Source organism: Lemur catta, chromosome X, assembly GCF_020740605.2.
Source record: "Lemur catta isolate mLemCat1 chromosome X, mLemCat1.pri, whole genome shotgun sequence".
NCBI classification, from domain to species: Eukaryota; Metazoa; Chordata; class Mammalia; order Primates; family Lemuridae; genus Lemur; species Lemur catta.
The window spans coordinates 17,871,776-17,993,671 of NC_059155.1; the positions used below are offsets into that span (position 1 = coordinate 17,871,776).

Genomic DNA, 121,896 nt, shown 5'->3' on the forward strand with positions numbered 1-121,896 from the left:
CTTGTGCAAATTTGAGAACAACTTCCCTAATATAGCCAAGACTGTGCCTGAATCCAAGATATTATACCTTAAAAGAAAATTGGACTAAAAATGAACATTTGGATAAGCAAAAAAACATGAAGAGGAGGCTTCAGGGAGGAAAACCACATAAGGAAAGATACTGCTGGGGGAACAAATCCACATCCAAAGGTCAGATGGCTCCAAAGTACAGGACCTTCAAGGAAGGGTAAACATTACTGCCTTATAACCTGGGTTTTCATGACCAAGCTAGCCTTGCAGGAAAGAAAAAATGACAAGTCAGTGGTTTTCTGGCTCCATCCCCTTGAGCTCTCTAGGAACTTCACTCTCCATTCCCTACCCACACATTCCCCAATCTCCTATGTTCCCCTCCGCCCCCATATCCCAATAAAACTTCTGGAAAACCAAGAAGGTATTTCACAAGTTCTCTGAGGTCAGGTACTCATGTCTCTCATTTTTCTTCTTTTTTTCTAGAGCTCAGCCCAGGGATGCATATTGTCATGGCCAACAGCCATCAAAAGCAAGACCTCTAGTGGTGCCTACCGCAGGTACAACTAGTGGCCTGCAGTGTCCATGCACACATCCTCAGTGCCCAGTGACCAATAAGGAAGGTGCTGTCTTCCAATGCTGTAAAAGCCAATGGTGCTGTTACCAAAAGTTTGGCATTTGTCCCTGAGACTGCATGAGAAGAACAAGGACAAGAGGTTTGAGGAGAAGAGAAGTTTATTAATTTTCCAGCAAATGAGGAGGATGACAGACTTAAATGTTAAAAAAAAAAAAAAAAACCATCATCCTAACTACAAGCAGAAATACAGAGCTTTTAAAGGGGAAGTTTTCAGCTTCAGGTGACTGCTGTTTAGAGTTGATGGTTCTGATCCATCCCATCTCCAGGGAAGACAATCTTGTGACCCTGTCTGGACAATTCCCTTGAGCCATCTCCTGTGGTACAAAAAAACAAAGAACCCTCCCCTGCCCCTCTGATTACTGGCCTCGGGCAGGGATGCAGGTTTTAATTCCCAAGGGGGGGGCGGTTAAAGAGACAACTCATAAAACATTTTGTTCTTTTTCAGGCTGTTACCTCTGTTGCAGTGCAATTTCCTAGGGTGCTGCCAAAGCTCTTGGCACTGAGGTTGCTGACACGTTAGAATAAAGTTCTTTTCATTTTCACTTGTTCTTTTATTAGAGATCCTTTGCTGTAAGATTCAGGCTTGGGTTCAAAGGAGCTGGGCCAGATGATATCTGTGACAGACACTCTGGTGGGCTCATAATCCAGCCAAGCTCCTTATACAGGCCCAAATGCCCTCAAGCCAAGTTATATGACATTCTTTTAACTTTGGATTATTTATTTCCCAGGAGGCTTCTCGATGCTTATACCTTATCAAACATCATGATGTGCCCAGCCAGTTGTGCCTGATGTTTATAATAAACACCACTTAAGTTCATAATGAGATTCGCTATTGTGACGATATGGTCAGAAGAAAGGACTAGGGACAGGGAACCGAAGTTCATTGAGCAGTTCAGTTTATCAGGCATTTGCTGAATAACCACTGTGTGCTTCACAACAACTGTGCAAAGCTGCCATTATTGTACTCATTTTAACGGTAAACAAACTGACTCTCAATTGGTTAAAGTACAGGATCAAGATCACACAGACAGTAAATCATGGAATTAAAATTTGAAACCAGGTCTTCCTACTTTGATTGTCTCCGCCTGCAGTAACATTCTATCCTTTCATCACAAGGAGTAATTATATTAGGCCCCAGGGGATTATGGTTAAATGTATGAGAGGACACTAGCACACGCATTCGATTCTATAGCACTGTATCTTTTTGACAGACTATGGCCACACTCTGATTCAGGGGTCAGCAAACTTCGACCTGAAGGCCCACAACCTTGTTTCATAAATGAAGTTTTATTGGAACACAGCCATGCTCATTCATTCACTTACATATTGTCTATGGCTGCTTTTGTCCTACAACTGCAGAGATGAGTATTGTCCCAAAGACCATATACCTGAAAGTCTGAAATATTTATTCTCTGGCCTTTTTAAAAACAAGTTTGGCCACCCCTGCTAATGCACTGAAATGTCCCATTGGGTTCAAGAGATGTCTTTATTAGCAAATAATATCCCACCACCACCACCACCATCTTTAGAACCGTAAGGAGCCTGCAGAAGATCTAGCTCTGTATTCAGGGAAAAATCATCCACTGAAAGTCCTCACAGAGGCTTAGCTCATGCTGGAGAAATGCACCAAGATGTAGGAGTCCTTCAACCGGGCTTGGTATGCATTTGCATGTTTGTTTTTCTGAGGAGAAGATCCGTAACTTTTATCATATAAAAAAATGGAATCACTGATATAAGTACTGTCAGACAGACTTATGTTTACATCCTGCCTCAGGCATTGACCAGCTGTGTGACTTTGGCCAGTTAGTTACACTCTTGGAATTTCTCTTTTCTCATTTGTAAAATGGTGGATATGGACCATCTCCTAGGTTCTAGTCATCCCTGATTGTGTGAATCTACTTGTTATTTTAGATCACTGAAAGGTTTTTCCTAACTTCTATTCTCTCCCTATTCCCTTAAATGGAATATAAACTACTTATATTCTTAGACTGCATTTGTGCCTGGACCCTCTCATTAGCAGGTACATGGTTAAACCAACTTGGTCCATCCATACAATAAAATATTACCTAGCAATAAAAAGGAGCTATTATACACGCGACATTGTGGATAGATTCCAAGGGCTCTGTGCTGAGTGAGAAACAAGTCAGACACAAAAAGCTACATAATGTATGATTCTATTTATATGACAATTCTGGAAAAAACAAAACTATAGGTACAAAAATCAGATCATAGGTTGCCAAAAGTTGGAATAAAGGGATTGCTACAAAAGGTATGAAAAGCATCATTTTTGACCCTGTGACCTTCACCCCTGGTGTTATGCCCATGAATACATCATGTTACATGGCAAACTGGACTTTGCAGTTGTAATTAAAGTTACTAATCAGTTGACCTTAAAATACCGAGATTAGACTGGATTATCTAGGTGGGCCCAATGTGCCACATGACCTCTTAAAAGCAGAAGTCAGAGAGATATGAAACGCAAGAAGGATTCAACTTGTTGTTGCTGACTTGAAGATGTAGGTGGCCAAGCATCTAGGAAATGGGACCTCAGTACTAGAGCTGCACGGAACTGAATTATGCCAACAGCCTGAACGGGCTCAAACGTGGATTTTTACTTAGAACCTCCAGAAAGGAACTCAACCTGGGAAACACTTTGATTTCAGCTTTGTGAGACCCTGAGCAGAGAACCCCACCATACTGTCCTGAATTCTAACATACAGAATTGTGATAATAAAATGGGTGTCATTTTAAACAACTAAGTTTCTGGTAACTTGTTATTCTAGTAATAGAAAAATTAATACAAAAGAGCATGAAAGAATTTTTTTGATAGTGGAAATACTCTATATCTTGATTGTGGGGGTGGTTACACAACTGAGTAAGTTGGTTAAAATTCATAGAACCATACATTTTAAAAGGCTAAAGTTTAACATTTGTGCAAATTATACCTCAATAAACCTAAAAAAGTTAAAACTCGTCAAATTGCACTTCAAGTGGGTGAATCTTACTATATGTAAACCATACTCCAAATAAAATGGCTTTTAAAAGAAACAAAATTCCAGTTCAAGGGTGATCTGTTAGTCTTCCCTTATACCTATTCTCCTCCAATGGAGAAAATCAACCATACTTTTATTCCTACTGCAACTGTACTTTATTATTTACTTCTATTTTTCCCCTATGTCATCATTTTAAATTATATCTGTATTACTAGTAGACTCCCTGAGCACAGAGACCATGTCTTCATATCTGGATCATGAGTGCCCAAAATACAGTACGTGCTCTATCATTTTTATTTGATTTACATGATTGTACATGAATATATCTAAAACTTTCTAAATATATATCTCTTTTGAAATTTTTCTGGCTGTCTGTTCCTAAGGGTAATAAATTCTATATATCTGTTACTGAGTAAAGCCTTTCTATTTTTTAATTCAAAACCACTTACTTCAATTTCAAGGGAATACGACCCTATTTCTGGCATTCTTGAATATAGTGAAATGGTGCATGTGTACATTATCTCTTACACTTCACTTGTAGACTTTTTTTAATTTAAGAGATGGGGTCTTGCTCTGGGCCCAGCACTGGAGTATAGTGGTACAGTCATAGTTCACTGAAGCCTTGAACTCCTAGGATCAAGCAGTTCTCCCACCTCAACCTCCTGAGTAGCTAGGACTACAGGCCCATGCCACCACACCCTGCTAATTAAAAAAAACTTTTTTTTTTTTTGTAGAGGCCTAACGCAGTGGCTCATGTCTGTCTCTGATCCTAGCACTTTGGGAAGCCAAGGCAGGAGGATCGCTTGAGCCCAGGAGTTCAAGTCCAGCCTGAGCAACATCTTGAGACCCTATCTCTACAAAAAATAGAAAAATTAGCCAGGTGTGGTGTAGTGCACCTGTAGTCCCAGCTACTTGGCAGGCTGAGGCAGGAGGATCTCTTGAGACCAGGAATTTGAGGTTGCAGTGAGCTATGATCATGCTACTGCACTCTAACCTGGGCAACAGAGTCAGACCTTGTCCCAAAAATTTTTATTAGAGACAGGGTCTCGCTATATTGCTTGGGCTGGTCTCAAACTCCCGGTCTCAAAGGATCCTCCCACCTTGGCCTCCCAAAGTACTGGGATTACAAGTGTGAGCCACTGTGCCTGGCCATTTGTAGACTTTTATAGCATACCCCTTTTAGAAAGTTTTTTCTAAAAAGTAATCCAGTTTAAAATGCCCAGTCCCCAGCTTACCATGGTTGGACTTAACAATTTTTCAGCTTTATGATGGTATGAAAGCGTATGCATTCAGCAGAAACTGTACATTGAGAACCCATACAACCATTCTATTTTTCACTTTCAGAATAGTATTCAACAAATTATATGAGATAGTGAACTATTTGTTATATAAAATGGGTTTTGTGTTAGATGATTTTGCCCAACTGTAGGCTAATGTTGTGAGCAAGTTTAAGGTAGGCTAGGCTAAGCTATGATGTTCGGTAGCTTAAGTGTATGAAATACATTTTCAACTTAAGGTATTTCTAACCTACGAAGGGTTTATCAGGATGTCATTCCATCATAAATTGAGGAGCATATGTGTATATATCCCTTGTATGCCATAAATATATACAATTTTTATTTGTCATTTATACCTTAATAAAGCTGGGGGAAATATATATATGTTCATCATAGGTAGGCTTGCCAGGTAAAATACATTATGCTCAGTTAAATCTGAATTTCAGATAAAAGCAATGAACAATTTTTAAAATAAGGCCGGGCGCGGTGGCTCACGCTTGTAATCCTAGCACTCTGGGAGGCCGAGGTGGGTGGATCGCTCGAGGTCACGAGTTTGAGACCAGCCTGAGCAAGAGTGAGACCCTGTCTCTACTAAAAAACAGAAAGAAATTAGCTGGACAACTAAAAATATATATAGAAAAAATTAGCCGGGCATGGTGGCGCATGCCTGTAGTCCCAGCTACTCGGGAGGCTGAGCAGAAGGATCACTTGAGCCCAGGAGTTTGAGGTTGCTGTGAGCTAGGCTGACGCCATGGCACTCTAGCCCTGGGCAACAGAGTGAGACTCTGTCTCAAAAAAAAAAAAATGTAAAATAGGTATGCCCCAGGCAGTATTTAACTGGGCATCCTTTATTGGAGAAGAGGCTAAGTCTGACTACCCTAATCATAGGGTTCACCTATCTGTGATGCAAGAGTACAAGACTACTGTTAATGTAAACATTTGTTTTAAGTATGCTAAAGTTTTACTAATTGACAATCGGCTACATTGCGTGGAAGGCAAATATATAGACTACTCTGAGGGCAGGGGTGGGGAGACAAAGCAAACTTTTCAACAAATTGGGTCTGATAAGAAAATAACTTCACGCTGCAACGGTTGCCAGAACATTGTACATTAATGAAAGTAAGAAATTGCCACTTAGGAAAACCTATTCAAGGCAGATAGGACTTCGGGAAGAAATATTTGATGAGGAGGTGCCAGAAAAATTCCATGGGAAAGTAAAAGTTTGAGGGTTGGGCAGGTGGCTGCAGAGAGAACAATTTTCATTGCTTCATTCAAAAAATAATTAACAAGCACCTCCTACGTGGCACACATTGTTCAAGGTATAAACAAAATCCCCTGACCTCGCAGGATTTACATTGCAGTCGGAGAAATGGGAGTCACATGGTATAGAAATAAAGCAAGCAAGCATATAGCATGTCGCTTGATGATTAGTGCTATGGAGGAAAAATAAGCAACATCTTATTTGAGATGGGAGATGGGAAATGTGGACGGGAGGAATTTAAAATAGAAGGCTCAGGGAATGCCTCATTGAGAAAGTGGCATTTGAACAGAGACCTGAAATAGGTGCAGAACACAGTCATGCTTATGTCTGGTGTAAAAGTATTCCAGAAAAGAGAATATCTGTGCAAAAGCCTATCTTTCTTTGTCTAGGAAAGGCAAGGAAATCAACGTGGCTGAAATCAGCGGACAACAGGGAGGATGATTGGACGGGAGGTCAAGGAGGGAGCGGAGAGAGAGCTGCAGACCCTCCCTATGGAGTCTTATAGGATAACATAAGGATAGCTTTGTCTTTGATTTTGACTTCATCTTTTACTGTGAGTTATACCCACTGGAGATTTTTGAGTAAACAAATGGCTTTTTAAATGGGTCACTCTGGCTGCCATATAGAGGATAGAATGTAAGGGGCAAGGACAGAAACAATATGATCAGTTTTAAATTAAATCAGGAAGAGATTGAAGCATCCTTCTTTGGATTATGGATAAGAGTGGTGAAAATAAGTTTTTACAAACAGTAAAATGACACCAAGTTTCTACTTTTTTATTTATTTAAACAAGATATAGATTTGTGTAGCAGATGCCTCATGACAACACTCTAGCTCAGCTAGATGCTTTGTTAGAGACCTGGAGAAGATTGTTGTGCCTTGCATTACAAGAGTATTTGCTTCTTTAGTTAATTCCAGCAAAAAAAAAAAGTAGAATAAGAATATTTGTAAGCTAGTGTTCTATGAATTATATGAGTTGACACACTTGAAGCTCTGACTTGGGGGGGGAAGGGGGGCAAAGGCAATATACGTAACCTAAACTTTTGTACCCCCGTAATATGCTGAAATTAAAAAAAAGAATATTTGCAAGCTAGTGTTCTATGAATTATATGAGTTGTCTGGGTCCACATTCTATGTCAACCTCTGCCTACCCCAGGCCTCCTACCTCTTTAAGACAGGCTGGAAAACCTCTAGTCTTTAGCAAATTCTTGTCACACCTAGTGCCATTAACCCGACCCAGACAAATCATCACAGCTTACAGTACACTTATCTTTTGAGACTGAAAACGGCCTCAGGGTCTTTCTCAGCACCATGTGGTTTTTTTAAACAGCCATTATTCACTCATTAGAATTGGCACCAAAACTGAAACCTGTTTAGCATCACTGGTCTCACAGCTGCCATGTTATTCACTGCACGAGGGCACCTGAATGAGAGAATGAAATGGAGCTGATATCCAACCCCTGCTCTGCTCATCATGGTCTGGGGCTGTATTCCAAGAGTGTCTTTTTCTAAATCACATGAAGGCACTTTATGGGCTAGCAGCAGCTCTCTCTGTTCTAGGGAAATAAGCAGGGGTTTCTTTGTATAATTGGTGAAAGGAATAAGGGAGAGAATATTTAGATGAGAGAGAGATGAGTTGAAGCATCCATCCTTGAAGAATGGCTGAGATTTTATTTTTTTCCTCCTATATTAAATAGGCAATGATGTGTATGATGCCAAGGTTAGTGTGAAAGTGGTTTAACTAAGTTAAATGTTGTAAGCAGAGAGCTGCAGAAGCAGTGTTGTAAAACATGGGGGTTGGCCTTGCCTAATGGAGCTGCCTATGTATGTGGCTATTTGCCTGTACCTCATGGCAACCAAAGTCAACTTTGTCTTCTGAGCGTGTTCAGCATTGGATGCCATTCTGTTCGAGAAAGTTAAATGTAACATCAAACCAAAAGCAGTTTTCTATTAACTGATACATTTTCATTGTTTGTTTAGTTGTGTTCTGCATTAAAGAAACAGATACATGACTTTCAGATTTTACACAATACAGAAATTAAGTGCTAAATGATCTATAACGCCACAGGTCCCCAGGTGATTCTGATGTGCACAACTTGGTTGAGACCGACAGTGCCTAAAGAGTATGTCAATTGGTCTGGAAGAGGAATCAAACTGGAACCATCAAGAAGCAGCTTTCAATCTCCTTAAATAGACTGTTCACCTGCCCCTTACCTGTATGTAAGGACATCCTGACATCCTCCTACTGTAGTGAGAAGCTCCTGCTAAATGAGGACGGATGGGATGGAGGAAATTTAAGCTGAACAAACTCAGGGAAAAAGGTAGAGCCAAACTCTAGCCCAAGGCTGTGGCCACTGGAGAAGAAACTGTTTGGCACATGTGCTCTGGCAAGACACCAGCAACAAAATCTGGCAGCCACACAGCTCTCTGATGAGACTTACCTTTAGCCAGTTTCATTAAGAAGAGTCGTCATTTTACGTATAATCTACCTGTCACCATGCTTTCTGTCCCCTTCATCATTTGAGTCGCATTTTTGGGGATCTTCTCCAACTCTATTATTTCTGTCTTGTATGCAGACCAGAACTACAAAAAAGAGCTCAGGTGCAGACACTTCAAGGATTTCAAAAAAAAATAGGATGACTACTTGCTGGTTTTTCCTCCAATTTTTCTTAATGATGTTTAACATTTTCCTGATTATTTTGGCCAGAGCAATACGTGGGCAACTGTCTTCAGGGAATAGTCTACAAAGGAATGTTGGCTCCCTTTCCAGGGATGTAACAGTTCAGAGCTCATCACTGTAAAACATGCTTGAAGAAATGAAGGACATTTCGGAGGTGGAAATATAGATGTGATTTGACGAACCAATTTGAATAGAAATAAGTTGTTGGGATAGGCTTGTAAGATAGAAAAAAAGAGTAGTGGGTAATGATTTATAACTCTTTGGAGAGTAATTCTGTCTAACCAGAATGTAATATGGATAAAGTCTTGGTGGATGATAGAATTACAAATGTGGGTTAGGGCCAGTGTGTTCATGTACTTCCTCTTCAAAGATAATTTATGAAAATGATAATTTAGGCCAATCCCAAGGCTAATCCTCAGAGGATTCTGCCATTAACAGTTAAAATATCTCTATCTCTAAAATGGCATACTAAAATTTATTCTATTTTCCTCACAAGAATGCTGTGATAACCAAATGGCACAGGGGTATAGAAGACCTTGGATAACTGACAAATTGCATACAACTGCAGAGTGGTGTCATTGCCTAGAAAATTCCCCATCAGCTCCCACTCATCTCTAAGTTTTTATATTGCATTTCCTACAATGCTATGCTGACTGTAATCAAAATACTCCTTGGTTTGAAAACTTTTAAAGCCCTTTTTATTTAAGTTTAAAGTGCTTGTATCTATTGGCTCCTACTTTTGTATCTACTTTTTACTATCTCAAACTCAAATATGGCATGATTTCACATTATGGAAGTCAAGCAGGTTTTTCTCCATAAAGTTATGTGCTTCTGTGTTCCTGGAATCCCAATGCTTCTTCTCCATTTAACCAGATTACTCAGTGGATCATGAGACTGACTATCTGGAGTCTGTAGTTTCCAGAAACCTCTCTGGAATATATATCTTGGATTTATTCTGAACAATGCTCCACTAGAAATAAAAAGTTGATAGCAGATTTTTAAGAGTGTTGGAAGGCATAAAAGTATAATGGCTAAGAGAGGAGTCAAATTGCCTCAATCTGTAACCCGGGCATTTAGCTGTTTCCTCTCCGTATTATGGTGGCAATGACAACATTCATCTCATAGGGTGGTTGCAACCGTTGAGTTAGGTAACATACAGAAACTGCTTAGCACCAGGGGCCATATATATGAAGTGCTTAATTAATGTTACCTATTATCATCATTATATAAATTATAAAGTTGACTCTTTTGATTTTTAAGCATTGTACATGAACATGTATTTAATACAATTTCAATCTAATAAACAACCACAAGGCTGACCTCCATTACTTATGTGTAGTCCCATTACATAGGTTCATGGCTCACATCTCAGAAAATTGAAAACCCACAACTCTCATTTCAGTGGCTGCTTAGAAAAAACACTGCATATTTGCATAATCCTTTATGGTTTAAAAGGAGTTTTTATGGATAGTTGCACTTAATCCTCACAATAACTCTGATTAGAAAGATGAATATGGAGTTTTCCAATGCCACACAATAATTGTGCAATGAAGCTGGTATTAGAACCTAAGTCTATATCCTTATTGCATGCTAGGTTGCTTTATTACTTGTTAGGAGCCCTTAAGACCATCTTGACATCGCAAAACAAGTACATTTTAGAAAAGTTTTATTTGAAAGAAAAATATCTAAAAATTTATATCGTAAATTAGAAAAAATAATTTTATGCTTTGTATGGAACCAGAGAAGACCCCGTTTAGCAAAAGCAATTTTAAGCAACAAAAACAAAATGGGAGGTATTAATTTGCCAGACTTCATACTACAAGGCTGTGATTATTAAAACTGCTTTGGTATTGGCACAAGTGCGGGGACACAGACCAGTGGAACAGAACAGAAAATCCAAATATAAAACCATCCTCATATAGCCATCTAATCTTTGACAAAGCAGACAAAAACATACTCTGGGGAAAAGATTCCTTATTCAATAAATGGTGCTGGGAAAACTGGATAGCCACATGTAGAAGACTGAAACAGGACCCACAGCTTTCACCTCTCACAAAAATCAAATCCCGGTGGATAACAGACTCAAACTTTAGGTGTGAAACTATTAGAATTCTAGAAGAAAATGTAGGAAAAGACTCTTACAGACATTGGCCTAGGCAAAGAATTTATGAAGAAGACCCCTAAGGCAATCACAGCAACAACAAAAATAAATAAATGGGACCTGATTAAATTAAAAAGCTTCTGCACAGCCAAAGAAACAGTCACTAGAGCAAACAGACAACCTACAGAATGGGAAACAATTTTTCACATACACATCAAATAAAGGACTGATAACAACAATCTATTTAGAACTCAGGAAAATCAGTAAGAAAAAATCGAACAACCCTATCAAAAAGTGGGCAAAGGACATGAATAGAAATTTTTCAAAAGAAGATACAAGAATGGCTAACAAACATATGAAAAAATGTTCAACATCTCTAATCATCAGGGAAATGCAAATCAAAACCACAATGAGATATCATTTAACTCCAGTGAGAATGGCCTTTATCAAAAAGTCCCAAAACAACACATGTTGGCGTGGATGCGGAAAGACAGGAACACTCATGCACTGCTGGTGGGACTGCAAACTAGTGCAACCCCTGTGGAAAGCATTATGGAGATACCTTAAACAGATTCAAGTAGACCTACCATTCGATCCAGCAATCCCATTATTGGGCATATACCCAGAAGAACAAAAGTCATTCTATAACAAAGACACCTGCACCCGAATGTTTATAGCGGCACAATTCACAATTGCAAAGATGTGGAAACAACCCAAATGCCCATCAGTTTATCAATGGATTAGCAAACTGTGGTATATGTATACCATGGAATATTACTCAGCTATAAGAAATAACGGTGATACAACATCTCTTTGGTTCTCCTGGAGAGAGTTGGAACCCATTCTACTAAGTGAAGTATCCCAAGAATGGAAAAATAAGCACCACATGTACTCACCAGCAAACTGGTTTCTCTGATCATCACCTAAGTGCACATTTGGGAATAACACCAATTGGGTATCAGACAGAGGTGGGGGGTGGGGGGTGGGGGGAGGGGATGGGTGTATACCTACTTGATGAGTGCGATGTGCACTGTCTGGGGAATGGACACGGCTGAAGTTCTGACTGGGGGGGGATGGGGGGCATGGGCAATATATATAACCTGAACTTTTGTACCCCCATAATAAGCTGAAATTAAAAAAATTTAAAAAATTAAAAATAAAAGTTTATATTGTAAATTGATTTTAAAAATCCATGAGCCTTAAGGTAACCAGTGGAGTAGGCATAATAGAACATCCATTCCCCTCAAAGCCTGAAGCAGTTGTAGGGCTCTCTTTGTGACTGCCCAGATTGTAAATTCAATCATGTCTCAGGCTCTCAGACCCCAGTGGTCAGAGACACTCAAGGGGAATTTTATTGAAGTAAGATCATCAACTGTAAAAAGCAGCTACAGATGGAGTACTTCTATAATTCTACTTCATCCTTGGTGAAAGATATTTTCATTGCATGCTGGGAGCTGTTCTTTTTCCATCACTCAGATTACTTTATGAGCCATTTGCTTTGCCAGTAAGTATTTTTTTTCTCTTTTAATGGAATGAAATGGTACAAAGTTAATGCTCATTATCAAACTGGAATGCAGAAGCAACATTGGCCATACTTTAAGTGTGCTACTGCAGAAAATGTAAAAAAGAAATATATATATATATATATATATATATATAAAAGAATGCTACCACTGAAAAACTCTGAAGAGATCTTGACACATTCAAGGCTATCCACTTTAGTGAAATATTCAAAATCACTAGAAACATGCCACTAAAGCAAGACATTTTGTATTTTTTTGAAATTTTAACTGTCCAAAAGGTTTTGAATTCTCAGAATGTAGGTAGACAATCTCCATCTCTGTATATGAATATGAAATTATTTAGCAATCATCACAAAGTAAATATAAACAAAACTTTATTACTAGATATGAGTAAGTGAATAGATCAAATTAACTGATATGAATGAGTGAGAAAAGAAAGGATAATTGAGTAGGACATCAGCTATCTAAGGTTTATAGTCTATGTGGAACAGTTCATGCTACATCACTTTTTGTTCTTTTGAAAAAATGTAATTGTATTCAAAGAAGGAATTAAAGATTAATGATTTTAGACTACAGCATCTCAATGTGCTAAAGAAACAATAATAGGGAAATAAACATAACACTATTGGTAAGGCATGTATACTGACAACTTGACTATCTACTTGGTTGAATATAAAGCTGTATGTGTCCTCAAAACAGGGCCTAGATGTTTAATATAAGAATAAAATTGCAGGTACTTTTCTTAAAATGCTACTTCAAAGGCCCCTACAGTTATCAGTTTGGAGTCTGCCCTGTGAAAGCCTTGAATGTCTAAATCAGAAGATCATAAAAACTAGTTATTTCCTTATATTTAATCAGCTAATTTTGGAAGGCAGAAAATTCTGTAGATTTAAATTTTTTATATTATTGTGGATAGATCTATAATGCCAATTGATAATCAAGGCAACCACCTGAATATGTCTGACCAAAAAGCCACTCTTACCAGCCTTTATGAAGCATCTTACTCTGCTCTTCAATGCTCAAGTTGCAGCAGTGAGGTGGTGTCTTAAGTGAAAATAAATCTGATGTTAAACTCTCTATATATCTAAAATAATAAATCATAGAAGTGGAACAGGACTGATCATCTACTAACTACCTGCTTTCCTAAGTGAGGAAACTCAAGCCCAGAGATGTGAAGTGCCTTGCCCAATATCATGAAAGTAAAAGCTGGTACAGTTGGAGTACAAGTAGGTCTCCAGTTTTGCAGTCTAGTGTACTTCTAACTTCAAGAGACTGCCTCAAGTTTTAATTGCTTGCTGCCAAAAGTATATAATGATATCTGTTTTATAGAACTTTGTGATCTTAAAACAACAAGAGTAACAATTCATTGAGTGGTTAGTAGGTGCCACTCGCTGTTATAGCTACCTTGCATTATTGGGAAGAACTGACATAACAACAACACTGAGTATTCCAACCAATGAACACATATATCTCTCCATTTATTGTTTTAGATCAGCAGTCCCCAACATTTTTGGCACCAGGGACGGGTTTCATGGAAGACAATTTTTCCACGGACCGGTTGGGAAGGGGGGATGGTTTGGGGATGATTCAAGTGCATTACATTTATTGTGCAATCAGACCTCTCTACTAATGATAATCTGTATTTGCAGCCACTCCCCAGCACTAGCATCACCACCTCAGCTCCACCTCAGATCATCAGGCATTAGATTCTCATAAGGAGCCCACAACCTAGATCCTCATATGCACAGGTTACAGTAGGGTTCGCGCTCCTATGAGAATCTGATGCCACTGCTGATCTGACAGGAGGCGGAGCTTATGCAGTGATGTGAGCAATAGGCTGTAAAGCCTGTAAATACAGATGAAGCTTCGCTTGCTCACCTGCTGCTCACCTCCTGCTGTGCTGCCGGATCCTATCAGGAACAGTACTGCTCTACGGCCAGAGCTTGGGGACCACAGTTTTAGACAATATTTGACCTCTTTTGCCAGCTACGTAAAATCAGTTCTCTCTGGTAACACCATTTGCTTGGCCTCAAATTATTCCAGTTTTCCAGAACAGTTACTAGGCCATTCTACTCTCATTTATAAGATGAAATGACAATCAGTAAAATTAAGGGAAAGTACAATGTGTTCATTCAGGGGAGGCCTGTCATTTGACTCCAAATTAACAGAGAAATGCCAGTGAGACATTTATATGGCATTCACTATGAAAGTATTTAAGGAAAAAAGTATTATTAGCTGTTATTTAATTTTTAACAGCTTCATTAGGGTATAATTTGGCAGTCAATAAACTGCATACATCTAAATTGTACAACTTAATAAATTTTGACATATGTATATGCCCATGAAATCATCACCACAATAAACATAGTGAACCAGTTCACTACACCCAAGAAGTTGTTCTTACTTTTTTGAAATCCTTTCCTCAGAGTAAACCCCCAGCTCCCACATCTCCAGGCAACCACTGATCTACTTTCCCTTACTATAGATTAGTTTGCATATTGTACTGTTTTGTATATGTGAAATCATACATTCTGAACTCTTTTTTGGTTGGCTCATTTTACTCAGCGTAATTATTTCAAGATTCATACAAGCTGCAGCATGCATCAAAAGTTCATTTCTTGGCTGGGCCTGGTGGCACATGCCTGTAATTCCAGCACTTTGAGAGGCCAAGGTGGGAAGATAGCTTGAAGTCAGGAGTTCAAGACCAGCCTGGGAAACATAGTTAAACACCCATCTCTAAAAAAAAAAAAATAAGAAGAAAATTAGCCAGGTGTAGTGGCTAATGCATGTAATCCCAGTTACTCGAGAAGATGATGCGGAAGGATCCCTTGAGTCCAGGAAACACAGTGAGGCCCTATCTCTATGAAAAAAAAAAAGAAGTTCATTTCTTTTTAGTACTGAAGAATATTCCATCGTATAGATATATCACAATTTGTTTACCTTTTTATCTGTTGATGGACATTTGGGATGTTTCCAGTTCGGGGCTATTTCACAAATAAAGATTCTATGAACTTGGCCGGGCATGGTAGCTCACGCCTGTAATCCTAGCTCTCTGGGAGGCCGAGGCAGGTGGATCACTCGAGGTCAGGAGTTCGAGACCAGCCTGAGCAAGAGCGAGACCCCGTCTCTACTAAAAATAGAAAGAAATGATTTGGACAGCTAAAAAAAAATATATATATATAAAAATTAGCCAGGCATGGTGGCGCATGCCTGTAGTCCCAGCTACTCGGGAGGCTGAGGCAGTAGGATCGCTTAAGCCCAGGAGTTTGAGGTTGCTGTGAGCTAGGCTGACGCCATCGCACTCTAGCCCAGGCAGCAGAGTGAGACTCTGTCTCAAAAAAAAAAAAAAAAAAATTCTATGAACATATGAACAATTGTGTACAAGTATTTGCATGCACATGTACTTTAATTTTAAAAAAATAATTACTTAGGCATTGAATGGCTGTATCATGAGTTATGTGTGTGTTTAATGTTTTAAGAAGCTGTGAAATTGGTTTCCAAAGTGGCTGTACCATTTTACATTCCCACAGCAATATATGAGCATTATAGGTCTTCCATATTTTCACCAACTGATACGGTCAGTCATTTCCATTTTAGCCATTTAAACAGGTGTATAGTGGGTTCTAATTGTGGTTTTAATTTTCATTTCTTCATTGACTAATGATGAGCATCTTTTCATGTCTATTTGCCATTCATATATTTTCTTTGGTGAAGTGTGTATTCATATCTTGCCCTTATTTAAATGGGGCTGTTTGGCTGGTGGGAGTGCAAACTAGTACAACCTTTGTGGAAAGTAACATGGAGATACCTCAAAGAAATACAAGTAGAACTACCATTTGATCCAGCAATCCCATCATTGGGCATCTACCCAAAGGAAAAAATGACATTCTATAAAAAAGACATCTGCACTAGAATGTTTATAGCAGCACAATTCACAATTGCAAAGATGTGGAAACAACCCAGGTGCCCATCAATACGAGTAGATTAAGAAAATGTGGTATATTCATACCACGGAGTACTACTCAGCCACAAAAAACCATGGTGATCTAGCACTTCTTCCATTATCCTGGATAGAGCTGGAGCCCATTCTACTAAGTGAAGTATCCCAAGAATGGAAAAACAAGCACCACATGTACTCATCATCAAACTGTATTAACAGATCAGCACTTAGGTGCACATATAGTAGTAACATTCATTGGGTATCAGGCAGATGGGAGCAGGGAGGAGGGGATGGGTATGTACACACCTAATGGGTGCGGTGTGCATCATCTGGGAGATGGACACACTTGAAGCTCTGACTCGGGTGGGGCAAAGGCAATATATGTAACCTAAACATTTGTACCCCTGTAATATGCTGAAATAAAAATAAATAAATTGGGCTGTTTGCTCTCTTATTCAGTTTTCAGAGCTCTTTACATATTCTACATGCAAATCTTCATCATCCATATGCAAAATGTTTTCACCCAGTCTGTGGTTTGTTCTTGAATCCTTTTAACAGTGTCTTCCAAAGACATTGTCAAACTTTTGATGAATTCCATTTTGTCAATGTTTTGCTTTTATGAATTGTATTTTGGTATTATATGTAAGAAGTCTTTGCCTAACCCAACGATGCAATTATTTTCTCCTATATTTTTATATATATTTAAGTTTTATATTTAAATCTATGGTCCATTTTGGATTGATTTTCATATATAAGAGGTGTGGACCTACAGTCATATTTTTGCATAGGGATATCTAATTGTTCTAACACAATTTGTGGAAAAAGCTATCCTTTCTCCATTGGATTGCATTTGATCCATTGTTAAAAATCAATTGTCCATATATGTGTGGGTCTCTTTCTAAACTCTCTATTCTGTCCCATTGATCTGCATGTTTGTCTTTACAGTAGTACCATCCAGTTTTGATTATTGTAGATTTATAATATGTTTTGAAAATAAAAACTGTTACTCCTCCACTTTGTCCTTTTTCTTAAAAGTTGTTTTAGCTATTCTAATTTCTTTTTATTTCCATAAGAATTTGAATATATGAAACTATATATCAATTCAGACAAAATAACAAAATTCTGATCTATGAACACCATATATGTAGAATCTCTCTATTTCTCTCCATGTATTTAGAATTTCTTTAATTTCTATCAGTGGTGTTTTGTAGCTTTCAATATACTAGTCTTGAGCATCTCTAATCAATTTTTTTTCCCAGAGACAGGGTCTTACTCTGGTGCCTAGGTTGGAGTGCAGCAGCCTGATCATAGCTCACCGTAACCTTGAACTCCTGGGCTCGAGTGATTCTCCCACCTCAGCCTCTAGAGTAGCTGGAACTACAAGCATGTACCACCATTCTCGGCTAATTTTTAAATTATTTGTATACACAAGGTCTTGTCTTGTTGCCCAGGCTGGTCTTTACTCTTGGCCTCAAGTGATCCTCCTGCCTCGGGCTCCCAAATTGCTGGGAGTACCGGTGTGAGCCACCAAGCCCGGCCTTAACCAGATTTAGTCCTACATATTTCTTAGGTTATTTTCATTTTTGATGCTATTGTAAATTGTACTGTTTTATTCAATTATAATTTCCACTTGTTAGATGCCAGTATATAGAAGGAACATTGATGTTTCTATTTTTATCATGTATCCTTCAACCTGGCTAAACTCACTTATTATATTTGGTAATTTCTTTGTAGGTTCCATAGATCTTCTATATAGATGACCATGTTGTGTGTGAATAAAGATAGTCTTGCTTCTTTTGTACCAATCTGCATGCCTTTTATTTCTTGCCTTATTACACTGACTACAACTTCCAGTACAATGTTGAATAGAATTGGTGAGAGCAAACCTCCTCATCTTGTTCCTGATCTTAAGAGCAAAGCATTCAGTTATTTTACTTTTTTACCATTAATGTGATGTCAAAGAGTTTTTGTAGATGCCATTTGTCAAATTGAGAAAGTTTCTCTCAATTTCTAGTATCCTGAGATACTAGACATGACATCTTTTTGAACTTTTGTAGGTTTTTTGGGGGTGAACAAAAGATTTAATAATCATCATAAACAGGAGGACACCAATGTTTTTTTTTTTTTTTTTTTTTTTTTTTTTTTTTTGAGACAGAGTCTCACTTTGTTGCCCAGGATAGAGTGAGTGCCGTGGCGTCAGCCTAGCTCACAGCAACCTCACACTCCTGGGCTTAAGTGATCCTACTGCCTCAGCCTCCTGAGTAGCTGGGACTACAGGCATGCGCCACCATGCCCGGCTAATTTTTTTTGCTATATATATTTTTAGTTGGCCAGATAATTTCTTTCTATTTTTAGTAGAGACGGGGTCTCACTCAGGCTGGTCTCGAACTCCTGACCTCGAGCGATCCACCCGCCTCGGCCTCCCAGAGTGCTAGGATTACAGGCGTGAGCCACCACGCCCGGCCTCCAATGTTTTTCCATTAGATTCCTGAGAGGGCAGATATTATATGTGCAAGTGCTTAAATAGAGTTCTTACTCATTTCTAGGTGTAACTCAGGCACTTATTACTGCATTTCCTTCTGGAAATCACTTAGCCTCTCTGAACCTCAATATTTTTCATCAGTAAAAAAGTAATATCACTACATAACTCATGGGGTTGGTGTCAAGTAAGATGTAGTACACAAAAACACTGTGTTTCACCAAGCATACAAACAATGGTGATTCTACCACCAAAAAAAGACAGCGTATAAATCATATTTTTTAGTTAAAAGGTTGAAGAATTTATGAGAAATTTTTAAAAGCTATAATTTTTCAAGTCCAATAATGATTTTTAAAGTTATTTCATCATCATGGATATCTGTCATAAGAGAGGTAAAACTTTAATGATAAGCTGTCACAGGGTTTTATAAATAGATTTTCTTATGACACAACAAAGCAACTACAAAAAATCTATAATATTTCTGACAAGTTTTAGTTTGCATAACATGATTCCCCTCCAAAAATTTTTGTAAATTTAGAGAATAGCCTCTGTTATTCATGCTCACTTGTACTATTTGTCATGCTTAGAATCCACCTTTAGGGATAGCCTGCAGTGAAGGGAACCAGTCTCCTTTTGAGATAAGGAGTAATGAAGTGATGGGGAAGCAGATATCAACATATTCAAATGTAAAGAAGATGTATTTTGCCTTCTAAACTTGGTAAGAACTAAATGCAGAATCGTCAACTTTTCATGCACTCTGTAACCCTCTGATGGAAGTGTGAATTGAATGTTCATTGAAATGATCAGAGCAGGTACAGCATCTGAGTTAGATATTTGGGGAAGTGAGATTCTTTAATTACAAAAAAGTCCACATGAGTTCTACATATTCATTTCTTAATTGCTATATAATAGATGTACATAGTTTCAGAGTACATGTGACAATTTATTAAATAAAACATTCATAGAATTTGTAAAGATCAAATCAGTGTACTTGGGCTATCCATCTACATATCCATTTTGGGTGCTCTCCAAATTCTCATTTTAAATATTTCCTTTTTTTTTGTTTTTTTTACTCCTACCCTCCCTACCCCAATCCCTACCCCATTCTGGCTGAGCCTTTATACTCAGAACAGCAGAGAGTTGAGGCACTTACAGTTAAAGCACTTATCTGAATGATTCAACCCAGATCAACAAGCAAAGAGCAATTGGGACAGCACAAAAAAGGGACCAAAAAGGGGCTTTTTGTTCACTTTTTTTTGCAGAGGGGTACAGAACTTTAAAATAATTCATTTATGAAATGAATGGTCTTCTTCACAGAAAATCTTTCCATTCATTGAAAGAAATCTTGTATGCTGAAGAGACAGGCAGAAATGGGAAAAGATAAAAACCTGGGGACTAAAAGCAAACCTGCCTCTTAAAAATTAGCCAGCCCACTGGAATATCATACAATCAAGCAATGCTGTCTAAGGTTAGGGTTGCTCGCTATTGCATGGGGCATACTTATATTAAAAAAATTATTTGTTGTTTATCTCAAATTCAAATTTAACTGGGCATCCTGTAATTTTATTTGCTAAATCCGGCAGCCCTAATAAGGTGTTACACCGTCACATCTGTGGCATTTAACACAGTGACTGCCACACTAGAAAAAAAATTTTTCCTTGGGGCCATGGTGTTTCATTACAAAAATAAAATAAAAACTTCAAAAACAAAGTGATCCTTTCTAATTTAATGAAAAATTTGTTATTTTTTATTGTTTTCTGTGTGTGAATTATATGAAACTTGAAAAATTCTTCACGTGACTCCCAAGGTGAAGAGACCTGTGAGTTACATACGCTTCACGAGGCCTCGGGCTCAAAACTACTGTGAGTTAAATTCAACTCACATGGCAGTTAATGTGTTCAAATTCAAAGTCAAGTTTCCTAATTGAACATTCTTTAAAGAACAAAGATTTTTTACACTGCTGTGTGTAGAAAAACAATAACTTTTTTCTTGACTGTAAAAAAAAAATTGAAACCTAACTGTTCCATTACTTTTGTAAAGGTAAAAGTATTATTTTTAATAATAGGATGGTAATAATTTCATTTACAGAATTTAGATTGTAAATTCCTACGCAGTGTCAGTATCACTGTAAAAGTAAGTTTCAGGTCTGTAAGCTTTCTAGGTATCCATGGATGTACTATCTTCTCAATCAGGGCCCTGTATGTTTTAATACGAAGCTTTCTGTTTCAGTGAGCTTGGGGGAAGGGGGAAAATTCAGGAACACGGCTTTGCTACTTAGTCCTGGTGCAGTGAATACAATGTAGGCTGTGTATCTGCTTCACACTTGCTGAGCAACAGAGGGTTAACATCTTTTCCAATATTGCCACTCAAATTGCTGCTTACCAGCCAAAGTACAGGGTACAGAGTGAGGAGAAAGGCCACAAGGGTCATTATGCTTTGGTGGCAAAAGACCTATCATTATTTTCATTCTATTCGATGCCAACAAACCGTTTATTAAAGGACGAAATTGGAACTTCTCCACTTTACTCTTTCTGACGACTGTTTTATTTTATTTCCACAACCTGAGGAAAAGAAAGGCGGCTTTACAGATGGAGCACTGCAATTGTCAGGGCCTTTTGGTGCCCACAGGCTGCCCTCATCCAATGACACTATGCTCATTGTTAAGACAATTGAATCTCATTTCTTCTTTACATTCAGTTGAAACATTTTAACATCTCATGGCTGAGGTTGGCTTCATGAAACTGACATAGCATTTGGTCAGTCACTGAAGGAAACCAATTACATGAGGTTTTCAGCCTGGAGGAATCTCTCTGTTCTCTTAAGATACATTCTATTTTATCTGTACCACTTGCATGCCATTTACCCCTTGATGCTATTGTTTGTGTGCGAGGCTTATCTCCCCCTTTCAACCAGAAACTCCCTCAGAGCAGAATCCATAGTTGACTCACCTTAATCTGCTCATCCAGAACTTTATATTGCACATAAAGTTCCTGATAAATATGGTCGAATGAATAAATGAATGTAAATGAACTGTTTTTATTTTGTATTAACTATAGCTTGGTCAGAACATACCTAGATGTGTGGGGCTTCCAAGCAAGTATCTCAGAAAGGAACTTCTTTCCTTTGGTTAACTCAAAATAAAAGGCTTTGGAGTTCTGTTATCCAGGACTACTAGGATGCAGAGAGAAAGAGGAGAAAGGTTTTGGCATTTTCCCCACTGACAAAGTCTAAAAAGTAAGTAACACTCCACAACTAGAAAAATTTCTTGGGCCAGTGTGGATCAATTGAGAGGTTTAATTAAATTAAATTAAATAATAGGAGTAAGAAGTGAGTATTGACTGTAAGTGCAGTGTATTCCAAAGTCATAAAACAAGTCTCTTATCATACCCTCAAGGTCAAGTGCGTGCAGCCTGGTTGGGACATCATCCATCATTAGCTGCTTTTAGGTCAGTGGATTTTTGCATATCTACAGGATGACTTGAATGTGATCAGAAGAGGATGACAAACACTGGAAGGCTAGAAAAGTCACTCCGAAATGAAAGGTGCAGAGATGTGAAAAAAAACCTCAGATACAACAGTAGAAGAATGATGCATAATAAGAAAAGTTAGGAAGGGGCCACATACAAAAAAGTGGGAAGCTAGTTTAGAGAGATTCTTCTGAGTAGAAGACCAGCGGAATATATTCACTAGGAGGCTAAGGACAGAATTTTTTTCTTGTTTTTAGACACAGGGCTCTGTTGCCCAGGCATGAGGGCAGTGGTGTCATTATAGCTCACAGCAACCTCAAACTCAGGATGGAATTTTAAATCCAGAGAGAAGTGGTCCTAGATTCCAGATCAAAGGAAGCTCACTTCTTTAAACATAAAGGTGCGAAGGAGGGAGAGAAAATGAAAGAAAAAGAGAATGAGGAAATGGGTGGTGAGATGGATCAAGCAAAGAAGGCTAAAACTGGTGAGCAAGAATTGCGGATAGGGCTAAAGTAATAAGTTTAGGCACTATACTGGAAAATTAGGTAAGACTTACTGAAAAAAAAAATTTTTTTTTGAGACACTCTCACTCTGTTGCCCCAGCTGGAGTGCAGTGGAGTCATCATAGCTCACTGCAATCTCAAACTCCTGGGCTCAAGCGATCTTCCTGCCTCAGCCTTCCGAGTAGCTGGGATTACAGGCACGTGCCACCACACATGGCCCCTGAAATTTGATTAATCAATTTAAAAAGGATACTAGGACCAGATACAGTGTCTCACACCTGTAATCCCAGCACTTTTGGGGAATGAGGCAGGAGGATTGCTTGAGGCCAGGAGTTGGAAGCTGCAGTGAGCTATGATCATGCCACTGCACTCTAGCCCAGGCGACAGTACGAGACCCGGTCTCAAAAGAAAAAAAGAAAGGATATTAGGCACTTGCTATGTATTATTTACTTATAGTCATTGTATCAGGTTTTTTTTTCTATTATATCTTATTTAATCCTCAACTATTCAAGTAAACATTTTTATCTCCATTTTCCAGTTTTCAAAAACCATGGTTCATATATATCATATTCAATGTCACACAGATAGTATGAAATTAAGAAGGAATTACAACTCAGGACTAATTTAGGTGGTTCCTGACAGACTCAAAGCCCATGCTCTTTCCACTATACTTGAATAGAGCTTGCATCAGAACGGTTCAAATAACTATGTATATGTCTATTTACTGCTATATAGTTTGTGACCCTGTGATATTTGATGATGCTGGAATATATTAAAGAATTTTAAAAATATTAATAAAGGCCACTGAAATCCTCTAGAAGAAGGTGGTCACAGGGAAACGACACTGTTCAGAAGGCATATTTTCCCTTTCCTGCAGTTGAGACAACAGAAAAAAATACATCCTTGGACTCCTTCCACCTCCCCTCCATTCCCGTATCTCTCAGCCCTCTAATTCTAAGCACTAGTTTTACTTAGTCACCTCTTACAGGTGTGCCTTCGCCTAGTACCCCAATGCAATCCAGATTTCCTGCTGTTCCTCCCTCTCTTCTCCACTCTACTACTTCAAGTCCTTCCAGGAACTAGATTTCTTGACCTTAAACTCTACACTTATCAACACTGAGTCACTGGTACCTGGTGCCACATCTTCCAGATGCTGATCACCACCAGCACTTTCTCTGATGCTACAATTTAACAATAATAAAACCAATGAAGTTTACAAAGCACTGTTATATTCATTGTTTCACCTGGTCCTTGCAATCTTGTATACTTGAGTACATGTATTTATTCTTTTTTGAAATTGTCAGTTGATGTATTTAATGGGACCTCACATTCACTTAGCTAACTCATTAAGCCTAATCAGGTATGTAAAATAAAAAGTTAAAGAGTAAAGTCTGGAGTCTAGACAGTCTTCATTTGTAATACAGAGCATTGAGTTCCACAGAAATGGCTTGTTTGTTCCAGAAAATTCTTTCTCCAAATGAAGAAAACCGTTGTGATTCCTTAGGAGGGAATCAGACCTTACAAAAAGAATCTTCTGGTACATGTATTTCTTATCCTCATTTTTAGGATGAGAAACCTGAGGGTTGGAAGTCATTGTAAGACACAAGGATATTAAGTTAGCAGAGCTCCTTTTTCTTTTTATTTGTATATTTTATTTTTTATTTGTATATATTCATGGGGTTCAAGTGCCTTTTTCTTATTAATAGTCCAGAACCAGTACTCTTACACCTATGCCCTGTTGCAATCTGACTACCCCTTTGCCCATTGACCGATATACTGGTTTCAGATCTATCTTTGACCCCAAGTCCTCACATGCTAGCTTTTTGTCCTTCACCTCCACGGGCATTCCTCCCTAGCCAGGGATTCTCAGATTTTAGGCACACCAAAATCATCTGAGATGCATTTTAAAATGTAGATTCTGGAACCTCAATCCCAAAGGATCTGATTGAGTATGTTTGGAGAGGGGACTCAGGAATCGCCATTTTTAACAAGTAATGGAGGTGATAATGATGCAGGGAGTCCAAAGACCACCCTTTGAGAAATGCTGTTTGAGCTCTTCTGAAATAAGGCTACAATCAGACAATCCTCAAAGCGAAAATGCTGGGGGATTCTTCAGTTTGAGTGCTATGCTGCCTTGAGTTATAGGGCTCTTACAGAATGTGAAATGAATAATGTGGAACACTCAATCCACACAGTTGTTCACTGCAATAAAATGTCAACATTTCAAGTCTTTTTTCAAAAGACTTCTTAAGAGTTGCTCTTTCCACACACGGTCCTGCTTAAAAGGAATTACAGCTGCTTCTACATTTATAACCAACAGTTCCAAATCTGTCTATAAAATATTTAAAATGAACAAACTGCAGCTATAGCTATATTTGCAGTCGGGTAGAACAAATCCATTCCCTTCAAAATTATAAGCCAGGCTAATTAAAACTATCAAAAAACTGTACTAAGAATGGAATTTTTAAGTATATAAGCAATGGAACAAATCACACATGGAAAATCAATAGATTTGGACTACACAAAAATGGAAAAAGTTCAAAGCCATTACTAGACAAAAAACCTAAAACACAAGCCACAAACTGGGAAAATATTTGCAACAAACATCAAGAAGGGAATGAGATTTGAAACATAAAGAAGCTCACAAAAGTCAAAGAGGAAAATGAATAAAGAACAAGAAAAGAGATAAATACACATGAGAAAAGTTCAAGAACATAATGGATATATATTTTTTAATGTTCACCATTTTAAAACACCAGTGATATATGCCATTTTGTCACTAAAATTAAGAACTTTAAAATTATGAATTGGGAGAGAGTTCGGTGAAATGGACAGGCACACTCAAACACTGCTGGTAGGTGAGTAAATTGATACAATATTTATTTAAAACAATTTAAAAATTCTTATCATGAATGTTTTTTGAAAAAAAAAATCTCACACTTAGACCAAGTAAGTTCTTTTCTAGGGTTCTAGCCTAACGAAATAATCAGAAATTCAGTTAAAGGATTAAGTACAGAATTTTTTTAAGACAAAAAAATTGGAATCAAACTAAATGTTCGATGATAAAAGAATGTATAAATAAATGACCCATGGTATATCCACATGACAGAATGTTATATAGCAATTTAAAATGGTGTTTTCAAGCACTTAATGGTGCATAAAATGCTTCAGATACCGGGACACTTTGAAAAAGAAAGATACAGCATTTATTTATAATGCCCGAATTTTCTTTTTTTTCTTTGTCACTTCATCTCAAAAGCTAGGCAATTTTCTTTTAAAATATTTTTATATGCACATAAAAAACCTGTAAATAAATACATCAAAATGCTAACAGCTGTTATCTCTGGGTGTTGAGAGTTTTATTCTCCTCTTAGTACATTTCTGTGCTATCAATTCTCTACAGTGACCATATGTTACTTTTATAATCAGAAAATGCAATAAAAGGTATTTCAAAAGTCCCTCAAAAACACAACATGAAGAAGGAAAAATTGTCAACTTAATTAATTTATAGTATGCAAGTGACAGAGAACACTCACCACTTGTTTCTGTAGCAGGCACTGGAATCCATTTATGGAATGCCAGTGACCTTATATTCTCAAGACAACTGCTTATCTGTCTCCCTCATTGAAAGAGGGGGATATGGAGAAAAGACAACAGACTCAGGGAACAGATGTCTGAAGGGAGATAAAAAAGTATCAGGATAAAGTAAAAGGAAAATGTTACTAACAATCCTGACTCTAAGTATATTACAATTTAGGACTCTCAAACCAAAGCATTTCTCCTGCACAAACTGGTACACCAATTTTTATCAACACAACTAACACCATTAATATTTATGAATGTGGTTATGTTTTTAAACAGAAAAGGCTTTACCGCAAGAATTTAAAATTGAATCATATGAGAAATGTCTTATTCCTTCCTTGAAGTTTGGTTGGTTGGGTAGGGGTTAATTTTGATAATCAAAAGACTAAAAAGGGAGAGAGGATTGCTTGAGGCCAGGAGTTCCAGAGGAGACCAGCCTGGGCAACATAAGGAGATCCCCTCTCTAAAAAATAAAAATAAAAACACAGAAAAGGAAATGACACATACTGGGTTACTCGGTCCACCCCACCAAAGGCCAACTTTGCATGAGAAACTACCAAAGAATCTTAGGCATCCATATTAATTTTGTATTGATAATGCTTGATAGATCATGGGACAGAGATAATTCTAGTATGCTACTTGCTAGCTGAATACCCAACTACAACTCAAATTTCTTCATATTAAAATCAGTATGAATAAGAAACAATAGTGATATAGCACCTCTTATATTTTCCTGGATAGAGCTGGAACCCATTCTAGTAAGTGAAGTATCCCAAGAATGGAAAAATAAGCACTACATGTACTCACCATCAGATTGGATTTAACTGATCAACATCTAAGTGCACATACAGGAATAACATTCATCAGGTGTCGGGCAGGTGGGAGCGGGGAGGAGGGGATGGGTATATACACACCTAATGGGTGCGGTGCGCACCATCTGGGGGATGGACACGCTGTAGCTCTGACTCAGGTGGGGCAAGGGCAATATACGTAACCTAAACATTTGTACCCCCATAATATGCTGAAATAAAAAAAATCAGTATGGGGCCTGGCTGGTGGCTCATGCTTATAATCCTAGCACTCAGGGACGCTGAAGTGAGAGTATCACTTGAGGTCAGTAGTTCGAGACCAGCCTGAGCAAGAGCCAGACCCCGTCTCTACTAAAAATAGAAAAAATTAGCTGGGCAAAAAAAAAAAAGAAACAGAAAAAAGGAGTAGGGCGTGGTGGTGCATGCCTGTAGTCCCAGCTACTCAGGAGGTTTAGGCAGGAGGATCGCTTGAGCCCAGTAGTTTGAGGTTGCTGTGAGCTAGGCTGACGCCACAACACTCTAGCCTGGGTGACAGAGCAAGACTCTGTCTCAAAAGAAAAAAATTTTTTGAGAATAAAAATTATAAAATTTTTTTTTAATCAGCATGGAAAATGGTTGCTGGGCAAGCAAAAGCGGAGTGGGGGGTCATTGCAGGTAATCTGGAGGGAGGCAGAGCCCAGATTTTCTCCCAGCTCCATAGGAGGTCATTACTTGATCACTCCCATACTCAAAGAGGCAGAAATTAGACTTGGTGAGTTTAATTCTCCATATGTAAAAGGGTAGGTTCAAAACTGAGAGATTTCAGGACTTGATGCACTAGATATAACTTACCACACCTCTGCCCAGGGCTGGACATGCCAACTGACAACTGGGTAGCCACTGTATACAATGTACCTTGTAGCTGGATTGAAGCACTGATTGAAGGAATAGCAATGAGTTAGCTAAGAACACTTTAGCAGAGATGAGTTTATCGTATTCAAACCTATCCTTTGGAACTTACCAAAAGAAAACAGAGACTGAGAGCATATATGGAGAGGCAGATATTGTAAGGATCCTGTGAAGTGGGGGAAGGAGGGTTACCCAAATAACATCAGAGAATGGGTGAAAGAACCCTAAAGGCAGACTTTTGCCTACATTAGTTCAACAGACGTTAGTTAAGGCAGGCACTGTGTGTCGGTGCTGCAGACACACAGAGAAAGGGCATTTCTTGAAAGATTTCACGGTCAGCGGGGAAGAGAGATAGGTGAACTACAAAGTATAGTCAAATCCTACATCTAGTAAAAACTCTGGCAGACAACTCAGTCTCTTCTTCATCTTTCATCAAACATTTGTTTGCTCTATCATAATATATGCCTGGGACTTAGTTAGAAACTACAAAGACCAGTTAAGATAGGGCCATTGCCCTTAAGGAGCTGATTATAGTCTAGTTGGGGAGAGAGACATATCAACAGTGACAATGGCAATCCAGTGCTACAAGAGCTAGGTAGAGGACGTTATGAGGCCCTCCCAGCTCTGCACTGTTACACTTGGCTTCACCTGTGTGACTTTCTTAATGGGGAGAGAAAGAAAATATCTCCTCAAGACCTCGGATTGGCCTTATGGTGGCCTCTCTTTCCTTGAGGGGCAAAATAGGTCCCGGGGGGGGGAAAATGTTATGAAAATGCAGATATAGAAGCATTAGTTCTGCCTGGAAGGGCTGGAGAAGTCATCTTCAGTGAGATGCCATTTGATGTGGGAATTGAAGCATGGCTAGGGATTTGCTAGATTAAAAAGGAACGTGAAGGCAGGCCTCACAGAGGGACAGAGGGTAAATGGTAAGTGGTAATATTTACTGATACTCTATGCCAGGCACTGTATTAGGTGCTTTACATATGTTATCTGATCATTCAATAACAATTTATTGAGCACATACTATATACCTAGCATGTGTGTTGAAGTGCTAATTATCTAAATTTTCACATGAGTATACCAAGGAACACAGAGACAAAGTGACTTTTCCAAAGCCACACAGATAGTGAGAGACAGTAACAGATTTAAACCAAGTTCTAACTCTTAAACACACACGTTTTCCATTCCACGCCCCAAAGCTAGATTATATAGGTATACAGGCGTATTTGTGAAATGATGAAATATCTGGTGTGACTAGAATATATAAGAAAACGTGGGAGTTGGGGGAGAGGGGTGAGGAGTGGCAGCAGAAAATCTGTGGAATGTTTCACTAATTTGCATGTTAAGGTTTTCATATCTGATCATTTGCATTTGATTTTAGAAAAAAACGAATGATCCCTTTTTTGTGCCTTTCCAAAAACATCCTGGAACAAGTACAATAATAACTTTTAAAAGTTTTTAAAAACTTATGACCCCACAATGTAGAGGGGGGGAAAAACATGAAGGAATTAAAATTGTTTCTCAATGCAACCATTTTTTACTTGCAATTACTTGAAAACATCATGAACCATGAATATTTATCACTTAGCTTTCCGGACAATATACTAGGATCCAACCAACGATAAAAGAACAGCTGTCTCAAGCAAACATGGAGAACAGTACCAAATAAAAATGACAGCCTTCACACTGAATCATAGCTATATTGGGTTTAGATCATTTCATGTTTTCTTATTCCAAAAAACATCGCCAAAATCTGCATATACCTTGAAAATTCATTACTTATAAAATTAAATCTCCTTAAATGATCTATCAATGTGTTAATTAGTTTCACAAAATAAAAGGAAGTGTTTTGCAATAAAGATTGAATTGTTGAATAGTGCAAACCAACAGTCATTTCATGGGATTTCTATTAAGCCTTCAGGGCAGTAATCGAAATGACCTATCTTAGTGATCGTAGAAAGAATTGTACCCTGTACTGAGATTTAAGATGTTGGCTTTAAGGTTGTAGATGTTAATGTTTAAGCAAATAGTTTGTTTCCATGGAGTACCAAAGCATGACAATTACTTTAATGGTTTACAATAAGAATAAGTGAAAATATAGAAATCAGCTATGAATACAGCACATCCATTTTACATAATTTTTAAATAATTGAAAAAACTGAGTATGTATTTCTTGAACTTATATAATACTTAATGCTTTAATACCTGTTGTTATAAATTATATATCAATTTTGCTTTGGGAAATTAAATTTGTATTTCTAATTATTTATAAAAATCCTATAAAGACATTTGGAAAAATTACAGTACTACTAATAAGCATTCAATTAGCCCAATTTTCTGACCTACACTTTGGAGGCTGAGCTATTCCAGATCTTCAGAGGATTTTCTTTCCTCCACAAAAAAAATTGGGTTGATATAAATATTAATGAAGATACTGATTCATTTTGAAAGAATATGTATTTAATTCAAAATGAAAAAGAAGGCATAGGAAAGACCTTAATGTACTGAATCATTTCTGGTAAGAAGAATGATATATATTGCTATTTTAAATACTGCAAGACAAACTTGGAAGAAGAAAGAATCCTAGACAACTGGTTCTCAGCTTGCATATCCACTCTGTGCATCTGGGGAGCTCTAATACGTAATCATATGTTGCTTCAAGCTAGGAGAGGCTGGTATTCTATATTCGAATTTAAAGGAAGTACTGCCAACCCTTTGCAATCTGTTACCTGTGTTTCTCTCCTGGGTGCGATTTCTGTTCTGTAAAAGTTGAAATTTACACTAATCCAGAGTGATTAATGCCATTTCAGTGAGCAGTACCTGTTTCAGTCAAGGTAAAAAGGAAATTGGAAAGGATAAATAAGGCTGGAATTTATTTCTCAGATTTAATGAAGAGAAAGGGCATGATTCTCTTTTAACAGAATAGAAAGGATCTTGTATACTCAAAGATAAGGTAAGGAAGAAAGGAGGCTTAAGGAAGCAAAGCAAATGAAGTCTTTCCATTTTGTGGCAAAATGACCTGACAAGGGGCCTCTTTGCAGACACTGAATTGTTCTTAATGATGTGAATAATTTACTCCAGCCTCCCAAGGAATAATACAGGGAATTTCGTGCCGCTTAGAATCAGTCATTAATTAGAGAACAGACCCAAGGAGCATAAATAAAGAATCTTTGCATGGTGTGATCTGTCAGAGGCAGTGTCTCAAAACCAACAAGTCATCTCTCTGCTGAGGTGCTATTCAGGTTTCCCCTGCTTCCTTGTAAAGCCCTCACCTTTGATTAGATCATTAAAGCTTGGATTTTGCATTTCCTTTGGTTGACAGGGTTCCTGATCTTGGTCAGTCCAGGCTTTACTCTTGCCCTATAGGTGCAAGACTTTGGAGAACCACTTATACCCTATTTACCTATTGACCTCAGCCGGTACCCTGTTGTTCACTTCACTTCTCTAGGAAACTGACAGCTGGAAGGGACTCCACCCTACTACACAGCATGAGTTACGGCAATGTCCCTGGAATGCATCATTACCAATCATTTTTGCAAAGTCACACTTAAAATTGAAATATATAAAAAGAAAATTAGAATCCTCAAAATGCCTCCTGTTAAAGTAACTTTATAAAAGGACTTTGAAAGAATCAATAGATTAGGGGAAGTCATTTTGCTCCTACAGACCTTAGTTTTACTAATCTGTAAAGTGAGAGGGGTGGTCTATAATGTTTCTTCTAATACAAAAATCCTATGATTTTAATTATCAAATTACTTAGCTTTTTAAATTTGATGCTGCAGGAAACCCTATATTAAATAAAATGAAATGAAATGTCAGCCATGCTTTGGGTATTTTTCTTATAAACACATTTATTTTAGAATATATTTAGTTCGCTTAAAACTACCCCTCTACTATGATTTATGTGACCCATAATTTAGAGTTAATCAGGTAGGGTGAGTTGGGCTGCAATAGTGTATTTTCTGGAAATCTGTATAAATTATGCCTCTGTCTTCCAATGCCATCTTCTACTGTCTTCTAATAAATAATACCATCACCTGAGTGATTAGGTTTCAACATATGAATTTTGGGGAGGACACAAACATTCAGACCACAGCGTGTAATAAACATGGCTGATTACCTGAGAGATTTACCACCAGTGAGCTAACCAATTTTGACTGGAGGTGAGAAGAAAGGCAAAATCATTAATAGTGGTCCCATGTTTTATTACTTGAGATAAAAATACAGCAAATGCTTTTTGTAGAATCCTTTGGTTCTAATGACGAGCTGTAGAGTCAGACATGAAATGGAATCATCTCGAACACCCACACACCCCAGTTCTTGTGTTACTAGCCAAATGATCTTAGGCAAAAGTTACATATTTCTTAAATTTTAGCTTTTTAATCTGAAAATGGGGAAAAGAGTTATTAGCATTAAATGAGATCATATAAAGTTCCTAGTACTTTGATACCTGCCATACAAAAGGAACTCAAGGAGTGTTTGTAGCAGCTGTCATTTTATTCCCTTCTCACCAGCCCCCACCTCACCTGGTGGCATTTTGCAATTGTGATTACATTCAAATTTGAAGCTGAAAAAAAAGAGAGAGTAGCTAGCTATCCATTGGTTGCTTTATATTAAAGATTGTTAAGACTTACGATTATAATAAAGGAAGGTGCTACTTTCTGTTTTAATCTGTTTCATATCTTCAGTGATGAACCAACTCTTAGTTAAATACCTCTTTAAGAACACAGCTCCATCCAGATGCTAAGACCATATTGGGGTAAGCACAGGAATCTAGACTAGGCTTGGCAAACTACAGCCTGTAGGTCCGATTTGTTGCTGCTTGTTCTTGTAAATAAAGTTTTATTGGCACATCATCATACTCATTTGTTTATTTATTTTCTATGGCTGCTTCTATACTACAACAGCAGAGTTGAGTAGTTCCAACAAAGACTGTACTGTATGGCCTGTATGCCAAAAAAAAATAGTAACTATCTGGCCCTTTACAAACACAGTTTACTGACTCCTGACTTAGGATATTAATTTCATTTCACATGATGTCCTTTACAGAAGACTTCCAAATTATTTAAATTGTTTTTTGAGACAAAGTCTCACTCTGTCACCCTGGGTGGAATATTGTGGCATCATCGCAGCTCACTGTAACCTCAAACTCCTGGGCTCAAGCGATCCTCCTGTCTCAGCCTCCCGATAGCTGGGACTACAGGCACACACCACCATGCCTGGCTAATTTTTTCTATTTTTAGTAGAGACGGGCTCTTGCTCTTCCTCAGGCTGGTCTCGAATTCTTGAGCTCAAGCGATCCTCCCAACTTAGCCTCCCAGAGTGCTAGGATTACAGGCATGAGCCACCACGCTCAGCCATATTTAAACATTTTTTAAAAAGCTTAGTTAAATGTAGTTAGTTACAGGCTTACTCTATTTCATCTACCAAATAGGATTTATCCTATGATAATGGTGCTCAATGTATGAAAGGTAATGCCACCCTGAATGGACAGCTTTACATTCAATTTATACCCTTGTTCAGGTGACCCTATGGCATTGCTAAAGAAGCAAACCAGTGAAACCATCATTGGTTCTGAATTCAAAGAGCTGTTTGTTGATTCAAACTGAAACTTCATATTCTCAAACCTTCTGTGACACTTCCTAAGGAACCTTTTGGTTATTATTAGATCAAATGTCCAATTATCTTTAGAACTGCAAGTAGTTATTCAAATCGTGGCATGATTTAAATAATTAGACCAATTTAGTCACATGGTACTTCAAAAATTTCTAAATGTATTAATATCAAAGAAGAAATATATCACCTTTTGCTATTCAGGTTCTATTTCTGGCTTCTTCGATTTGTTTGAAATGTTTTTTGGTAATGTTTAACTTAAATTTCTTTTATGGTAGATTGAAGTGCTTTGTTCTTCTTTCAATAACATGATATGTTGAATCAAACTGAAAATTTGAGCCAGGCATGGCTGTATCCTAGCTACTCTGGAGAGTTTGAGAGTATAGTGCATGACGATTGTGCCTGGGAATAGCCATTGCACTCCAGCCTGGGCAACATAGAGAGACCCTGTCTCTTCAAGAAAAAAAAAAAAACTAAACTTTAGCCTGCTAAAGTCTTCATACTGGCATGCTTGAGTTCGTACATAGAACCATAACCTAACTGAGTAGATAAGCAAACTGAACACCTAACTCAGGAGTATGTTTCTGTAACAGTAGCTGAGTCTCAGCCAATCACAGCATCTATACTTCCAACATTCTCAGGGACCAAGTATTAAACTTTGTTCAAATAAGGCAAAAGGGAGAGCTATAACCAATCCAGCTGTTTCTGTATCACTCCCCTTCCCTGTATATCACTTTCCTTTTTCCTTCTATAAATCTTCTCCAACCCTGTGGCAGCCCCAGAGTCCCTCTGAATCTGTTCTAATTCTGGGGGCTGCCTGATTCTTGAATCACTTTTATCTTTTTTATTGCTCAGTTAAAGGCTGTTAAATATAATTTGTCTAAAGTTTTTCTTTTAACAGACCTAATTCACGTACCATACTGTTCACCCATTTAAAGGGACAATTTAATGGTGTTTATTCATAAAATTGTGCAACTATCACCACAATCTGTTTTAGAACATTTTCATCACCCCAGTAAGGAACTCCATGCCCATTAGCAGTCCCTCCCTATTTCCCTTCAGCTCTTCCTCCCCCAGCCCAAGGCAACCACTAATCTACTTTCTGTCTCTGGGATTTTACCTTTTTGTACATTTTATATAAATGGAATGATATAATATGTGGTCTTAGTAACTGGCTTCTTTTACTCCGCATAATGTTTTCAAGGTTCATCCATGGTGTAACACTGTCAATCTCTTTTTAAAGTCACGTTTTGCATATTTAGTAGACATAGACCCAAATATTTAACTATGAGCATTCTTAGAAGAATAAATAGTGATAGCATTTTAAAATCTGATTATATATTCTCTCTCTCTCACACACACATGCAGGCAGACACTCCTAAATTCAGCAAAATCTGGCCTGACATATTTGGAAATCAATGAAACATAATAGACTGGATATGATGTTTTCTTTGGGAGCCTGGTTAGTGGTGTGGACAATTATGGATAAATCCTTATGAATTTTTTCTTTTTAGAGATGGAGTCTCACTATGTTGCCCAGGCTGGCTTGAACTCCTGGGCTCAAGGGATCCTCCCACCTCAGTCCTTATGAATTTTGAAATATGCTTTACAATTTATTTTGAAAGGTCGTTAGTATATATTTAACAGACATTTCTCACAGGACACCTCTAATATTTGAAATTACATTCTGATGAAGGTTTAGTTTGAATATTTCACCAGAAAGAATGCTTTATAACCCAGACATGAAAAATGATGACATCAAGATGTGTATGTGAACTACTGCATTCACCTACCTTAACATCTCTGTAAGTTACAGGGTTACAGGCATATTCTATGTCCTATAAGAGCAAACTGTGATATGTGTCAACAGTTTTGTAAACCTCATTGGGAGGAGAGGGGATTAAGTTAGCTATATCTAAAGTAACTGTCAAAATTACTGCAAACAAAAGCAAGATCTTCTGTAATTTGCAGTTCAATTCTTATAAGACAAGATTCACAAGTCTTTTCAAATCTCTAAAATAAGAATAACAAATATATTTTATCTTTGAAACAAGTTAAACCCATGAGATCTCAAGCAACCTTCTTTCCCATTGATGGTATCACTGCACTTTTACAATAGGCAATTCCTCAGCTTTTGTTTTGCAAATGAAGAAGTGGAAGCCCAGAAGGGAAGCCCAAACCCAGAAACTCACCTGAAGGTATCTTTTGCTTTCTTCCCAGGAGTGGAATGTTTTGCATTTCTACTTAGCTGTATCAAGTCTTACCCATCTTTTCAAGCCTAACTCAAGTCCCATTACACAAAAGATACCTTCCCTAACTGCTTAAGCCCCATCATTCCTTTTTAGTTTAGTTTAGTTTAGTTTTGTTTTGTTTTAGAGAGACAAGGTTTCTCTCTATTGCTCAAGCTGGAGTGCAGCGGTGACATCAAAGCCCACTATAACGTTGAACTCATGGGCTCAAATGATCCTCCTGCCTCAGCCCCCAGAGTAGCTGGGACTACAGGCGCGTGCCACCAAACCCAGCTAACTTTTTTCTTTCTTGTTATTGTTTTGCTATGTTGCCCAGACTGGTCTTGAACTCCTTCTGGCCTCAAGCAATCCTCTGCCTTGGCCTCCTAAAGTGCCACCCTGCCTGGCTGTCGCGCCGCACTCGCCTGCAAGGACGACGCAACAAACTGGAGTTCTTCCAACAGCAGTTTAATGAGGCATCTAGTCTAGTTACATGGCGAGAGACCCCGAACAGGAAGGACAGTGGGCTTATATACCATTGCAGGTAGTCGTGGCGGGAAGTGATTGGTAGAGGGCCCTGACAAGGCTCCCAGCAATGATTCTATTGGCTATGTGCTCACCCGTAATCAGAGACCGCTCCCAACAGCTCCCCCTTTTGTTTTGCAACACAAGCTTTGGGGACTCCAACCTCAAGGTCCGGATCCAGGGGGTGGAGTCCCTGAAGCAGGTGCAAAGGCCACCGTCTCCCGTGCAATGAGCAGAGACTCTGGGAGGTGCAACGGCTGGTAAGGGGGTGACACGCCACAATCTGGTGCAATGGGGAAACCCCTCAGAGTGCATGGGCCATGTCACGCTGTGCGAGAGGGGAGGCGGTCTTGACCTTCGGAGCGTAACATTTGTAGCCAGATGCCAGGGGATTGACCACACTCGAGGGCGGCTAGGGCTTGGGTAACCACCACTCGGTCCCTGCAGCGCTGTGCACGAACGCGCAGGAACCCCCAGATCACGAAACCTGCTCCCAGGGTCCCCATGAACCCTAGGGACCCCAGGCCAGCCCAGTCCCGAAGTCCTCGGACTATTGACTGAAATGTAGGAAAGAGACCATTGGTCACTGTCAAGTCCAGGCGTGTGGAGTTAATGTGGGTGATCTCCAATTGCAACTGCCGGGTCAAGGCGGTAAATTGACTAGACCAGTGTCCTGTCAACATAGCAGATAATTGACGAGACTTGTTGGCCGCGGCGGAAGCATTATCAAACGGTACCGCGGTAATGCATAGTCCTGTGAAACGCCATTCGCAGCCCAGCTGTGCCAGCTGCCATAAGGCATCTATTTGCTCCTGGACCAAGTCCACACGTTGGTTCAGTATCATGATACCACCCTTCAGGTGCGCGTTGACGGCGGATTGTGTGTCCAGAGCTGTAGCCACAGATGCCGATAGGTTGTTCAGCATCTGTGCTGTCTGAACAGAGCCTACCGCTGCAGCCGTAGCGGCTGCCAGTGCGGCAGTCACTGCCAATGTGGAAATTACAGCTGCAGTAACGCCAAAATCTCTTCGCTGTCGGAAAAGGGTCAAGAAGCTAGGAGCCTCCACCGGCCAAGGAATATGCCGAGGCATATGGGCAACAATTGCCATGGACTGGCTGGAGGCATTCCAGCAACGGGCATAGGAGCAGTTTGCCGTGGAGCAATTGAGAAAACAGGTGTGGAGGGGAAAGACAGATTACGCTGCTGAATAGCGTGGACCGACGTCTCAAATGTTGAGGAGGAGTTCCATGTAAGATTGGCAAGGCCCAAAGAGGCATTAGTAGCGAGCGAACAGCCGGGGGAAGATCTGGGCATCATGGGTCACCGGCATCGGTCTCGGGAACACCGACAGGATGGCCCAGCGCCGGTCCGTCATCACCGATGCGGCCAGCAGCAGAAAGGTCAGGAGCAGCAGCATCCCCGGCAGCGGACGCCCCATCATCTGCATCCTCCACATCCGCCAACCGCTGCACTCGCCGCGTTAAGCGTGCCGGGACCCACACTGGATCAGGAGTGTCCTGCGGGAAAACACAGACAGCTCCCCTGGACCGGCTCACAACCGGATCCGGGCCTTTCCATTTGTTAAGCAGGACATCCTTCCACAAGACCTGCTCTGATAAAGGGGAACCGGGGTTGGCGTGGCGGTCCGCAGCAGAGCGCCCCTGATCATCCAGCAAAAGAAAATTTAAAGTGAACAAGGTGAGAGAGAGCACAGGCTTAGGGGTACGTAAGCCCAAAGGGCTCGTCCCCGTCTCCCCCTTTTGTTTTTTGAGATAGGCCTTTAAGGTGCCATGGGCACGCTCTATGATACCCTGGGCCTGGGGGTTGTAGGGAAGGCCCGTGCGGTGCTCCACGCCTAGGCGTGTGCAGAATTGACGAAAAGCTTGTGAGGTATAGGCAGGGCCATTGTCAGTTTTGATAACCTGAGGTTTACCCCAGGCAGCCCAAGCCTCTAAGCAGTGGGTGATGACATGACTTACCTTTTCACCTGTCAAGGGAGTGGCATGAATTATGCCAGAGCAGGTATCAACAGAAACATGGACATAAGAAAGAGTGCCAAAGGAGGAGTAATGAGTGACGTCCATTTGCCACAAGTGGAGTGGCCGAAGACCACGAGGATTGACACCTACATGAGGTGCTGGACGAAAAGGTGCACAGGCCGCGCACTGCAGCACAATATCGCGTGCAGCTGCCCGCGAGAGGCCAAATTTGAGACGTAACGTCAGTGAAGGAGTATGGTATAGAGAATGAAACTGGCGAGCTGCTTCCAACGGAGAGCCAACCCAATAAGCGTGAGTGGCATGATCCGCCAGGGCATTGCCGCGCGCCATGGGGCCCGGCAAAAGGGAATGGGCCCGAATGTGCATTATAAAAAATGGGGACCGGCGCGAATGGATGGCAGCACGGATAGCACAGAATAAGGAGAACACCGTGCTGCGAGAGTTAAGAGAATGGGCTGTTTCCAAGTGACGGACAGCCTGAACAACATAAGCAGAATCAGAGATTATATTAAGGGGCTCTGGCACGGTTCGGAGAACCAATTCAACGATAGCACATTCAACGTGCTGGGGAGAAGAGTAAGCGAAGTGGGCCGTAAACACCTGATCATTGATTACATAACTACCGGTGCCTGTGGAATCTGAATCTATAACTCCTGGGTAAATAACTAAGCCTCGCAGTGTAGAGGAGGAACGACCTAGCACTAACCCCACCGATCCCGACGGGAGAGGACCGCGAAAATCAGAAGGGATGGGCTGACATCCCATCCCGGGGGTTAATACTGAGTGGGTGGTGGCACAGAGGTCCAGTCCTGCGGAACCCGCAGTGGCTCTCCGGACCCTGGGGGCACCAGGGACGGCAGCTGCATCTGCGGGGGCACCAGTGGCTGTTGGACCGGTGGCTGCTGGAAGACCCCATACATTCGTGGGCCCTGGGGTCGAGGGCCCCTCCTCCCGTTTTTTGGCTGGTTAAATGTTTTAGAACGAGCACCAGGTGTGGAGGTTAAAGGCTGCAGCCAGCGTCCGTGAAGGTCCTTGACTGACCGACACTCGGAGGCTCGATGACGGCCCTTACCACACCGATGGCAGATTTCCAGTATGGAAGGCCGGGACTCCGACCGAAAGCGTGGAGGTCCCATAGAGCGGGTATTTTGGCTTTTGCACTGTCTCCGAATGTGTCCTTGTTGGCCACACTTAAAACAAGTCACTTCGGAAGTGTCCTTAGCGGCGAGGATGGCAGCCGCCAAGCCCTCATTGGTGGGAGGGCCTCCAATTTCTCTGCAAGCTTTTAACCATGCACTGAGGCCCTTTCCCTTCCAAGGGGCAATAGCATGACGACACTCTCTCGTGCACTGCTCGAAAACCAACTGTTCCACTAATGGCATAGCCGAGTCGGCATCGCCGAAAATCCTTGCAGCGCATTCCACCATTCGAGCCACAAAGTCAGAAAACGGTTCTGCAGGGCCTTGGATGACCTTGGTTAAATTACCTGCAACTTCCCCGCGATTAGGCAGTTGTTGCCAGGCTCTTATAGCCAATTGATTAATCTGGCCATAGACCTGAATGGGAAAATTAAGCTGATTATTCTGCCAGCGACCCTGTCCTAAGAGCATATCGGCATCCCAGGCAGGCTGGCCCTGCTGTGCGTTCTGCCGAGCTTGATTAATACAGGCTTCTTGATATATGGATTTCCAATCTAAATATTGCCCCATGGATAGACAGGCCCGCACGGTACCAGCCCAATCACTGGGGGTCATGGCATGCGAACTTAGCCGTTCCAGTAGGCCACGGGTGTAAGCGGCATTGCACCCATAAGCCTTGACAGCTTCAACCAAAGCTTTTAGTTGCTTGTAATCTAGGTGTTCGTGAAAGCAATGTTGATTAGCGTCCTCAAAGACGGGGAAAGCAAACTCCCTCTGTATCTTCTTTCTAGCTCGGGGAGGCACAAACGAGGTTCCGCCCTCCATATTTAGAGGGGCGGATCCCGCAACGGGAAAAGGAGGGGCAGTAGCGTACGGGGGCAGGCGATTACGCTCCGCCTCATATCTAGCCGCCGCCTCCTCCAGCTCCGCCTTCTCCTGCGGAGACAGCCCCTCCTCCACCTCGCGAGAACGCGAACGGGAAGAAGAGCGAGACAATGAAGAAGAACAGGAAGAAGAAGGACGAGAGGAAGAAGAAGAAGCCGACATGTGGAGGGAGGCCATTTTGAGAGCCACCTCCTCCATGTCCCTTTCAGGCGGCGGGCGTCCCCGCCGTTCCTGTTTACCCGCGGACTTACGTTTCTTTTTCGGCCTTTTCCTCGGCCGCCCCGGCCGAGCCGGACCCACTTTGCCTCTCTCAGACATACTATCTTGATAATCACTGAGTACTTGCTGACCTTCCCGGACCGGACCGCTGCAACGGTCGTCCTCTAAACAGGAGCGCACCAGTGCCCACACAGGGAGAAAACACTCCCAAAGGGGACCAGACTCTCGGGCACGGCGAAGGTCCTGCTCTAGCTTATCCCAACTCGGAATCGTTAAAGACCCTGAGTGGAGAAACCATGGGGCCACCCGGTCCACGTCCTGCACAAAATGGCGCAGGACACGGTCAGGGATACGAAGCTCCCGGGCGGCCAGAAGACCCCGCAGGGCCCGCAACAGGTGACAACTAGGAGAGTTCCCCATGGGGTAGGTCACAAGCACCCGGTGCCGGCGTCAGAAGAGGGCAGGGGTCCAAAATAAAACCGCCCCAGCTGCTGTGGTTCTGAACTCACCTCCAAAGAGGTCGTCTCCGCCGGTGCCAGAAGTTCCCGGGTCTCGGCACCACTTGTCGCGCCGCACTCGCCTGCAAGGACGACGCAACAAACTGGAGTTCTTCCAACAGCAGTTTTATGAGGCATCTAGTCTAGTTACATGGCGAGAGACCCCGAACAGGAAGGACAGTGGGCTTATATACCATTGCAGGTAGTCGTGGCGGGAAGTGATTGGTAGAGGGCCCTGACAAGGCTCCCAGCAATGATTCTATTGGCTATGTGCTCACCCGTAATCAGAGACCGCTCCCAACACCTGGCCACATTCCCATTTTTTTCAGAATTCCCACAGTACCCCTTATGTATTCTACCTTGAATTGTTTTCTTATTATTTCACTGACGTTGATTTTGATCTTGAATTAGCATTAGACTCTTAACTTCTTGCATGTTGGGACCATATTTTTTCTATGTTGCTTATAATACCTAACTCAATGCTAGTACATAACAGACCCTTTAAAGAATATTGTTGATGAATTATGTATTTAATAGGCAGCAAACTCTGGGAAAACACTTTAATTCTGAGTATTTCCAGTGATGACAGTGACCTTCATTGGATCTATATAAGGTTAATGCTGATTAAATATGTCCTAGTCCTATTAAAGACATTGCAATTGATTTGTTTTGTCTTTTATTCTTTTTTTTTTAACAAGAGAAAATCTGAAATAACCTTGGACACGTCACAGTATTTATTTATGAGAACATACTTGTAAGATAATTGGCCTGCCTTAGCACACATCCAGATTCACAGTAACTTCTGAGGCTCGAAAAATATTGGACAATTGCCTATTCAAGGAATTAACATTCATGTGCTATACGTGTGTATATTTTGAGTTGGTAACATGAAAATACTCTTCACTTAGTAAACAATAAGAATAACTTCAAATATGTATCCTCTGGGTCAAAAAATTTTAGGAATTGTCCAAGTCTACCTAAATTTCCTCCTTTCCTGATATTTTAAGGATAAATCTTTCAAATCATACTTAATTTTAATAAAAATTTCATGTCACAACATTTCATTTTTAAGAGATGAGGTCTCACTCTGTCACCCAGGCTGGAGTGCAGTGGCATGATCATAGCTCACTGCAGCCTCGAACTCCTGGGCTCAGGCGATTCTCCTACTTCAGCCTCCTGAGTAGCTGGGACTACAGGCGCGTGCCACCACATCCAGCTAATTTTTCTTATTTTTTTTAGACATGAAATCTCTCACTTTGTTACCCTGGCCGGTCTCAAACTCCTGGCCTCAAGCGATCCCCTTGCCTTGAGCCACCGCGCCCAGCTACATGTTTAATAATAAGAGGAACAGAGGATCAATCCAGGAGCCTAAAGTAGCACAACATGGAATAGAATTATCATTTAAACCATAAGATGAAAGAAAAATAAATGAATTCCTTGGAAACAAACTGATAAAATAAGCAATTAATTAAAATAGCTTAGTACACAATTGTAATTTAGACACTGAGAAAACAATTAGATGAGGTAGAAAAATGATTTAGTATTAAATTGATCAACATTCTCTAGGTTATTCCTTCTATTATATAAGGTTGTATAGCAAAAATCGCACTTTACTAGACTATAAAAAGGTTTTTAAAAATGGATAAAAAGGAAACTGACAACTTATTCTAGAAAAAATTCAGGGGGAAATTCAGACTACATACACATAAGAAACTGTGCACTGAACTAGGGAGGGTGTTCAGCAGAACAACAGGAAAAAGAGCAAGGAAAAGGAGCAATGCACATATGGAAAGGAGGAAGAAAGGTAGGTTGGACAGAGATAAAACCTAAGGGGGAAATTCGAGCCTGCCTATGACATCAAAAGAGGACAAGAAGAAATGGTTTTCAAATTTTTGTGATATTGACTTCAAGTTATTTATTACAAAGGCGTGTGGGATTGAAAATTGGAAATGAAAGGAAAAGACAAAAACTCTTAGGTTATTGATTCACAGAGACCTATATATAGCTTTTTGTTGCTGCTGTTTACAAGAATAGACTCATAAAATAACCATTAGTTCAACAAACATTTACTGAACTCCTATGTGCACTACGCAAAGCACTGCTGAGATGAATTAGAGCCTATAACCTGCCTGTAAGCAGCTGGAGGGGACTCTGATATTCAGTGCAGGCTTTCTGATACAGGTAAGAAAACTATCAATTTTGGGTTACTCTGTGAATGATCCTATAGGAGTTAAATTGCTGTTGTGAAAGATCATAAAGAAAGGCTATTTAAATTGAGCTTTGAATCTGAGGCTCCTTGCTTAGAGCAAAATGCTAAACTTTGAAAAGGTCTTTTAGATTCTGGGCAACACAAAGGTAGCTTAGTTACATCAAACTGGCTATTTTAATAGTCCTCATTAAAATGGAGTTGTACCTGGATTATATCCTTGAACTTGTTAAACAGGAATCTCAACTAGCATCCAAATAGGTGCCTCTGTGTTTAATGTATGTTTTATCTGTTGGAAAGTTACTTTGAGGCAATGAGAAGTAGTCCCATTACCTGGGCACCCTGCAGCTTTGAGACTATGGACTACTGCACTTCCATTAAAATGACATTTCTTGACTGAATTTTGACATCCTCAGTGCTAGTGGTCAACGAAGACTTTCATTAAAGTGAAGTTTCTATTGCAGGCTTTTTTGAATAAGAAACAGGAAAACATAAATAGCATATGCATAAGATTCTTAATATTTTGACTTGTTTTAAATCCTAGAACTTGAAAAATAAACTAAAATGGAATACCAAGTAATTGACACAAATACATCCATTCTGAAAAATTTGGCTTGCAGAGTCCCTTAATGCTATTGCTTAGTCTGTAATTTAAGTTTAAAAGCAGGTGGAAGCTCTTCAATGGTGACTGAACAGACACCATAAAGGTAGAAAACTGGTCACCTATTTAGTGTATCCAGAAATTTTGTGCAAAGAATTCCAGAAGCCACACCAAACCTTGAGCCAATTACTGAATGCCAGAAATCTCATTGTGGAGCCTACCGTAAATGTGCGTGGTAATGCGCTGCACGTTCAATCCATCACCAACACATTGCAGTAGGTATTTTTGTGCTGACCCAAACCTGACCCAGTAGAAAATCTTCCATAACAGAAATTTAATGTTTCTAAAAGCACGGTTGCCCTCTCGTTTCTTTTTCACCTTCCTGTGCCTTTCATAAGTTCTTCCGGTTGGTTAATCATTAATTAATATTTAACAAGGCTTTTTCTTAGTGCCAAGTCCTCTGCTAGTCTAGCCTTTAGGCAGTATATGAGCTCCCCCACTCCTTCCTATTTAAGAAGCCCTGGCACTCATTATGGGTTAATTTCTCTAAGGGAATTCATAATAGCAGATAAAATGGGGGTTCCTTTACAAGAACATTCAATTTTTAAAGCCTCTCTTAGCATTTTTCCTGGTGGATGTAAAATGCAACTTAATTGAACCAATTTCAAATTTCGACAGAACTTTCCAAGTACACATTCCCTGAACAAAATGAGTAGGACTGGAACAGGAAAGGGCTTAGACTTTTTCTTCTACAGCTGTCCCACAAGCCAATCTCTTGAGCTGACCCTGGAGAATCCCTCAAACTCCGGCCCTTAGAGTTGATTTTGGACCTAGGATGAGCCATAGGATTGGAATGCAGATAAGGAAGGAGGGGAAACCTCCGCGTGTATTAATGAAAGAGGTCAGCTATACTTGGAGGCAATCTCGTGGGCAGAGGAGAAGAAATGGTACCCTAAGACGCAAGAGCACGTCTCCAAGTTTTCTTTCGTGAAAGGAGACTGATGAGAATTGACACTGATTTCCAGTCAAAAGAGTGAACCAAGGTACTTCCACCACGGCCTCTCACCTTCACCTCTCACCCCTCTCCGCACTAACATATATCAGACGGGTGATTTGGGGCAACAACTTACTTGGCATGAGGCCAAAGGCTTGAGGGCCCTGCCTTGCCCCTATTCTGCTCCCTTGACTTATTAAACAAAGGGAAGATCTCTGAAGTTTCTCTCTGCGTCGTTTGGCACCTGGGCTGATCCGAGCAGATGAAACTAGGAATGTCCCCCCCACATCCTGTGATTCTCTTCACGATTCCTGGAGAATTGTATAACTCCCCATAAACTTAAATAGGTGACGTTCCAACTCTTATGCCCGACATTCCCATCTTTTCATTTATTCCACAAGATTGTTTGAGTATGTTCTCTGAGCCAGGCACTGTGGACTTCTATAACCTCTTCTTAGCCCAGGGAGAAAGGGGAGAATCGGGCGCTGGGGGACCGGTCTCTGCACCCTGCCCCAGAGTTAAGAGTCCCCATCCCTCCTCGGTGCCCATCCCCGTGCCTATTCTCCCAGATCCCCACCCAGTTGACGTGACAGGCCCGCGGCCCAATCCCCTTCCTGGTTCCCAGGCCGGCTGCTAGCACCACCCGAGCCAATGGCGGCGGCCGAGGGGCGGGGGGGGGGGCTGGCAGGAGGGGAGGGAGCGCTGGCTTTAGAACCACAGCCGCAAAGATTCGGAGGGGCAGAAGTTGTCTGAGTGCGTTGGTCGGAGGTTGTCGGGCCAGCTCTGGGACTCTACGACTTTCCGTGAGTGCTTTGTGGGCTCGGGCGGGCAGCAGGGGAGCGGGTTGTCTGGGCGTGGGCAGGAGTGGGTCCTGGGGAGAGCATCCCCGGGAAACCCCGGCAGGGACGTGCCTCGCCCCGGGGGGTTGGGGCGGGGGGTGGGGAGGGCACAGAGGGAGGTCGGAGAAATTTCAGTCGGAGCCCTCGGACGCCCAGGCGATGATTCCCAACAGAAATGGGTGGGAGTGACAGAGGGTTCCCCACCAGCACCCGCTCGCTGCAAACACGCTTTCTGCTCTTCACTATAGTAAGCGGTGCTTTCTCACAAGTTGCTCCTAACTTGTTGCCAACCTTGGGCTGGAGTCCTTGACGCCAACCCTTGCCTTGATCCCCTTCTGCGGCTGCGGCCCCGAAGTGGAAACAGAGCGCCTAACTTCCCTCTGTCGTCCTTCTCCGGCTACTGCCAACACCCTCCCCCCCCCGCCCCGCCCCACTCCCGCCCGGACTCAGGAAATCCCGGAGCCAGCAGCCTGCTGCTCCTCCGGCCCCCACACGCCCGCCTAGGGTGACCCGACGGGCTTTAGCCGACCCTGGGACTCTGGAGCCGGCGGGGGGGGGGGGTGGCCGTGGCCCAGAAGAGGAGCGAGGCTCGGGTTGCCTGCCTCCTGCCTGCTTCCCTCCCTCGCCCTTAGCGAGAGCGTCGCGATTGCACCGCGTCTCCCCATGAGTAAGCACTTTTTTCTTTCAGTAGCAGAACATCTCCGGGCCAGTAGGGCAGTACCTTTCCGTCCTCCTCTCCCTGGCCCCCGCGCCGCGCGTCTGCTCCCTGCCCGGCTCCTCCGGCTCTGCAGCCGCGAGCGCGCGGTCGGGACCTCTCGGGGCTCCCAGAGAGGCAGAGAGCCGAGGGGGCGGTGGGAGGAGGGTAACGTCCCCCCACGTCCCCCGCACAGCTGCACTTGCCTGTGTTTACTTTTCTCCACCCGCAGTACTTAAGCGCTCTAATGAGAGGCCCGGGGACGCAGACCACCCCCGCCCTGGCTTCTCGCCAGTCCCAAAGTTACTGCCGCCGCCGCCGCCGCCGCCGCCGCTGCTGCTCTAGCGTGCTGGCGGTTCCGACCGCCGGGCTCCGGGGAGTGAGATGATCCTGGCCCGGAGGTGGAGTGCGGTTAATGGCATCTGACCCTTGCAGTACACGCTGCTCCTTGCTTCTCACCTGATCCGCACAACGTGGTGCAGAAGGTCGAGCTTGGCACTAAGCGGGTTGGAGAGCATCAGACAGACGGGATGCTTGGGGGTGCCCAGTCTGTTACCAGAGATGGGGAGGAGGGGAGGGAGCCTGGCTGGTCACAGTAGAAAACTTAGATGGAATTAAAAACGACAGAGGAGTACACACTTACTCCACTTTACTGGCTGTCACAATGGATTTGGGAGCCTAAGCTTGATCCTGGAGATGCAGTTTACAGTGAATTCCAACTAAGTGGCCGCAGTCTCACACATGCCGGTTGGCATCACGTGCCCGAGTCTCTGATGCCCCTAGGGTGATGGTCACATGACATCTTTTGACTTTAAAACTGGAATGTAATGGCTGAGGCCCATATTCCAAAAATTGCCTCGACAAAAAAAAAGGCGTGGGGGTGGGGGGGCTAGGAGGCGAGTGTGGAATTCTCAGGGAATTCTACTTGGATTTGGATGAGGGGAACAGAAAGGGAGTTTGGTGCTCGGATTTTATCCAAAATAAAAACTGGAGCTGTTGTTGAAATAAAGGCTTGAAATATATGTGTGCTGGGGTATGTATCTCCCCTGCTCTTCTTCAATCTGGTTATAGCTTTTCTAAATTTTACAAATATCTTACAAATTGTTTTCTAGGAAAGTCATCCTTTTACTCATGCCCCATTTTATCCCTAAATGCTAGATTTGAAGCCATGTCCCATAAAATAGTGTTTTAGAAATAAGGTTCTGTCGTGTTCCTTGGTCTGGCCTATATTTTAATTGAACCATTCTCTATATTAGGCATCTGCTTAAAGGTAGTGGATAATCTCAGCTAAAATTAACCGTCAGTTATTTGTGGTTTGGAGTTAATTGGATCAGAAATCATGCACAAAAACAGTAGACACTAAATTTGATAAATGGAGTTGGTTGGGTTTTTGCCTGCCGATGGTTTTGTAAAATAATGAGAGGACACTGAAACAACTTTCCTATATTGACTTATACCCGCCCATGTGGCCCAAGTTAAGGTTGCTGCTGGGAAAACGTGGCAATTTTGCTGTTCAGATTATATATTGCAGAGTATAGAAACAGGCAGAGAAATCTCTGAGGTCAGGAGTTTAGAAGCTTTACTTATTTGCAAAAATGGATCCGGATGATACATATTTAGCTTTGAAAACAACTAGGGCCGAAGCTATAAAAATGAAACTGGGAATATTTAAGAGATTTTTGTCTTTGTGTTCTTTAGCCAAAAACCCCTTTGTCTACTGCAGCAACCTCTGAATGACTCAAGCAACCATTTTCTTGCTGTGCATCCTTCACTGAGCCTGAAAACTAGAACTACCTTAAAGCACATAGTTCTAACCCCAAGCTAGCCTTGTGGCACAAATTAGCTGGAAATAGATTTAAGCTGCACCTGAGCTAATAGCGTTAACTACACTGGTAGATAGACCCCCCCTAGTGGAACTGAGGTGATAATATAATTTTAGATTGAACTAATAAACGTTTAATCTCAAAAAAGGGGGTTACTACCATCCAACCAGGTTAAAATGGTAAGGAGATAAAATCACGTCAAAATAGAATCACTAGGCTCTAGTCCACAGCATTTCATTGTCTTGGGATACTCATTCATTTAAAACCATCCTCAATATTGCAGACTTCATTTTTTGGTGCTATGATTTCATAAACCCAAATTTTTATTAAAATTAGGGAGTTAGGAGTCTAATTCTTAATTTTTGCTGTTAGGTCTAGCCATTAGATCTAGCCAGATAGCAGCCCCTTTCTTTACCTAGGGTAGGGTGCTAAATTAAGCTCTGCCTTGACTTAATACAATCAACATTGAAATGCAAAGTCTCCAGTCTGAAGCTATGATTTAAATTCGGTCACTAAAAATGACTAGGCGTATGGCATTTTTGGGTAGAAGAATTAATTATAACTAGTGGGTAGTACTTTGGGTGAGATTAAGTCTCTTCTACAAATGGTTACGTGCACATATTAGACTTTGACTGTGACTGTTTATACTGGCAGAATGTCAGTATCCAGAGCACTATCAGAAACCCAATGAAATTTTCCTCCTAGGCAAACAGAATGACTTACTGAAAAGAAAAGGACAACTCGGCCATGGTGCTTGAACGCTAAAGTGATTCTTTTTGGTGAAACTGACAGGGAAAAGGAAGAAAGTCCCCTTGTCATTATTTCATATTCTGTTTCAGGCTCTACTTGGCTTTCCATGAAATTTACTGACAGTATTCTTAGTGCATATGATAAGTTCATGAATTTGCTATAATCTAGGCACAATGAATATGCCAAACTTTGTTGTTTTTGGTGTTCGGTACAGATTCCAGTAGTAGCTGGTATAAAATAAAATTTGAAAACAAATATTTAGCAACTCATGACAACATGGGTATCTAAGAATCATGTCGTACTAGCTCATATGACAAATTTTTCTTTTGGTGCAGAGTGATCCAGAGGGGAAAAAATTTGATCTGTGAAGATAATAAAACTCAGTTTAGAAGAAAACAACTGGGTCATGTTTTGAGTCTGTATTATTCTAGAGAGTGATGTACCATATAATGTATATTCAATGTGTTGGAGGTTTCAGCAGCTTTCTGGCTACATTACAATGTTGGAAGCTCTTTTATATACCAGTGGTCATTACTTCCTGGTTTTAGTTATGAGAGAGCTTTGGTTAAAGTTATGGAAATGGTCTAATCATGAAATATCAGTCTTAGGAGGAGGTCTGACATACTTGGGCCAATTTATTTTAGTTACGGAGGTAAGACAGTTTCAAAAGATTCCCAATAAATTTAATTTTGAATTTTGCCTTATTCTTACCACTTGAAAGACAAATGTTAATGAGTATAAACTGTATTAGGATTGAAGAAGCATTACTGATACATGAAAATGAGAATACTAAGGGGGAAGTTATGTTGAACTTGGCCTCAAGGGAACTAGATTCTGGACATGGCTCTGCCTCTGACTCATAGTTTGACCTTGAGAAAGTCACTGAAAATTATTATATTGATAACTAACACTGAGTACCTACATGTGCCAGATACCATACATTTTCTTGTTTGTAAAATGAGGGGATGGCTCAAGGTTTTGTATTTTCTTTTTTCAAATACTTATAATCCAGTTCATTTGAGTTATATTTATTAGTTGATTTTCCAAATTTTGATGCAGCTGTATTTGAACCAAGCTAAATACCTTGTTGGCAGACGGTGATTATTCAGGAAGATGATCATCAGTGGCTTATTCCAAATATTACGCTGGGCACTGTGGCTCATGCCTGTAATCCTCATGCTTTGGGAGGCCTAGCTAGGAGGATGGCTTGAGGCCAGGAGTTCTGGACCAGCCTGGGCACCATAGTGAGACCCCATCTCTACAAAAAAAATTAAAAATTAGCCAGGTATCATGGTACAAACCTATAATCCTAGCTATCCAGGAAGCTGAGGTGGGAGGATTGCTTGAATTCAGGAGTTCCAGGCTGCAGTGAGCTATGATGGTGCCACTGTACTCCACCCTGGGCTATAGAGCAAGACCCTGCCTAAAAATAAATAAATAAATAAATAAAAATATAGAGGTACCATTTATATAATTCCTTAACAAGGATTTTTGGTACATTAACCCTACTGATTTTATAATAGGAGAAAGCTTAAGTTTTCTTAAAACTTTTATAATAGGAGAAAGCTTAAGTTTTCTTAAAAATTTATAAATATGTTTCATTATAAGGTGTTGTTTATTGAAATAACATTGTGCATGGAACCAGGGTCTTTTAGTCCTTGGCAGTCTAGACAGATAGACCATCTTAAGTTAAATCATTGACGTTCTCTGTGGTCATATCTGGATTTTGCTTTATTTTTCAACCATCTGTTTTCAATCTAGGTATTTCACAGGCATGGTGAAAGGATAAGTGAGCTATATGAAGCCTTGGCTCTTCAGCAGACAGGTGCTATTATAAATTCCAAGTACTGTAGTAGTATATCATAGAAACACTAAGGCTTTAATGAAAGTTTACAGAAATGGCAGAGTTCTCATCGCTTAAGCCCTGCCACATTATTACTTATCTGTAAATGTTCTCCAGCCATGCAGTGTCTACAAGCAAAGGGAAAATAAAGCTGGACATAATATAATCAAAAATAAGAGAATTGGTTGATAACAGGAGAACAAAAACCTACATGTAGTACTTTCTTATGTTCCCACAAATACTGTGTAAAGTAGCCAGTTAGAGCCACTAATATGGTGATGTTTTTAACTAACTACTGAGCAGCATTTTGGTCTTCCTTGGTAATCCTTACAGAGTGCATTGGCTTATGATACCTCATTCTTAGTTTTGTGATTACCTGTAATGGGAGATTTTGTGTAAAATAGCTTACAAAAAATCAACTGTTTTTCCTCATAATTGCAGTCTAAAGGAAGACAATATGCAGGTATGGAAAAGTGCATAATAGAAGAGATAATCCGTATATTTAAGGGATATGCCATTAATAACAAAATGTGAGAAGTTAATGCAGATCTTCATTTGAAAAATACACATGTTGGGCTAGATAAATTCTGAGGTAGTTTTCAACCCCCACCCTTAAAACTATTAACTTGGAATTTTCACTATTTATTCTCATCTTGCCAGTTACGTGATGGTTCTATAACTGTCTTTCTTTGAGTTATCATGCTTTTTTATTTTGTTAAAGTTATATTTGATAACATTTGTTTAAATATCATTTATCAAGTGATAGTACTTAATTAAAATGGAATAACTAGAAAGCCCTGAGTTTAATGGCTTTTGAAAATAACCCGGTATAATATGACTAGTTCTGAAGGCGAGTTCTTTTTGCCACTAGAAATTATTTTCATTTGTAAAGTCAGATCACTTATTTCTACTATCTCTGCTTTAAAAGATTGAGTAGCAAAACATTTTTTGTAATGTTGTAACCCATTCACTGAAATTACAATTCTGATTCCCTTAAGCTGTGATATATACATACACACACGTGTATGCACCACACACACAAATATATATACATATATGTGTATATGGATATTACATAAAGTTTTATATGATATATAAATATCAAGTTTTTATTTCTATAAAATAGGATTTGTTAGGGCCGTATAATAGCTTTGAATATTCATATTATTGTGTTCTACAGTATAGGCTCTAATTACATAGTGTGGCATTCAGATTGACATCTGCTATTGACACTGAATAATACACTGTCTTTCATGGATGAGTGTAATTTTAAGCTTTTACCCTATATTAAATTGCTTGCATATTCCCATTTTCGCCATTTCTATATTATTCTTTTTGTATATTTGGCGGTTTGTGTTTCAGGTCAGGGAGAATTACCATTATAGGCTACACAGTGTTTGCTCAGAGGTAAAAATGATATGAAATTGTTCCTAGGACACATCCTATTGCTATAATGTTCAATATGTATGCATTAGTTAATCTGGGAAAGTGTCTTCTCTTCAGTAGTACATATTTAAGATGTTTTTAATCACTTTGCTTTGGATTAGAAAAATACAAGGTCACTATGAAAATTAGAGGAAAACAAAAGGGGTTATAAAGAAGAAAATAAAAATTACTCATAATTGTACCACCTGCTCATATTTTCAACTGTTTATTTCACATATAGGAGGAGAGACATTTTTAAAAATTGGAATCATACTGTATATACAGTTTATATCCTGTTCTTTTATTACATTATGAACATGTTTCCAAGTAGTTTTTGCAAATGTTTAAAATTACTGTATAATATTCTATATGTTATATAATGGATATTTCATAATTTATTTCATTAATTCCAGGTTTTTGGACATTTGTTTCCAGATCTTAGAGAAAATGCTTTAGTGAACATTCTTGCTTAAATATCATTTTACAGCTCTATGATTATTAACTAGAAGAGAAATTGCTAAGACTTTTAAAAGATGAATTTCTTTGACAGTCTGAAATTTAAACATTGGTTTAAACAAAAAGACAGCCTTGATTTCAAATAGTGGCACTCAAAAAAAAAGAGGCCATTCTTTATATAGTGTATTGTATCATATGTAACTCTAAACTGAAACTGTTTTAGGTAAAGCATATGTCTTATAAATATTTTGGTTTCCCCTGATCTAGTTAACAGGTGCAAAGCAGGATGAAGTAGGATCCTGTGGGGTGTACAATCATAGGAAGTTCTACTTTTTGAAACGGAACTGTTAACGGGGGAAGGGGAGACAGGTTTTTTTTTTTTTAAGTAGCCTTTATATTTCAGATCGCTATAAAACTCAGTTCAAGTATGCAAAGCTTATTTGTGCTCATGAACATTCAGTATCCTAAAGACATTTTTAATCCTGGAGTTGGTTTTTTCATAGGCTGTTTTATCTCAGGTTATTGGTCTCTTAAAGTATTTTATCACTTAATAAACTATAATTAAACTCAAAGTTTTATATTTCATTCAGATTCTTTTTTTTTTTTTTTTTTTTGAGACAGAGTCTCACTTTGTTGCCCGGGCTAGAGTGAGTGCCGTGGTGTCAGCCTAGCTCACAGCAACCTCAAACTCCTGGGCTCAAGCGATTCTCCTGCCTCAGCTTCCCAAGTAGCTAGGACTACAGGCATGCAGCACCATGCCTGGCTAATTTTTTCTATATATTTTTAGTTCTCCGGCTAATTTCTTTCTACTTTTAGTAGAGACGGGGTCTCGCTCTTGCTCAGGCTGGTCTCGAACTCGAGAGAGCCTCCTGCCTCAGCCTCCCAGAGTGCTGGGATTACAGGCTTGAGCCACCGCGCCCAGCCCAGATTCTTAAATAATAATACAAACACTTGACTTCACAAATATTTTGTATATTTGAATGGCTCATTATACACTGACTCTCCTTCCTGAAACTTAACCCAAGTGGCTTCATAGACCCTTCCCTGGTGTTTTTCTCCTTCCCCCAGTTCACCAGCCTCACTAAGGACCTTATTGGTCTGGGCATTCCGTGAGGACCCAGAAGAGATGTGGAAGGTTTGTCTGACACAACAACACATACTCACCTCTGTTTATTTCTTTTTGCGGATCATGTACATACTGTTGCATAGTCAGAATGGATTTAGCATAAAATATGGGTTCCAATGGCTTTGCCATTTTTTTTTGAGTCAGGAGTGCAGTGGTGCAATCATAGCTCACTGAAGCCTCAAAATTCTGGGCTCAAGTGATCCTCCTGCCTCAGCCTCCTGAGTTGCTGGAACTCGGTGCTGGGACTACAGGTGCATGCCACCATGCCTAGATAATTATTCTCATTTTTTATAGAGACAGGGTCTCGCAGTGTTGCCCAGGCTGGCCTCAAACTCCTGAGCTCAAGCTATCCTCCCACCTTGGCCTCCCAAAGTGCTGGGGTTACAGGCACGAGCCACTGCACCCGCTGGCTTTGCCATTTGTAACTCTGTGGCATTTCTTAACTCCTCTAAACCTCAATGTCACCATCTATAAAATAAGGACAATACTACTTGCTTTTTGTGTTTTTCTTAGAATTAAATAGGAACATTAATAAAGCAACTAGCATATAATAGGTGCTCAATAAATATTCCCATTTACAGGTCAGTTAATGTTGCCTTAGATGATTTTTGTCAAGTATCTATATCAACCTCTTCATTTTCCTCTAATGTGAACAGTTTATCCTTAAATATCACCAGTTAAGATAAATAAAATAGTTTGTTTTTTGTTTTACTTAATGGCATTGGGAAAATATTGCTTTCTATTGCTTTTCATTGTGAATGTGAAGGACTTTAGCAATATTCCAGGTTGGAGAAGTTTCTTTGCTTAGCTCAGAGTCCTATTAATCATTTAATTTATCCCTTTGTGAGGCTATGCCATCCAACAGTCTAAAGAACTTGCCTTCAAAGGAAAATTGGGAACACAACTCAATAAATTATAGACACTGTTATAAACTCATCGCCACTAACAAATATAGATTAAATGAGGATGAAAGGTAATAGATAATGTTGATGCCTGACTTGCTGGGAGGGGAAAAGAAGCTTCAGGTTCTTCAGTGTTTCTACAGTAGTAGAAATTGTAAAAATGTGAATGTTAGAAAGTTTACCTTTGGAAAAAAATAGGAGCAAAGAGAAAATAAATTAGTCAAAACTTAGAATATTGGGGAGGCAGAGAGTTATAAATTAAATCAGTAGCTTTCTAGGATGACATGTAGCCTTTAAAAATGGGTGAAACCAAAACATATTAATCTTAAATTTATGATGCCCATTATTTCCCCTAGTAGAAGTTTTCAAAAGCAAATACCAGGAAATGATGAAGGATATTGACACATTCGACAAATATTTTGAGCAGTTTGTGGGTCTCCAGTTTAAAGCTACAGTTGAATCATTTTTGCAAGTGGTTATGAATAATAAAAAATTTTTATTTCATCCTATGTTGATTAAAAAACAAATAGAGCCAAATTATCATTAAGTGTAGATAACAAAAAAGCAATATTGATAGATTTACATGATTAAAAATATAAGTCAACCCATGCATTTGTTACCTTATCCTAAGTCAAACTGTTCCTGCTTTAGTTGGCCCTCAGGAAAAAAAGCAAACTTGAATATATTTTTAGGTGCTAGCAGAGAAGGAAAAACTTTCCCTAACCAGAGATTTGTGTAAGGATGAAGGGAAGGTGAATATGTCAAGTACCCTGTAACATGTATGTATTGTATAAAAGAAAGCCTATAGGCCATTGACAAATAGATGTAAAACTCAGGAAAACTTTAAAAATGTGCCCAAAGTTCTTGAGTATATATTGAGACAGTACAAACTACAAATGGAGTAATAGTTAACTAAGGATGGTAGCATGGAGAATAGCTTAATTAGTCTATTTGTGGAATGGTTTCATCATTCATTCAGCTAACAAAAGTTAATGAAGACTGTTAGGTGCTAGGGCTACAAAGATGGATAAGATGGTCCTGTAGTCTAGTAGAAGAGAAAGACACAAAAGTAATATTGGTTCTCGTGAAAACTAAAAATATTCTTACATGTAGAAAATGAATTTAAATATGGCCTTTTTTCTCAGCATAAAATAATTTCTAAATATAAACTTTGTGAACAAAGACATTCACTTGTAACCCAATATAATCAAATCTAAACTAAGGACAAATCAAATTTAAACATTGTTATTTCTTTGCAATAATTATTGCATCCTAAAAAAGAGCCCACTATGAGTTAATGTTACTTAAATAGAACATTGCTCAGCCTACAAATGAAGGTCAGCAGACACCAGTGTCTTGGAATAAAATAGCCCTTTGGCAAGAAAATGAGCCACACCCCATTTAGTTTTTACAAAAATAAAATTCTTTCCAGCTTCACTAAATTGTAGATGTTGTGCACAGCATGTACTTCTTCAGTAGTTGGTTCTGCAGCTGTGGAAAGATCCATGTATGCAGAAGCCCTAAAAAACATCTCTTCACCATTACTTGCACATGTGGCTCTCACACTTTCTGTAGTACTGTATTCTGTTAAGTTGTATCTGACTCATGGATAATAGCAAATAACTACAGGTATAGCTGACACCTTAATTTCCTGCCTTGAACTTCTTGATTGTCATAGATGTTAAATTGAGCAGGAAAACCTGGGATTTCAAATCTGACGATTGTGTCATTTGGTGAGAGGATCAGAGCAATGTACTAAGTCTGTTGTACCTGGTTTTCTTTAATGTACCATGGGAAAGAGCTGCACTTCCAGGGAGAAAGGAAATAAACCCTGAGGAAAAGCCCCTTCTCCTAGTTCTTTCACAGTGCACCTGGGATGCAGCAGGTATCAATATTTATATTTGAAAGAGTGAAAAATGGGTAGCCACAAATGGTCTTTGGTGATAACAATTAAATTGGGAAAATCTAATCACAAATCAGTAACTTATGAACTACATTGAATAAACTATATCATGATTTGAGCCTATAAGAAGACTAAGTAAATTTTTCCTTTTAGTTTTTGGTTTATTTGTTTTGGTTTGTTTTGTTTTGTTTTGGTTTTTTTGTTAGAGACTGTTTTGCACTGTCACCCAGGCTGCAGTGCAGTGGCATGATCTTACCTCACTGCAATCTCCAACTCCTGGGCTCAAGCGATCCTCCTGTCTCAGCCTCCTGAGTAGCTGGGACTACAGGTGCATACCACCATGCTGGCTAATTTTTAAACTTTCTGTAAAGACATGGTCTCACTATGTTGCTCAGGCTGGTCTCCAACTCCTGCCCCTCAAGCGATGCTACTGCCTGGGCCTCCTAAAGTGGTGGGATTACCACCGCAGGCATGAGCCACCGCACCTGGCCCTTTTAGTTATTTTAAAAGAATGGTTATGAGTGAATTTTATGGATAGGGCTTCTGTTGTGAGAACTGCTTAACTTTAGAATCAAAGAGGAAATTAATATTTTAATTTTTAGCAGCTTTATTGAGATACAATTCACATACCACACCATCTAAAGTGTACAGTTCAATAGATTGTAGTATATTCACAGATATGTGCAACAATCACCGCAGTCAATTTTCAAACATTTTTGTTATAGAAACCACAAGGAGGTTTCGGCCTAGGTCCAGCTGCTTGCCACACAAAGAGCCAATTATTGAGACAATGATGATTGCCAAGGAAGAAAGGAGTTTTTTTTCATGCGATGGGGAATCAGCCTCCAATTCATCTCCTCAACTAATAGAGATTACAGGCTTTTTTAAGGAGCAGCTACCTGCAGTGGGGCAGGTGGTGGAGGATGGGGAGCCTGGGAGTCAGGAAGTCTGCCCAGGGGCCTTCTTGTCTTGCAAAAATGCCACCATTTCTGGGAAACAACTCAGAAAGGCCAAGTAGTTAGTTAAAAGTTTCAAGATTCTGGCCCTCATGTCCTACTGGCCTGAGAATCGTAATCATGAGAGGGAGAGGATTATAAAAACATACAGGGGTCATTGAAATTTGTTCATGGAACCAGATACGTTTTCATCCTCAGGAAAAAACTCCATACTCTTTAGCTATCACTTTCTTCAGCTTGCCATCCCTAAGCAACTACTAATCTATTTTCTGTCTCCATAGAGTTCCCTATTCTGGATATTACATATAAATGGAGTAATATAATAGATGGTCTTTTGTGACCATCTTCTGTCACACTCAAGGTTTACACACATTGTAGCAGGTATCAGTAGTTCATTCTTTTTTATGGCTGCATAATATTCCATATTCCATTTAATGGATATATACCACATTTTGTTTGTTCATTTGTCCATTGATGGACATTTGGGTTGTTTCTACATTTTAACTGTTATGAATACTAGGACATGTCAACGTTAAGTGTCTAACCACATGTCAGCTAATGATTTAGATAGAGGTGGTACTGAAAGGATAGCATTTCATTTATTACTACTCTGCTATTAATGTAAATCCTTGCTTTGATAGATTCTGACCACTACTGATTTTTCTGTTTAAATTTAGCTATTTTTTTTCTTTTTTTCTTGATGGTTATTGGCTTATTATCATCAACTTGTTTCCAATAACTTCTTCCTTCGTAATATTTTAATTAAATAATGGAAAGCCTGTAAAAATTGTAGCATCATTTATTCTAAAACTTGTATACTAGATGTTTGCAAAATTCTATTAAACACATTTTTGTTTAATCACGTTTTTTGAACACCACTGTAAGGAACAAAGGCAAGCAGTATTAAGGAGTGCAGAAATAAAGGATAAATGCTTTGAAACACAATGGTTACAATCAACTTAAAGCAGTATTCTTTTTTTTTTTTTTTCTTGGTAACAAGGTCTCACTCCGTCGCCCTGGGTAGAGTGCAGTGGTGTCATCATAGCTCACTGCAACCTCAAACTCCTGGGCTCTAGCAATCCTCCTGCCTCAGCCTCCCAAGTAGCTGGGACTACCGGCGGGCACCACCACGCCGGTCTGATTTTTCTATTTTTGATAGAGACAGAGTCTCGCTCCTGATCAGGCTATTCTCAAACTCCTGGCCTCAAGCAATCTATTCCTGTCTCGGCCTCCCAAAATGCTGGGATTACAGGCATAAGACACTGCGCCCAGCTTTGCAAAATAAAATCATAAAATATACAAAAAGCATCTGATAAACCTCTTGATTTAAAAGAACACTCAGAAATTTACTGTTAGGTGTTTTTTTTTTAAAAAAAAAAAAAGCAGGAAGCTGTCAAACTGATTAGGGCTGAAGAAGAACTGAAGGGGAAATGTCACCTTGTTGCTTTGGGGTGAGGGAAAATTAAATGAGCTCATGGTTTCATTTCTGTCTCACTTTCTTGAGATAAAGCTTTTCCACTCTTCTGTCTGCTAACTGATTCAGGGTGGGAAGCACAAAACAAAACCTTCTGGTTCTTTCCCCCATCCTGTTTGTATTCTAAATTGGCTTTTATTGCTTTAATAAAATATATCACTGGGGGCCTATAACATTATGAATATGGGATTAAGTGGGTAGACTTAGCAGGAATTTGAAAATCACGGTCCAAAATGTACTACCCTAAATACAGTTAGCAGAATTCTCTAAATGAAAACTTGCCTAACTTACAGTATACGGCTCATAGTATTATCATTACAGTGAAGTTTATCACCACTCCCATCAGCGATTTGTCTCTTCCCACTTACTCCTAAATCTGCTTAGATAATAGTCACAGCTGCAGCAAAACTGTAATTGAAAAAAGTGTAATTGAAAGAAGAGTGCAATATAATGAGACTCATCATAAACAGATATCCAAATTTCTTTCTTCACATATAATTTATCTGTATTTTTGCATTTATTTGGTCTAATGAGAGACTTTTAAAAGCTCATTCTCTAAAGCAGTGAATTCTCAGAGCTGGTGAACCCAGAACAAGCTACCTCATCGAAAGAGCTCTGTTAATGGCTTTAGCCTATTTTTGAGGTAATAAGCTGGGAGAGGGAAGAGGTTGGTTACTTCTATGTGGGTCACTTTTTGCTAGCAATATGATTTTTAGCAAGTAGAGACCACAAAAGTCTTTTGACTTGTGGTAGAATTCATCATAATGAGACTTTTTAGTTGTACTCAGGTAACAGATTGCCAAGTAAAACACCAAACAAGCAAGACTGGTCAGTTACAATCCAGTCTCTAGTAATCTGAGACAGCATAGTGTTATGTTTATGGATTCAACTCCATCCTCAGAGAAATACAATTAAGGGATCTCAGCAGGAATAAATAAATTTTGTAGGCCATCTCCCATACATTTGAATGGTAAGGGCGTATAACCCATTTATGAGACCATGCTTATTTTTGCAGCCAATCTTAAGGATAAATCTACATTGTGTTCAGGACTGTTTTGGGCCAAACCTAACAATGACCATTATGTGTAGAAAATAGCAACCATTGTTGCTGAATTAAACTCTCTCTGGAGATTTAAAAAAAATTAAATTAAGCTAATAAAACCTTTATGGCAACATAACCAAAAAAATTAACCAGAGAAAAGTGGTTAGAAACAGAAAGCATAGTGGAATTGTTGAATTATACCTGGTAAAGGAACCCTAAACTTTATGTAAAGCTGGGGACTTCTTACTTGTCTAAAAAAGTAATTCCAAAAGTATACATACACACAAATTGGGACTTTTTCTTTGGGCCTTTTTGTGAAAGGTCCCCCAGAAAATTCAAAAAATACAAAGCAGGCTGTTCATGGCAAACTCCCAGTGAAATGGAATTAATTTGTGTTGTGTTTTGAAAGTATATATGTGCTTGCAAGAATTACACAGGCAAATTAGGACTCCTATAGAGTACTTGATGGTTCTCAAAGCGGACACTGGCAATCTTAAGGAAGTTATTAGACAGCGAGGCAACAATTTTCTCTGTGATCGTGTCTCCACAATAATAGCGGAAGTCAGAAAATACTTCACATACAAATATATCTGAAACTCTTCATGGATGCGTTTAACACTTTGAAGTGATGGCAACATCTGGTAACAAGTAGAAACCCGCTTCTTATAAGCTATGGCTTCATGTTACCACTTCATCTGAATTAGTCATTTAAAGGAGGTTTTATACGTCTTCCTAAGAACTGACAAGGTTAATCTTGGACCTAGGGCAGGCTGGCAGGAAATGCTAAAGTGGCTCTTTCTTTTGAAGGTTTTGTTATTCCTTATGAGGTCAAAAAATAGTAGTTTTAAAGTTTGGAAAGCTAAAGCAGTGGTGTCTTGACAGCTAAGTGAGATTTTTTTCTTTATTTTTTTGTGTGTGGCAAGTTGGAGGAAAAACTCGATACACTGAGGGTTTTTTATACTTTCCACTTCACTTCTTTTCTCTGAAATGCCTTTATTTTCTAAAGGTGCAGAATTTAGGAAGTAATTTCAACTGCCAAATATGATCACAGATTTGGTGCCATTAGAACATGTAACCTACCATCTGTTTGGCCAGATTAGCTCTCAGCAATTATCCTATTCTATAGAGTTAGCCAATGGGACAAGAGTAAGATGCCTTTTATCTTTATTTACTTTGCATTCAAAAGACAAATGCTTAAAGTTTACTCTTGATTATGTAATAAACCTCTATAGCAAATGACAATGAGTTTGATTCCTTTAGGATGCAGTATCATCAGCATACATTCATTTTTTAAAAATTTATTATGGCAAGTTTCTTTCTTCTTTCTTTCCTTCTTTCTTTAGTATAAATTTAAGGGTTACAAGTGTCCCTTTTGTTAAATGGATATATTGCTTAGAGGTGAAGTCTGGGCTTTTAGTGCATCCATCACCCTAATAATGTATGTTATACCCATCAAGTTATTTCTCATCACCCACACCCCTCCCACAACATACATTCATTTAATAAATATTTGTTGAGTGCCTACTGTATGCCAGGCACTGTTCTAGACACTAAAAACAGATTGATGAACAAATTGGACAAAAAAATCTCTGCCCTCATACTCCTTAATAAATATTAAAAGAGTAGAGCAATTTAAAATCATTTAATGCTATCTTTCAGCTTTTAAAGACTGTTGCTGAATGAGTTTTGAGAATGTTTGCACATATTATCTGAAGTTTGAATAGGGAGAAATTGACAGTTTATTTGGAGTATAGGGCAAGAAGCTAGGAGCTGATAACTAAAGTAAATATTTTCTTTCTTGATGCTCATTTTTATTTTTTGTTTATCAGTGTTATACTTAATCTGCTTGAGTAACTGAGGACTGTTACCAGTTTAACTTGTGGATTTCTTCTTGAGGATGGGCTTAATTTGTACTGGATGGTGAGAAAAGGACATATTTACCCTGGAAATTAATGTAAAGTCATGGCATTTGTGAAAGTGCCTTCTGTCATTTGAAAAATTATAGGACACTTAAATGTATTTAATGTTCACTGTGGAAAATGAATGTATTGCTCAGTTATTTTTGCCTATGTGAGTAGTACAAGAGCTGACTCAAAGGAGATGACATGATGGTTCCTGTCTTGAAGTGAAATAAGATGATGGGATGTGGTGGAAAAATGATGTGGTCATGCCCATATTTGCTCACATCTCTTGTTCGTTTCCTTTTATAGAGGAAAACCAGGGAGAGTCTCATTTCTTGTTTTTTAACTTTCCTTTTTGTGTTTTCTTTCTTATACCATTTTCCCTTTTTTCTTAAAATTGCATTATAGTGATTTGCAATTCAACTGGCTCAAATTGTACTTTGTAATAATGTAAGTAAATACCTCTTAGACAGGTCATAGTGGAGGCATTATACCCATTTTAGGGAATTAATTACATATATAGACACAGCTACTCTGAGCCCCCTTCAGGATATGAAAAGCATGTTTCATAAATCCTTGTATTTCCTGATAGCTGGTACAGTGCCTTTTACAGAGTGGATACTCAATCAATGTTTGTCTATTGAATGAATATGAGCCAGGAATTTTACTTTTGCTTTCCAAAATACCAAATACTTTCATATAAGCAGGCAGAATTTTTAAAAACCTATTTTTATGGAAATGTTCAAACCCACACAGTGTAAAATGGCATAAGGGACCACCCAGCTTTAATAATTATCGATATTTGATGTTCTTATTTCATCTTTCCCCTCCTCTTCTGTTTTGTTTGAGATTTGCTTTAAAACAATTCACATAACATTTTACCCGTAATACTACAGTATACTTAGTTTTTAATATTTTAAGATAGTAATAACTTTTGCATTTCATACAAAGTTTTACTTTCAAACCCTTTCTGTGCTGCTTTATGCTGGAGAAGGAAATTCTTCCTGCTCATTAGAAGAAAATTCCTATTTGGTACATATGAGCTGGATGTTAAGCCATTTTGTAACAAATATTTTTCCTTTCTTAATCTTTTCTTAAAATGTATTAAAAGTTTCAAAACTACACTGTCATGATAAAGTCATGTCTTTTGGACATGAACCTGATTTAGCAAAATGTGCTTTGCAGCAGATAAGCTGCAGATTGGTCCCCTCAGAATTAATATTAATGAAATGATTTTTGTCTTCACAGTTCAGCAGCACAGAACTCAGGTTAAAACCGAGATATGCAATTTCATGATAATTTTATTCTCAGTTTGGAAATTCTTGTTAAAACCTTTGTAACTTATGGGGTTTTTTATCTCTAAAATTAGATGGCTCCTTCAAAAATATTACTGAGCAATACACCAGTTCTCCAAAAAGTGTGGCACATGGGCTCTTGGGATCAAAATTACTTTCACAATAACACTAAGGTGTTATTTGCTTTTTCACTGTGTTGACATTTGCACTGATGGTGCAAAAACAATAGTGGGTAAAAAACTGCTGATGTCCTACCAAGGTTCAAGGCAGTGGCACTACATTATATTAATAGTGATCGTATTCTTCCACACTGTATTGTCACCTTTAGAAAAAAAAACAACAAAGTGCATTTCATTCACGAATGTCCTTGATGAAGCAGGAAACATTAATTTTATTAAATCTCAACTCTTGGTGTGCATCTTTTTAATATTTTGTGTGATGAGATGGGATGTACTTATGAAGTGTTTCTGCTGCATATGGATATACAATGGCTGTCTTGAGGAAAAATACTTGTGCAGTTGTTTGAGTTGTGGGCTAAATAAACTAGCTGCCTTCTTAGAAATAGAAATCACTTTTACTTGAAAGGTTGAATTAACCTGATTATTCAGACCCAAGTACTTGGCATCTATTTTATCAAAAATGAACCAAGTGTTCCTGTCACTGCAAGGGAAACAACTGTGAGTAATTGCCGATGATAGCATTAGCAAAGCAAAATCGGAATTTTGAAAATTTGCATTGGCCAATGATACCTTCTCAATACTCAATACTTAGACTTTTCTAATGAAATCAGCGGTGTAATTAATGAAAGTGATTTGTTTTAGATACTGTATAATGAAGTGTCGGAAGACCTGCATAACTCAGTGAAACTGTATTTTTCCAAATGATCAATGCATGATGTTACAAAATTAGGCGCGAGTAAAAGGCCCTTTCTAAGTTCTAGATAGACCGATGGATTTTAATGTAACAGAAAATGAAAAAATCATTGATACTGTATCAGATTCCACATGTGCAACCAACCTTTAAGAAATAACCATTTCTTGAGTTTTGGTGTAGTATTAAAGAAGAATATCCATAATTATCTGGAAAGCCTTTTAAAATAATTCTTCCTTTTGCAATAATATATCTGTGGGAGGCCAGGTTTTCTTAACACACTGGAACCAAAACACACATTAAAACAGATTGGATGCAGAAGCAGATATGAAAATCCAGCTGTCTCATATTAAGTTAAACATTAAAGTGATTTGCAACAATGTAAACAATTCCACTCTTACTAAATTTTTCTGAAAATATAGTTATTTTTCATAAAAATATTATGTTAACATGTAATGGCCTTATTATTTTTAAATAGATAAATGTGTTTAAAATTTTCCAGTTGTAATTTCTGATATGATAAATATACTGATAGCTCTAATCCACCTATTGAAAAGCTCTTTGGAGTCCTCAGGTCCTGAGGCCAAAAAATTTAGGAACTTCTGAGTTGGGCTTTTTGTTGTTATTTTCCTCCCTTACCCCTTCCCCTCCATTCCTCCTCCATTCCTCTTCTTTTTTTGAATGAGAGAGAGACCCTCATGATAGAAAGGGGTAGAGCATATGAGTTATTCCTTTGCATGTGTTATTAGCTATGAGCAGAACACAGATGTCTTTTAAATCAGTTCCTTGCCCCATGTGTAGTTTAGTGGACAATTCTGGGAGGACTCCTACTTAAAGTTGCCTTCAATTTAGTTCAGCCTTTTGTTTTTAGTGCATTAGGACAAAATACATAATATAATGTACAGTATAAGACATCATATTGTATTTTAAAATGTTGATGACTTTGTTACACAAAGAGCTGGTAAATACCACTATCGAGGAGACATCTCTTGGAATATCGAAATTAAGGTATTTTTGTGAAATACGCGATTACACAAACCAGATCTACTTGTTAAAATTGACACATCCATACAACAGGAAGTTTGTATGCCTAATGCAGCTCCTAGTATGAATTTCCTAAACTTTACTGTACAGTCCAAAATTACAGTAGCAGTTTCCTGCATGTTAATTAACTTGGTACCTATTTTATATGTTCAGTTCCTTTGCTTTGATGCTTCCCTCACTGTGGTTGTTATTTATTTGTTTGCTTTCTTTCTTTTTTTTTTTTGAGGCATAGTCCCACTCTGTCACCTTGGCTAGAGTGCCATGGCATCAGCCTACCTCACAGCAACCTCCAACTCCTGGGCTCAAGCAATCCTCCTGCCTCAGCCTCCCGAGTAGCTGGGACTACAGGCATGCGACACCATGCTTGGCCTGCTTTCTTTTCATAAATCATGAAGATGGGTAAAATCCTGTTTCATGAAAGGAAAATAGATGAATGTTATTGAGGTGTGTCATTGAGCACAGTGGGAGAGGCCTCCAATGCACATGTCATACATGGAAAGAGGATACCTAGTTACACTGGGTGTGGTAGAGAGCATGACGTTTGGATGAAAGTTGGAAGAGACGTTAAAAATACTATATCTAGCTCTTGTGTTTTGCCTGCATATTCCACTTAATACATATATGAAACTCTCCTGCAACTTTTTTGGGTGTGCCTCTCTCCTTTCTTCTGCCTTGGGGGGGTGTGTCCCCAGGTGGGAGTGTGTCCCCAGGTGCGTGTGTGTGAACTCTTAACTTTATGGTTTTGTTTGTAACATCCAGAGAGAGAGTAAGAGTGAGAGCTTGGTTTCCATCGGCTCTCCTTACCATTCATCATGATGAATTTGGAATGCGGTGTAAAATTTGTTTTCGTTCTGTGGCCTGCTTATAAAATTGTAGAATTGATTACACAACCCTCGCCACTGTCTTCTGTTCCCAAACCAATGTTCATTACCCATAGTAAAAACAGATCTTGTTCACACACAGAGGCACACACATGCACATACACAAACACACTCCCCCCACTACCCTCCACACCCACACACACCCCTCACATGAGTGAGATAGAAGTTTATAAAATAGGCCACAGACTAAAACTGGTTGAACTACTGATTTGGTAGAACTATCTTTCAGGAAATGTCCTACCTAGCATTTACTAAGTAGAAGGTGTGCATTTGTGAAGGTCCTATCCATTCCTAGAACTTTGACTCCATGTTTTGCAGTTGAAATAAATTCTATTATGTTACAGTGAAGAGATTTAAAAAGTTAGCAACTTGATATTGGCAGATTTCACTCAGATCAAAGATTAGTCTTCGAATTTGGAAAACTGGAAAGCGTATACATGCCAGATGACCCAGAAAGGGAATGTCAAGGAAATAGTTTTTAGGTAGCAGCTGTTATAACTACTTGTAAAACTTGTTTCTTAAAAAGAGAACGCCATCTTCTAAAGTCAAGTATTATATGTTTAAAACATAAATTTCCTCAATGATAATACTACAGATCTGAAAAGGGTAGTTACATAGCACTTGGGACAGACCCATCTAAGGGGTTTGAGGGGACAGGTGTGGCTGAAAAAAGATAAGGCTGAGAAAAACCTAACATTTCTGGTCTAACAGTGATACTGTCTTCTTATCCCACACAATTGCCTATGCCCTAATTTTCTCTGTCTGAAAAACACATGATAACACATAGTATATATTCCTTCTTCTAGTTATTTAGCTCAAAGTACTTAGATGTTATTTCCTATGTCCTATATTCCCTGACAAGCTGCAGGCCCATGGTGCTGTGCTTGTTTTATAAATGGAGAAATTGAGACTGAGGAAAGTTGAAGAGGCTTCATTCACATAATGAGTCAGCAGCAAAGACACGTGGAAAAACACGTCCTCTGGCTTCTGCTGTTACATTCCTTCTCCTCTGGACTGTGTTGCCTTTTGATATTTCGCTGATTTTGTGATCAGTAAAAGAAACACTTCTGAGACAAAATGTAATCCAGCATCTGCTAATGGTGGTCAGTGATGAGGACAGGAGAACACTGCCTGCCTCATGATGGGGACTGTTCAGTGAGGCTTCCTTGTCACAAGTGAACGTGCTGTGAGTCACCTCCTTATGCTGAGAATCCAGCATGTTATCATAAAATGCTTCACTTTGTTTTATGTCCTTACTGAAGGACTAAAGTATTCTCTCTCCTTCATTCTCGTGAGATAGATAGAGCAGCAGATGGGATTAGGTGTTGAGTCTAAGAAATATTGATTTATAGAAATGCCCCATATATTTTTAGAGACAGATATGATTTCAGAAGTCTTGCAAGGCTTTGCCCTAAAGGAAAATGTAAACGCGTTAGTTCGCATATCAAAAGCTGCCTCCCCTCAGGAGGGCGTCTCAATGGTCAGTAGCAGCCGCTTTCCAAGGCAACTCTGCAATCCTCCGGGCCTGTGGCTCTCACCTGTTTTGAAAGACAAAGCAGGTCTTGCCTAGGGCCCCGGGATGCCGGAGCCGATTAACAGAGACAGGCCACCGGAGATGAGAGCTGATCATAAGATCTGCGGCCCGAGCCGGGCCCAGACGGAACCATGCGGTTAAAGTAAATAGCATAAGAGACACAGCTCGTGCCTGACTTCCGAAATTTGTTCTAATACACAATAAGCAGAGCCACGATGTCTCTGTTTTTGCTAAAGTAATAGCCTTATCACAAAACTTAGAAGGTTGCCCTAAGAAGATTTTATAGCTCATTGTTCACCTAGATAGAGTTAGTTGAAGGATCTGTAGTAGCCTTTTAGAAGACTTTGACCCTAAACCAAACTATTATTATGTAAATCCCGTTACCCTTGGCAATGGAAAATCTGTACCTGTGCTATGAGAATTCAGTCTTGATTCCATTTCTGAGGGGAGAGATATAACCTTCTGGGCACCCTGCTGGGTCTGTCTTCATAAATCTTTACTTTATAAACTATATCGTTGGCTCTCTGTATTATTTTTATTTCTGTTTCCTACTATTTATTTTTTCATACTTTCCGACGACAACCCCTGTCTGAGGGCCCCGAACTTTTGCGGGGAGCGTAGCTAACTCCCCGCAATTAGGCATGTTTTATCCCAGATAGATTATGATAATATCTGCCACTTCCTGAGCACCTTGCTGGACCCCGACATCATCGTAGCAACCTCACGAAATATGTGGATTAGCTCCATTGTTAAAGACATGAATCTGGGGCTCAAAGAAGCTAAGTTAACTTGCTCAGGGTCACACAGACTTCAGCTGAAGTCTGTCAGATTCCTAAGCCCCTGATGCTTCCTTTGTGCTCCATTTCTTCTCAGTTTCTCAATTTATTAACTTGCCCTGTCTAGAAATGGTCTCCTCAGCCTAGCCCAGTACCCTGTTGATTTTAGCCAGTTGCTTTGTTTAGCAATTCACTGATTAGATTGCTAGACCAGTTAAAAAGCAAATTTCAATAACAAGAAGAGCAGTTATCACATACCTAGTGCTTACCATGTGCCAGGCTATGATCTAAATTTATGAGGCATATTAAATCATCTGAGCCTCACAACAATGTATAAAGTAGTTACTGTTGTAGGAAGGAATTACTAGTCTTTTCATCCGGGATGAGAAAATAGAGGCAGAAGAATTGAAAAGGCAGAAGAGTTTAAGCAACTTGCCCAAGTATAGGCACAGTTAGTAAATTGTGGAGCCAGGGTTTGAACCCAATTCGGCTCCAGAGCGCTTTACTATGCGGCGCTGCCTCTTAGTAGCAAACTATTCATTCAGTTCAGCAAGTCTTGGCTTAGTTCCTATGTGCTTATGCCAGTGCCACACATAAGAGCTTACATTTTCAATAGAAAGAAAACAAAATATATATGCTTGAAATAAATGCTACAATACCTAGCATATGGAGTGTAAATGTTGTATGTGGATTGAAATGAATAATAGAGACTATACGTGGCCTGAGACAGTTAATTTGCCTGCCTAAGTAATGTACTTGACTATGGATGAGCGACTGGGGCACTGGGGAGAAGCTGTTCCATGTGTCCTAAAATAAGCAGGTTACTTGGCTACCGTTCAAACTCTAAATAGGTATATGGGTTGTAGCTATTTGACCTGAACCAACTTTAAAATTCCCTTGAGTCCTGTATGGTTTTAGCGGAGCTGAGATGAGAAAATAAACTTTTCTCCAAATGTTGTGTTTAAGTTAGAATTTATTAAATCCTTGGCAAAATACTGCCAGGCCTGACAGGAAGGGGATTCGTAAGTATCGTATCATTCTTTAGTCAGGGTGTTCTCTTTTTCTAGCAGGAAGTGTTGTGACTTGCTCTCTAAAGTTGCAATTGTAAGAAGAATGTTGGGTTTCCAGATTGCCGTTCTGGGCGTGGGAGAAGGTTCTTTCTATTAGTGCCGCGAGAAAGGAAAGAAACAGGTTTGCTCTCGTTGCAGACGGGTAACTATTTTAATATTATCATGATAGGCTCTAACTTTTAGATTACTAAATTTAAATTTAAGTATTAAATATTTAAGCATTGATTTACTTTAAAAGGCTTGAAATTCCTATTATTTGGGTAGTTAAACATTCAGAGTCACTTTCTAAATATGATTTATCCAAGTAGAATCAAATTTGTTTTATGAAATTTTTGAAGTTTAGAATCCAATATGTTCTATGTGTGTTCTGTTTTCTTTATTTGGAGAATGTTTTAAGGACTTGGTACTTTCTAAAAATGGGTTTTGAAATCCTAATTATATAGACATTTATTAAGTTAGATGCCCCAAAGTTTAAACAGTATAAATTATCATGTATATCTTTCTTGGGGGGGGGGCAGGATTTCAAATGCTTTTGATCTCTGTTAAATGGTTTTTCAAAATTCTGTGAAATACAGGTTGAGGTAGCTGTCAAGACAGAGCATGTCATGATTAGATTGGTATTTCTCTTGCAAAGTGACTTATGTCAAACAGTTGTCTTAGTGTTTATACAGTTTACAAAATACATGAAAATCATCAGTGACGAAATTGTGATGGTGTTATTGTAACATGGCAGTGATAGTGATATTTCATGCTCAGATTCGCCAGGGTTTTCTATCACATGGTGATTGTTTAAGTTTATTTCCCCATATTTCTGGCAAAGGGAAGCATAGCTAACTATGTAGTATATCTTAACTCTGAGTTAAGAGTCACCTCTCAGATTGGTTGTACTTACTACACCTGTATGAAGTAAAAAGTGGAGTATGAAACAAAAGAATCTAGTTTTTTCAATTAACAAGTACTATGTTTGAGAGCATATAATCAAGGCATATAACACTGCAAGAGGCACTGTCAGTGACTTGCAGATAAACTTTCTGCTTAGCTCAAAGTCTAAGCTGAAATTGGGTATCTAGTGATTTCTGAGTTGTAGGTCATAATATTTTAGGGTGTTTTAGCTTTGAGTTGAAGCATGCTAACTAGTCTGATCTTGCCTAGACACACACACACACACACACACCTAAAGGTTGCCCTTGGGTTCACTCAAACATATGTTAATTTGCATGTGGAAGGAAACTGGAAATATCTCTCAGGTGTGAAGGTTAATTAATTTCATTAGCAGCAGATTTTATTTTTCCATAAATTTTCAGATTTTTTTTGGAGCATGTAAAAGTTTACTTAAGAAATATGGAAGGGGGATTAGACCTTTTAAAAGGAAAGTGGGTTATTTGAATCCAAGGAGTGAGCCTGTGCGCCTTAGCTTTGTAAAGATAGGGGGAGAGGTGCCTTTTTGTTGTGTCTTTGGTTTAATATAGTATTCTTCATCACAGGAAAAAGGACTTTTAGACCATAATTAAGACTTTGCATTAAATAACTAAAAAATTCTTTTTTTCAATTTTTTTTAATAAAAAAAGATACATATCTAGCTAATTTCTTTCTATTTTTTTAGTTGAGACGGGGGTCTCGCTCTTGCTCGGGCTGGTGTCGAACTCCTGAGCTCAAACGATCCGCCAGTCTCGGCCTCCCAGAGTGCTAGGATTACAGGCGTGAGCCACCGCGCCCGGCCAAAAACTACAAAATTCTCGTATGGCAAACATTTAAAGAATGTGTTCAATCTGACAAAATTGAATTGAATGTTTCTATTATTAGAAAAGTTATTTATTGACTTATTTTTTAAATAGCCAATGCTTTCAGATCTTATCTTTGTTTATTAAGTACAAAAAGAGGAAAGGAAACTTTTACTTAAAATGGAGGTATTTGCTATTCCTCCAGGAAATGACACAGGATTGGACACCCTTTGGAGTTTAAGTGACTCAGATACTGGTGCTGAAAAAAAAATCAATTAGAATCTGGTTTATGCTTGATTCTAGCACAGAATAGAGGTATTTCCAGAAAAATGAACTCATTTCTTAATAGCTATGTAGGTGTGAAATCATGGGCTATCTGGGGTTTGCTTTAGTATAATTCTGGGAGGAGAGACAGATGCAGGGGGAGGGGAGAGAGGACAGGAAGAGAGAATAGATAAAGCAAGCAATTGTGGGAAAATTCTGAAAAATGGAGAATCTGTGATGAGTTTATGGGTGTTTGTTGTACTATTTTTGCTTACTTTTGGATATATTGAAAATATTCATGATACAAAATGTAAGTAGCTTTAGTTTGGGGCAATTTATATTTATTTCTTAATGTTAACTTTTATCTATAAATTGCAGGCCTGTCGAAACATGATCTGTGCGTGATGTATATTATTGTAAAGGTGAAATGTGCTGCTTGAATGCCAGAATTGTTGCAAGTAAAAACTGTTTCTGAAAAGACTTGTTTCTATTTGACTTTCAGCCAAATTCAAAGGACAGGTTGCAAACATCTTGAAGCGTTTAGTATCTTGAAGTATTGAACAAGAGGAGATAGTTAAAGCATGATAACAGGCCAATTGCATGTGAAGAATGTGGGAACATTATCACATCTTGACTGTTTTGTTCACAGCTTTCTCTTAATAGAGTACGCGTTTTTGAAACCACATGAGATGACTATATAGCCTATATGATGTGTGGGTCTGTGCACTTTCCCTGCTCACTTATTAAACATTCAGAGGGTACTTCTTGCGAGCCAAGATACAAAGTCAAATAAGATACCAACCCCACTTGCAAGGAGCTCACAGACTCATGGAGGAGCCAGAGAAGGAAGTAGATGGTCATTATACTGAAAGAGGCTACAGGAATGTGGGGAAGGGGAGGAACGGGTTAGCTACTATCATCCTACCACGAAGCTCCGTTAAAACAATACAAACGGGGAATTTGTTATGGTTTAATTGGTTGTAGGTATCAGAGATTAGAGAAGTAAGAAGAGAGCTAAAATAGCTTAGTTTAACTCCGTGCATGACTTTGCAAATAACTTCTCTGCTCCCAGCTCTGTTCCCCTGCCGTTCTTAATAAACCTTTGTGAGTCTCTCCAGCACCTGCAGGGGTTGGTGGAGCATGCATACATGCAGGACAGAGCGAGCTCTTCTTCACATTAAACAGTAGACTGATGCTCAAGTCTCCTTAAAGGTATTTTGGATACACCTAAGGCAAAATTGTAATTATAGGTAGGCAGATACTTGGGGTTGGATAAAGGGTAGAGTTGGCCTTCAGTCACAGAGCCTTCCACAGTTCATTTCTCAATTGATTTGGAATTCAGAGCATATTTGGTCATGGAAATAGTAAGATTTTTCAGGTTACTTCACAAATGTTCGTGAAATCTTAATACTGTCTTACCTGACATAGTATGTTTTTGTGTTCATATTATTTTAATCTCAATGAATCGAACAAGCGTATTTGCTAAATATATCCAGATTGATGTTCCATAAGCCAGTTGCTTTATTCTCTAGTTTCTGACACTGTGCAACCTAATCAGCCTATGTGACAATGCCTCATGAGAAAATACTGTCCATTTGATTTGGGGTATCTAAAGATGTCATCTGTTTAGTTTTACAATTTGCAGCTGAAATGTTAAATAGAATTACCAGAACATCTAGGCCTGAAAAATAACCTTGCAAAGCAAGTCTGCGGTATGTGTTGAATATTGCTTTCATAGAAATTTGCTCTCATTGACTGTAAGAAGCAATTTTTTTAATAATGCCAATGTGCTAGAATTAATGAACAATAAAACCCTTCACCACTTCTTCCTTCTGCTTTAATCTTTCCTCAACTTTCAAGACTAGGAATCTGTGATACATGTAAGGGCATTTAGAGTTTGACTCCCTTGTTTTGACTTTTGGAGCAACAAATCATTAAATGAGAATGATGCCTATAGCCTCTTAAGCTTTTACAATTACTCCTTTACTAAGATTCCATGAAAGTTTTCTAAAACAAAGCAAACAAAACTCCAAGCCACTATGCTCCTTGAGAAAAATCTCGAAAGGAAAAAAAAATACTAAAAGGAAAAGTAAATCACATAGATACCTGAGTGTTTGGTTATGTTTATATTAGGTCTGATAAAGTGGGAGTGGTTGTTCATAATACTTAGCCTTCAAGAGGCTGAAATTAAGCAATATTAAATATAGTGAAGCAGAAGCTTGTCATATATAGGACTGAATGTGCCACAAGAGAAGGTGAGCATTTGTGTGCTTATATTGACAGAGTATGGCCTGTTTTATGGTCAGTGCCAATTCAATACCAGCGTTTTGAAGAAAGAACTTTTAGAAGTCTGTGTAGTCTAGTCGTTACTGAACCTGTCATCTGTGTTCTAAATAACCAATTATAGTTTTGGTTATTTCAGTTCAAGGTTTAAGTGAATCCCTTATCCTTTAAGTAATGAAAACAAGTTAGTATTAGCTAGAGGGGTCACTGTCTACATTTCCTGGCATCTGTTCTTATGTCTCAGTGTCATGTGTTATTGAGAAATTTGTCACACTTGTTAGTTGCTTTTAAATGATCTGCCATGGGCTATACTAGGCATGGGCCTTCTCTCTGCACACCAGTGTGTAGCCTCTTTGTTTTTGTTTTTCTGGTAAGAGTAATTCCTCACACACATTCTTTTAATTTTACATTTGTTGGACAGCTCTCTGTCCTGGGCAAAGTCACTTAACTACCCCAGGCACTTGTTTCTTCTCTAATACAATTTAGGGGATGAAGTTAGGGGACCCTACAGACTTTTCAGCTTTCAAATTCTCCTTTCTGTGATAACTGGAAATTGGGCTTGCTGGGAATTACCACCACCCTGGAAACACTGCAGTAAGTTGGAATATTGTTTTAAGCCATGCCCATGTTTCCACCATTGAGCAAGGTGTTATGGTAGTATGCAAGAGAAAGATGAAGTTAAGACTCTTGTTATCCAGAAACAATTTTGAAATAAGACTTGCAGAGCAAAGAATTAGACAAGTCTTTGTGTGCTGTTGGTGAAAGAATGGTTCTCTTTTATCCAGGAAGATTATTCTTTTTGACCAAGTTTAAGGACCAGTGTGCAGGGGGCAGATGAACTGAATCAAGGAAGATGATGGACAAATCCCAGCCAGATGATCCTCATATCCATTTATATAACTATAGGGGGAAGGCTATAATTAAATTGCTAACTTTTGTGGCAAGATTTTAAATTCCGTGGGAGTTGAAGAGAAAGATCAGTGGGAGGTGGAGTTTTGGGAAACATGCTTTGGGAGAGGATGAGGCTTCTGCTGAACGTTGAAGGGTGACTAGAATTTGGATAGGGAAGGAAGAAAAGGAAAGGGGAGGGCGTTCTATGTGTGAGAAGTAGATATGGGGAGAGGAAGTCCTTAGTGGGAGAGAGGGAAAAAGAAAGAAGGCAGGATAAAACAAAAGGTACCGATGTAAGAGTTAACAGGATGTGTTCAGGAAGATAGTTGTGATCAAAAGCTTTTTCTGAGTGTTATTGAAACGTAAAACTAGTTAGGTGTGACCAGTAGGATGACTCTAGAAAATCTGGAATGTCCGGCAGAGATTATACAATCCATTAGGCATAAGCAGTTATAGCTTCCAGAAAAAGGGACTGACATATCAAGTGGTTGTGGATACTAGTTGTGGGCCCTTTCTAATTCAAAAGATAATTATTGTGAACCTACTGTGCCCATGCATTATACTAAGTGCTATGGGGATTACCTACCGGAATGAATAAACTACATTTCTACTCTAATAAATAGACAGTCTTGTTGGGGAAGTAAAGTTGTTCACTAAGCCATTGTTGTGGAGGATAATGATTGAGAATATTTCGGTGGCAGACAGGCCTGGGTTTGAGACATGGTCTTCCTCTAGTTCCAGCTGTGTGACTGTAAGCAAGTTACTCAATTTCTCAAAGCCTATTTACTGTCCTGTAAAATGGAAATAACAGTGTATCTGGTTCATAGAGTTTTTCTGAGAAGTAACTTACATAATGTACATAAAGCATTTTTTCTTTTTTTTTGTCCCAGATTCTGAATATATAAAGCATTTAGCACAGTCTATGGTAAACAATAAGTCCCCCATAACTTAGCTGCCATAATAAAAACTCACAATGATATGTTATTATGTTTTGTTTGTTTGTTTGTTTTGTTTTTGAGACAGAGTCTCACTTTGTTGCCCAGGCTAGAGTGAGTGCCGTGGCTTCAGCCTAGCTCACAGCAACCTCAAACTCCTGGGCTCAAGCGATCCTCCTGCCTCAGCCTCCCGAGTAGCTGGGACTACAGGCATGCGCCACCATGCCCGGCTAATTTTTTCTATGTATATTTTAGTTGGCCAGATAATTTCTTGCTATTTTTAGTAGAGACGGGGTCTCACTCTTGCTCAGGCTGGTCTCGAACTCCTGACCTCGAGCGATCCACCCGCCTCGGCCTCCCAGAGTGCTAGGATTACAGGTGTGAGCCACCGCACCCGGCCCATTATGTTATTTTTATTATTATTACCTACTCTATGCAGGCACTGTGACAGGAGCTGAAAATATGAGAGTGAATAGGATGGGTACCTTCCATCCAAGAGCTTTGTATAGTAGCATTAAATGCTAAATATTGTGGTGACTACATTTTTCAAATCAAAAAAATGGTACATATGGTCTGACAGTGAAACAAGATAGTTTTTAAATTGGAGCTGTCTGAGAGAATCCAGGACTGGTTGTAATAGAAGAAAACATGGTTCTGTGAGAGTACTGGGGATACAGAAATTTTATCTAGGGTGGGGACAGTCTGAAAGACATTTTCTGAAAAATGCTTTTGAAGAATAGACAAATGGGTGAAGAGCATCCCACTGGAAAGAACTACAGAGGAAGAGGAGTGGAAGTGGGAAAATACATGGCCTGTTTGGGGACTAAGGTATCTTTAGAGTGCTGTGTTCAAGAGTGTAGAGCATGTAATGGGAAGTGCCACTGGAAAGATAGTTAGGTATCAACTCAGAAAAGTGGAGGGCCTTGAATGCTGTGCTAAAAAGTTGGATTGGGATTTTCTTTTGTATGGAATATATCCTAAGATCAGCTCTTTAGGAAGTTAGCTGTGTAAAGATTACATTGGAGGTAGGCGAGACTGCAGACAGATACGCTAAAAAGCTTTTGTATAATAACAAGCCTGACTTGAAGTGATAAATGAATATGATGGAAAAATCCCAGAGGTTGCAAAGGAAGAATCCAGAAGGCTTGATGATTAACTGACTCTCCCTTTGTTCTTTATGGCCAAACTGCAGTCCAAATTTATGCACCTAGAGACTGAGGAAAAGTAGGGAAGTTGAAAATGAGACCTACTTTGGCAGGAGAGAGAGTTGGAAAAAGGGGGAAAAATAATGTGGCAATAAATTCAATTGCAGACCCTTAGACTTTTCCTAATTTGGAGTCCTCCTCGCTGACTTTCTTTTCTTCTCCCTTGGCAGCTTCAAAGCTGGGCCGTGACCTGCTGATGCAATTGTGTCTGTCGCTAACGCTAGACACAATACTGTAGCCACACTGTCTTTCTCCAGCTCCAGATATCGGCTTCTCTTTCTCTCTCTGTTCCTAGAATGCCCTTTACCAGTGATGTCTAGCTGAGAAATTCCTACTCGTGCTGTAAGGCAAAGTTCACAAGGCACCTTCTTGGAACCTTTCCTGCCACCCACCACTCAGTATATATGTCTGTGATGACATGATAGCACTGATGTTATGTCTCTGTGTTTCCATCTGTTTCCCCTCCTAGACAGTAAGCTCTTCCAGAGAGAAGGTCCTAATTGTGTGTATCGGCAGCACCCAACACAGTGCCTGGCACATACTAATAAGCCTTCAGTTAAGGCTTGATGAATGACTGGGTGAACATGGTGGACATTCAAGTTGAAATCTTCTAAAGCCATTAGGAAACATGGGAGTGGAGCTTGAGTCATCAGAGTAAGAGTAGGTGAGCTTTAGCCCACAGAGTGTCACATGCCCAGCTAACCTGGAGACCAGTGCTGTGAACTTACCTAACTAGGGAGGAGGCAGGGTGGCAGTTTCTGTTGGGACAGGTAGGTATGTCAAGTGTGGGTGTTCCAAAGCACTGCCTGTTTTGGATGGAGGAAGGTGACAAATCACACTGTTTTTTTTTTTTTTAATCACTCTCGAGGTGTTCACACATAATGGTGACTGCATCATTTTTTAATTTCCATGGTGAAATAGTGTATTCTTCCATGTTTTGTCCACCCTTTCTTGCTTGCTTCCTTCGTGATAGGAGCTCAACTATGTTGCCCAATCTCTGATTTAAGTAATCAGCTGCTCTTTCCAGTTCTGTTTAGCTAGTATATGAGTGGCTGAGATAAAATCCATGGTGAATATTCCTTGTTTTTATTCTTTGGTTGCCTTTCAATTTCAAGGAAAAAATATCAAGTTTATAATCAAAGCTGATTACCCATGTGCGTGGCCTTCCTCCTGACCCACGTGGTACCCAAAGACACAGATGAACAGTAGATAATTCAGTCAGCTGCATTTGTAAAGTGAGTGCCTTAGGAGATGAAAACAGGCACCCCTCCTCTTCCTCAAATACCTTTCGGAATTTGAGTAATAGTTTCAGGTAGTTGTAGGTACACCTTTCTTAGCAAAGATTTGTGCTCAGGGTTTATGTATAGCAAAACGAGCTTGCAGGAGTGGTTTCATAATTGGACGTATTGTTAGTCAAACTCTGTAATTAGGGATGACTTCATAGGCATAAGATTCTTCTATGGGTGACGCCCTGAATTCATACCCAGTTGTACACCATATCCTTTTATGAAAAAAACAAACAAACAAGGTTTTGTTTGCTTTTGTTTTATTCCCTTATTTGAAAATCTGTTTTCCTGTGTCTCAGATGTTTAGAGAGAGAAGGCTTGCTTGTTTTCTGTGGCTTTCCTTTTACAGAGAAGGCAGGCATTGGAGTTAGGGAGGAAACAGAATTGGGGACAGATCAGACAAGGGAATTCAGAAAAATGTAGAGACCCTGAAAGGTTTTATTTTTGATTTGAATTGACGAATTTAAATAGAGGGAAAATATATTTCTATTTCTTTGAATATCAATTGTCTCCCTCCCTCGTCCTGTAAATAAAGTCCACTCCTGTGGGAAGACAGACTGGGAAAAAGGACGCTTCAAAATCAGTTTTTGTTTTTGTCTGTCAATCACATATTGTGAAATTGGGGTTAAACTTTTATTCAGCAGATATTTACATTTTATCTTTTCACCTTTTATTTTTCATTGCTTGTGAAGAAAATGTACCAATTTGGAGGAAGGTGACAATATTGACAAGCTGTGAGCCATTTTGAAATGTGATCCTGAAATATTTGAAGTCAGATTTGGATTTTTTAAAATATCTCCTGTCTGTTCTTCAAGTTGTGTTTAGAAACTGGCCTTATGAAGGAAACAAATTGAGTCATGGGTAAAACAGGTTTTCTGTAGGCCCATCCTTCTCAAATGACTTTGAGTAAAGGCTTGTAATTTTTATATATGAGGGAGACCTATTATACTGTGTAGTAAGTAATTATAGGGGAGATGAGATAACTTTTCATGTATCCCATGTAAAAGGCCTTTAGTAGAACTAATGCCTTATATTTATTATTTAGCCTCCCACAATTACTTAGGCATTCATTTATTCTCCATTTTCCTTCAGCAAGGATTTGAAGTTGCCATATAATACTTTATAGTTTACAACGTGCCTTCACATATGCCATCTTTAATGTTCATGAGGACCCGGGGGGAGTACGTATTACTATTACCATTTTCAAATGAGGAAACTGAGGCTCAGAGAGAGTACTTAAATTTGCTCATGGCCACACTGCTAGGAAATAGCAGAACCGGGGCACTAACTGATGCCTCTCATTCCACATCCAGCAGTCTTTCCTTTAGAACATACTACGTCCTTGTGTCAGGAACAACAGCACGGTGCAGGTACTCGGGATTAAATGAAGTGTCCACAGGGCAGTATTGATGTCAATTTTCTGTTTTGCTTTGTGAACCCATCTGAGATGTTTTAGTGGCTTTTTGAGAAAAAGGCCCCATAGTACAATGAAGGCCCGTAAGGAGAATAGAGCTTCTTTTTATCTTCATTTGTAAGCCTTTACTTTTTTAAAATCTGCAGTCATTTCCAAGTTACTTCATGTGATGTTTTTTCCAAAGATCATACTTTATTGCTTCATTTCCTTAAAGATACCATCAAGCCTATGAGTAGTCTTAATAACAAAGCTATTTTTTATTCATAGTGGGGGAAAAGCTACATTAAACAACTTTATTTTAAATTTCAAATGGCAAATTTGAAAACTGATTTTTCCCAGTAGCTCAAGAGGCAGGAGGATCACCTGAGACCAGGAGTTGAGACTGCAGTGAGCTGTGGTCACACCACTGCACTCCAGCCTGGATGACAGAGACTCCATCTCTTAAAAAAATAAATAAATAAATAAAAACTTTTCTCATCAACTAGAGCATATATTGTGGGCCTTTTAATTTTTTTTTCTTATTTTCGAGACAGAGGCTCTCTCTGTCGCCCAGGCTAGAGTGCAGTGACGTCATCACAACTAATTTATTTTTTCTGTTTTTGTAGAGAAGGGGTCTCTTGCTCAGGCTGCTCTTCAACTGCTGGCCTCAAGCGCTCTTCCCACCTTGGCCTCCTGGAGTGCTGGGATTAGAGGTGTGAGCCACCACGCCCCCCCAGCTGGCCTTTTAAATTTGACTTTGTATTGTTTGGTCTTATCTCAGGTATCTCAGAGTCACACCTTTATTTCCTTTCAAATAGCTATTTCCTTTCAAATAGCTATCAGTACTTGAATATGGGCATCTTTAAATGAGAGAATCCTATGTTAAACTAGTCTGTTATCCTGAACCAGCTTTGCCTGGAAATGGTTTGGGGATGTGTACAGGTTTCAATTCTTTCTACTCTTATTGAGGTATGCCTCTTAATGTCTCCAGTAGATAGAAAATCTGAGTTATATGTATAAAAGAAGTCACTATAGGCTTTTGTTAAGACAATTAGACAGGAATGAGAAATTGGAAAACTTGAAAGTATATGCATTGGATTGATTTTCTTTTGGAGTAAGCTGGTGCCCTAAAATTCATTTCTATGAGATCTAAGCATTTCCTGATTATGTAGGAACAACAAAACAATTGCCTTCCTGGCGTCTGGAGAAGGAATTAATAATCCTTAAAGTCTCCAGAGAACTTTTCCTTCTAGCAAATGGATATTTGCACCTTTTAGCACAGCCACTAATTCACTTTGTAATTATTCACATATTTGCCTCCCTAGGTTGTAAATTCCTTGAGGGCAGGAACCAGGCATATTGCAGATGCCTACAATATTGCTAAAATTGCTTGAGGATAGAGGTGTGAGGGTGGGGAGGGGAGACACATTGGGGAGGGCATGTAGAAGAAGAGTGATTTCTACAGGATTTAGTTAAGAACCCACCTGGTCAGCAGGGACAAAGAGGGGAAGTGGGGGTGGTTTATGTCCAGAACCATCTGTTCTGATTTTCTTTTATATAGAAGTGATATGGTAGTATGAGAATAAACTCACTTGTGTGGGGTTTTTTGTGTTGTTTTTAACTCACATACTTTAAATTATTGCTGACTCATAAACTGCCCAAACTGGAAAGGACCTTTAAAGATAGAGGAGAGGCCACATGGTTTAGATTTTCTGAGATAATCTCACTTCCAAACGTTCTGTGGCTTTGTTCTCCTTGGTATAATTCATGGAGATGGGTAATAATTTTATATTGAAAACATGATTGCTTAAAATGTGTGTAAAGAGAATTGGCATAAATTCTATATAGTATTTTTGTCATCGGCAGTGTTGAACATCATATGAGCGAAATATAGAACATTTTTTAGAATTACTGTCCTTAGTTTGCAGCTTAACTTATGAAAAATTTCTTTCTTTCTTTCTTTCTTTTTTTTAAGAGACAAGATCTCGCTTTTCACCCAGGCTGGAATGCAGTGGTATCATCATAGCTCACTGCAACCTCAAACTCCTGGGTTGAAGTGATCTTCCTGCCTGAGCCTCCTGAGTAGCTGGGACTACAGGCCCACACCACTGCACCCGTCTAATTTTTCTTTTTTGTTTTTATTTTTATTTTTTTAAGAGATGAGATTTCGCTATGTTGCCCAGGCCGGTCTCAAACTCCTGGCCTCAAGCAATCCGCCTGCCTCGGTCTCCCAAAGCGCTGAGATTACAGGCGTGAGCCACCACACCTGGCCAAAAATTTCTTATTATTAATCTTTTTTTTTTTTTTTGCAGATAACTCTTTGGGCTAGGAATTTTATTTCCTCTGGATATATATCCAAAAGTGGGATTGCTGGATTATATGGTAGTTCTATTTCTGATTTCTTGATGAATGTCCATACTTTGTTCCAAAATGCCTGTAGTAATTTACTTTCCAACCAACAATGTGTAAGGGGACCCTTTTTTCCACATTCTCACCAACACTTGTTATCTTTTGACTTTTTGATAATAGCCATCCTAAGAGGTATGAGGTGCATTTTTTTGTGTTTCAGAATGTTATGGGGCTACAAACGCTTTGGTTACATAAATTGCCTTTGCACCACCCCAGTCAAAGCTGCAAGCCTGCCCATCCCCCAGACAGCACGCACCCACTGGGTGTGAATTTACCCATCCCATCCCGATCCCTGTGAATGTTACTTCCATATGTGCAAATGCCAAACTTCACATCCACCTGAAAATCTTTCTTTAACTCGTAGATCCTGAGACTACTCTGAAAGGTGTTTTTACCTAACCTATCTACTGAGAAGTTGTCCATCTTTGGTGGCGTTTTACTATCATAGGTAAGAAAAGTTTATGAACAGACAAGTTTTTTTTTTAACATTTTTTAAAAGTTTGGTTTTGTTTAATTTTTTAAAATACCAGTCATTATATGTGTATATTACATTATGGTGAGCATTTAGCTAATAGTATCTTATGGTCATTTAAAAACTTCCCTAGGATTTGAGAAACCTGAGTTTGAATTCCAGTTCCATAGTCCCAATGAACCCAAGTCTTTTAATAAGAAAAAAGGAGAATAAGAATATTGACCTCATAGGGCTATTATGAGGGTTCAGGGAATGAATATGCATATGAATTTATCTAATGTAATAACTTGGCATATAGTTGTTGAATGAATGAATTTTATTAAAGTGCTATTACACTGAGTGCCTTACTATACTGAGTCCCAGTGCCTGGGACTGTGATACATTCTAAAAACAACAACTATGCTATGAAAAAGGCAGATGTGGCCTGGCTCTCTAATTAATCCCTTCCACTGGCCCCAGCCCCCCACTTCTCTGTACTGAGTATTATTATGCTTAGTGGCAAAAAAAATGAGTTAGTGAGTAAATTGTTGCCTTTTAATAAAATGTCTAAAAGAGATAAATATAAGATCTCAAAATTATATTTTGTATAGTTTGTTAAATTTAACACATAGAATACTTTTGAAAAAGCAGCATATTTAGGGCAGTGAAACTACTCTGTATGATACTACAATGGTGGATGTATGTCCAAACCCATAGAATGTACAACACCAAGAGTGAACCCTAATGTACACTATGGACTCCGGGTGATAATAATGTGTTAATGTGGGATCATCATTTGTAACAAATGTGCCACTCAGATGCAGGATGCTGATAGTTGGGGAGGCTATGCATGTTTGGGGCAGGAGGCACAGTCATACGCTGCATAATGATGTTTCAGTCAGTGACAGCCTGGTCCCATAAGATTATAATACCATATTTTTACTGTACCTTCCCTAGATATGTTTAGATACACAAATACTTAGCATTGTGTTCCAGTTGCCTTCAGTATTCAGTACAGTAACATGCTGTATAGGTTTGTAGCCTAGGAGCAATAGGCTAGACCATACAGCCTAGGTGTCTAGTAGGCTTTATATACCATCTGGGTTTGTGTAAGTACACTGTATGATGTACGTACACCCACAAAATCTCCTGATGACACATTTCTCAGAACTTACCCTCATCATTAAGCAACACATGGCTGTATATGGGAACTCTGTACCTTCTATTTAATTTTGCTGTGAACCTAAAACTGACCTAAAATTAAATTCTATTAAAAAAAAAAAGAAAAAAACACCAAAGGCAAAAAACGGCAGGATAACATATAATCATTTTCATTTTTCTTTGTCCAAAAATTTTTAATAGGCTTGTATTTGGAGATTATCCATTGTGATACAGACCTCCTTCCTCTATTGCAGGGATCAGCAAGGTTTTTCTGAAAAGGTTTAGATCATAAATATTGTGTGTCAAGAGGCAAAATCAAGAATATTATGATATTGATAACAAGGATATATAATTTCTACAAATTTGTATTGACAAAATTCAATATATAATACTTGAGTGTAATTTTTTGGTAACAGTTCTGATTAGAAGAACAGAATTGTTTTATTTCTGGGATATTTTACTTAATTAGGGTTCAAAGTTAATGTGGCCCATCATCAAATTTGATTGCAAAATTTTTCTTATGATAACCATATTTAGCTTGGGGCCATACAAAAGCAAGTGGGGATCTAGATCTGGCCCACGGGCCGTATGTGTAGTTTGCCAACCTTTGCTCTATTAGTTAAATAGATCAAATAGGGCCAGATTGGAAAGGGTGTACACGCAGATAATAAGTTACATGCGTGAGTGTTTATATTAACACACACTTGTGTGTTTTTCTATATCAAAACCAAATATAATTTGTTTTAATTGATTCCTCTTTACCCCTCCTTTAATGGGAGTGATTGATAGGTATCAGTATGTTATTTATGTTTTCCAGTGAGTGGTTTTAAAGTGGCTTACTGGAAAAATGATATTTCACGTGAATCATTGATCACATAATTTTGACTTTTATCTTTGGCATATACAACAACCAAGAGTGTCTATTATGTATCTATTTCTTGTCATTGCTGGGTACCTTAGCCCTTCCTTACACTCCTTGAATGTAATTTAAGGTTTTGTCCTTAAGAGGAAAATTCAGAAATATTTTTTCTGAATAACTTTTGGTAAATGATAACTTCTCATTTGCTTGTTTTCTTTATTAAGGCTGTACCTACAGATATGGTAGCCTATTCAGACTATTTCAGTAGTTTGAAATTCTGTTTAAATTATCCTTAAAATGAGAATTTTAGCAAGAGTGCTTATAATATATTCATCACAAACTTTGTTTAAGTCTGAAAAATTGTTGGCTTTTCTTTAGATCTTTAAATGGATGAGATGGCTACCGCTCAGATTTCCAAAGATGAACTTGATGAACTCAAAGAGGCCTTTGCAAAAGTTGGTGAGTATTTTTTGGTAGTCTGACTATAGGAAAGCAGTCTTTATTGGGTCCTAATCAAAGTTACTTCTCTAAAAATTGTGTAAATGATTAATCACGAACCTTAGGGCAAGATAGTTAAAATGGATGAGATAAAGTTCTGGGAGCCATATACTTAAAATTATATTATTTCTAATTATATCTGGTATCTAATATGGTCAAGGGGTTTTAGCCGAGGGTCCTTAACTGGGGGCTGCTGTGGCTCCTGAAACTTTTATGACAAATTCTGTGTCATTATTATATTTTGCATGTCATATTTTTCTGAGGAGATGGTTTGGTGCTTTCACCATATTCTCAAAGGGATGTATGACCCCCAGAAACATTAGTTGATGTTTTACCCTTCCCTAATTAGTTTGACCTTATTGCCTCTTTCCATGGATCTGCCTTTGGATAATGCAGGTCATTCTACCTTCCCACATTAAATTATAGCATCAATAAATAAAATTGATCTTAGTATAAGATGCTTAACTGTAGAAAAGATTACACTGTATCTAATAAGACTTATGCCATCATTTAATTTGATGAGTTCAGGAAACATTTGTAAGATCATCATTACCAAATAAAAACACAAGTAAAAGAGAGAAAAAATATATATATAAGATGGAAAGTCATAGCATCCTTCACATCACATAACATGCCATATAATTGAGCAGCTATGGAAACAGCATATAGAATTTACATTCCAAATTTCAGTGCTTGGGTCAAGTCTGTAGAAGATAATGAGAAAACAGCGTAAACTGACTATTGAGATACACACACACACACACACACACACACACACACACGAGTCAACATGTGCTTAGAGAAGTTGATTATATTAAAAAAAAGAAGTTGACTGTTATTATTTGGTATCTCTTTGACTAAAGGGTATAAAGTTAGATTACAGTGACTTGTTATTTAAATCAGAATTTATTCTTAGACTTGTTGGAAGTCCCATTAGTGAAAAGTGAGGAAATATACATCTCTATTCCCATATATTTATGATCAACATTTTTTATGAAGGCATTTAGTAGTAATAACATACCTTGGGGAGAATAATGACCCCCAGCCTGAGTGACTCTTCATAATCCCACTAGAAAAAACTGAATAGTCCCGAATCTATGTGTATGTGTATAAAAATAGCAGTTAATTAACCTGCCATAGATACCACTTACTATAAGAAGAGCACTACATAGCCTGATATTAGATTGATTATGAAAAACAACAAGTGGGTTCTTGGCTGCAAGAGGTTTTTTCTTTTTTATCTTTCTCTTGTTATTCTGTAGAAATAGTCTTATCATAATTGTTTTATATAATTTCTGTTGAACCTCCTGTTTTATTTATAGTCATCTTTCAGTACTGGGGGAAGCTTAATTTGTTTTTTGTGAATAGAATGTTGAGATAGAGACCATGCCTTATTCATGGTGGTATTGTTTAATCTCCAGTACCTCCTCTTCTCAAGTAAGTGTTTGTTGTTGGATACAGCCCTTGTCCTCATGGACACAAATATTTGTGTATGATATTTCTTAAAAATTAAAGCTAATTCAGACAGTGCTTACCTGATGGGACTTGGAATACTTTTTATCAGTAAAAGAGCTTTATTGCTCCTTAAAAGCTAAATGATCCAAAGAGGATTGACCGACTGTCTCCATGGAGGAAACAAGGTTAAACTGTAGTAAGTGAAGGAACAATTAGAGGCTTGACTGCAAGAAAAGGTCATTATGCAACTATCGTTTAAGTAGAGTTTAGGCTAGATAAACAGCTTCCCAAAGTCCCTACCAGCATCCTATTATTATACATGCTGTAAATACAAATTCTGGAGTCCAAAATTTCTGCCTGTTCTGAATATTATTCTTTTGTATCCCCCACTCAGTATCTAGCACAGTGCTGCACACATGTTAGGTTCTGAATAAATATTTAATTGATTGAATCCCAAGGAACCTATACATAGTCTTTTGATGTACTGGGGTTTTGTCGTTATCAACTATACATTCAAAGGGCTTTTGTTACGAAGATTTTCATTATAGTGGAATTTATTATTAAAGGTTTTGGCCATTAAATTGTAGCACATAAAATTTATATGTATTTTTCAGCATAATAAAGGCTCGTGTGTAGTCTGTCTTTAGAAACTCCTTTAAATACCCAGCTGAGTCTTTTGATTTTCTTTTAAAAAACCTTTGTAGCTTTTAGTTGTTAGTTACAGAGCCCTCAGGCAACCGTCAAAGGTGTTATAGAGGTTTTTTTTTTAATTCTGGGAAACTTTATTTTAAAAACAGGCTCTGTAACTCTCAAACTTATTTTCCTGTTAAAGACAGTTGTTTCCTTTTTTTGTTGTTGTTTTTGGTAGAGGTGGTGGCAGAGAGTAGGGAAGACTACTTTGTCTCAGTTCAATTGTGACAAAATGTGGAAATCATTATATGATTTTCCCCATCTATTAACAATAATAGCCTTGATTATCTCCTTAGAAATTCAGCAAAATCATAGTGTGTGGAGAAAACCTCTGTAATTACCACTAATCGTAGGTTTTGTTCAATCAATTAATAGTGCTTTGAAACTCTCTTTACTAGCAATAAATTGAGTATTAGAATTTAAAGTTCTCCTTTCACTTTCTGCACCTGCTTAGTATGAAGCTCTAAGCTCCTATAATTATTTTAATTTTCTCAACAATTGTTTCCAGTATTTCCCAGTAGCAGAAACCTTAGCTCCAATTTTTCCTACTTCATAATGTTTCTGTTTTGATTTAAATGCTGCAATACTGTATAACTTCTTTCTAAAGAAGAATAAATAAGACTTTGCAGAACGCTTAGGCATCAATATTTACCAGCTATAAAATGTGTTTTCCATTCTAAGACTTTAATCTCGCCATGGAAGCGAGTGGCCATTTGGATGATTACTTGTCATAAAGGCAAATTCATGCAGTGTAAATCTTTGCACGTTTGCTTGAGTCCTGCAAACACTTTGAAATCTGACTTTTTTCTCTCCTAAGCACTCTCTATTGAGCTTTTTAAAACGTGAATTCAGCACTTTTGAAATAAAAGAATAACGGGGTTTCTTAAGGGACTAGGAATAGTGTGGGTGTATTCCTTTGAGGTTGCCCACCAAACTAAGCCAAAAAAATTTGGTTGTGGTGATTGTAGCTGTACCAGACTTCTCTCATCCCAGGAAGTTGAGTTGTTTCAAATTACTTGATATTCTCTGGCATATAAAAACCACATCAGGATGATGCCACAAAAAACATGGTACTTTAATTTACTTTCAGTATTCAATATAACTACCCCAGTGCATATTTACTTAATTATGCCTTAAAAAATAAAAACTACAGACCATCTGCAAAAAACTAACCAGTGTTCTTTTGCTCTACCATCTGGTTAATTATTAGTTAATTTAGTCTTGAATTGGATTATTGGAAGTGACGGTCTTGGGATGGTCTGAAAACCTTGTTTTGACTGTGTGGAAGATAGGAGTACACATTTGTGGGTGTGCAGGGGAGGACAAAAGCAACGTGGGTGTGAGAACACTCATGTGAGCCGTGTACGTAGGTATGTATGTATTTTTAAAACAGTAGAGTGGCAGCAGGTGAAAAATGGTGGCCAAACCACCAGAAATTGTGAATCACAAAAGGATGGATAAATATTTTTGATTGCCTTGTCTTCAGCCCTCTAAACTTGTCCAGCCTTGAGCAGTACTTGAGGTCCACATTTGGGAATCCACCAGTAGGGTGAACTCTGATGTATCAACCTCTAGTCTACCCCTAGCTGGGATTCATTAAACTGCCTCTTATGTATGCTGGAGTGAGCTACCCCAAAAGGTATAAGCTGTGAAAGGCAAACCCCATGTTTAGACAGGCATCTGGAAATGGTTAGCAGCTGCCTTTTGTAAGGTTTTAATGCCTAATGAAAGCTTGACTTTACAGCTTAGATCTTATGATGGAATATAGTTTAAATTCTTCTTTTGCCCAAGTCTTTTAAATCAATATTTTGTGGGCATTGAAGATCGTGTGTGTGTGTGTGTGTGTGTGTGTGTGTGTGTGTGTGTGTGAATCTGTTACTGTTAGACATGTAGATTCCTTTTGTCATTTCTTTAGTGCAAAAAATTTGTGGAATGTGTTGGTCAAACTAAATTGAACTTTTAAATCCAGCTTTTCTGAAAGTATATGCATTTGCACTTGATTGGTTTTCTTCTTGAAGTCCTAAAAAGCACGGTCCAGAGTGGGTTAATAAAGAGGTTGCATGTGTGTTGCAGATGAGGGCACACAATATGTGACCTCTTTATAAAGAAAGACACCAGATTTAGACAGATTCAAGGATGGTTAAAGCAACACACACACACACACACACACACACACACACACACACACCCTGAGGGTCAAGGGAAATCTCGATCTTTTTCTTACTGTCAGGTTTATAAGACAAAGTAGCACCCCAAAAGATGCGTTTGAAGTGACAGATTGTACCACATACCACCTGGACAAGGGCAGTGTAAAACAGCAGCTAAAATCAAAACCACTTGAGTTCTGGCTCAGCTTTCTCCAGACAAGTACTTAAAATAGCTTAAATAACAGGATGCAAGGGGAGGGAAAACATTTCCTTTTAAGGATATGCATTCTTGGTGTGATTCAAACTTCTGCAGGAACATGGCTGTATAATAAGTTTATTTACTTTAAGGTTTCTTGGGGGGAGGGTGTTGGGAGTTAACTGGCATTTAAAATAATACTTGGTAAAAAAGAATAATGAGGTTTCATTTAGAACAAAATGCAGATGTGAGCCTACATGTGTCATCAGAGAGTGAGAGAGTATGAATTCCTTGTAACATTTGGTTCTTTTCTCATGAATTCAGTAGCCAGTGTGAAAGATGGGCCTGTCTGGTGCAGCACTGGGAGCCTCTTAGTGGTTTTTTAAAATTATAGTGATTTTTTTTTTTTTTTTTTTTTTTTACTTTTTAAAATGAAAACACTTAGTCAATTTATTGAAATTTAGCACTTTCTGCCGGAACTTTGTTCAGTGGTTAAGTGGAGTTTCTTCTTCCCTGCTGCTTGTTAATGTCCACCCATACTGACCATATTTTCTGAACCAAAAAGTTGAGACGTGCTGGCAGAAACATCGAGACTGCTCTGGATCATATAAGCTGTAGGGTAATTCATATTGACTTTATCAGCTGTGTGAAAACTACAATACTGGAATAGAATAGTCCTCAAAATGCAGAGCCTTTTCCACCCCATACCCATGCATAGTTAATGAGCAAGTGGCAAGTGAAACAGAAAGGGGTTCCAGAATATTGGTTGCTTTAATGAGACAATAAGGACTGTCATCATGCCTGGTGGTTGTGATTTTAGTTTCCAGTTGTTAAAACTGCTTTCAATCTAGGTCTGTGTTTTTTGGGTCAGTTTATTATTAGATTCTCATGTTTATGTCAAAACTCAGAATAGAAAATGTTCACCGTACTAAATAGCAACATTCTAATTCTATCGCATTGTTTTAAAGTGGATATTTTAACAGCAAATAAGGATATGCCCTTATGATTTAAAAAATTCAATTGTCTTTTTGAAAAACTTGCCACGTAGCTTTTACTATATTGCTATAGAATAATGAAAAATTATCCAAAATTCATTTTGCATTATTATTTGGGAATCATTCATGGATCTCAACCGTCTCATTTGACGAATGAGGAAAGCATAACTCAAAGACTATCATTTAAGCAGTTTTTTAAAATGAAGCTACTTCTCTCAGATGGAAAAAATTAGGTTTAATAGTCATCAGCATTTATGTTTATTTTTTTAAATTGTGACAAGTTAGTTCTAGAAGTAGACAAAAAGTGTTAAGCACCTGGTGAACATCACTGATGAGATGGAACCATTCTAAAATGCCATTATGCTGCCTCATTTTCTGGCCTTCCAAAGCACATTAAATCCCTGATACTGTTTAAGGATGTGTTTTTGTTTTTTTCGACTGGGGATTGGACATAAAATTAGCATAAAACTCTTTGAGAATAATTGCATGCTATTTTGTGTTTCAAGTACTTTACCAGCTGGGAGATTTTGTAAAATTAATTGCTAGCCGCCTTTTTAGGCTCTCTCTGCCTTCTTATTGAAATTGAAATCATTTTCTTCAAAATATATGATTTAGGACCTGTAAGAAAGGCTCAATGTAATTCATTAGTACTGACACTAAAATGCCTTTGATCATGGGAGGTAGTATAAGCTAGATTAACATCTGCTGATAAAATAAGAAAAAAATAGCCGAGTAGGTAAAACTTTTAAAAGAAGACACATGTTCTTCTCATCCTAGGAAGGATAAAGGACAGATATCCCAAGTGACTCAAACTTTTTACAAAGATTTTGAAGTCACAGTTTCAAGTAGGGCAGAGTGGTTCTGTCTGATTCACTTCTGTATCTTTGGTATCTAGCTCAGTGGGTATCTACCCACAGAATAGGTACTCGGTTTGCTCTGGAGTGACTCATGCTAACCAAGTCGAATGAATGGCCTTTCTTAATAAAGCCAAGGCAGACTTCTACACTTGAAAGGAGAGAGAGGTCCCGACCTGACAGCCATCACTGGTTGTCTACTTGGGCCCTCCTTGGTGGGTGTGTTCACTTAGAAAACCAAATTACAGATCTGAAGGCTCCTGGGTGGGGACAGGATTAGAACAAAGGGAATGAGATTGAATGTTATTTAAGGGATATTTCTGTCAAGTTTTGGTTTCCCGATGAATTGCCATTCAGTCTTTGAATGCTATTTCTGTGTTTTCTGTCGTTGTTTAGTTTTGTTTTTAAAATGCTCATCTAGGAATACAGCATGCTTTCCCTAGTCAATACCTGCCTATCAGTGATTCTACAAAAATATTCTTTTCCATTGCTTATTATATGCAAGGCACTGTGTTATGTATTGCGGTGGGAGATAAAAAGATTTAAAGGAATCTTTATCAAAAGATGTGAAACCATTAAGGAAGATTGCCATGGAATGACTTTTTTTTTTTTTTTGAGACAGGGTCTCACTCTGTTCCCAAGGCTAGAGTGCTGTGATGTCATCATAGCTCACTGCAGCCTCCAGCTCATCAATTCAAGCAATTCTCCTGCCTCAGCTTCCCAAGTAGTTGGGACTATAGACAAGAGTCACCATGCCTGGCTAATTTTTCTATTTTTAGTAGAGGCGGGGTCTCACTCTTGCTCAGGCTGGTCCTGAACTCCTGGTCTCAAGCGATCCTCCCACCTCAGACTCCCAAAGTGCTAGGATTAGAGGCATGAGCCACTATGCCCAGCTGTACAGATCTTTATTCCTCCAGCCCCCTTTAAATTTTTCCTGTCACTTACTAAAAGCATCTGTTATTGCTACCCTCACTTTGAAATAGAGTTTCTGCATGTGGTTATTTTATGTCAGTTATATTTTAGGGTAGCTACTTCCTGGCATCTTTTAATCACATCATTGAGCTGTCTTCTAATTAATGCTCAGAGGGTATTTCAGAGGGGATTCATGCAAATGGTAGTTCTCCCTGTTACCTAAACTTCTATTTCTGCCTAATACAAATAAACTACCAGATAGACTCTTAGGGCCTTGGTCAGTTTCATGGAGCTTTAAATCCACTAAATTCTTCAATATTTAGTTTAAAACATCTCTACCTTCCACTTCTATTATATCACTGAGACTACAAAAGGACCAGTTACTGAGTACCTGTTATATATACCAGTCTAAACTGGAGTCAACAACAGAAGATTAAATTGTGCTAATTATATGTGAATTCAGAAGTCAGGGAAAATTAGAATACATTTAAAAATATTTTTCTATCAAAAATTACTAAAGTGGGCCAGGCTCAGTGGCTCACACCTGTAATCCTCACACTCTGGGAGGCCCAGGCGGGAGGATCACTTGAGATCAGGAGTTCAAGCCCAGCCTGAGCAAGAGTGAGACCTCCCCCCCATCTCTACTAAAAATAGAAAGAAATTAGCTGGGCAACTAAAAATAGAAAAAATTATCTGGGCATGGTGGCTCATGCCTGTAGTCCCAGCTACTCGGGAGGCTGAGGCAGGAGGATCGCTTGAGCCCAGGAGTTTGAGATTGCAGTGAGCTAGGCTGACACCTCGGCACTCTAGCGTGGGCAACAGAGCAAGACTCTGTCTCAGAAAAATAAAAGTGTTGCTAAAGTGGACAAAGTTTTGATAGCTAAGAAGAATGAACTGTCTCCTTCCCCGAAGATACTATAAACATGAAAGAATATTATATTTCGGTAATGAGGTGTAGTAGGGATCAGAATGTTACCACTCCCTATCTGTATTTAATATGCATTATGATTCTATTTCCAGTTTTTAAAATGTGTGTGGGAGAGGGGGTTATGAAGTTCTATGTGTTCTGATTTATTTTTTTATTTTTAAAATTTTTTGTGTGTTTCCTGATTTAGAATCAGGGAGTGATAGAGTGGAAAAGGAACTTCAGAGATTATTTGGTCCAAAGCACTCCTTTTACAGATAAGAAAACTAAGGCCTGAAGAGGTGACTTGTGCTAATTAGTAGCCAAGCTGAAATTAGATCCCGTGTCCCTTCAACTGTGCTGTGTACCTTTCTCTATGCCACACTTACTCCCAAGTACTGAGCTCCATTTTAACTTTATAAAGGAAATAGGAGAAACAGATTAATATTTAATATATGCATGAGAGCAGGTGTATTTAAATCCAAGACTTTTCATACAACAAGAGCTGCTAAAATTCTGCCCTAGTGCCATGAGCACTACTTTGTTCTTTTTAGCAACTGCAGATGTTGTTGCTGGATTGATTTATACATATAAACATTTTATATGTAGAAATAAAGAGTTTGATGCATGACCTTTTATAAAGTCATAGCAAAGAAAGTGAAGCTATGCCCTAGGGAAGTTAAGTGCTTTACCTTGAAGGAAATACAAGTGATTTGTACAAGTGTTGTGGTTTGCTACTGATGTTTTAAAAGTACAGATATTTGAATCGATAGATTTTTTTTTATTTATTTTATTTATTTTTTTATTCAGTCTCCGTAGAGACTGTCAAAAATTGCCAAGGCTGACTATATTTCAAGTCGTCATGGTGGGTATTGGGAAAATTTTCAATTAGCAATAATCGCACCTCGGATAAACCTCATTGGCTGTGATACTGCCCCTGCGCAAAGCTTCAATTGATAGATTTAAAATGTAGTAAACAATGGTTAAGAATATTTGATACTCAAAGTAACACTAAACATAGAACTTCATCAGCCTTCAAAATATTAGTGAAATGGTTTGATATAGGATATTTAATATTTTAGTAAGTGACAAAGTATTAGCTAATTTGAATTACACTTAGATTACACTTAGAAAGAGATTCCCAAATGTGTTCCATGACCTAGAAGAGCATATGAATCAGCTCCCTGACCTTATCCCTCACTCTCCCTCTTGCTCACTGTGCCCAAGTCATGCTGGATCTTTGCTGTTCCTAAAACACATCACACTGCTGCATCACAGAATGAATTTGTTGTTTCTTCTACCTGAAATCTCTTTCCCCAGATATGCACGATTTGCTCCCTTACCTCATGCAATTCTTCTTTCAAATAGAGCGGCATCAATGTGGCCTTCCTTGACCATTCTGTCTAAATAGCACCACCACCATTCCTGCCCCTCGGTGTCACTGTAACTCAGAGCTAGTCAGGTTCAGCACAGATGACATTTTGAGCTCCATAATTCTGTGTTGCACGTTGCAGCGGGGTGTGTCATATGCCTTGTAGGATATTTAGCAGCATCCCTGGCCTCTACCCACTGTATGCCAGGAGCATCCTCTCCCTGCACCCCTCCTCCCCCACCCCCCAGTTATGGCAATCAGAAAAGTCTCTAGACATTTCTGAATGTCCCCTGGGAGTCAAAGTAGCCTAAGTCTAACCCCTTACCCTGCTTTATTCTTCTTCCTAGCACTTCCCTTATATTGTTATATTATATTTTATAGTCATACTTCATGTTTTATTTATTCATTGTCATTAGAATGTGAGCTCCTTGAGAGCAAGACTTTCTTCTTTCTTTCTTCCTTCCTTCCTTCGTTCCTTTCTTTGTTTTTATAGACAGTATCTTGCTTTGTTGCCCAGGCTGGAGTGTAGTGGCGTCGTCATAGCTCACTGCACCTCGAACTCCTGGGCTCAAGCAAATCCTCTTGCCTCAGCCTCCTAAGTAGCTGGGACTACTGGTGTGCCACCACGCCTGGCTAAATTGTTTTATTTTTTGGTAGAGATGGGGTCCTGCTATGTTGCTCAGGCTGGTCTTGAACTCCTGGCCTCAAGTGATCCTCCTGCCTCAGCCTCCCAAAGTGCTGGGATTACAGGCATGAGCCACTGTGCCTGGCTGAGAGCAAGACTTTCTTTTGTTGGCTGTGGTATCCCCAGTCCCAAGAAGAGTACGTAGTGCAAAATTTTTAAGTAATATATCAAATAGTTTATTCACAGTACATTTCCTTGAATGGTGCTGTGGCCATCTTGAGTCATTTCCCTGTTCACATTGTTTCCTTCTATTATAATTAAATTTTTATATGAAAAACAGTGGGACTAAGGAATAAAAACATTATTGAACAGGGGGTATTTGAAATTGCTGCTGAACTTCATTCACACAAAACAATATACTCCAGTAGTTATAATCCTCAGGACATTAGCCCTTTTTTTCCTCAAGAAATTGATTTTTGCTCATGGACAGTTTTTTCCCCCTTTTTAACAGCTTCAGAGTAAGCATCATTCATTTAATCAGCACTTTGATACATACTCTTAAAACTACAGTAGCACAAAAATAAAAAGGTTATTTATAGAGTCATGTTAAACATCTGCTTTACTCGGTACTGCATTTATTTTTATGAACTCTATATTGGTCTTGGATTAATGTTTGTTTACATTAACTCTTAAAAAACCTGGCACTGGAAGTACTTGCTTAATTTCAGGTTTGCTTTGAAAAATAATAAGTATTAAATTCATAAAACTTCTTTTAGACCAATGGAAGAATGAGGAACATGTTAATAAAACTCCTAAACAGCTAATTAATTCTTTTCTAAAAGGTTCTCTTAGCTCCACAACTTAATCATAATTTTCTTAACTATTTCTTGAAATTAGGGATGCTCTTTTTAATAAAACTACCTATGCATGATTTAAAATACAGGATACATGATGTAAAACCTTGTTCTTTCAGTTAAAATGTGCGTTTTCCTTTCAAACAACCTTAGGGTGCCACAAAATAAGAAAAAAATGTATTTAGGTGAACTTATGAACTGAACCTCAAATGAAGGAAAATACTCTTAATAAGTTAACTAATATTTCTCTTAATTTTTTCCCCTTTTTTGCTTCTCCCTTTTTACAAAGATCTCAACAGCAATGGATTCATTTGTGACTATGAACTTCATGAGCTTTTCAAGGAAGCTAATATGCCATTACCAGGGTATAAAGTGAGAGAAATTATTCAGAAACTCATGCTGGATGGTGACAGGAATAAGGATGGGAAGATAAGTTTTGACGAATTTGTTTATGTAAGTATGTGAAAATTCACCATTATTAGAAATAACGTATTGTCTAGTGAGATCGTATAGTATAATAAGTACTGTTATATTAAGTTTCTAAATATATCATATTAGTACCATTATGACTAATAACATTTGTCATCCTGCATACTTAAATTTTGTTAGTTCTTTTAGCCACTGGAATATCTTAACAAAAGACTTGAGAAAAAGCACACGGACAGAAACAAAGGTACAATTTGATGTGCGATGCTCACTGTGTAGGGTGAACAGTCTCATTCTGGGGCATCATTAAAGGGCATTTTTCAAGGTGCTAAGTGACATCTTTGAAATGTTCTTTCTCTCTCCCGGGGTGAGCAGTGTGCTCCAAAATTTTAATGATACACCCTGACTCACAGTCTTGGAAGCTTCCTGAGGTGAACTTTCTGATTAAAAAGTTGTTTTTCACTCTCGTGGTAGGGATATTTAACTGTACCGCTTTCTCCAGGATGATAATTTTGATAATTAAAAGTTAGAAGCATGTCTTTTTAGTCCATTAGAAGAGGCATTTAAAATTTGTGTTTTCTTCTGTAGTATCATCAAATACTCTTGAAGGTTAGGGGCTGATTTTTTCATTCTTCTACCCAGCAAAGCACCTAGTTTGGTGTTCCTACTCAGTGCCTGGACAGTATACGTGTGGCATGTGGCTCTTTGTTGAAGCCTAATGCTTTTTGGCTGCTAGCAAGTGAGGTCTAGATTTTCTAGACTTACACCACTTTCTGTCTGTATTTATTGACACAGTGTTTGAAATATATATTAAAGAATAGCTGTTGCTTCTTTCCTCAATTAAGAATGCACTTAAGATTTTATTGATGTATTTATTATTAATTTAAGGCTGAGTTTGACTGGATCTTATTAGGCATTCCTTTCAGTATATTGCAAACTAGTAATTAGTGCCTAATATTTATCACAAACTTCCTAGCACTTCTATGGTTTATTTTTGCCTCAAGACAGCTGAAACGATAACGTCAGTAACTATGGCAAGTGAAATTCTGATATGTTCTCTCCGATTAGAATTAACTGTTTTAGAACACTGTAGGAATTCAAGAAGCAAATTAACCGAGTAATGATGTCTACTCAGCTGACAGCATTTGGTGAAGGGTGTTGATTATTTTTAAAATGCAGACTTGTGTCATAATTATAATGATATAATTCTTGCCCTTTTCTTTTGAAATACTGATTTCTTCCCACCGTTTTTTGTCTCCAGTTCTGACCAAAGCCCTTTGTTTTGAATTCTAGGTTCAATAGTAAGTTGCAGTTGATTTTTCAATTTGAGCACTTGCATGTCCTTTGATTTATAACTTGCTCCCCTTGTAACTGCATGTTTAATTATGTATTTAAAGCAGCTCAGAGCAGCAGTTAATTACTATTGGTTGATTTTTTTCTTTCTTATTTTTTTTCCTAAATGACCCAAGAAACCAGCAAGCGATTGGTTGTTTTTGATACAACTTACTGCTCAGAATTTTTTACTAGGAATTTAATCTCCTAGAAAGAACAGACCGAAATCATTAGGCTCTGCAGTGTGCCAGTACTATTAGGGACAAAATTATGGAAATGTCTTGTATAATTTTGTAGATTTTGAAACATTGTAGTTTCCACACAGCTGTTTGTGGCTTTTAGGTGAGGGGGTGTGAATACCTTAATATACTCTCAAAAAGTAAAGAACATGCATAATAATTTTGGTAACACCAGGGATTTTTTTAAAAAAATAAAACATTAATGAGACATTTTAGATTAAAATATACATTTTAGAATTGGAAGGAATCAAGATGTTTACATTCTTTCACTTTTCAAATTAAAAGAAACAAACTTGGGCTTCTGAAAAAGGAAGTGTCTTGCCCAACATTACACAGAGGACTAGTGGCTTTTTCAAGGTACCTCCCTGCTATTCAAGAAATTTGGAATGTGAGGGACAGTAAAGTAACCCTGCCTTAAGTTTCAGAATGGTACTACCATGACTGTACTGAATGAAAGAAGGGAGTTTAAACAAACGTCTGTCTGCTCCAATCTGCTTTGTCATCAGTGACACATCTTACACATTGTCAAACAAAATATAGGTAGAGCTTAGTTATTCAAGAAATAGGAAGCGTGTTATTCCTGTCCGGTATTAGCATAAGGAAATAGAAATAAACATGTTCTTGCATGTTAGGTTTTTGCTTTTTGTTTGAATTGCTACTTAAGGGTGTTAATTGCAACCACGCTGCAAACAAAATCAGATCATGTTAATTTTGGAGAAGAATATATATATGCCAGAAAAGAGTCCCAAAATTATCATATGTAATAAATATATGTAAACTTCAAATGCAAAAATTAAATTTAACGCCTTGCTTTTGTTTCTGCTAAGCACTTTAAAACTAAATGACTGGGTTTTTATACTTACAAGATAATAGGATTTATTTCCTTTTTTTAAAGTAATTTTTATTTCAAAGTATTAGGGGGTACAGTGTTCTTGTTCCATGGATGAATTGTCTAATGCTGAAGTCAGGGCTTTTAGTGCGCCAGTCACCAGAATAGTGTACATTGTACTAAACAGGTAAGTTTGTATCTCTTACCGCTCACCCCACTCCCACGGCCCTTCCTCCTGTTAAAGACTAGTATGGCAATAAGTTCTTTCAAAAGAGATGGCTACATTAATCTCTTATTTTCACAACGACAAATTTGCTCTTGTGTAATGGTAATAAGTTGTTGACCTTTTTTAGGACTTTTACTAATAGTACTGACCTCATAGGATTAAATAATAAGTGCTTAGAACAGTGCCAGGCATATAGTACATGCTACATAGGTGTTAGTTGTGGGGGTAACTTATTTCTCTTTTTTAAAAAAGCAGTGTTATTTTCCAATTATTACTAAGTTTAGGCCTACAACAGATTCTTAAAAAAAGGAAAAATTCAAACCTTCTCCTTTGGAAAACAAACCCCAAACACTGGAAGCCAGTCAATGTTTTTTTGCAATTCTTTGTGAAATTTTTCCTTCTTAAGTCATATGCCTCTGGATTGCTTTGGTTTGGCCACTAGTCCTGTGCTGAGCTAACTCTGGGGTCAAAAGGAGTTAGTTAGCTGGCTGCTGAGGGTCTTTGAGAGAAAGGCGATGAAACTTATAAAAGGGGTAAGAAACATATATATTCCATAAAGGGGACTGAAAAAGATATATAGAATGAGAGTGGATGTTGCCTCCTGAGAATAGTACACCAGGAGTTTGTTCAGGGGATAAAGCAAGTCCTTCGTGGTGCAGAGAAAACAGCACAAAACAGTGAGCTCATTAGTATCACAACAGGGCAGCTTTGAAAAGATTCATTGAGAGGACTCCAGCACAGTAGTCGGCCTTGTGCTGTCTCTGATTTCACAGATTCTTGTTAAGCCAAAGCTTATACTCAAATAGCTTTATCATCCACTCCAGCAATTTCTTTGCTAAAGTAGAAAGTAAAATGCAAATTCTCGTGTAGTGAATCAGTTGAATGGGTATCCAAATCTTCAGTTTTCTCTTATCATCATTAAAAAAGGTTATTCTAAGGAACAGAGGAAGATACTATGAAAGTGAAAATTTGAGCCTAGCTAGAATAATTTATTTCAAACTATTTAGGAAATGAAGGCCATGTAACATATGTAAGACAACTGAACGTCAACAGACTTAATTACAACTTGGCATGTCATTCCTAAGCATAAGGAGTTTCAGGAGAGCTACCTAAGTAATTGCATTAGGATATACAGCAGAGACATTTTTGTTTATTTGAATTATTCCTCTTTCCGTGATGTACACAAATTTGGGTTTATTTTTCAGTTGATACTGTGATCATTGAAACAACCTAATTATTAGAAATAAAAGATCCTTGAAGCAAAAGCATGCATAAAAATAACTTCCTATCTCATTCTGAGGCAGCAACATTTTTAGTCATTGCAGTGATTTGTGGTATGTTAGGCATGAGGAAATGCACACCTTTCAGATTTTAACTTACTAGACAATGTTTTACTAAATGAAATAGCGTTCACAATGAGGTAGACTAGTGAATAATGTCTTTTCATTGTTATTAAAGAGGAGCTATGGGATTAAAATGCATCACAGTTGAGGCTTTGCCACATTCCCAGGTAACCATTTTGTTGTATAGTCTTGGCTTGGATAAATGAAATGAAAAGTTGGACTAAAAAAAATCAGATTGTAAGTAAAAATAATTTTATTAATTTGAAAATTACCTGGAATACGTGAGCCACCTCCACACTACTGATACTTAGTAAAAGTCAGTATAATGGCCATAGAGGAGGAAGGGTGATTTCATTGGCCGTGCAGTATTTACAGTAGTCTGTGTATTCGTGTGTTTGTCTGTCTACATACATATACAGATATAGACACCGACACACATCCATTCTAAAATTCTACCTCTGAAATTGTGAGTATAGCACAAAATCATAGCTATAGAAACTGAGTAAGCTTGACTTTTGTAAAACTTACTGCCTACTCTTTTCCTAAATAAAATTGTATTTATAAGTCCAAGGAAAGTCAGGATTTAAGAAAGGTAGTGGAGAAAGATGAGTTTGTGATAGGGCTTCTGACAACACATACAGCAACTTCCAAAAAATCACTTCCTCTAGATGGATTCATTACAAAAAGGTACCCTCCTGGAAAGATTAAATTAAAAAGGCACTCCTCTCGGCTTGCCACAGTCTTATACGAGACACAAGGCTTGGTTAGTGTCACATGGGCAGGATTTCTGCTCTGACAGCCACAACCTGAACTGCTATATGTTGCGACCCTGTTCTATGAACCTCAGATGTACGCTGCATCCTCCTGAGATGTGTATGTGTGTATTGGTCAGTAACTCTAAAGACCTTTGAGTTATTTTGCATCTGTTCAGCAACTTTTCCATTAAGTCTTAAGATTCTTTTGATAAGTCTCCTTAAGTGGAGCTCTAAACATCACTTACAGAAAGTTTTATAAAGCTCTTACATCTTGCTCCTGTTTTACTGGCAGTGGCTAAATCAGCCAGGCACATTGGTAGATCAGGAACAAATTCAGGAATAGGTAAATTGCAGTATTTCAGGAATATATAGACAAACCTTTAGAATGCCCATCCATTTCAATCAAGTGGTCATCCAGTACTAGGATGTGAAATTTGCTTTTGTACAATTAGAATGTACAAGTTAACTTCTTCAGCCATGTTCCTTACTGTGAAGAAAAGCTGGGTTTTCTTCAAGACAACAAGACAATCACTGAAAAATCTCTTTTTGGTGTTTATTCTCAATAGTCATCTATGACTGCCAACTTAACACATTTTTTCACCTTATTATTCTGTAACTTTTCATCGAACCAAATCATTACTGAGCTTACCGCATTAGACCACAAAATAGTTTTTTGGTTAAGTCATAAAGTTTTATCTTTCTTTGCACTAAGAATTGTGGTTAAAGAAGGGGGATCTTTCAGCCTTTTCTCTCCAGGAAAAAAAACAAAGCCTCCCTTGTTCACAGAAAATTAACAGATTTACCTGTGCCTTTGAACCACGCTAGTTTTTGGCTTAAAGTGGATTCAATGCATGTACCACTTAATGTTTTTGACAAGTGTGTGCAATTGACTTTCGCTTCATTTTCAGCAGCAATAGTACTTGTTTAGCATTTCAAAAATTTTCCAATTCTCCATATATTTTAATTAACACTCATCACCTGTGGGGAAAAAGTAAATGATCAAGATATGAAAGAAGATAAATGTACTTATTGTTGTGCCCAATTTAAAATTAATCGTGAATCAACAAAGTTATTTTTATTAATAGATTTTTCAAGAGGTAAAAAGCAGCGATATTGCCAAGACCTTCCGCAAAGCAATCAACAGGAAAGAAGGTATTTGTGCTCTGGGAGGAACCTCAGAGTTGTCCAGCGAAGGAACACAGCATTCTTACTCAGGTAGTAGTTTCACATGCATTAGGTTAATACAATGAACTAAGTAGGGTGGGTGCCCTAAGGGCAAGGAGGGGCTGTAGAAAACCATTTCCTCCTGATTAAGAATAAAGTCCTTTGTGACAGGTATTTGGGGGCTGGGACTAATACTTGTCACAAAAGCATTATAGGTGTTTATTGTATGGCTTTGTTAGCTTGCAAGAGACATGACACAATCTGAGTAATGATAGACCTTACTACAGTGGAGTTCTACAGTAACGTAAGTGTAATTTTTAAGAATTTCTTAAAGGAAAATTAACTTCTCTAAGGACTAGTTAACCTGTTCTATTCTTTTGGTTAATTTTGTAATTTCTAATAGCCACCGTGTTGTGCCCAAGTGTCTGGGTACAATATTCTAAAGAGAATAGCCATGTGTTTATGACATGTTAACTTTCAGCATGACTGCACAACTATTTTAGGCTTTGGAGTCAAATAGTTAATTTAGAGTATGGACTAACGTCTTGTTATTTAACATAATTTTAGAGGAAGAAAAATATGCTTTTGTTAACTGGATAAACAAAGCTTTGGAAAATGATCCTGATTGCAGACATGTTATACCAATGAACCCAAACACTGATGACCTGTTCAAAGCTGTTGGTGATGGAATTGTGCTTTGGTAAGATGTTAGCTTGTTTTTTTATCCAGATTTCCAAAAATCGTCTTCCACATAATTTATGGATCCGTTTCCGTATGCTTGACAGCTTCACCTCAGGAAATAATTACAATGGAAAATTATCCAGGTTCTGCCTTTTTCATTTCATCCCTAGATCTGTCCATGAACTTAAAACTCATAGATTGGGGACCTCTTTATAGAGAAGCTGTCAGCTTCCATTTTCTTCTCATTGCTGAGCAAGCAGAGCATTATAACTTTGGTGAATTTAAGTATGTCAGTATCTATTTATTCTAAAGGACTATAGCTTCCAAAAGAAAAAAAGAGGCTGCTCTTCAGTACTCCCTCTCCAGTGACCTATTTCTGAAAACTCTTTTTGTCACTGCTGCTGCCCCGTAGGCAACAATATCTTGGCAGAAATGATATAAGATTATCGACACTGTTGGTCAATGCTCCTGTTCATAGAGGCAGTGTAGTACAGTGGTTAAGAACATGCTCCATAATCAATCTGCCTGGCCTCATGTTCAGTCTCACCACTCAGCAGCTGTGCAACCGTGATTAAGATATTCAACCCCAGCCAGGCGTGGTGGCTCACACCTGTAATCCTAGTACTCGTAGGAGGCCGAGTTGGGAGGATCGCTTGAGCTCAGGGGTTCAAGACCAGCCTGAGCAAGAGTGAGACCCCATCTCTACCAAAAAATAGAGAAATTAGCCAGGCATCATGACACGTGCCTGTAGACCCAGCTACTTGGGAGGCTGAGGCAAGAGGATCGCTTGAGCTTGGCAGTTCAAGGCTGCAGTGAGGTATGACAATGCCACTGTACTCTATCCAGGGTGACAGAGTGAGACTCTGTCTAAAAAAAAAAAAAAAAAAAAAAAAAAAAAAAGATATTCAACCCCTTTGCATTTAGTTTCCATCCATTATGATCTCCACCTTAGTGTACTTACCTCACAGGGCTGTTGTGAGCATTAAGTTACCAAATATAGAGTGCTTAGAATAGTGCAATAGATATATTTCATACGACAGTGTATTATACATAAAATTTTTTTTTTTTTGCAATAAGATCATTTTGGTTGTTTTAAAATGTAAGATAACTCCTTTTCATTGAAGCTCTGACTCGGGTGGGGCAAAGGCAATATATGTAACCTAAACATTTGTACCCCTGTAATATGCTGAAATTAAAAAAAATAAAAAGTAAATAAAATAAAAATAAAGATATCCCCTTTTCAGTCCATTTATAGGTACTATTGAAATAATTTACCATGGGTTTTAGTAGAGAGAGGTAATCATATAGAACTACTTACTTAATATGTAATATTTTTTCCAAATGAGTTGGCTTAATTCCAGCAATATAGAATTTAGAGTAGAACAAAGACCAAAGAGCAGACTCTGGTAGGATTCTGGACTGCTTTTTCTTTATTTTTTTATTACTGGGGTTTTTTTGGGGGGGGGAGTGGAACAGAGTCTCATTCTGTTGCCCGAGCTAGAGTGCAATGGGGTCATCATAGCTCACTGCAGCCTCTAACTCCTGGGTTCAAGCAATCCTCCTGCCTCAGCCTCCAAATTAGCTGGGACTACAGGTGCATACAATCACAGCCACCTAATTTTTTAATTGTTTTTTTAGAGATGGGGTCTCACTGTGTTGCCCAGGCTGGTCTTGAACTCCTGGCTTCAAGTGATCCACCAGCTTTAGCCTCCCAAAGTGCTAGGATTACAGGCATGAACCACCACACCCAGCCTAGTTTTACTTTAAATTCACAGGTAAGGTAGGAATGGCTGAGTGAAAACAACTAAAGAGATGATGAGCCACCATAATGATTTTTCTTTTTTTTACAAAAGTTTGTTCTTAAATGTACAACAGGCTCTAAGACAACACTTCATTTTAGCTATAGGTGACAAAAGATGTTATGGCAGGGAATCCAGATGTTTAAATAGGAATGGAATCAAGGGTCACCATCACCTCAGGTACAAGAAACAGCATACTTAATTCCACCCATGGCCAGGGGGCCCTTTACTGGGGCCTTCCCTTTTAGCATTTCAGATTTCTTATGCTCCTCTTTTTGTTTCTCCTTGAAAACCTTATCTTCCTTGTCCATCTCCTTGGCGCACTTCTTGGGCTGTTTCAGGGGCTTCTTCTTGGCACCTTTGAGATTGGATATGGCACTTGCCGCCCCTTCCCCAGACCCTGCCACCAGAAACGTAATATTTAAATTTTGCATGGAAAGAAGGAAGGTTTTCTCTATGTGGAATAAAATTTATTAGGGCAGTATTATAAACATCTAAAATGTTCGAGTCTAAATCCAAATTTTACCAAATGAGATTTTTCCTACTAAGTCACAGATTATAACCTAACTAAAATAATCTTTCTCTCACCACTATACTACTGGCACCAAATATAGTGTCTGGCTCATTGTTGAGGCACTCAGTAAACATTTGGTGAATGAAATAATCTCATGCTCAACTAATTTTACTGCTTTGTGGATAAATGGTAATATTTAATTGTGAATTGTATAATCTGGGAGACTCTTTCAATATGGGATTTTATCTGTTCTTAGCATTTATTCAATAAAGTTCTTTTTCAGTATCTAAGTTATTCATTCTTATAAGATAATGTGAAAAAATTAAATTAAAATGAGAGGCTGGGCATGGTGGCTCACACCTGTAATCCTAGCACTTTGAGAGGCCGAGGTGGGAGGATCACTTGAGACCAGGAGTTCAAGACTGGCCTGTACAACATAGTGAGACTCCATCTCTACAGACAATTTTTTTTTAATAAAAAAAAAATTAAAATGAGAAAACATGTCCCAATTCCCTACTCAGAAATACCCAACTAATATAAATGTTTTGGCCTTTTTAAATTTGCATTTTTCATATGTGTAGTTATTTGTGATCAACACGATAAAAGGCATCCATTTGCATTGCCTTTTTTCAGATTGCATGAAAGACATGTTATAATAAGCCTTGACATATTTGTCAATATTTACAAACTCTTTAAAAGTAAATCAACTCCTTTTTTTCATTTTTGTTTCAGTAAAATGATCAACCTTTCGGTTCCTGATACAATTGATGAAAGAGCAATCAACAAGAAGAAACTTACACCCTTCATCATTCAGGTATGTGTTGTTGCCCCATCCGTCTTCCATGAAATTGCTGTTTGAGGACCTTTTCTACAGACTTTAGGCTCTGCCTTCTGTGTGTTCTCAATCCTCATAACAACTCTTGAGTTCAGGGTTATTATCCGGATTTTACAAAGAGAGCTGGGACTCAGAAAGGTCTCTTAACTTGCCTGAGGCTAATGTTGGAACTGAGGTTCAAATCCCAGTCTAACTCCAAAGCACTATGTTCTTTTTCATTCATTCCATAATGTGTTCGAACATTGTGTAAATAAGCAAAAATACTTAAGCTCCTGATTGACTGGCATGCTTAAGGAATGAAGCGTTTTTCTTTTCCATCAGATGAGTATTAAAGTGGCAGTAGATACCAAAATTCCCTCAGGCAAGGGGACCCCTTGAGATGTGGACATTGATAACTTCTAGGACTCTTCCAGGTATATGCAATACCTTTGGACTCTCATTTAGGCATTTTCAGAAATGCAACACTTTACTCACATGGATATCTTTACACCGGTCATTCAGCCTTTTTCTTTAGTGTCAGCATAATTCAAAAAGGACCAAATAAAAATACCAAGTTAACTTCCCGTGGAATTCTGCAAAAGATAATAGCCATAAGGCTGAGAGTTGTTTTAGTTATGCTTTTTAACAGTAAAATCTGAAAATTGTTTTCTGTGGATCATATTTGGATGAAATTAATACAAGATATTAATTTCCTCATTGAGTTATTTTCAGTGAAAGGAGAAGTAGACTGCTAAAAAAAATGGAAAGGTCAAGAAGCAAATGTGTAATTTGGCTGTTTTGCAGGAAAACTTGAACTTGGCACTGAACTCCGCTTCTGCCATTGGGTGTCACGTTGTGAACATTGGTGCAGAGGATTTGCGGGCTGGGAAACCGCATCTGGTTTTGGGACTACTTTGGCAGATCATTAAGATTGGTTTGTTCGCTGACATTGAATTAAGCAGGAATGAAGGTAATGGAACATAGTCGTTATTTTGAAGGTTGTTTATGGTTATTTTTTCTAGTCATGCAAACTGTCATACTTTCACTTAATTGAAGTAATTAGATGAGAGAATTAACATAAGGTGAGTTATTTAGGAAAACAACCTAATTATGTAACTCTCTTCTTTAGTAGTAACTCATGTTTGTCTGGCACTTTACAACTTATTTTTAGAATAAAGACATGAAAGCACAGAGAAGGCAAGGAACTTTCCCAAGGTACCTAAACTTGATAACTATTCTTTTTCTGCCCTGCCCATACAACCTCTACCCCATTACTACCCACAGCCCCACCATCATGCACCATCTCCTATTGTTTTTAATACCTTGTATATTCTATCATAGATTTAGGCCCCCTCAAAAGCCTTCTAACCTATCCTTGATGGTCTCATACTTCCTGAACCGACAGAAGCATCATCCTTTTTACAGCATAGGTGTTTAAATCACATTGAGGATTTACGGAATGTATAAGCATATGCTGTACAGTTCTCGCCAGGTCCTAGGAAGTATTACATTGTCCTCTCCCTATGAAGTTGAAAATATTGAGCATCACTCCAAATACTCAGATCTCATTCCAGAAATCCCTAGCGTCGCCATCTCAATCCTCAGTTACTTTGGCAGAAGAATATATATTTGGGATTCTAGATGTTTTCATAATGTCTGCCAATAGTCTTACTTTGCACATTTATCCAGTATGAGACTTCTTTGCATAAGACTTTTTCAAGACTTTATTACACTTCCATTTTCAATCCACTCGAAGGTACCTGCTTTTGAATAAATAAAATTATTCTAATTGCTGGCCTTCTTCACAGCAGTGCTTGTCTTGTTTAAAGGAGTTGAAGTCCATTTAAAAATGAAAAGGAGAAAACAAATTAAAATGACATTGGCTCACGTCAAATGATTTTTCTGTGCCAAAGTCTCAGGTACATAGCTGTTGGACTGTTTAATCCTTTCCAGCCTTTGGTGGAGATGCAGAGAAGAAGAAGGGCTCTGTACAAGTGGCCATGCTGCCTCTACTCCTTCTTAAATCTCTGAGTACCAAAGTGGCATGGCATAAAGTGGAGTCCATCGAAGATGAAATTTGCCTAATATAGGTATTACTTGGACCTCTTCAGAAATCAGATATTATTGTCCTTTCATTTTATGGGAGGCAATTATTGCATAAGGACTATACAACTTCTGAAAACAATGGTTAATTAATTTATTTATTTTTAGAGAGAGGTTCTTGCTCTGTTGCCCAGGCTGGAGTACAATGGTGTGATCATAGCTCACTGTTAGCCTCCAAGTCCTGGGCTCAAGCAATCCTCCTTCCTCAGCCTCTCAAGTAGCTGGGACTACAGGCCTGTGCCACCATGTGCAGCTAATTTTCTTTTTCTTTCTTTCTTTCTTTCTTTCTTTCTTTCTTTCTTTCTTTCTTTCTTTCTTTCTTTCTTTCTTTCTTTCTTTCTTTCTTTCTTTTCTTTTCTTTCTTTTCTTTCTTTCTTTCTTTCTTTTTGGAGATGGGGTCTTGCTATGTTGCCCAGGCTGGTCTCAAGCTCCTGGCCTCATGCAATCCTCCTGCCTCAGCCTCCCGAAGTGCTGGGATTGCAGGCGTGAGCCACCACGTCTGGCCTAAATTAAGGCAGTTCTCTATGCAAACACCCAAGCTTTTGCCTATTACCTATGGGAATATTTACCCAAAAAAAGCTTGGCTTCTACACATTCAACAAAGTTCTACAACAACAACAAAGTTATCAAGCAGCCTTTACATGTTAGGTGCTATAGAAAATGTAAGATTGAATTATATTCCCTTTAAAATATGTTGAACCCTTCAAGAGTTAATTGATTAATTATACTTAAATATAAATACCAAAGGTTAAGTAAAAGATTCCCAAATTTTAAGACATCCTTCCCAAGTCTCAGATTTTAGAAGTATTAAACAACAACAATTTGTATAAATATATGACATAATATGAAAATGTTAAACTTAAAAGTTGTAACCTTATTTGGTATTTGGAATATGAAGAATAGAGAAAAGAATACATAAATTATAATAGTATATAATTTATTGTATAATATTTGCTGTCCATTCTTATAATGTCATGCCTCTATCTGTATCACCTTGTTTTATTATTATCTACTTATATTTCTTTTTTTATTAGAGTAGGAGTATGCTGAAACCAGGAGCTATGCTCTTGTACCTCTAGTAACAGAGTGTCAAAAGACTGAATGAACTTGGCATGACCATGATCATATCATATATTTGTTGTGGGGCTGTTTCCTTCTAGCTTTGGCTGCTTTACTTCGAGATGGTGAGACTTTGGAGGAGCTTATGAAATTGTCTCCAGAAGAGCTTCTGCTCAGATGGGCAAACTTTCATTTGGAAAACTCAGGCTGGCAAAAAATCAACAACTTCAGTGCTGACATCAAGGTAACTGTACAAAGAACTGTAACACTTTGGGGGGATAAAATGGCTGAAGGGGGTATTTCATCCCAGCTCAAAAGGGAAAATCTTAACACTCTATCACTAAGCCTGGTTGCCTCTTGACGCCGGTAATAGATTTCAGTAGAGACGTGGTAGAGCCAGGTAAGGAGCATGAACACCGGGTCTATGGCACATTTTTGTGGAAAAGGGTAAAAGTGTTACAGTGCTAATTCTTTATAGCCTACCTGCTGTTGTACATGGAGTATGAAAGGATGGGACGTGACTGTGCTATCCCTAACTGCCTTTCCTAGGCCTCGGTGTCCTTGTTAGTAAAGATCTAGAAGAGAGAGGAAAGGCCTCAAAATTTCCATTTCATCTTTGCTATTTGGTTTCTCTCCTGCCGTATTCTGCCTTTAGATATGAGTTCCTTGAGGGTAGTGATGGGCTCTTTTTTTTTTTTTTTTTTTTTTGAGACAGAGTCTCACTTTGTTGCCCGGGCTAGAGTGAGTGCCGTGGCGTCAGCCTAGCTCACAGCAACCTCAGACTCCTGGGCTTAAGCGATCCTACTGCCTCAGCCTCCCGAGTAGCTGGGACTACAGGCATGCGCCACCATGCCCGGCTAATTTTTTATATATATATATATATATATATATATATATATGTTTTTAGCTGTCTGTATAATTTCTTTTCTATTTTTAGAGAGACGGGGTCTCGCTCTTGCTCAGGCTGGTCTCGAACTCCTGACCTCAAACGATCCACCCGCCTCGGCCTCCCAGAGTGCTAGGATTACAGGCGATGGGCTCTTATTTATGTCTGTCTCTCCTACCTCAGCCCCTGCCCCAGGGCCCTGCTACCAAAGCCAACCTCTAACACAATCTCTGGCACAAAAAGTCCCTCAAAAAATTCTTGTGTTGCATTTTGGCACTTCACTGCTCACCGTCGGCAGTGGGGAATAACTAGCAATGGAGGAGGGCATTGGTAGCGTTCATTATCACATGTTGCCTTTGGCTTCTGATGGAGAGAGGACCAGCACCTCCATAGCAGACATCGTGGAGTTCTCATTAACTGCCTCAACTCTCTCCAAGATCCAGATGTTGGGTTACAGGGAACAAATTGGAGGCTCTTCATCAGATGTCACTGACCAGCAAGGCCATGAAAACGGTCTTCTGGGATCATACCAATGTGTTCAGTGATGAGAGGAAGCAGCGTCATACTTGTACTACTGATTTCATCCTGAAAATTTAGTCTAGCTCCAAAAGTATAAGAGCAACTGTCCTCACCCCCTCCTTTAACTTATACAACACGTGTGACCAGGTATATTTTGCTTCCTGCATTAGATGTGTTCTTAAACCATTTGTAAATGAATTTTATATACTGGCACATGTTTTAAATGTATAAAAGAAATCTGTTTTTTTTTTAATGAAGCCTGCTTTGAATATTTTTAAAAAGCAAAAGAATTGTTTGGTAATGTGAAAACTAAATTCCAGTTTATCTCTATTCAAGCTCAAATTTTCACCTACGAAGTCTTTTTCAGGGTCGTAAATAGACTCTGCTGGGTGAGCACTTCACCTGTTCTTCTCAAGTGCACAGGATTAGATTATAAATTGTTGATGTGCCTTTAGCAGGTAATTGGAAGTGACAGCATGTTCACAACTGTAGTGCCCTGTTCCTTAGGAGGAGGTAAATCCTTTACCCTCCCCCCTACTAATAGGATCTGGATTGGCATTTCATGAATTGCTCTGAAATGCCTTTTCCGATTTTCCCCATTCTTAGAATCATTTATGGCACCAAGTTTCAAACTCCTTTGGGTAGCTGGTTTAAGATGCAGTTTTCTGGGCAACTCCCAAAGATTTATATTTGGTAGGTCTGGGGTTGGATCCAGTGATTCACATATTGAGCAACTTCCCCAGGGATTAGGGTGCACATAGTCTGTGGAGCTGACTACAGGAAACACTCCTTTATGTGTGTGGACTTTCAAGGCCCAGTAATAGAAAACTATCATAGCTGGGGAAGGTGGTCTTCAGATGCGGCATGATTAAGGAATGGTGACGCAAGTTCCTGTCTTCTAGCGTTCCAGAGAGGCAGGAATTTGCTTGACACGTGTGTGAAGACTCTTCATCTTTGTGCTAGTACGGTGGTTTTTAAGCTGAGTTCTGTGGAGTTGTCCACACAGCCTGAATTCACCCATCCCACCCCCAATATGAGCAACTCCACTCTGCCTGATGTACTGAGATTCCAAGTAAACAACATTCTTGCCTTGTCCAGGGCCTTACAAAGAAAAACTTGTTTTGATAAGTATATTCAGATCATAAAGGGTTAAATGTTATTTTAGCAACTAAAGTGTTTTTATCATTAAAAGACTTTGTCACTGAAATTTACAATTAAATACATCTTGAACATAGCTAATCTCTTCTCCATAGGTTATGGTATATATATTGTGCTTTGTAATGATATAACCTGTTTATTTTCTCTTTCCCTATGCTTCCTGGATTTCTGCTCTCCTACTTTTTTTTAATGCTTGTTTTGTCTATCAAGCTTATTGACTTCAGTAATTCAGTGAAGGTACAGAACTAGTTATATGTTTATTAGCATTATTGTATTGATGACTTCAATAAATTCTAAAGTCATGTCAAAATCCAGTTCATCCAATGCAAGACAGACAGAAGGCCAGATGGATGGACTTGTCTGGGGAAAAGACCAGTTAAATGAGAAGACAGAGATTTGTGCCATATATTCTCACAAAATCAAATGCAAATAGCTTTCCAAACATGGGACAATAGGATACATTCATTCTTTGTAAATGTGATCTCACTGACATTTTCAATTCATTTGTAGGATTCCAAAGCCTATTTCCATCTTCTCAATCAAATTGCACCAAAAGGACAAAAGGAAGGTGAACCACGGATAGATATTAGCATGTCAGGTTTCAATGTAAGTATAGGTGCTCTTTTGAATTCTACAGTCTTGCACAATTGTTGTCAATTTCTGTTTTCCTTTGTGTTTTGTTTTGTTTTGTTTGGAGACAGGATCTCACTCTGTTGCCTGGGTTAGAATGCAGTGGCGCGTCATCATAGCTCACTGCAACCTCAAACTCCTGGGCTCAAGCAATCCTCCTGCCTCAGCCTCCTGAGTAGCTGGAACTACAGGCATGCACCACCGCACCTGGCTAATTTTTCTATTTTTTGTAGAGACAGAGTCTCGTTATGCTGCTCAGGCTAATTTCTTATAAATGCAAGAATTTTTACAATTATATATAGTGGTGTTGGCAATTTTAAGCATTATTTTAAAATGTATTACTGTACACGTAATCTGGAGGCAAAAAATTAGCTTTAATGGATTTTGAAAGTTTATTAGTGAATTCCATAATTATGGTTGTATTGGTTAAATGGATGGAATAAAATATTCAAAGCAAGTATGGAGAAATAAGCGCTAGAGACTGTGCTTACTGTTTTCCAAGTGTTTGAACTACAACCACAGTGGTAGATTTAATGACTATGTATTCATATGCACATCTGTAATATTCCTGTGTTGAGAGTAATGTGAATGTGTTTACAAACTCCTGATCCATGAGATCCAATTTGGGGAATTACTGTCAAGGGACCATGTTACCTGGTTATGTCACTAATTTGTTCAGTGACCTTAGACAAGTTTCTTCCCCAAATCTGATCTCACTTTGCTCATCCATAGAGTAAGGAGTTGGACTAGACTATTTAGTCCCAAGTCTGTAGGATTCTGTGGTTCTTTGTACCTATTTGATAGAAAGTGCATCGTACAAAACCCACACATCTAGCTTATTTATGCAATAGGATTGAGTGGATTACATTGGCCAAGCCATTTACGCTGCCCTTACCAGAAAAGAATTTGTAACTGACTTGTGTATTACTTATATTTCTGTCTGTGTGTCAAATTCAAAACTCTTCAGCTCAGGTCACTCTTGGTAGAGATGAAGGGCCATCCCGTGCATTAAGGTAGCTGTCTGGGGTGGTGATCCAGGTGATCTTATGCCTGGGTAAATGGCACAAGTGTACTATTCTGATTCTGTTACAGCCCTTGTCCTCCGGTAAGTCCTTCCTGATTAATCTTAAAACACTCCTTTCTTTGTCTCTTCCCTCTTCAGAATCCATTTGATTGCCTTATTGACCCTAGAATTCAGGCTAAAATACTCTGCTTAGCACTCACTTAAGGCCCTCCACAGTCTTGCTCCGTCTCTCCTGGCCGGTGTTATTCCCCACAAGTCTGTAGCCCAGAAACCTCCCTTCCCATCACCACCCATCTCGAGATCTCTGTCTTCCCCAAACAGCCATTTTACCTCGAGCCTTTGCTCATGCTTTTCCCTTGTTTTTCAGTGTCCGTCATCTTTTTCAGCTTTAAACCTTCTTTAGGGCCCAATTTAAAAAATCTAAACAATTTTAACTTTTTTTTTTTTTTTTTTTTTGTATTTCCAATTTAACTTTTTTCCTAAGGCATTTTGTTTTGGCATGAGAGATGCAATCCCAGTTGAGCTAAACGTACTCAGTAGTTAGCGGTGTGATCTGGCGCCATCTAGCATCCTTTGAAGGTACTGCATTCCAGCAGAGCCAACTTTTTTTTTTTTTGCATTCAAAACAATGCTGTAATAAGTACCACATGTTGGCTAAAAGAAAGTAGAATTGTATACCCAGACTATGATTTTAGGGAAAATTTCTATATTTTCAGATGGCCTTTGGAAAATGTCTTCTTATTTTACTTCAACAGGAAACAGATGATTTGAAGCGAGCTGAGAGTATGCTTCAACAAGCAGATAAATTAGGTTGCAGACAGTTTGTTACCCCTGCTGATGTTGTCAGCGGAAACCCCAAACTCAACTTAGCCTTTGTGGCTAACCTGTTTAATAAATACCCGGCACTAACTAAGCCAGAGAACCAGGATATTGACTGGACTCTATTAGAAGGTAACTGAAAGCTTCTCAAATTCTAATGTGTGGGACTATGGAGTAGAAATAAAATGATTTTGGAATTTTGACTTCATAAGTTTCTTTATCTACTTTCTTCTGCTAGAAGTAGATGCAAGTGCTGAGTAAAAGTTGGCAGAAAAGGATGCCACAAGTGAACTTGAGATGATAAAGCAAAGTAATTTAGAGTCACTTAGCGTAACACCACTTAGTAAACCAATGTTTTGTTTTAATATTTAGATTTAGGGTTAAACCACTTTTTAAACCTCTCACCAGAAAAATGCATATATGCGTTGAAATTGACCTGTAAATTTATAGTATTGAGTAGTTTCATTCTTCCACAGTCAGACTAACTGGAACTAGCCCCAGCTCCTTTCACCCTTACTTTTTCAGAACTCTAATGATAAGGTGTGGTAATTACCTGTTTAAGTTTGGGAAAGGCAGAGTTTACCTTTTCCAGAATATATATACATGAAGTATAGTATATAAAAATTAACAATGCAAATAGTAGTTCATTGGGTATTCACTGGCATTGCTATAAAATCTTTAAATTTTATGCCTTTGAAGTTTCAAGAAATTTGTTGCTTTAACATAGGTCTGTAAAAGCAGTAATCATGTGTAGTTTGGTATTTTAAAATGAGTAGAGGAAAAACATAAATTCATACGGCCTTAGTAAAGTTTTTAAATTACAAACTAAACTGATAGGAGCAGTTACTTTGAGGTATGCAGATTTGAGGAGATATTGGAGAAAGATTAGAGGAAATTATAAAAGGTTCATAAATCTCCAGATTGCTTAAGGGATTATAATAAAGTTGTATTCTTTGATGTTAAAATATATTCAACAAGTTTAAAAAATAAGCATGTATATAGAAAGAATGTATTTAGAGAGAATGCTTGGAAATTTGCATTGGGAAAAACTTCTAGATCTGAATAAAGCAGATAAAAATAATACATGGGTTGGCACTATATGCACATATACAATGTGTTTAATGAATGAGTAAATTTTGTGAATATTCTTAATAGGAGAAACTCGCGAAGAAAGAACCTTCCGTAACTGGATGAACTCTCTCGGTGTTAATCCCCACGTAAACCATCTCTATGCGTAAGCCTTCCTACTGCTATTGTTAACAGTTATGAACATCATGAGTGGATGCTACACAAATAATGACAGCTCTAAAGATTTTTCTAAATGTTAGTTTGTAGCGATTATTTATATTGGAAAATGTTGAGTGGTGATTTCCATTATCATTTTCCAAATACATAAAAGTTCAAATTATTTCTGTATGTGATCATTAACTATAAGTGGTAGAATGTGTAATGTCCCTTCAGTACCCTCCGGAGCAGATACTTTATGTTTTGAAACAGAGACCAGGGAACTGTTTAAGCAGATCATCCACGATGTCTCAGGGCCTTTGGCTCACTGTTCTCTCAGCCTGGAATGTCTTTGCCCACGTGTAATGACTCATACCCTTACCATATCCTGCCACTGATGCAGAGATTTCCTGACCACCACCTGCTACTCTTTAACCCCCTAACCCTAGTTCCTTTTTTTCTTCATAGTACTTACATACACCCAAAATTATTTTATGTATTTATCCATGTACTTGTTTATTGTCTATCTCTCTGACTCTAATGTGAAGACAGGGATTTTTATCCCATGTGCCCACCCTCTAGGGCAGTACCTTGCTCACAATAATTTCTCAATAAATACTTCTAAGAGAATCAGATGGTCTTAGCTCTGTTTCCATCACAGATTGATACACAATGAGTCTTGGGTATTATTTATGGTTTTACATATCTTGTTTGACAGTGTATGTAGTATTATTGTTTTTAAGGAAAATAAAGGCCCAGCTGTCTGAAAACACTGATTAAGTTATTTTTTACAATCATTAGTGACCTGCAAGATGCTCTGGTGATCTTACAGTTATATGAACGAATTAAAGTTCCTGTTGACTGGAGTAAGGTTAACAAACCTCCATACCCGAAACTTGGAGCCAACATGAAAAAGGTAGATAATTAAGTTACATATCTTTGTTACAGACTATTCTTATTCCTGATTTGTTTCTTTTATTTCAAAAACTCTTACCTAGGAGCTTCTTGAGGAGTGGAACTGTGTCTTATTTGTTTTTGTGTGCTAATAGCTAGCATTACACAATAGGTGCGTGCACACACACGTGTATGCACAGTAAACAAGTGAAAGTCTTTAACCATTTACTCTTATGTGTTTGCAGCTAGAAAACTGCAACTACGCTGTTGAATTAGGGAAGCATCCTGCTAAATTCTCCCTGGTTGGCATTGGAGGGCAAGACCTGAATGATGGGAACCCAACTCTGACTTTAGCTTTAGTCTGGCAGCTGATGAGAAGGTAGAGTACGCAATTTTAGCTGTTTAAGCTCTGCGATTTAGTCCTTATTATTTTGTCAACGTTAATGACTACACTTTTGAAATGTATTTAGACTCTGAAATGAGTTTCAGTAATGAATATATGTTGAAAGTTCAGTGGGAAATGCTTCCTTGTAAGTTAGGCAGCAGAACTATGACTATTCCCTTTTTTTAAATAGGAAACCTGACGTGGACTTCAGCCTCATTTAGTGTCAGTGAGTAAAACAATTGTCAGAACGAAATTATGAACATCCCCATGTATCCATTTGAAAATGAAGATCTCTTAACTATAACGCTGAAAAACATTTGTTACGACTGGGTACCAGCCAAAGCATGGCTTATTATATTTGAAGTCATTACCACTGTCGGAATAGTACAAAATGTGCCTGCAGTAGATTGTTGGGCTTACCCACCGCTGCAAAGGGTAGATCAGTGGCAAGCCACTAATCCTGGAAATATTTTTTTCACTCAATGTGAATCTCTTTCCATGAAATCTTTAGTCTTTCAAACCTAAGGAATAAAAGAAATGGAAGATAAAGCATCTTTTTTAAATATTTATTTATATGTATGCATATATAGAGAGAGACAGAGACTGAGAGATGGGGTCTTGCCATGTTCCCCATACTGGCCTTGAACTCCTGACCTCAAGTGATCCTCCTGCCTCCGCCTCCCAAAGCGCTGGGATTACAGGCGTGAGCCACCATGGCTGGAAGATAAACCATCTTTCTGACGCTTGCATTCTTTTTCTCATAAAGTAGATTATGAGCTTTTCTTCTGCTTCTTCTCTTAGATACACCCTCAATGTCCTGGAAGACCTCGGAGAGGGTCAGAAAGCTAATGATGACATCATTGTGAACTGGGTGAACAGAACATTGAGTGAAGCTGGAAAATCAACTTCCATTCAGAGTTTTAAGGTCAGAATCCATATTTGACTATTAAATATTATGATAATATGATTAAATATATTGACTATTAAATATTAAATATTATGATTGCTAAATAATACCTAACATTTGGAAGGACAACCTTTGGTTTCTTTGTAAGAATTACTATTGGGCTAATGACAAGATTCTCTTTTAATTCACTAGGCTGTGTTTGGGACACTTTATATAAATAAGCACATGTTAATTTGTACATATTGGAATTCTCAGATTTGTTCTCCTTTTACACTAGGACAAGACGATCAGCTCCAGTTTGGCAGTTGTGGATTTAATTGATGCCATCCAGCCAGGCTGCATAAACTATGACCTTGTTAAGAGCGGCAATCTAACAGAAGATGACAAGCACAATAATGCCAAGTAAGGGAGCCTGCATAATATTGTGGAAAGAACACTAGCAGTGCAGCTGGGCAGATCTGAATCCTAATTTAGGGTCTGCCACTAAAGAGGGGTGTCACCTGGGGGGAACCTCTTTGAACCTCAGATTCCTCATCGGTAAATTGGGGGCAATGATGCTTACCTTAGAGGTTTTATAAAGATGAAATGAAAAAATTCATAAGACCTAGCATTGTGCCTGGCTTACTAGGTGCTCAATCAATTGTTGCTTTAGCAGATTACAGAAATAATGTAGTGTATGTTTTAATTCAAATCAGGTACAAATTTACAACAAGGAGAAATGAGCTAAGGATAGTCATACCTTAGAGTGTTCATCTTTCCGCCTCAGTCTTTTTTTTAAAACACGCTATCCACTTACATCTATTTTACTGTACATAGATCATTCTTACTACATGTTGTTTATCTTCCTGGGTCCCCAAATTGGCAGGATGCTTGCGAGCCCTCGGCAGAAGACCATGCCTTGAAAGTTTCTTCTGCATTTAGGTCTTTTCCACTCATCTCTTCGCTTCTTTGCCAAAGACCTACACTGTCACCTGGTTTCATGGGTGACCCATGAAAACCTTACCAGTATACACTGGAAATCCACCCAGAGCAGTGCTTTATAGGATGGCCAAGAAGCATTCCTGCAAAACCTTGGAGTTAGACACATCATTTCTTTCTTCCGTGAAAAATATTTGTAGCAGATATGATAAAGTTTTAATGCCTATAATATATAAAGAACTCTTGAAACTCTCTTTCCAGAAACTTGATGATTTAATCATCTTTAAAATTTCCTGTTACAGGCCGGGCGCAGTGGCTCACGCCTGTAATCCTAGCACTCTGGGAGGCCGAGGCGGGTGGATCGCTTGAGGTCAGGAGTTTGAGACCAGCCTCAGCAAGAGCGAGACCCTGTCTCTACTAAAAATAGAAACAAATTATCTGGCCAACTAAAATATATATAGAAAAAATTAGCTGGGCATGGTGGCACTTGCCTGTAGTCCCAGCTACTCGGGAGGCTGAGGCAGGAGGATTGCTTTAAGCCCAGGAGTTTGAGGTTGCTGTGAGCTGGGCTGACGCCACGGCACTCACTCTAGCCAGGGCAAAAAGTGACACACTGTCTCAAAAAAAAAAAAAAATTCCTGTTACAATAGACCTAGAAATGTTTCATGGATTAATTGAGGTGTGTTCCTGCAAATTTCCCTAGCTGCACATGTCAGGTCTTTTTTCCCTTCCTTTGTCTACCGTTTCCAGTCCTTGGTCCAGCCACTGTGTCCAGGTAAATTGTAGGCTTTCTCCCCTCCCTTGAGTATTTGGAAACATTCACTGCATCTGCCTAAGCAACTTGGATTTTGCATCTGGCATTGTTTCCTACCTCATATCTCTAACATCACATGAGAGTGTCCTAACTTACTACATGTGCAATGAGAATATCAGCATTGATTGTATAGCCAGCCTAGGTAATTTTATTTTTATATGTGTAATTTCATTTTCATATAAAAAGTCAGTGCTTCAAGCTTAATTCTCACTTCACATTGGAGAAAAGGAATGAATAAATATTATTAGTCCCAGATAACAGCGTTTAAAAACTTGCTGTAATTTAAAAGTGAACTCAAAGCCAAAATCAAACAGAAAACAAAAAGTGAAATCGTTCTGATTTGAACTTTCTATAGGGAATTTTCTGCATCCCAGCCAAATGATTATATAAGAGGAAATAGATGCCTCCTATGGTATCCTTAACCGACGAGAATTTCATCTTCATTTTTGTTTCCCCCAAATACTAGGTACGCAGTGTCAATGGCTAGAAGAATCGGAGCCAGAGTGTACGCTCTCCCCGAAGACCTTGTGGAAGTGAAGCCCAAGATGGTTATGACCGTGTTTGCATGTTTGATGGGCAGGGGAATGAAGAGAGTGTAAAATAACCAATCTGAATAAAACAACCTTGCTCCCGGGTGCATGATTCACAGGTCAGCTATTTCCAGGTGAAGTGCTCATGGCTTAAGGAACTCTTGGTCGTTCAAAGGACTTTTAGTTTTGATTAACGAGACTAGCTCATCATGAGAGCCCTCAGGGGAAAGAGTTGGAATAAAAACAACACCTCTTTCCCGTAGTCAAAGTTGGATTTGTCAGGCACACCTGAAATATGCTCATAGCCAAACCGTTTTACTCGTTTCCTCCTAGAATGCTGTCCTTGACATTGCCCGTGCTGTGTGTTATTTCTCGCTATGTATCTTTTTCCCTCTTAGAATGTCCCTCTCTTGGGTCTTACTTAGATGATTGGATATGAATATTATTAGACAGTAATTTTGCTTTCCATCCAATCTGCTAGTTCTTATTTGAGAACTGTGGTCAGAGGGTATTTGGATATGAGTATCCTTTGCTTATCTTTGTAGTACTGAAAATTTGCCGAAGTAACTGGCTGTGCAGAATGTAATAGAAGCTTTTCTTATTCTTTTATTCTTAAGATCAGTATCTTTTTACAGTATTCTTTCTACATGATCCTTTTTTGTACATTTAAGAATATTTTGATTACATTAAAGAAGACTGCTGATTTTGCTACTTTTTTTAAGGGATCTTCAAGTAAGTGAAAAACACGCATTGTAGGTAGAGGAAAAATGTACCTTAAATTTGCATCTTCCCTCTCACACCCAAGCTGTAAACATTTGAAATATTTTGTCTTAAATCACTTGGTTCAATCCATGCTTATTTGTTTTAAAAACCCGTATCATCCAACTCTCTCTTTAAATTTAAAATGCTGTTGAATATGACACTTGAGAGAGTGTGCTCAGAACTTAGACAGGATTCAGTAGGCCAAGTATGCTAAGTGTACAATATATTTTTTAATTTTTCACCCAAAATAAGAAGATGTCAGTCACTAAAAATAAAATTATATATGTAGGACTTAATGTACTCTTGCTTTGTCAAGCTGTTTGCTATAGTTTTCAAGATCATGTTACTCTAACTCTGAAAAGTGATGTAATCTGATAGCAATGTAGTAGTTCAAATAAAGGCATTTACATAATAATTAGTCTCTTCTTCATGTTCCAGTCCCTTGAAAAGTATGCCAATGTTGGTCAGGTGTTTTTTCTTCTTCTGGTACATTCTATAGAATGGTGTTTGTTAAATTTGAGTTTGGGGAGCAGAAGTAGAGATACTGAATTAAGGACAATAAAAATGAAGTAATATGGTTTCTCCAGTTTACCAAAATGTCCTTATCCAGTTCATCCCTTTTTCTTTTTTTTCTCATCTCCCTCAATCTTTATACCGACCCTGAGACAATGGGGATCTGAACATCCAGGCAAGAGAAATAGTTAATGGCAGATTTTCGCAACCTCATGAGCACTATGGACATTCTGGGCTGAGTAATTTGGAGGTGGCATGGGGAGGGTCTGTCCTGTGCATTGTAGGAGCTTTAGCCATATTACTGGCCTCTACTTGCTAGATGTGAACACTACACCCCCAGATGTATCAACCAAAAATGTCTCCAGACATGGCCACATGTCTCCTAGGTGGCAAAATCATCCCTCCATTTTTTTTTTCTTTTTGAGACAGTCTTGCTCTGTTGCCCGGGGGTAGAGTGCTATGGTGGCATCAGCCTAGCTCACAGCAACCTCAAACTCCTGGGCTTAAGCGATCCTACTGCCTCAGCCTCCCGAGTAGCTGGGACTACAGGCATGCACCACCACGCCCAGCCAATTTTTATATATATATATATATATATATATATATATATA

General features: G+C 38.7%; 1 protein-coding gene and 2 non-coding genes across 5 annotated transcripts; 2 read left to right on the forward strand and 1 right to left on the reverse strand.

Annotated features, from left to right (window-relative positions):
• The first annotated feature begins 28,758 nt into the window (after nt 1-28,758).
• Nucleotides 28,759-28,892, forward strand: LOC123628978. Its single transcript, XR_006731853.1, has one exon. It is a non-coding gene; the product is annotated as a small nucleolar RNA SNORA64/SNORA10 family (small nucleolar RNA).
• Nucleotides 28,893-45,764: 16,872 nt separating this feature from the next.
• Nucleotides 45,765-121,187, forward strand: PLS3 (plastin 3). 3 transcript variants are annotated; one of them, XM_045538306.1, is made up of 17 exons: nt 45,765-45,857; nt 82,410-82,493; nt 84,895-84,975; nt 96,308-96,471; nt 102,254-102,383; nt 102,900-103,032; nt 106,059-106,140; nt 106,945-107,110; nt 109,404-109,546; nt 112,376-112,471; nt 114,275-114,470; nt 115,494-115,572; nt 116,364-116,478; nt 116,702-116,835; nt 117,643-117,766; nt 118,026-118,150; nt 119,947-121,187. In XM_045538306.1, the coding sequence occupies exons 3-17, from the start codon at nt 84,903-84,905 to the stop codon at nt 120,077-120,079; spliced, it is 1,893 nt and encodes a 630-aa protein (XP_045394262.1). In that variant the 5' UTR covers nt 45,765-45,857; nt 82,410-82,493; nt 84,895-84,902; the 3' UTR covers nt 120,080-121,187. The 3 variants fall into 3 exon arrangements, with proteins under 3 accessions (XP_045394262.1, XP_045394261.1, XP_045394263.1); XM_045538305.1 differs by lacking the exon at nt 45,765-45,857 and adding an exon at nt 69,684-69,800; XM_045538307.1 differs by lacking the exon at nt 45,765-45,857 and adding an exon at nt 69,685-69,779.
• Nucleotides 93,978-94,116, reverse strand: LOC123628920. Its single transcript, XR_006731800.1, has one exon. It is a non-coding gene; the product is annotated as a U4 spliceosomal RNA (small nuclear RNA).
• Nucleotides 121,188-121,896: the final 709 nt, after the last annotated feature.

Excerpts from the sequence above, each read along its gene's own strand:
- PLS3 (XM_045538306.1), top strand. The coding sequence starts at position 84,903 with ATGGATGAGATGGCTACCGCTCAGATTTCCAAAGATGAACTTGATGAA. Across the intron at positions 116,479-116,701 it reads TTGGAGCCAACATGAAAAAG|CTAGAAAACTGCAACTACGC; the intron begins GTAGATAATTAA and ends ATGTGTTTGCAG. Across the intron at positions 117,767-118,025 it reads CTTCCATTCAGAGTTTTAAG|GACAAGACGATCAGCTCCAG; the intron begins GTCAGAATCCAT and ends CTTTTACACTAG.